This window comes from Salvelinus namaycush, chromosome 21 (assembly GCF_016432855.1).
Source record: "Salvelinus namaycush isolate Seneca chromosome 21, SaNama_1.0, whole genome shotgun sequence".
NCBI classification, from domain to species: domain Eukaryota; kingdom Metazoa; phylum Chordata; class Actinopteri; order Salmoniformes; family Salmonidae; genus Salvelinus; species Salvelinus namaycush.
In genome coordinates, this window is record NC_052327.1 from 52,506,261 (window position 1) to 52,650,439 (window position 144,179).

Consider the following 144,179-nt stretch of genomic DNA (forward strand, 5'->3'; position numbering starts at 1 on the left):
GCAAAGCACCCCCACAACATGATGCTGCCACCCCCATGCTTCACGGTTGAGATGATGTTCTTCAGCTTGCAAACCTCCCCCTTTTTCCTCCAGACATAACGATGGTCATTATGGCCAAACAGTTCTATTTTTGTTTTATCAGACCAGTGGACATTTCTACAAAAAGTACGATCTTTGTCCCCATGTGCAGTTCCAAACCGTAGTCTGGCTTTTTTATTGCGGTTTTGGAGCAGTGGCTTCTTCCTTGCTGAGCGGCCTTTCAGGTTATGTCGATATAGGACTCATTTTACTGTGGATATAGATACTTTTCTACCTGTTTTCTCCAGCATCTTCACAAGGTCCTTTTGGTGTTCTGGGATTGATTTGCACTTTTCGCACCAAAGTACGTTCATCTCTAGGAGACAGAATGCGTCTCCTTCCTGAGCAGTATGATGGCTGCGTGGTCACATGGTGTTTATACTTGCGTACTATTGCTTGTACAGATGAACGTGGTACCTTCAGGCGTTTGGAAATTGCTCCCAAGGATGAACCAGACTTGTGGAGGTCTACAATTTTTTCTGAGGTCTGATTTTGGCTGATTTCTTTTGATTTTCCCATGATGTCAAGCAAAGAGGCACTGAGTTTGAAGGTAGGCCTTGAAATACATCCACAGGTACACCTCCAATTGACTCAGGTTAATTGACATCATTTATCAGAAGCATCTAAAGGCATGACATAATTTTCTGTAATTTTCCAAGCTGTTTAAAGGCACAGTCAACTTAGTGTATGTAAACTTCTGACTCACTGGAATTGTGATACAGTGAAATAATCTGTCTGTAAACAATGGTTGGGAAAATGACCTGTGTCATGCACAGAGTAGATGTCCTAAGCGACTTGCCAAAACTATAGTTTGTTAACAAGAAATTTGTGGAGTGGTTGAAAAACGAGTTTGAATGACTCCAACTTTAGTGTATGTAAACTTCCCACTTCAACTGTGTATGTAATGTAGTAGTGGAGCTTCTACCCTAATGCTCCCAACCAAGATTTAGAAACCCGTACTGGTTAGATCGAGGGAAGCCGTTAAGGAGAACATTGAGACTGTCTGGATGATTCCTTTGTGACGTCATATCATTCCAGAATGATGTGGCCTCTTGTCATCATGACTCATGACCAATGAATGAACAAAAGCAGTATGCCAGAGATTTGGCTGTGGAATTTATGATATGTGCATTACAGGACGATGTCAAATATCTGACTTTTATTTTTATTCTTCAGAACACCCAGAGGTATTGGCCATGTTCCAGGTCACCTACATTGCGGTTGAGTTGCTCAGGTTGTTAGATTAATAATTTGTATTGATGAGGGTTCCTGCAATATGAAATTCTACGTACTCATTTGCAGAGAACAGATCCAACTGGTCATAGATAAGGAAGTAGTATATATATATTTTTTAAATTGCAGTATATCTATAACTGAACAATCTGATTATCTGTGCAACAGGACTGCACTGTAGGCGACCTGGAACATGGCCACTACCACCACATGATGACAGTGTCCTCCGCTCCTCTCTATTGCACCAAGCTTCCTGTGTCTGTCGTGAAGGGTATGTGAGCGGAGGTCAAATCTCACTGTCAAACCAGGCCAGATGGACTGAAGAGGTGTGAATTACCTACAGTTATGTTTCCACTCTGCCATCCATTCTCCTACCTACTTCTCCTATCCTACCTTCAAACAACCAACTGGAAATCAGTTCCTTGTTTTGGATAGCTTTTATCGTTGTGTTGGTTGCCTGCTCTGCATGGGAAAAGAGGAACATACAGTGACTGAACCCCTCGGTCCGTAATAGCGCCCTATTCCTTATATCATTCCAGGAAATCAGTCCCTTCTGGGTAGTGTAACTTATAAAAAAATTAACATTTTATTTCACCTAATTTTAACATTTTGTAATGAAGAGCACATGTTCAATTTAATATTTTTTTTATTTTTTAAATCCTATCTGAAAAAATACTTTTAAGTGCTAAATAAAGTAACAGGGCTGACTGTAACAGGGTTGATGATTTCAACTTAAATCAGCCAGAAACCCCTTGTGACAGGAGGAATGGAAGCTTTTGTTGCATCAAAAAATATTTAATTGTTAAAACACTTCTAGCCTATCTACGGATAATGACAGGGTTGACGTGTTATGCTCGACCCGCTTAGTTTTCCACCACAAAACACCAGAAAAATGGAGGGTTGACCTTAAAATGAATCACTAGTCTCATTTAAATAAATAATAATCTTCAGAAATGATTGGCAAAGCAACAAAATAACTAGTACTTTACAACCTGATCCTAGACCTGCACTCCTACCCTACTCTGAGCTGCCTCATGATGCTGTAGCAGTGCTGATCTTGGATCAGTTTTACCTCTTCAGATAATATTCAATGAGATTACGTGGAATGGGTGGACGTGGTCCTAGACCTGCACTCCTACTCTGAGCTGCCTCATGTTGCTGTAGCAGTGCTGATCTTGGATCAGTTTGACCTTTTCAGATAATATTCAATGAGATTACGTGGAATGGGTGGACGTGGTCCTAGACCTGCACTCCTACTCTGAGACGCTTTGTGAATACGGGGCTCAGCTCTCTTAGTGGACACAGTACGGAGTCTACTGTGGTCTATTTAACAGTGTTTACATACCAGATGTTTGGTATGATATTAATACTTTAACGTTATTTGTGGGTAATTATTATTAGTGTGGCATGTCGTGAAGGGATGCCCTCCTTTTATATTTGAGATTTTTTCAGAGAAGGAAAATTAAACTGAGGATGAATAATATGTAAATGTCTGGTCTGTTAGGCTCCTGTTCCCTTACTTCCTCTAGTGTGAGTACACACACACACACACACACACACGATACATTGGGTGGTTTAGACCTCTACTGTTTGAAGACCAGAAGGCAGCGTTACAGCATTCAATGCTTCGGTTTTATTCAAAACAAGACTTTTCACCAATATAACATTATACAGAATATATACTGTATAGGTCCTCTCCAGTATAAAACAAAGAACATTACAAAGTGTTACAAAGCTTTTTCATTGATTTTGGAATCTCGTCTTCATATATATATATTTTTTCTTTTGGGGGGGGGACGAAAAACACTTCAATAGTCTTTCATTTTCAAAAGGCACAGCCGGTGCTATTTGAAAAGCATAGTGCATTCAATACAATTCAATATCATACAAGGAAAACAACAATGTTTCACATTCTGTGGTGATGATCACAAACACAATTATACTTCTAGAGATGGGGGGGTTGAGATGGATGGGGGGGGGGTTCAGAGGGGGGTTGAGATGGATGGGGGGGGGGGTGAGATGGATGGGGGGGGTGAAATGGGAGAGGGGGGGGGGGGGGGGGGAGATGGATGGGGGGGGGGGTTGAGACTCCAAATCATAAGCAAATTTGGAAGAAAATCAAGTGAAGGCTGATGGGAATTCATAATGAAGAGTTGCTGATGCGGGTGGCAGTTGGTCCAATGGGCTGGATTGGGTTTTGAGAGCCTGAATCATGACTTGTGATTGGCAGGGGACAGGAGCAGGGGTGAGGGGGACCCGTCCAAGTTTGGCAGGGGGAGGTGTCCATTCATTAGGCTGGGGAACTGTGGACACAGAGAGAGAGAGAGGTGTGGAGGTTCAGCCAATGCCCTTGAACTTTCTAAATCTAGTGCTGGGCAATGAAGAAGAGGCCTACACACTGCATATAATGCTGTCCCATAGTGTTTCAATCCTTGCAACAAATTCACAATGTTTCCAATTCACAGAAGCCTTGTCCAGGGGTGTATTCATTAGTCGGATTTTTGTCTGTTTCAAAACATTTTGCAACGGAAACCATTTACTGTTTACTTTAGGAAGAAAACTGAAAGAAATGAGGGAGGGACCTACCTGAAAAAGGTTTTAAGTTTGGAGTAAACGGTTCCCGTTGCAAAACGTGTTGCAACCACCAAAAGGTTTTGCAGCAGAATCAAATCAAATTTGATTTACACCCCAGGTCTCTGCTTCTATCACCAGAGGAACTGTAATCCTGGTTTCCTGTTGTTCTATGCACTGGGCCTCTTCCCTCCCTCCTTCTCTCCCTCCCTCCTGATCATTTCTACCACCCTAACAGGCTCTATAGAGGGTGAAGTGAGTGAACTATGCATTGTACACAAAGAGGCTGCTTAGGTGTGTGTGATGCTGGGAGGGGAGGAGGAGGAGGGCTGGATAGTTGCACAAATGAGGAGCAGGTCTGTGTCCCACACTACACCCTATTTCCTACATAATGCACTAGTCAAAAGTAGTGCACTATATAGAGGATAGGGTGCCATTTGGGATGCGGACCAGGATCAGCCCTCGACGAAACCAGTTCAGACCGGCTCGGCTCCCCTGGGCTCAAACAGGAAGTATTCACAGGATATCTATCCCTCTCTGCCTATGTTAACGCTGAAACTGGAGGTATACTGACTTTGAGACGAAAGAGCTTCTCCTAATGTAACAAACCCAGCCAGGTCGGTCTCTGTTATTGCAGTCAAACTCACTTCATTCACACACTGAGCGTATAGAACGTCTAAAAAAAAAATGACCTGGAATGTAGAATTACAGGTAAGTGTACTTGAGATCAAATTGATAGAGAGGGATGTGAAAAAAGTTGTCAATTTTACCAGGGCAGGTCAGGAGGTTGGAGAACGGAAGACATGGAGAGAAATGCTAACATTGATTATGCCTGACACACATTAGCATACATGTGAACTGTATGCTCATCGTTACAGCTGAGTGGAATTCAACAGGCTAAGGACTCCCTCACCTTTCCATCCTCAGGGGGAAACAAACAGGATTCGGAGATAAACCCAACAAATACTGTCCATTCAGCACTACTCTGTTCTTTAAACAAATCTGTCTCTTCCTCCCTCTCTCCTTCACTCCCTCCTCTCTCGCTCTCTCTCCATCCCTCTTTCTCTCCCTCCTCAACTACCCATCTTTGGGGAGTAAACAAAAAAACACAGTCCATTCAGCACTTCTGTCTTTCACTCCCTCCGGTTTCTACCTGAAACAGTGATCCGTGTCCTTGAAGCCTGGCCGGACTCAGAGGGGCTGCGGGACTTAGGCTGCTCCAGAAGTGAACACCTGATAACAGAGAGCTGTGGCCCAGCACCAGACCAGATGGAGTCTAGGGAGGGACAATGAAAAAGGGTAGAGAGAGAGCAGGGGGCAGAGAGAGAGAGCAGGGGGCAGAGAGAGAGAGGGGGAGTGCAGGGAGAGTAAAGAGTATGTGAGTTTTGTATCTCAACTTGGTGTTCTTATGAACAACTCAAACAGAAGGACGTCTGGTTCCTCCTTTCGATACAGGGGTGAGGTAGGGTGTAGAGGTAGGGTCGACAGGGGGGTGTAGAGGTAGGGTGGAGAGGGGGGTGATTGTTGTTAAGGTTTCACTCCTAGGCATCATATCCCGTTGAACACCTGTAGAGGCTAGAGAGCAACTTATGAAATCAATGTATCTCCCCCTCTGTCTCTCCCTTGTCAACTCCAGATGGAGACGTAAGCCAGTGTTGTGGAGGGACCCAGCCCTGCATGACTGGTCTGCCTGCCTTTCTCTTCATATTAATGGAATGATTGGAGCATATGGTATCACTTAGCCCCCCCACCTCGTACCCTCTCCCTCTCTCTCATACCCCCTCTCTCTCTCTCTCTCTCATACTCTCTCTCTCTCTCTCTCTCTCTCTCATACTCTCTCTCTCTCTCTCTCTCTCTCTCTCTCTCATACTCTCTCTCTCTCTCTCTCTCTCATACCCTCTCTCCCTCTATCTCATACCATCTCTCTCTCTCATACCCTCTCTCTCTATCTCATACCCTCTCTCTCTATCTTATACCCTCTCTCCCTCTCATACCCTCTCTCCCTCTCTCTCATACCCTCTCTCTCTCTCTCTCTCTCTCTCATACATTCTCTCTCTCTCTCTCATACCCTCTCTCTCTCTCATACCCTCTCTCCCTCTATCTCATACCATCTCTCTCTCATACATCTCTCTCTCTCATACTCTCTCTCTCTCATACCCTCTCTCTCTCTCTCTCTCTCATACCCTCTCTCTCTCTCTCTCATACCCTCTCTCTCTCTCTCTCTCTCTCTCATACCCTCTCTCTCTCTCTCTCTCTCTCTCTCTCTCATACCCTCTCTCTCTCTCTCTCTCTCTCATACCCTCTCTCTCTCTCTCTCTCTCTCTCTCTCATACCCTCTCTCTCTCTCTCTCATACCCTCTCTCTCTCTCTCTCTCTCATACCCTCTCTCTCTCTCTCTCTCATACCCTCTCTCTCTCTCTCTCTCTCATACCCTCTCTCTCTCTCTCTTTCTCTCTCTCTCTCTCTCTCTCTCTCTCTCTCTCTCTCTCTCATACCCTCTCTCTCTCTCTCTCTCATACCCTCTCTCTCTCTCTCTCTCTCTCTCTCTCTCTCTCTCATACCCTCTCTCTCTTTCTCTCTCTCATACCCTCTCTCTCATACCCTCTCTCTCTCTATCTCATACCCTCTCTCTCTATCTCATACCCTCTCTCTCTCTCTCTCTCATTCCCTCTCTCTCATACCCTCTCTCTCTCTCTCTCTCTCATACTCTCTCTCTCTCTCTCTCATACCCTCTCTCTCTCTCTCTCATACCATCTCTCTCTCTCTCTCTCTCTCTCTCTCTCATACCATCTCTCTCTCTCTCTCTCATACCATCTCTCTCTCTCTATCTCATACCCTCTCTATCTCTCATACCCTCTCTCTCTCTGTCTCTAGGACAGGATATGTGTAAATCTCTTGTTTTTCCTCTGATCTTCATTTGCACCGCTATAAACAGTGTTTCAGTTGTTGTTTCTGTACCACTGTCTGTGGAGAAGTCAATGTCTTCTTTCTAATGATGAATATGTGGTTCAGCGAAGCCTCATGATTTTTTTACATGACAAAAAAAACACACAAACTAAAATACACGCTGAAAAATCTGTATTTGGATGTGAATTTTTGAATACTGCTTGAGTTTGGATCGTGTGCTCCGTAACATAGTACTTTAAAAAGACCCAAATCATCTAGAAGACTGGGTCAGATGTGGCTGAGCGGTCTGGGCCTGTGGCACGGCAGTGCCTTGCTGCTCTAGCTGGGCTTTGGGGACACTGACGTAATGGTCTGTAACTCTGGTTAGACTCCAGCCCCCATCTCCTTGTAACCAGGCAGGCCTCAGTGCAGATGGGAAGGAAAGATCTCCTTGTAACCAGGCAGGCCTCAGTGCAGATGGGAAGGAAAGATCACTGCAACACTATTCTCTATCTTAGAGAAGATTAACTAGCATCACTCACCAGTGAGATGTGAGTGGGCAAGTCTTTCCCCAACAACAACAACCTGATATGGAGTGGAATCAGTTTACCTGACTTTTTAATGTTGTAAATAGGGTTTATTAATGATGCTAGTGTTAAGTATTCACTGGTGCTGCATCATGTTCAAGTAGCAGTATAGTTCACCATACCTGTGCAGTGAAGAAGGCGTGGGTGAGGGATCCGGACGGTAGGGCGGGGCTATTGAGGGCTATCGAGCCGATATCACTTCCTGTCAAGAGCAGGGAGGGGGCGGAGATCTCTAGGGCTTTGGGCTTATTGGTTTTGGGTGGGAGTCCATGACAACTGTCTCCATGACTACTACCACTAACCCTACTACCACCACTGGTCCTCTTCTCCGGAGGCTGCAGGGCCTGCTCTCTCTCTCTATGCCCAGAAGAGAGATTCAGAGGCTGGGCTCCCTGGTCAGAGTCCTCCCCCTCCTCCTCTTCAGCCTCTGGGCTCCAGCCTCCTCGGCCTAGCCCTGGCTGGGGGTTAGGGCTGTGGGGGGAGGAGGAGGGCGGGGAGTGGCGCTGGTGTTGGTGGTGGGTGTAATGGTGGAGAGCGGAGGGTTTGGATGGCCTGTGGGTGCTGAAGGATTGTGATGAAGGCTCTGGCTTGATGAGGGACGGTGAGGGTGGAGTCCTCTCGGTGGTACCCGTCCCAAATCGGATGACTCCAGAGCGGGCCTCGTCCTGCTGTCTCTCCCTCAGGGCCCGGAGCAGCTCCTCTGGAGGAGAATGGAGGGCGTTGATGCTGAAGGAGGAGTAGAGGCCAGAGCCGAAGTACTTGTTATGACACGCAGCCTGCTGGGCCGCCGCAGCCGCCCCCAACGCTGCCCCCAGGGCCCTCCTCTGCTGCTGCGCCTCCTCCTCCTCTTCCTCCTCTACATCCAGGTCCTGGATGTCCTGGTCCTCGTGGAGCGTCACCCGGCCGGAAGCCAAGCCCATCTCTACTGCTGCTGGGTCCATCTTTAAGATTTCCGGGAACGAGACAAACTTGTAGACAAACTTCTGTCCGATCACCTTCTTGATAATGTTCTGGGGCACATGGAACATTATGAGATTAGTGTGCAGGTTGACCCGAAAAATGTTTTTGTGAATTCCCTAATATTTTATTCATAGATATAATTACACACAAAAGATTCAAATACACATTTATGAGCTGATAAGAAGACAACATATATTTTAATTTTCTATTGTCAATAAATAACAGAACTATAAATTATCAATGTTGACGCAACCATTTTGATTTCAACATTTCATACATAGAAAAATGAATTGCTACCAAAGCCATGTAAAAAATGATGACAAAATGTCTGAAATTCTACAGTGTGTGGGTATGTGATGCATCATCGTCTCTGGGCTATGCTGTTTGTTAGGTGAAACAAGAGGAAGTGGAACTATCTGCCAGTGGGGATCTTCGAGTTGAAAAAGAAGAAGAACTAACAATATGAAGTTACCGTGAAATGTCACATAACCCGAAATGTCAAATAAACAGTGCAGAGATAATTGTCCGTGGGAGTATTCTAATACAAGAGCGCTGTACCTTGAGTGGAGTAATATCAAAACCAAATGTCAAACAAACAAGAGGGCTGTACCTTGTCATAGTAGTATCTCAGGGCTCTGCTCAGCTTGTCGTAGTTCATATTAGTCTTGTTCTTGCGGAGCCCCCATAGCTTGGCCACCTCCTCAGACTTGAGCAGTTTAAACTCCCCGTCAGTGGACGTCCAGCAGATCAGATGCTTGTGACTCTGGTCCAACAGCAGCTGCAACAGGAACTGCCACAACGTGATGGCACTGTCCATACCTAGAGGGTCATAGACCATTAATGGCATCAACATGGAACCAGTGCAGTGGTGTAAAGTACTTAAGTAAAAACTATTTAAAGTACTACTGAAGTAGTTTATTTTTGTATCTGTACTTTACTATTTATATTTTTTTAAACTTTTACTTCGCTACATTCCTAAAGAAAATATTGTACTTTTTACTCCGTACATTTACCCAGAAGTACTCGTTACATTTTAAATGCTTAGCAGGATAGGAAAATTGTCAAATTCACGCACTTATCAAGAGAACATCCCTGGTCATCCCTACTGCCTCTGATCTGTCAGACTCACTAAACAGAGAACATCCCTGGTCATCCCTACTGCCTCTGATCTGTCAGACTCACTAAACAGAGAACATCCCTGGTCATCCCTACTGCCTCTGATCTGGTGGACTCACTAAACAGAGAACACCCCTGGTCATCCCTACTGCCTCTGATCTGGAGGACTCACTAAACAGAGAACATCCCTGGTCATCCCTACTGCCTCTGATCTGGTGGACTCACTAAACAGAGAACATCCCTGGTCATCCCTACTGCCTCTGATCTGGAGGACTCACTAAACAGAGAACATCCCTGGTCATCCCTACTGCCTCTGATCTGGAGGACTCACTAAACAGAGAACATCCCTGGTCATCCCTACTGCCTCTGATCTGGAGGACTCACTAAACAGAGAACATCCCTGGTCATCCCTACTGCCTCTGATCTGGAGGACTCACTAAACAGAGAACATCCCTGGTCATCCCTACTGCCTCTGATCTGGAGGACTCACTAAACACAAAGGCTTTGTTTATAAATGATGTCTGGGTGTGCCGCTGGCTATCCATAAATAAAATAAAATAAAAATAAAATCGGGCCATCTGGTTTGCTTAATATAAGGAATTTGAAATGATTTATACTTTAATATTTGAGCAATTACATTTACCTTTAATACTTAAGTATATTTAAAACCAAATACTTTAAAACTTTTACTCAAGTAGTATTTCACTGGGTGACTTTCACTTTTACATGAGTAACTTTCTATTAAGGTATCTTTTACTTTTACTCAAGTGTGAAAATTGGGTACTTTTCCCACCACTGAACCAGGGTTGTTGTACTGTCCAGGAGCAGGCGGTAGGTAGCCTGGAGGATGGAGAACAGGCCAGCCACCGGAGGGGGTCTCTGGGCTGGTCCTAGCCTGTTGCCTGTGTTGTATGGTGTCTACTTACAATAGACAATGTTTCTATAATGGATCAATCAAAATGTATTGTATACCTAGTATAACACCGTAGTAGCCTACACTGTGACGTGTGAAGACAAGTCACAGTGTGAACTAGAACAGTGCAGACTAACATGTGTAATGTAAACTAACAGAGGAGATGGGGGGGGGGGGGGGAGGAACAACAGCTCAAGCCAGAAGTATGCTGCGGTCCAACCTGGCTTAGGCTACAGGAAGTATGACGGGCCGAGCGAGAGAGGGGAAGACGAGGAGGAGCGACCAGGGTGGGTTTTGTCGTTTAATGGAGGAATGTGCAGTCCTATGAGTTCCTGTCTGCCTGGTTAATCACAGTCTACACACTAGCACACAGGCTGACTAGTCTTGTCTGAAGTAGTGCACTTCATAGGGAATAGTCTTGTCTGAAGTAGTGCACTTCATAGGGAATAGTCTTGTCTAAAGTAGTGCACTTCATAGGGAATAGTCTTGTCTAAAGTAGTGCACTTCATAGGGAATAGTTTTATCTGAAGTAGTGCACTTCATAGAGAATAGTCTTGTCTGAAGTAGTGCACTTCCTAGGGAATAGTCTTATCTAAAGTAGTGCACTTCCTAGGGAATAGTCTTGTCTAAAGTAGTGCACTTCATAGGGAATAGTCTTGGAAACTGTTCTGTTCTCTGGCTCTGGTTTAATATGAGACACTGGGACAAACTCAATGATCGGTGTTCTGATGAGGAAAGTGAAATATTATTGACCCTGATCAATGAATACATTATCAAACCTACACACACATGCACCCACACGTACGTACACACACACACACACACGTACGGACACACGCTTATGTAGTACACACACACATGTACACACCTAGACACATACGCACAAACATACACACACATCGTCAGAACACATTTCCGGCACAAAGTATCCCTAGAGTTTTCTATCTGTTATGTCAAACCACAAAACTGTCAAAGTCAGGACTTCCTCCTATTCTACTGTCAAGGACACATTGGTAGGGAGAGGGGGGATCCAACACTATGGGGCGCATTTCCCCAATCCTGTTCCACTTCCGACTCACTGCCTGCCTGGGTCATGAGATCAAGTCAAACTGTCCCTCTCACACTCCACCCCTTGGACATATACTTGGACAAAACAAATGACTGTTTAGAGAGGGAATTCTATGTTTAGGGTTCCTAGTGGCCAGGGGACTTTTTAATGCAGCGAAACTTAAATCAGCTTTACCTAATTTCAATCAGCATGTTAAATGTGCAACCAGAGGGGAATTTCTTTTTACAACACCTTTACTCCACACACAGAGACGCGTACAAAGCTCTCCTTCACCCTCCATTTGGAAAATCTGACCATAATTCTATCCTCCTGATTCCTGCTTACAAGCAAAAATTAAAGCAGGAAGCACCAGTGACTCGGTCTATAAAAATGTGCTCAGAAGAAGCAGATGCAAAACTACAGGACTGTTTTGCTAGCACAGACTGGAATATGTTCCGGGATTCTTCCCGGAAGAATCAAGGACGTCGTCCCCACAGTGACTGTATGTACATACCCCAACCAGAGACCATGGGTTACAGGCAACATTTACACTGAGCTAAACCCGGAAGCTGCCCTGCGACCATCAAACAGGCAAGCGTCAATACAGGACTAAGATCGAATCGTACTACACCGGCTCCGACGCTCGTCAGATGTGGCAGGGCATGCAAACTATTACAGACTACAAAGGGAAGCACAGCCAAGAGCTGCCCAGTGACATGAGTCAACCAGACGAGTTAAATAACTTCTATGCTCGCTTCGAGGCAAGTAACACTGAAACATGCATGAGAGCATCAGCTGTTCCTGACGACTGTGTGATCACGCTCTCCGCAGCCGATGTGAGTAAGACCTTGAAAAAGGTTCACAACATTCACAAGGCTGCAGGGCCAGATGGATTACCAGAACGTGTACTCCGAGCATGTGCTGACCAACTGACAAGTGTCTTCACTGACATTTTAAACCTCGCCCTGTCTGAGTTTGTAATACCAACATGTTTCAAGCAGACCACCATAGTCTCTGTGCCCAAGAACACCAAGGTAACTTGCCTAAATGACTACAAACCCGTAGCACTCACTTCTGTAGCCATGAAATGCTTTGAAAGCCTGGACATGGCTCACATCAACACCATCATCCCAGAAACCCTAGACCCACTCCAATTTGCATACCGCACCAACAGATCCACAGATGACGCAATCTCTATTGCACTCCACACTGCCCTTTCCCACCTGGACAAAAGGAACACCTATGTGAGACTGCTATTCATTGACTACTGCTCAGCGTTCAACACCATAGTGCCCTCAAAGCTCATCGCTAAGCTAAGGACCCTGGGACTAAACACCTCCCTCTGCAACTGGATCCTGGACATCCTGATGGGCCGCCCCTAGGTGGTAAGAGTAGGTAAAAACACATCCGCCACACTGATCCTCAACACGGGGGCCCCTCAGGGGTGCGTGCTCAGCCCCCTCCTGTACTCCCTGTTCACTCATGACTGCGTGGCCAAGCACAACTCCAACACCATCATTAAGTTTTCTGATGACACTGTGGTAGACCTGATCACCGACAACGCTGAGACAGCTATAGGGAGGAGGTCAGAGACTTGACCGTGTGGTGCAAGGACAACAACCTCTCCCTCAAAGTGATCAAGACTAAGGGGATGATTGTGGACTACAGGGAAAGGAGGACCGAGCATGCCACCATTTTCATCGACGGGGCTGTAGGTTGAGAGCTTCAAGTTCCTTGGCATCCACATCACCAACAAACTAACATGGTCCAAGCACACCAAGACAGTCGTGAAGAGGGCAGGACAAAACCTATTCCCCCTCAGGAGACTGAAAAGATTTGACATGGGTCCTCAGATCCTCAAAAGGTTTTACAGATGCACCATCGAGAGCATCCTGACGGGTTGCATCCCTGCCTGGTATGGCAACTGCTTGGCCTCTGACCGCAAGGCACTATAGAGGGTAGTGCGTACAGCCCAGTACATCACCGGGGCCAAGCTTCCTGACATCCAGGCCCTTTATACCAGACGGTGTCAGAGGAAGACCCTAAAAATTGTCAAAGACTCCAGCCACCCTAGTCATAGAGTGTTCTCTCTGCTACCGCATGGAAGCGGTACCGAAATGCCAAGTCTAGGTCCAAGAGGCTTCAAAATAGCTTCTACCCCCAAGCCATAAGACTCCTGAACAGCTAATCAAATGGCTAGGTATTTTCTTATAACTGCATTGTTGGTTAAGGGCTTGTAAGTAAGCATTCACTGTAAGGTCTACTACAACTGTTGTATTCGGCGCATGTGACATAAAATTTTATTTGATTTAATTAAGTTCAACTTTCCACGTCATCTCAGCAATCATTTAAACACAGTTTTGTGCGAAAACATTTGTCACCTTTGTAATATGAACCATGATCTTCCTGATTATTCAGAGTTCACACAAAGCCATCCAGTGTTTTGGGGAACGGAAACTCCTAATGTGATTAGGTGCTGTGTGTGGAGACAACTTAACCATGACTAAATCTGCTCTCTTCCTGTTCACATTCACAGTCCGTCGCTCGCTGGAAAATCCATCCACCGATTGCGAGTGAACCCCATAGTCGTTACATACGGCCAGCTTCAGAATGCTAAAGTGGTGTTTTGAGTTGAATCTCGGTAGCTCTGTATAATACCCATCTTCTTTTTTTATGATCTATTTATCTAACTGTCTCGTTCTCTTACTTTTGAATAGAATAGTATGACTAAAACATAATTCACACGGGAGATTAGACAGAGTTGAAATAGACAGACTCCAATACTGTCTATTTATTTTTCTGTCTCACTGACACAGTTTGAAGATGTTTTCACTACCAGACAGATGCAAACCGGAAGCTCGTAGAAGTGTTGTGTAGTCTACTCCAGACCAGACAAACTAGAAACTCTCTTGCTGAAAGATCCTATTCTATTCCTCTGTTACACTGAGTTTACAGTAAAACGTGAATAAACAGCAACACATATAGCTTTATGTCTGTTGAACTTTGGTATAGACTAGAAACAAAACAACCTGTCCACCTGTGGCCTACTCAGACATATAATCTACAATAATTGAGATCAGTTTACCTAATTCATCAACCTACCTTTCAAAATCCATGTTGACTTTTCACTATCAAAGAAACAATGAAAAACCATAATAACTTAACATAAAAACACATTCACTTGTTTTCACATTACCTGCGATCTTTTGTTTGCCTTTCCTTCCACTCCTTGAAAACGTTTATGATTAAATTTGTATGACCCCTTGTTTTTCCATGCTGACTGACTGCCGTCTAGCTAGGCTACACGGCTCTGCTGGACTGAAATAGGATCCTGGCTTCTTTTTCTTTTTCTGAGCAGGAAGTTAGAGCAGGCAGACAGAGAGCCGGCTGGCTTCCTCTTCCCTACGATTCCCCAGGCGTGTTGACGTCTATGTAAACACGCCTTTCCTCTCTCTCTCTCTCTCTCTCTCGCTCTCTCACTCTCTCTCTCGCTCTACGCGCCGATAGCCAACATTGCTCACAATTATAACACACATGGTAATATTGTAACTCTCCAACTTAGTCAACAGTTAAGCTGACATCCAATAAAATACAATTGTATTTGTCACATGTTTCGTAAACAACAAGTGTAGACTAACAGTAGCTAGGTTTCCATTAAGTTCAGTTGTTTTTCTGTGGACATTTAGAAAGTTCGGATAGTTTAATGTGTTTCCGTTAAACTATCTTGTGTAGATTAAAAACAGCTGTAAAAACTGAAAGTGTCCAATAGAAATGTAGAGGTTGAAGTGTTTCCATTACCCATTTAGACAAATTACACATGAATAACTTGGCCAACCTGTATGCCCTCCCATCTATCTATTTAATGTCTCAGGTATACATAGTCGCAGGAAGTAGGTGTGCTGATGGTGCTGCAGCACGCCCTGAAAAATCTGAATTAAAAATATATATTTAAAAAATGGAGGAGAAAAAAAATGAAAATAAGAATTTCTCACAAAAGTGGTGCACAGAGCCTTTAATAGCTCTGTATTAGTGGATGATATAGCAGGCTGCAGCACCAGCATGGGCAAAAAGATTTGTACATTGTGACATGTGCCCTGCGTACCTTCAAAAATGATTCTGCAATCATCATTCATTCAACAAAAACAAAAAAAACTTTACCACATCATTTGTCGCATTAAATAAAGTCCAACAAAATAAAAATTCACTCTTATCGAACCGATAAAAAATGTTTTGTCGCTCTTTAGAAAGTTTCTCCTATAGCTGCTGTTTCCATTACACATGTCGCAAGGATTTTTGTTGTTGTTGTTTCAACATTGCTTTTGTCTATTTAACCTTGTTCAATGGAAATCTAGTGAAATGCTTACGGGCCCTTCCAACAATACAGACAGGAAGAAAGAGAAATAATAGAAAAATAATAACACGAGGAATAAATAAGGAACACAATGAGTAACGATAACTTGGCTATATGGCTATATCAGTACCAAGACGATGTGCAGGGGTGATTGAGATAGATGTGTACATATAGGTAGGGATAGAGTGACTAGGCAACAGGATAGATAAACAGTCGCTGCAGCGTGTGTGACGAGTCAAAAGAGTTAGTGCAAAAAGGGTCAATGCAGATAGTCCGGGTGAGCTTAACTATTTAACTAACTATTTCGCAATCTTATGGCTTTGGGGGCAAAAGCTGTTCAGGGTCCTGGTGGGTCCAGATTTGGTGCATCTGTACCGCTTGCCAAGTCAATGACTTGGGTGACTGGAGTGTTTTTAGGGCCTTCCTCTGACACCGCCTGGTATAGAGGTCCTTGATGGCAGGGAGCTCGGCCTCAGTGATGTACTGGGCCGTATGCACTACCCTCTGTAGCCGTACATAGTCATAGAACATAGAACATACAGTATAGAACATAGAACATACAGTATAGAACATACAGTATAGAACATAGAACATACAGTATAGAACATACAGTATAGAACATAGAACATACAGTATAGAACATACAGTATAGAACATAGAACATACAGTATAGAACATACAGTATAGAACATAGAACATACAGTATAGAACATAGAACATACAGTATAGAACATACAGTATAGAGCATAGAACATACTGTATAGAACATATAACACAGAACATACAGTATAGAGCATAATCAAAGTCATGGCTTATTCTAAAGTACTGCGAAATGGGGACACTAAAAGACATTGTCCACTGCTCAAGGTTGTGTGCGTTATGGTGTGTCATTGTTGGGGCCGGGTACATTGATTTTGGAACTAGCCTAAACCAGAGTGGGTACATGAGGGCCAATGTAAATTTGACCTCTGTGCCAAACATCAATTTTAATACGGTGAAAGCAAACCTATCGAACACGATAGCCAACTTTTGACAAGGTATTTATTTAGAAATCAAATGTTATTGGTCACATACACGTGTTTGTTATTGCTTGTGTAGCCACAAAGTTGGAAGCACAGAGTCGTTTACTGGTAAATGAGGTTTGGAGTCAAAGACATAACAAATTGCCTGCAGGCTACTTTTCACAAACAGGACCTGTGTGTAAATAACTGGAATAGGAATGAGATAACCCTCATCCAGACAGGATATGTTCATTTAAATCTAGCAAGGATATATTAATTAAAGAACATGATTTCAATATCAATTTGTGTCATTTAGGCACAAAAAGAGACAAATGCCTGCAGTGCCTACAACTTCAACTGGCCTGTTGATAAAATGCCCATGGTGGTTTTGTTATAACACAAAGCCTTTAGTATTGACAGCACCATCCCACTGGGCACACACTGATCGAATCAATGTTGTTATGAAGTTGAACCAACGTGGAATAGACGATGAAATGACGTCGGTGCCCAGTGAGGTACACTGCGTACATTTACATTTACATTTAAGTCATTTAGCAGACGCTCTTATCCAGAGCGACTTACAAATTGGTGCATTCACCTTATGACATCCAGTGGAACAGCCACTTTACAATAGTGCATCTAAATCTTTTAAGGGGGGGGGGGGGGGGGGGGGGTCAGAAGGATTACTTTATCCTATCCTAGGTATTCCTTAAAGAGGTGGGGTTTCAGGTGTCTCCGGAAGGTGGTGATTGACTCCGCTGTCCTGGCGTCGTGAGGGAGTTTGTTCCACCATTGGGGTGCCAGAGCGGCGAACAATTTTGACTGGGCTGAGCGGGAACTGTACTTCCTCAGTGGTAGGGAGGCGAGCAGGCCAGAGGTGGATGAACACAGTGCCCTTGTTTGGGTGTAGGGCCTGATCAGAGCCTGAAGGTACTGAGGTGCCGTTCCCCTCACAGCTCCGTAGGCAAGCACCATGGTCTTGTAGCGGATGCGAGCTTCAATTGGAAGCCAGTGGAGAGAGCGGAGGAGCGGGGTGACGTGAGAGAACTTGGGAAGGTTGAACACCAGACGGGCTGCGGCGTTCTGGATGAGTTGTAGGGGTTTAATGGCACAGGCAGGGAGCCCAGCCAACAGCGAGTTGCAGTAATCCAGACGGGAGATGACAAGTGCCTGGATTAGGACCTGCGCCGCTTCCTGTGTGAGGCAGGGTCGTACTCTGCGGATGTTGTAGAGCATGAACCTACAGGAACGGGCCACCGCCTTGATGTTATTTGAGAACGACAGGGTGTTGTCCAGGATCACGCCAAGGTTCTTAGCGCTCTGGGAGGAGGACACAATGGAGTTGTCAACCGTGATGGCGAGATCATGGAACGGGCAGTCCTTCCCCGGGAGGAAGAGCAGCTCCGTCTTGCCGAGGTTCAGCTTGAGGTGGTGATCCGTCATCCACACTGATATGTCTGCCAGACATGCAGAGATGCGATTCGCCACCTGGTCATCAGAAGGGGGAAAGGAGAAGATTAATTGTGTGTCGTCTGCATAGCAATGATAGGAGAGACCATGTGAGGTTATGACAGAGCCAAGTGACTTGGTGTATAGCGAGAATAGGAGAGGGCCTAGAACAGAGCCCTGGGGGACACCAGTGGTGAGAGCACGTGGTGAGGAGACAGATTCTCGCCACGCCACCTGGTAGGAGCGACCTGTCAGGTAGGACGCAATCCAGGCGTGGGCCGCGCCGGAGATGCCCAACTCGGAGAGGGTGGAGAGGAGGATCTGATGGTTCACAGTATCGAAGGCAGCCGATAGGTCTAGAAGGATGAGAGCAGAGGAGAGAGAGTTAGCTTTAGCAGTGCGGAGCGCCTCCGTGGTACAGAGAAGAGCAGTCTCAGTTGAATGACTAGTCTTGAAACCTGACTGATTTGGATCAAGAAGGTCATTCTGAGAGAGATAGCAGGAGAGCTGGCCAAGGACGGCACGTTCATGAGTTTTGGAGAGAAAAGAAAGAAGGGATACTGGTCTGTAGTTGTTGACATCGGAGGGATCGAGTGTAGGTTTTTTCAGAAGGGGTGCAACTCTCGCTCTCTTGAAGACGGAAGGGACGTAGCCAGCGGTCAGGGATGAGTTGATGAGCGAGGTGAGGTAAGGGAGAAGGTCTCCGGAAATGGTCTGGAGAAGAGAGGAGGGGATAGGGTCAAGCGGGCAGGTTGTTGGGCGGCCGGCCGTCACAAGACGCGAGATTTCATCTGGAGAGAGAGGGGAGAAAGAGGTCAGAGCACAGGGTAGGGCAGTGTGAGCAGAACCAGCGGTGTCGTTTGACTTAGCAAACGAGGATCGGATGTCGTCGACCTTCTTTTCAAAATGGTTGACGAAGTCATCTGCAGAGAGGGAGGAGGGGGGGGGAGGGGGAGGAGGATTCAGGAGGGAGGAGAAGGTGGCAAAGAGCTTCCTAGGGTTAGAGGCAGATGCTTGGAATTTAGAGTGGTAGAAAGTGGCTTTAGCAGCAGAGACAGAAGAGGAAAATGTAGAGAGGAGGGAGTGAAAGGATGCCAGGTCCGCAGGGAGGCGAGTTTTCCTCCATTTCCGCTCGGCTGCCCGGAGCCCTGTTCTGTGAACTCGCAATGAGTCGTCGAGCCACGGAGCAGGAGGGGAGGACCGAGCCGGCCTGGAGGATAGGGGACATAGAGAGTCAAAGGATGCAGAAAGGGAGGAGAGGAGGGTTGAGGAGGCAGAGTCAGGAGATAGGTTAGAGAAGGTTTGAGCAGAGGGAAGAGATGATAGGATGGAAGAGGAGAGAGTAGCGGGGGAGAGAGAGCGAAGGTTGGGACGGCGCGATACCATCCGAGTAGGGGCAGTGTGGGAAGTGTTGGATGAGAGCGAGAGGGAAAAGGATACAAGGTAGTGGTCGGAGACTTGGAGGGGAGTTGCGATGAGGTTAGTGGAAGAACAGCATCTAGTAAAGATGAGGTCAAGCGTATTGCATGCCTTGTGAGTAGGGGGGGAAGGTGAGAGGGTGAGGTCAAAAGAGGAGAGGAGTGGAAAGAAGGAGGCAGAAAGGAATGAGTCAAAGGTAGACGTGGGGAGGTTAAAGTCACCCAGAACTGTGAGAGGTGAGCCGTCCTCAGGAAAGGAGCTTATCAAGGCATCAAGCTCATTGATGAACTCTCCGAGGGAACCTGGAGGGCGATAAATGATAAGGATGTTAAGCTTGAAAGGGCTGGTAACTGTGACAGCATGGAATTCAAAGGAGGCGATAGACAGATGGGTAAGGGGAGAAAGAGAGAATGACCACTTGGGAGAGATGAGGATCCCGGTGCCACCACCCCGCTGACCAGAAGCTCTCGGGGTGTGCGAGAACACGTGGGCAGACGAGGAGAGAGCAGTAGGAGTGGCAGTGTTATCTGTGGTGATCCATGCGTGACCAAAAGTATGTGGGTACCTGCTCGTCGCACATCTCATTCCAAAATCATGGGCATTAATATGGAGTTGATCCCCCCTTTGCTGCTATAACAGCCTCCACTCTTCTGGGAAGACTTTCCACTAGATGTTGGAACATTGCTGCAGGGACTTGCTTCCATTCAGCCACAAGAGCATTAGTGAGGTCGGGCACTGATGTTGGGAGATTAGGCCTGGCTCGAAGTAGGCGTTCCAATTTATTCCAAAGGTGTTCGATGGGGTTGAGATCAGGGCTCTGTACAGGCCAGTCAAGTTCTTCAATACCGATCTCGACAAACCATTCCTGTATGGACCTTGCTTTGTGCACGGGGGCATTGTCATGCTGAAACAGGAAAGGGCCTTCCCCAAACTGTTGCCACAAAGTTGGAAGCACAGAATTATCTAGAATGTCATTGTATGCTGTAGTGTTAATATTTCCCTTCACTGGATCTAAGGGGCCTAGCCTGAACCATGAAAAACAGCTCCAGACCATTATCCCTCCTCCTCCTAACTGTACATGTAACGGATGTGAAATGGCTAGCTAGTTAGCGGGTACGCGCTAGTAGCATTTCAATCAGTTACGTCACTTGCTCTGAAACCTAGAAGTAGGGTTGCACCTTGCTCTGCAAGGGGCCGTGGCCTTTGTGGAGCGATGGGTAACGATGCTTCGTGGGCGACCGTTGTTGATGTGTGCAGAGGGTCCCTGGTTCGCGCCTGTGTCGGGGCGAGGGGACGGTTTAAAGTTATACTGTTACATACAGTTGGCACTATGCATTCGTACAGGTAGTGTTCTCCTGGCACCCGCCAAACACAGTTTTGTCTGTCAGACTGCCAGATGGTGAAGCATGATTCATCACTCCAGAGAACGCGTTTCCACTGCTCCAGAGTCCAATGTCGGCGATCTTTACACCACTCCAGCCGACGCTTGGCATTGCGCATGGTGATCTTAGGCTTGTGTGGTGCTGCTCGGCCATGGAAACCCATTTCATGAAGCTCCAGACGAACAGTTATTGTGTTGACTTTGCTTCCAGAGGCAGTTTGGAACTCGGTAGTGAGTGTTGCAACTGAGGACAGATGGGTTTTCCGCACTTCAGCACTCGGAGGTCCCATTCTGTGAGCTTGTGTGGCCTACCACTTTGCGGCTGAGACGTTGTTGCTCCTAGACATTTCCACTTCACAATAACAGCACTTACAGTTGACCGAGAAAGCTCTAGCAGGGCAGAAATTTGACAAACTGACTTGTTGGAAAGGTGGCATCCTATGACTGTGCCATGTTGAAAGTCACTGAGCTCTTCAGTAAGGCCATTCTACTGCCAATGTTTGTACATGGAGATTGCATGGCTGTGTGCTTGATTTTATACACCTGTCAGCAACGGGTGTGGCTGAAATAGCCAAATCCATTCATTTTAAGGGTTGTCCACATACTTTTGTATATGGACTGTAGGACCTACACGCACCAAGGTTTTCCATGAATCCAGTAAATTCCACTGCACCTTGGAACAAGCTAAACAATGAGGCGTGGTTCCCGTGCGCACCCCTGATTGGCTGTTGCCTGTTTGGCCCCTGAACCTGGTACCTTGGATAGCGAAAGACGCCCGAGAGTCATTTTAGTACACTACACTAACCTAATCCTAACTGACGCGCCATGCCTCGCTATACGGTTCACATTCGGGACGAGTGGCTGGCTGTTCCCTGCCGCGACCCGACCTACACCATCCAGTGGCTGGGCTACGAGGCGCTCAAACGCTACACCAAGAACAAGCCCGACAACGGAGGCATCAACGCGGTGAAAGACATTCGGTTTGTCGCGAGGAGGTGCCAGGGACAGGGGCTGTTGGACGGCGATGACACCATAGAGGATGTCCTCGAGGACAATGACTTCGTCGAAATTGGTAATTAGTCTACATTCAATTTATTTTAATTTGGTACCACTAGACATAATAACTTATTTTCTTCCTTGGAAAACTTCAGGAAACATGTAATTGTCTACAATAGAATAGGATTTGAGTGCGCAATACAATAGAAAGTCTATGTGTTTTTTTGGTAGAATGTCTATTAATATTAATATATTGATTTATATAATCGTTTTGTAGCCATCGAAGGGGATACCATGTCTCCAGACTTCATTCCATACCAGCCTGGAGTTTCACACCTGTATCCTTCTTGTGTCACATTGAACTGCTCATGTCAATGTTGGAATGGAATGTATTTACCAGATACGCATTTGGATTATGAGTATAATTTGACTGCAAATGTGTGTCATAATTTTTTTATAAATCTCATATTAGCTAGTCATAAATGGAAGATAGGTAGTCATTATACCCATGTCAGAATATGTCCTAGTAGCCTGCTTATGCCAGGTGAGTACTTAAGTTATTGATTGAGACATTATGCTGTAGTCATTTGAGGGTTAATATAGCGTAATTTCTGGTCCATATCCCTAACCATTATCAAACAGGACAGCTGCATACAGAGAATCCGACGATGTGAGTATTACTGACATAAAACACTGCCTCACATGCTATTTTATTCATATCTAATCAGTTCATAAGCAACACGTGCTTTCTTCTCTTCAGAACCTTTTCCTAGATGGCAACAGCCTGACTTCGACAGACCTGGTGAATTTAGGACGGGGTCTGTACAAGATTAAGGTAATTATTTATTTCAGATTTTTCCCTGGTTATTAGATATATATATATTCATTTTGAGGCATTTCTTGGAAAAAGTAAGTTGTCTGTATTTGCCCTTTTTGTAACTGTTTCAAAAAAAAAAAATGTATAAACAGTTGATCACCAAAAACAGATTTAAGGTAATGATCAACAAGCTTGTAGTCTAGTTGTGCTATCATGTCCATGATGTACTGATCCTATTGTAACGGATGTGAAATGGCTAGCTAGTTAGCGGGTACGCGCTACTAGCGTTTCAATCAGTTACATCACTTGCTCTGAAACCTAGAAGTAGTGTTGCCCCTTGCTCTGCAAGGGCCGCGGCCTTTGTGGAGCGATGGGTAACGATGCTTCGTGGGCGACCGTTGTTGATGTGTGCAGAGGGTCCCTGGTTCGCGCCCGGGTCGGGGCGAGGGGACGCCGTAAAGTTATACTGTTACACATTACCCAATCTTTCTCTTCCTGTCCTCTCCTTTCCTCCTGTACCTAACCTTTCAGCTGACCTCAGAGGCAGAGAACGGAGTTGTGAAATCCAGAGAGCTTCTGGACACCATCGTCAAGGAGAACAAAGGTGAGAGAAGTTAGAATCCTTAGAATCCGAGTTAGAATCCAAGTTAGAATCCCTAGAATCCGAGTTAGAATCCAATTTAGAATCCTTAGAATCCAAGTTAGAATCCTGTCATGATGATTATGGAACTATTCATGTACCCATAACAGAAGAAGGTCAATTGAAAAAGAAACATATAACACTGAATAACAGTATAACACACATATGTCAAATTGGTTACAGAATAGCATATATTATCTGGAAACCATACTGTTGACAATCCACCCCATTATAATGAAATTTGCACTAATTTTAACATAATATGCAATAGACTGTGATGGTAACACCTGATTAAAGTTATCCTGGGTGCGAGAGTGCAACAAATTGTTCACTGTCATCAGAGAATTGACTTACATGCAACCGTCTTTCGTCTCTCTAGTTGTCTATGGAATCACTACAGGGTTTGGTAAATTTGCCCGGACTGTCATTCCTGTCCACAAGCTCAAGTACAGTACTTTCTCTTTTTTCTCTGAATATTGTCTGATAAGATTGATGCATTGTTTGCTTACAATGTGTCCATGTGTTGTATTCCCTTAGGGAGCTACAGGAAAATCTGGTGCGATCACACTCTGCAGGTTAGTGACCTAATGTATAACCGAGCTACAGGTACTAATATCTAACTGGCCCATGTGTTCCACTACCTAAAGCATATACCTAAAAAAACAGATTTTAATTCATGCAAGTCTGTCTTTTTGTCATACTTGTATATTCGCTATGAATATATCCATTCTTTTATATTCACTGGTCTTGTTTTGGGGCTCATATTATACCATAGATAGGACCTCATTCATTTGAAACTTTCCCATTCCACTCTGGTGTCTAGGTGTGGGCAACCCACTGAGCCCAGAAAGGACCAGGATGTTGTTGGCTCTGAGGATCAATGTCCTGGCTAAAGGATACAGTGGAATCTCCCTGGAAACCCTGCACAGAATGATCCAGGCCTTCAACGGTAAACTCTTTAACCCTGACTTTCACCTCAGCTTCACCTCAGGGATAGCCTACATTCCATTGATTCCATTGGTGCTATTGGTTCTGTTGGTTCCATTAGTTATTTTGGTTCCATTGGTACAACTGGTTCCATTAGTTATTTTGGTTCCGTTGATTCCATTAGTTATTTTGGTTCCATTGGTACAGCTGGTTCCATTAGTTATTTTGGTTCCATTGGTTCCGTTGATTCCATTAGTTATTTTGGTTCCGTTTAGTTTATTAGGATCCCCATTAGCTACTACACATGCAGCAGCTACGCTTCCTGGGGTCCACTTAAAACGTGTAAATACATAAAGTACAGAACAGTAATAGACAAGAACAACATAAGATAACATTACATTTAAAATAAAATGTTAAACTGTATATAGGAAAGAAACCAAGAAACAACAAAAATACTATTTACACACAATTCATATTCTTATGTACAGTACAGTTAAATTAGATCTTTAGAAAAAGGAGAGACGCTGTGATACAATTAGTTTTTTTAAACATTTATCTGTTTTTAAAGCTAAGCTTGCTTTTTGCCTTTGTAACCTCTAGTGGCAGAGCATTCCACGATACGTTCCATTCTCTATAGATGTGAGTGCACTGAGAGCTGAGAGCAAGTCCCGGGAGGGAGTGTTTTAATAAATAAACGAAATACAAACAACACATCGACATGAAAACAGAGTCAATAACACCTGAGGAAAGAACCAAGGGGAGTGACAGATATAGGGAAGATAATCAAGGAGGTGATGGAGTCCAGGTGAGTGTCATGAGGCGCTGGTGTGCGTGACGATGGTGACAGGTGTGCGGGATAATCAGCAGCCTGATGACCTAGAGGCCGGAGAGGGAGTATACGTGAGACTAGATAACTGAGCGAAGCATTAAATCTGTTTTTGGATTGGGTACCGTGAAGAAACCCATAGTGGCGTGTCTGGTACACAGGAGGTTGGTGGCTCCTTAATTTGTGAAGACGGGCTCATGGTAATACCTGGAGTGGAATTAGTGGAATGGTATGAAATACATCAAATACATGGTTTCTAGGTATTTGATGCCATTCCATTCGTCCCGTTCCATCCATTATTATGAGCCGTCCTCTCCCATCAGCAGCCTCCACTGGTCTGATGGGGTATGTATGTTTGTCGTAAGTTAATGCAAATAGATTATACAAGTGGTTCGGCATTTTCAGCACATAAATGTTTCTTCAAAAGACTAGAAGAGAAGTAGTCAATTTCTCGTCATCCCTCAACCATGGAAGACTATCATGCATATTGTTGATGTTAGTGGTGTGTGTGCAGTTCAGGACCAGGTGTGCTGCTTTGTTTGGGACCAGCTGCAGCTTTGCTAGGTCTTTGTTGGCTGCAACTGACCATGTTACCGGACAGTAATCAAGATGGGACAAGATCAAAGCCTGAACAAGTAGTACCAGAAGATATTTGTGTCAAAAATGGCTGAACATATTTTTGTAACAGACATACAGTGCATTCGGGAAAGTATTCAGACCCCTTGACTTTTTCCACGTTTTGTTACATTACAGTCTTATTCTAAAATGGATGAATATTTTTTTTCTTCTCATCAATCCTCAAACAATACCCCATAATGACATCACAATACCCCATAATGACATCACAATACCCCATAATGACAAAGCTCAAACAGGTTTTTAGAAATGTTTACAAATGTATTTTAAAAAACAACAACAGAAATATCACATTTACATAAGTATTCAGACCTTTTCCTATGAGACTCGAAATTGAGCTCAGGTGCATCATGTTTCCATTGATCATCCTTGATATGTTTCTATAACTTGATTGGAGTCCAACTGTAGTAATTTCAATTGATTGGACATGATTTGGAAAGGCACACAGCTGTCTATATAAGGTCCCACAGTTGACAGTGCATGTCAGAGCAAAAACCAAGCCATGAGGTCGAAGGAATTGTCCGTAGAGCTCCGAGACAGGATTGTGTCGAGGTACCAAAAAATGTCTGCAGCATTGAAGTTCCTCAAGAACACAGTGGCCTCCATCATTCTTAAATGGAAGAAGTTTGGAACCACCAAGACTCTTCCTATAGCTGGCCGCCCGGCCAAACTGAGCAATGGGGGGAGAAGGGCCTTGGACAGGAAGGTGACCAAGAACCCGATGGTCACTGACAGAGTTCCAGAGTTCCTTTGTGGAGATGGGAGATCCTTTCAGAAGGACAACCATCTCTGTAGCACTCCACCAATCAGGCTTTTATGGTAGTGGCCAGACGTAACCAACCCTCAGTAAAAGGCATATAACAGCCCGCTTGGAGTTTGCCAAAACGCACCTAAAGGACTCTCAGACAACGAGAAACAAGATTCTCTGGTCTGATGAAACCAAGATTGTACTTGAATGCCAAGCGTCACGTCTGGAGGAAACCTGGCACCATCCCTAAGGTGAAGCATGGTGGTGGCAGCATCATGCTGTGGGGATGTTCTTCAGTGGCAAGGACTGGGAGACTAGTCAGGATCGAGGGAAAGATGAACGGCGCAAAGTATAGAGAGATCCTTGATGAAAATCTGCTCCAGAGCGCTCAGGACCTCAGGCTGGGGTGAAGGTTCACGTTCCAACAGGACAACGACCCGAAGCACACAGCCAAGACAACGCAGGAATGGCTTCGGGCCTGATCACCAACAATGACGAGACAGCCTAAAGGGAGGAAGTCAGAGACCTGGCCGGGTGGTGCCAGAATAACAACCTATCCCTCAACGTAACCAAGACTAAGGAGATGATTGTGGACTACAGGAAAAGGAGGACCGAGCACGCCCCCATTCTCATCGACATCGATTAATATTTCCCTTCACTAGAACTAAAGAACCTAGCCCGTACCATGAAAACAGCTCTAGACCATTATTCCTCCTCCACCAAACTTTACAGTTGACACTATGCATTTTCTTTCTTTATTTTATTTTTCATTTAACCTTTATTTAACTAGGCAAGTCATTTAAGATCCAGAGTGGGGCAGTGGTCTAAGGCACTGCATCTCAGTGCAAGAGGTGTCACTTGTTCAAATCCAGGCTGAATCACATCTGGCCGTGATTGGGAGTCCCATAGGGCGACGCACAATTGTCCCAGCATCGTCCGGGATTGGCCGGGGTAGGTCGTCATTCTAAATAAGAATTTGTTCTTAACTGACTTGCCTAGTTAAATAAAGGTAATTAAACATTTTTTCTTTTTTTAAATATGATGGCCTACCAAAAGGCCTCCTGCTGGGACGGGGAATTAAAAATATAAAAATATAGGACAAAACATACATCACGACAAGAGAGACACCACAACACTGCATAAAGAGAGACCTAAGACAACAACATAGCAAGGCAGCAACACATGACAACACAACATGGTAGTAACACAACATGACAACAACATGGCAGCAGCACAACATGGTAGCAGCACAAAACATGGTCCAAATATTGTTGGGCACAGACAACAGCACAAAGGGCAAGAAGGTAGAGACAACAATACATCACGCGAAGCAGCCACAACTGTCAGTAAGAGTGTCCATGATTGAGTCTTTGAATGAAGAGAAGGAGATTGGGGCAGGTAGCGTTCTCCTGGCATCCGCCAAACCCAGATTCATCCGTTCGGACTGCCAGATGGTGAAGCGTGAATTCATCACTCCAGAGAACGCGTTTCCACTGCTCCAGAGTCCAATGGTGACGAGCTTTACACCACTCCAACCGATGCTTGGCATTGCGCATGGTGATCTTAGGCTTGTGTGCGGCTGCTCGGCCATGGAAACACATTTCATGAAGCTCCCGACGAACAGTTGTGCTGACTTTGCTTCCAGAGGCAATTTGGAACTCGGTAGTGATTGTTGCAACCAAGGACAGGCGATTTTAACGCACTACAACACTTGGCGGTCTCGTTCTGTGAGCTTGTGTGGCATACCACTTCGTGGCTGAGCTGTTGTTGCTCCTAGACGTTTCCACGTCACAATAACAGCACTTAAAGTTGACCGGGGCAGCTCTAGCAGGGCAGAAATTTGACGAACTGACTTCAGTGCCACGTTGAAATTAACTGAGCTCTTCAGTAAGGCCAATCTACTGCCAATGTTTGTCTATGGAGATTGCATGGCTATGTGTTCGATTTTATATACCTGTCAGCAACAAGTGTGGCTGAAATAGCCGAATCCACTCATTTGAAGGGTTGTCCACATACTTTTGTATATATAGTGTACTTCTCCCCATCTTCACAGCAACTTTGTCAATATGACTTGACCATGATAACTGACCATCCAATGTTACTCCTAGGAGTAACTATTGGTTCCATATGTTATTTTGGTTCCGTTGGTTCCGTAAGTTATTTTCTTCCATTGCTTCCATTGGTTCTTTTGGTTCCAGTACTTATTTTGCTTCCATTACTTCCATTAAAGGGGCCACTTCAGAGAGTCTTTCATTGAAAAAACAACAACAACAACGTTAAACAAACAGAAACAGGGAAACGTTGACTCGGGTCTATCTCTCACATCTCTGATTGTCTTCTCCTCATAGCGTCCTGCCTGTCCTTCGTCCCTGAGAAGGGGACAGTAGGTGCTAGCGGAGACCTGGCCCCTCTCTCCCACCTGGCTCTGGGGCTGATGGGAGAAGGCAAGATGTGGTCGCCCAAGAGTGGATGGGCCGATGCCAAATACGTAAGCCATGTCACTGCATTTATTTAATGTTCTATTTTACCAGGACAAATTCTTATTTATAACGACATCGTGTAACTGTAAAACTAACAAACCGATGTCACTGGAACTTCTCAATGAGCCTGGATGATTGGGACATATCCCCAGTGAAAATGTTGACATTGGGATCAACACAGTGGTAGACTGACTACTGAGAGGTCAGATGAGAAAACATGTTTGTTTTTCTACAACCCATGACCTTTTACATTTGCTTTCCCCCTCTTTTCCCCTTTCATCCCTCTGCCCAGGTACTAGAGGCTCATGGACTCAAGCCAATATCACTGAAGCCCAAGGAGGTAAAGCGAACACACTCATCTATTCTTTTGTTGTTCTTTGTTACTCTATGGAGCGGTTGATTTGAGTTCACACTGTGTATTTGTGTACCATTTACAACAAACCAACTTCAATCAGTTTGCAAATGGCTGCTGATAAAACAGAATGTTCTCTGATTTTCCACAACAAAGGTGTTTAACTCCAGTCCTTGAGATAGGTGTTTTGATGAGATGAGACTCCTATATTTGGCATGTCACTGGGCTCGTGTTGGATCAACTCTTCTTCAGTTCAGCTCTCTGGACCACAGTTGTTCGGGCTAACCCTGGTTTCCAAGGGGATGTCTGTGTGGGGATTGGGTTAAAAGCCATCTCTCTCCCCTGCCCATAGGGCCTGGCGTTAATTAATGGTACCCAGATGATCACGTCTCTGGGGGCAGAGGCGGTGGAGAGAGCCCAGGCCATCGCCAGGCAGGCGGACATCATCGCTGCTATCACCCTGGAGGTGCTTAAGGGGACCTCCAAGGCCTTCGACAGTGGTGAGACGAGACGGAGGGATGCGTGTGTATGTGTGTGCTTTCACCCAATCACCCTGGAGGTTTTCAAGGGGGCTTTCCAAGCCTTTGAGCATGGAGGGTTAGTGTTCACTCTAAAGTTAGCGTTAGTTAACCCTGCTGAGGCGCTCAAGGGGATCAGTAAGTGCATATAAGGACTCCCGAGTGGCGCAGCGGTCTAAGGCACTGCATCTCAGTGCTTGAGGCGTCACTACAGACACCCTGGTTCGAATCCAGGCTGTATCGCAACCGGCCGTGATTGGGAGTCCTATAGGGCAGCGCACAATTGACCCAGCGTCATCTGGGCTTGGCTGGCGTAGGCCGTCATTGTAACTAAGAATTTGTTCTTAACTGACTTGCCTAGTTAAATAAAGGTTAAATAAAAAAGTGATATACTTTTAGTGTGTGTAGGTGATCACTGAGGGGCATACAACCACACCTTTGGCATTTTCTAGCACTTTTGCCAACTGCCGACAACAACGACCGATCTAAAACATCATGATTGAGACTGATTTAGCTACGCTATGCTAACTCAGTCCTCCATCATTTTAGATATCCACGCTCTGCGGCCCCATCCAGGACAGATAGAAGTGGCCATGAGGTTCCGCGCCTTACTGGACTCAGACCACCACCCCTCAGAGATCGCAGGTGAGTGAATGGATCAGGGTGCTGTACTATGGCTGACCCTCTGCCCCAACCTGTGTGTGTGTGTGTGTGTGTGTGTGTGTGTGTGTGTGTGTGTGTGTGTGTGTGTGTGTGTGTGTGTGTGTGTGTGTGTGTGTGTGTGTGTGTAAGCGTGCGTGCGTGCGTCCATATGTGTGTGTGCCTGTCTTTTGGAGGAGTTGGGATAAAGTATAAATTGGACAATAAAAGTCTTGTTCCTCTACAGAGAGCCATCGGTTCTGTGACAGAGTCCAGGATGCCTACACCATGCGTTGCTGTCCTCAGGTGACTTAACACAGGGGTCAGAGGTCACAGAGTTTCATATTTAGTTCACAGAGTTTCCTCTCCGGGTCAGGACTCAACTCAGCCTGGTCTTTTCATCCACAGGTCCACGGTATTGTGAACGACACAATAGATTTTACCCAGAAAATCATCAACACCGAGATCAACAGCGCCACTGACAACCCTGTATCTTTCACTGTGTGTGGTGTGTGTGACCAAACTATTCACCAACTATACCCCCTGACCAAATTTGACAATTTCTACCTTCTGTGCCAGTTTAATCCTTAAATGTCTGAAACAGATGGTGTTTGCAGAGAGAGGAGAGACCATCTCAGGAGGAAACTTCCATGGAGAATACCCAGCAAAGGTATCAAAAGCTTCTGGTGAACTGAGTATTCCTGAGTTTTAGAACTATGTGAGACGATAAAATACATAGTATAACTAGATTCAGCCGAGGGATGATTGTTTTCTGGAGCAGATGTTTGGGGGGCCGGAACATAATTACAAATCATTTATAGACTGCATATTGATATAATGTTTATACACTGCAAATTTATATAATGTTTGACTAAAACATAATCATTTCAAACCTTGCTTACATTTGTATACGATCACGTATCTCTCTATTATGGGTGGGAATACTTGGGAAAGTTTGTGGTCATACGCACATCCTTAAAAACATACAGTAGATGCTGGGCTAATAAAGAATATTAATAAAGAACAAGGAGACACTGTTAAAGCTCCCAATTCACCGATTTATTGACAGGTCAAACAAACAAACTGAGTGCTCACATCTCAAAATACACACATTTCACCTCACATGACCGTTACGCACGTGAAGCACGGTGGGTGTGGAAACAATTCACTTTTATGCACAATCAATCAGAATTAATCACAGAGGTACATATGGTCTTTAAGGATTATATGCATACAAATGGGGCCAAGTTAAAACCTAGGCAACAGTAAAAAAGATTATGTTGGAAACTGTTGGAATACCCGGCCATATGACCATTACGCCCAGGAGGCACGGTGAACGTAAACATAATTCCAGTGACCCCAAAAACTATTTGTGTATCTCTATCAATGACATGGGCACATGTAGTAGTTACAGAATCTAATATACATGTACAAAATGACCAAGTTGAGACCTGGATGGCAGGACAAGTCAGCGTGACATATTAATATTAGAAATGGCATCAAACTCTTGGTTCAGAACTTTAGGAGACATGGGGCACAAACGGTGAATCCAATACAATTCTCTTCTCAATAATAGATGGTCAGTATCTCCTCACTCCTAGGAGTCTTAACATGCTCGATACCAATGTATTTCAGAGAGCTGATGTTGTGACGAGCCTCCACTTGGGAACAGATTTCTAAAGTTAAGCTGAACACAAATATAAATGCAATATGCAACAATTTTTTTTTTTTTACTGAGTTACAGTTCACATATGGAAATTAGTCAATTGAAATAAATTAGACCCTAATCTATGGATTTCACATGACTGGGCAGGGGTGCCTGGTAGAGCATAGGCCCACCCACAGGAGTCAGGCCCAGTCAATCAGAATTTGTTTTTCCCTACAAAAGGGCTTTATTAGAGACACAAATACTCCTCAGCTTCATCAGCTGTCCGGGTGGCTGGTCTCAGACGATCCTGCAGGTGAAGAAGCTGAATGTGGAGGTCCTGGGCTGGCGTAGTCTGTAGTCTGCTGGTTGGATGTACTGTCAAATTTTCAAAAATGACATTTGAGGTGGCTTATGGTAGAGAAATGAACATTCAATGCTCTGGAAACCGCTCTGATGGACATTCCTGCAGTCAGCATGCCAATTGCACGCTCCCTCAAAATTTGACAAATCTGTGGCATTGTGTTGTGTGAAAAAACTGCACATTTTACAGTGGCCTTTTATAGTCCCCAGCACAAGGTGCATCTCTGTAATGATCATGCTGTTTAATCAGCTTCTTGATATGCCAAACCTGTCAGGTGTATGGATTATCTTGTCAAAGAGGAATGCTCAATTACATGGATGTAAACAAATTTGTGCACAAAATTGGAGAGAAATAATATTTTTGTGAAAATGTGTTACGTCCGTCGTTAGATGAATGAGACCAAAGCGCAGCGTGGAAAGTGTTCATGCTTTTTAATACTGAACTCCGACAAAACAACAAAGTACAAAACCGAACATAACGTTCTGCAGGGCTAGACAGCAACTATGCAAAAACAAGATCCCACAAACTCAGGTGGAAAACAGGCTGCCTAAATATTATCCCCAATCAGGGCCAACGATAGACACCCGGCCAACAAAGAATTAGAACACATAGATTGCCCACCCTAGTCACACCCTGACCTAACCAAAATAGAGAATAAAAAGGATCTCTAAGGTCAGGGCGTGACAGTACCCCCCCCCAAAGGTGCGGACTCCGGCCGCAAAACCTGACTCTATAGGGGAGGGTCCGGGTGGGCATCTAGCCTCGGTGGCGGCTTCGGTGCTGGACGTAGACCCCGTTCCGCTCGCGGATCCGCCATCTTCAGTGGCGACTCTGGTGCGGGGATCGTCGCCGGAGGCTCCGGACCGTGGATTCGTCGCCGGAAGATCCGGACCGTGGATCGTCGCCGGGGGAATCGGACCGGGGATCGTCGCCGGAGGAATCGGACCGGGGATCGTAGATCGTCGTCGCGGACTCCGGACCGGGAACCGTCTCTAGAAGCTCTGGACCGGACCCGTCGCTGGGGGTTCCGGACCGGGGACCGTCGCTGGAGGCTCAGGACCGCGGACCATCGCTGGAGAATCCGGACCTTGGATAGTCGCTGGAGACTTCGGGCCATGAATCTTCGCTGGAGACTTCGAACCATGGATCATCACTGGAGGCTTCGAACCATGGATCATCACTGGAGGCTTCGGGCCATGGATCATCACTGGAGGCTTCGGACCCTGGATCATCACTGGAGGCTTCGGGCCATGGATCATCACTGGAGGCTTCGTGCCATGGATCATCACTGGAGGCTTCGTGCCATGGATCATCACTGGAGGCTTCGGGCCATGGATCATCACTGGAGGATTCGGGCCATGGATCACCACTGGAGGCTTCGGGGCCATGGATCATCACTGGAGGCTTCATGCCATGGATCATCACTGGAGGCTTCGGGCCATGGATCATCACTGGAGGCTGGGTGCGTGGAGCTGGCACAGGATATACTGGGCTGTGGAGGCGCACTGGAGGTCTGAAGCATAGAGCTGGCACAACCCGTCCTGGCTGGATGCTCACTATAGCCCGGCAAGTGCGGGGCGCTGGCACAGGACGCACTGGGCTGTGAAGGCGCACTGGAGGCATAGTGCGTAGAGCCAACGCAGGATATACTGGGCCGTGGAGGCGTACTGTAGGTCTGGAGCGTAGAGCTGGCACAACGCGTCCTGGCTGAATACCCCCTGTAGCACGGCAAGTGCGGGGAGCTGGCACAGGCCGCACTGGGTTGTGCTGGCGAACTGGGGAGACCGTGCGTAGAGCTGTTGCAGGATATCCTGTGCCGAGGAGACGCACTGGAGACCAGGACCGCTGAGCCGGCACAATCCGTCCTGGACAGATGCTCACCTAAGCACGGCAAGTACGGAAAGCAGGCACAGAACGCACCGGCCTAAGGGTGCGCACTGGAGGCACGGTGCGCAGAACCGGAAAACATGGTATCTGAACCGTGACCAACTCCTCATCGTAATTACAGGGAGTTGGTTCTTGTTCCCACCTTTGCTCCGCTCGCCACCCTGTGTGCCCGCCCCAAAAAATGTTTGAGGCTGCCTCTCGGGCTTCCATCGTTTCCTTGATTCCTGGTTTCATCGCCGTTCCTCTCTCGCTGCCTCCGCCTGCTTCCATGGCAGGGTCTTGTCCCCTGCCATAACCTCCTCCCATGTCCATGATGTCCTCCACTCACTTTTCTCCCGCCCCCAGGATCCCTGCTCCTCCTGGCCACGTTGCTTGGTCTTTTGGTGGTGGGATCTTCTGTTACGTCCGTCTTTAGATGAATGAGACCAAAGTGCAGCGTGGAAAGTGTTCATGATTTTTAATACTGAACTCCGACAAAACAACAAAATACAAAACCGAACATAACGTTCTGCAGGGCTAGACAGCAACTATGCAAAAACAAGATCCCACAAACTCAGGTGGAAAACAGGCTGCCTAAGTATGATCCCCAATCAGAGACAACGATAGACAGCTGCCTCTGATTGGGAACCATACCCGGCCAACAAAGAAATAGAACACATAGATTGCCCACCCTAGTCACACCCTGACCTAACCAAATAGAGAATAAAAAGGATCTCTAAGGTCAGGGCGTGACAATATGGAACGTTTTTGGGATCTTTTATTTCAGCTCATGAAACAAACACTTTACTGGTTGCATTTATATTTTTGCATAAAATCACTTGGAGTTGATTTCCTGTTATTTTTACAGTCTTTTATGTCCAACAATGAAAATTCCACCCCAAAAAAGTGTTGGGGGGTGGGGGGCAAATAAAACCACCCGCGGGCCAAATTCAAAGTGACGTATTCATGTAAGAAATGGTCTGATATCAAACTCTTGGTTCAGGCCTTTAGGAGACATGGTGCACAAATTCGCAGCCAGTTGGGTAACCCTGGTATAAGCCTTTCTTTTTAACCACACAGCTGTCAAAGTTAAAGATGCAATATGTAACTTTTTGGTGACTCGACCAAATTCACAGAGAAATGTATAGACATTTAATTATCATTGAAAGCAAGTCTAAGAAGAGGTAGATCTGTTTTATGTGGCACTAATTCTATGCTTCCTGTTCTTAAATTTAGTTTTTTTGCATATTTTTTTTCCGGTTTTGTACACCAGCTTCAAACAGATGAAAATACAATATTTGGGGTTATGGAAAATATATTTCCAAATATATACCAAATGCTAATTGAGTGTATGTAAACTTCTGACCCACTGGGAATGTGATGAAAGAAATAAAAGCTGAAGTAAATTATTCTCTCTACTATTATTCTGACATTTCACATTCTTAAAAGAAACTGGTGATACTAACTGACCTAAGACAGGGAATTTTTACTAGGATTAAATGTCAGGAATTGTGAAAAACTGAGTTTAAATGTATTTGGCTAAGGTGTATGTAAACTTTCGACTTCAACTGTGTATATATATATATATGTATAAATCTGTGTACGCGGCCAATAAACTTTGATTTAATATGAGTCCTATACCTCTATTGTTCTCTCTCTCTTTCTGTCTCTAGGCCCTGGACTTTTTGGCTATAGGTGTCCATGAGCTGGCAGCCATCAGTGAGAGGAGGATTGAGCGTCTGTGTAACCCGTCTCTCAGTGAGCTGCCAGCCTTCCTAGTCAACGAGGGAGGGCTCAACTCTGGATTCATGATCGCACACTGTACAGCTGCCTCCCTGGGTTAGTAAAGGATCAGCTCTTACTAACGTATGTAATTACATCTTTGGGTGCCCAGTAGTAAACCCCATTGTGTGATAAAGAAGGCTATCACTGAGAAATAAAGTATTACTTAGATTTAAACACATCCATCAACATGTATTGATCACATCTTTACTAATGCTGCAGAAGTTAGCTTGAAAGCAGTATCCAGATCCGTCGGATGTAGTGATCATAGTAGCCATATCTAAGCCAAAGTTCCAAAGGCTGGGTCTAATATAGTGTATAAGAGGTCATACAATAGGTTTTGTATGGGGATAAGGTAGTTGGATAGGCTAATTACAGATGGGCTATGTACAGGTACAGTGATCTATGAGCTGCTCTGACTGGTGCTTAAAGCTAGTGAGGGAGATATGAGTCTCCAGCTTCAGTGATTTTTGCAGTTCGTTCCAGTCATTGGCAGCAGAGAACTGGAAGGAAACGCGGCCGAAGGAGGAATTGGCTTTGGGGGTGACCAGTGAAATATACCTGCTGGAGCGCGTGCTACGGGTGGGTGCTGCTATGGTGACCAGTGAGCTGAGATAAGGTGGGGCTTTACCTAGCAACGACTTATAGATGACCTGGAGCCAGTGGGTTTGGCGACGAATATGAAGCGAGGGACGGATGGCACTGTGATAGACTGCATCAATTTGCTGAGTAGAGTGTTGGAGGCTATTTTGTGAATGACATCGCCGAAGTCAAGGATCGGTAGGATAGTCAGTTTTACGAGGGTATGTTTGGCAGCATGAGTGAAGGATGCTTTGTTGCAAAATAGGAAGCTGATTCTAGATTTAATTTTGGATTGGAGATGCTTAATGTAAGTCTGGAAGGAGAGTTTACAGTCTAACCAGACACCTAGGTATTTGTAGTTGTCCACATATTCTAAGTTAGAACCGTCCAGAGTAGTGATGAATGAATAAGAATATGTACATATAAATATATGGATGAGTGATGGCCGTAGGCGAGATGCAGTAGATGGTATAGAGTACAGTATATACATATGAGATGAGTAATGTAGGGTATATAAACATTACATAAAGTGGCATTGTTTAAAGTGACTAGTGATACATTTATTACATCCAATTTTTTATTATTAAAGTGACTAGAGATTGAGTCAGTATGTTGGCAGCAGCCACTCAATGTTTGTGATGGCTGTTTAACAGTCTGATGGCCTTGAGATAGAAGCTGTTTTTCAGTCTCTTGGTCCCAGCTTTGATGCACCTGTACTGACCTCGCCTTCTGGATGGTAACGGGGTGAACAGGCCGTGGCTCAGGTGGTTGTTGTCCTTGATTATCTATTTGGCCTTCCTGTGACTTCGGGTGCTGTAGGTGTCCTGGAGGGCAGGTAGTTTGACCCCAGTGATGCGTTGTGCAGACCTCACTACCCTCTGGAGACAGGATGCTCTCGATTGTGCATCTGTAAAAGTTTGTGAGTGTTTTAGTTGACAAGCCAAATTTCTTCAGCCTCCTGAGTTTGAAGTTGTGCCTTCTTCACCACACTGTCTGTGTGGGTGGGACCATTTCAGCTTGTCCGTGATGGGTACGCCGAGGAACTTAAAACTTTCCATCTTCTCCGCTACTGTCCTGTCGATGTGGATAGGTGGGTGCTCCCTCTGCTGTTTCCTGAAGTCCACAATCATCTCCTTTGTTTTGTTGACATTGAGTGTGAGGTTATTTTCCTGACACCACACTCTGAGGGCCATCACCTCCTCCCTGTAGGCCGTTTCGTCGTTGTTGGTAATCAAGCCTACCACTGTAGTGTCGTCTGCAAACTTGATGATTGAGTTGGAGGCGTGCATGGCCACGCAGTCATGGTTGAACAGGGAGGACAGAAGAGGGCTGAGAACACACCCTTGTGGGTCCCCAGTGTTGAGGATCAGCGGGGTGGAGATGTTTCCTACCCTCACCACCTGGGAACAGCCAGTCAGAAAGTCCAGGACCCAGTTGCACAGGGCGGGGTCGAGACCCAGGGTGTCGAGCTTAATGACGAGTTTTGAGGGGTACTATGGTGTTAAGCATGCACCCATTAAGAAAAGGACTGTAAAAACTGTTAAATCCATGTGAATTGATGAGGAATTGAAAAATGGTATGGTTGAGAGGGATGAGGCAAAAGGAATGGTAAATAAGTGTCACGACTTCCGCCGAAGTTGGTTCTTCTCCTTGTTCGGGCGGCGTTTGGCGGTCGACGTCACAGGTTTTCTAGTCGCCACCGATCCACGTTTCATTTTCCATTTGTTTTGTCTTCATTGTACAAACCTGGTTTCCATTCCATAATTATTGTTCCCTATTTAACCCTCTGGTTTCCCCCTTGGTTTTGTGCGTGTTTGTTCATGTCAAGTTGTCTCGTTTATGTGAACTGGATTATTTGTCTCCTTAGTGGAATATTGTTTTTGAGTAAAGTTACGGTTATTACTCATCTCTGTGTCCTGACTCCGCCTTACCTGCATCACCTAGACATTTGACAGAAACCCGCACCAAAACCAATGGAGTCAGCAGGTGCACACAGCCCTCCTCTACCTGTGGAGGAGCGCGTCCAGCAGCACTATGTTGCAAAGTCTCGGCACAGCCATGGATCGCGTGCTGCAAACCATGGAGCGATGGGAGAGGGGGGGATTTTCCAGCAACCCCATCATCATCACCCCAGCTCCCACAACAACCCACACCGCTGTCCACCCCTCCTTCACCTGGACACAGTGGGATTCGACTCTCGCTCCCGAGGGAATATGATGGGACGGCTGCCAGGTGCCAGGGGTTCCTACTCCAGCTGGAGTTCTACCTGGCGACCGTCCACCCAGCTCCTTCGGGACGCGAGAGTGTGAACGCCCTCATCTCCTGTCTATCTGGGAAAGCACTTGAATGGGCCAACGCCGTCTGGGGAAGGGAAGGAGCGGCGTTGGACAACTATGAGCTTCCGGGCGGTTTTCGATCATCCACCTGAAGGGAGAGCGGCGGGGAAACGCTTGTTTCATCTTAGACAGGGGATGGGGAGCGCACAAGACTTTGCACTGGACTTCCGAACTCTGGCCGCCGGTGCGGGAAGGAATGAGCGGGCCCTGATCGACCACTACAGGTGTAGTCTACGCGAGGACGTTCGTCAGGAGCTAGCCTGCAAAGACACCACCCTTACATTTGACCAGCTGGTGGACCTATCCATCCGGCTGGATAACCTGTTGGCCTCCCGCGGACGTCCGGATCGGGGTCCGTCCGTTCCATCTGCCAGCACCTCCGATCCAACACCTATGAAGCTAGGAGGTGCTGCTCTGAGGGGGACCGGAGGGGGGGCCATTCCCTGCACCACCTGTGGCCGCAGAGGGCACACTGCTGGTCAGTGCTGGGGAGGTTCCCCAGGGAGTCGAGATAGCAGGCAGGGCACTGTTGGATGATCCCAGGCGAGTAGGCACCCGACTCACCCAGAGCTTCCTGTTGCTCACATGTTTGTGTTCATAGAATTTCCTGAATTTTCCCCACATTCCCAGCATAAGGCGCTAGTAGATTCAGGCGCAGCTGGGAACTTTATTGATCATTCATTTGCACATAGTTTAGGGATCCCTATTGTTCCTGTTGATATGCCCTTCCCTGTGCACGCCTTAGATAGTCGACCATTAGGGTCAGGGCTGATTAGGGAGGCCACCGTTCCCCTATGCATGATAAAGCAGAAGGGTCATGAGGAGAGAATTAATCTCTTCGTTATTGATTCTCCTGTGTTTCCCGTGGTGCTGGGCCTACCCTGGTTGGCCTATAATGACCCCACTATTTCGTGGCAACAGAGGGCTCTCAAGGGATGGTCACGTAAGTGCTCGGGGAGGTGTGTAGGTGTTTCCATAGGTGCAACTATGGTGGAAAGTCCAAACCAGGTCTCCACTGTGCACATCCCCTCTGAATATGCCGATTTGTCTCTCGCCTTCTGTAAATAGAAGGCGACTCAACTACCACCCCATCGACGGGGGGATTGTGCGATAAATCTCCTGGTAGACGCAGCACTTCCCAGGAGTCACGTGTATCCTCTGTCACAGGAGGAGACGGCGGCTATGGAAACATATGTCTCCGAATCTATGGGGCAGGGATACATTCGGCCTTCCACTTCACCTGCCTCCTCAAGTTTCTTTTTTGTGAAGAAGAAGGACGGAGGTTTACGCGCGTGTATTGACAATCGAGGTATCAATCAGATCACTGTGAGGTACAGTTACCCGCTGCCTCTCATAGCCAGTGCGATAGAGTCAATGCACGGGGGGACGCTTCTTCACAAAATTGGATCTCAGGAGCGCTTACAATCTGGTGCGTATCCGGGAGGGGGATGAGTGGAAGACGGCATTTAGTACCACCTCTGGGCACTATGAGTACATCGTCATGCCGTACGGGTTGATGAATGCTCTATCAGTCTTCCAATCCTTTGTAGACGAGATTTTCAGGGACCTGCATGGGCAGGGTGTAGTGGTGTATATAGATGACATTCTAATATACTCCACTGCACGCGCCGAGCATGTGTCCCTTGTACGCAGGGGGCTTGGTCAACTGCTGGAGCATGACCTGTACGTCAAGGTTGAGAATTGTCTGTTCTTCCAACAGTCCGTCTCTTTCCTAGGGTACCGCCTTTCCGCGTCAGGGGTGGAGATGGAAAGTGACCGCATTTCAGCCGTGCGTAATTGGCCGACTCCAACCACGGTAAAGGAGGTGCAGCGGTTCTTAGGGTTTGCCAACTACTACCGGAGGTTTATCCGGGGCTTTGGTCAGGTAGCGGCTCCCATTACCTCCTTGCTGAAGGGGAGACCGGTGCAACTGCAGTGGTCAGCTGGGGCGGACAGGGCTTTTGGTCACCTGAAGGCTCTGTTTACTTCGGCTCCCGTGCTGGCTCATCCTGATCCTTCCTTGGCATTTATAGTGGAGGTGGACGCGTCCGAGGCTGGGATAGGAGCTGTGCTGTCTCAGCGCTCGGGTACGCCACCAAAACTCCGCCCCTGTGCTTTCTTTTCGGAGAAGCTCAGCTCGGCGGAGCGTAACTATGATGTGGGGGACCAGGAGCTGTTGGCTGTCGTCAAGGCTCTGAAGGCGTGGAGGCATTGGCTTGAGGTCCTAAACACCCTTTTCTAATTTGGACTGACCACCGCAATCTGGAGTACATCCGGGCGGCGAGGAGACTGAACCCTCGCCAGGCAAGGTGGGCCATGTTTTTCACCCGTTTTGTTTTCACCCTATCCTACAGACCAGGTTCCCAGAACGCTAAGGCAGACGCACTTTCCCGGATGTATGACACAGAGGAGTGGTCCACGGATCCCACTCCCATACTTCCGGATTCTTGCCTGGTGGCACCGGTGGTGTGGGAGGTGGACGCGGACATTGAGCGGGCGTTACGTACAGAGCCCACTCCCACCCAGTGTCCAGTTGGACGTCTGTACGTTCCGTCTGCTGTCCGCGACCGTTTGATCTGTTGGGCCCACACGTCACCCTCCTCTGGTCATCCTGGCATCGGTCGGACAGTGCGTTGTCTTAGTGGGAAGTACTGGTGGTCTACCCTGTCTAAGGACGTGAGGGTTTATGTTTCCTCCTGCTCGGTGTGCGCCCAGTGCAAGGCACCTAGAAACCTGCCACTCCGCCTGCCCTGCCGGAAGCTGGGTCCGCGGTTTGTGGGGCTATTTAAAGTCCTGAGGAGACTGAACGAGGTTTGTTATAGATTACAGCTCCCCCCTGATTACCGTATTAACCCCTCGTTCCATGTGTCTCTCCTCAGGCCGGTGGTGGCTGGTCCACTCCAGGAATCTGAGGTGCGGGAGGTTCCTCCGTCCCCTCTGGACATTGAGGGGGCCCCGGCATATGCTGTTCGAGCCATCATGGACTCAAGGCGTCGGGCGAGGGGCCTTCAGTACCTCATGGAGTGGGAGGGGTACGGTCCGGAGGAGAGATGCTGGGTGCCGGTGGAGGACATTCTGGACCCTTCTATGCTGTGGGAGTTTCACCGTCTCCACCCGGATCGTCCTGCGCCTCATCCTCCGGGTCATCCCTGAGGCCGGTGTCGGCGCGCTGCTGGAGCCGCGCATCAAGGGGGGGTACTGTCACGACTTCCGCCGAAGTTGGTCCCTCTCCTTGTTACGGCGGCGTTTGGCGGTCGACGTCACCGGTTTTCTAGTAGCCACCGATCCACGTTTCATTTTCCATTTGTTTTGTCTTCATTGTACACCTGGTTTCCATTCCATAATTATTGTTCCCTATTTAACCCTCTGGTTTCCCCCTTGGTTTTGTGCGTGTTTGTTCATGTCAAGTTGTCTCGTTTATGTGAACTGGATTATTTGTCTCCTTAGTGGAATATTGTTTTTGAGTAAAGTTACGGTTTTTACTCATCTCTGTGTCCTGACTCCGCCTTACCTGCATCACCTAGACATTTGACAATAAGTCTGGCTGCACAACCGGATTGGCAAACGTATTGCAAATTGAGAAATCATGTGACTAAATTTCTCAATTCATGTGACTTAACTGCCTAAAAAGAGAGCTAATATTAATAATATTTATGTCAATCTCTCCTGGCTCAAAGTGGAGGAGAGATTGACTTCATCACTACTTTTATTTAAGAGGAGGTATTGACATGTTGAATGCACCGCGCTGTCTGTCTGAATTACTGGCACACAGCTCGGACACCTATGCATACCCTACAAGACATGCCACAAGAGGTCTCTTCACAGTCCCCAAGTCCAGAACAGACTATGGGAGGCGAACAGTACTACATAGAGCCATGACTACATGGAACTCTATTCCACATCAAGTAACTGGCGCAAGCAGTAAAATTAGATTTAAAAAAACAGATACAAATACACCTTAAGGAACAGCGGGGACTGTGAAGCAACACAAACATAGGCACAGACACATGCATACACACACACAAGATAACATACACACTATACACACACATACACATGGATTTTGTACTGTAGATATGTGGTAGTGGTGGAGTAGGGGCCTGAGGGCACACAGTGTGTTGTGAATGTATTGTAATGTTTTTAAAATTGTCTACAAAGGCTTGATGGCTGAAACGTGTCCGAAACGTTACTCCTAAATTCATTTTTTTTAAATCGTTATATCCTGTTTCACTTGTGTAGTATCAGAGAACAAGGTGCTGTGCCACCCGTCTTCAGTGGACTCCCTGTCCACCAGCGCAGCCACAGAGGACCACGTCTCCATGGGAGGCTGGGCCGCCAGGAAAGCCCTGAGGGTGGTGGAACATGTGGAACAAGGTGGGAAACTAACCATTGATTTGGATTTGATACAGTAGATATTCGTCTTGATTATTTGTTACAGTTGAAAAGAAGCAATATTTTGATACTAGATATTAATTAGTTACCTGTCAAGATTTCTTTCTGTGAAATTCACACAGAAATATTTTTTGGGCTGGGTTCACACACAAAGTGGAAAAAACAACAAAATCATTTAATTAGTTCTAGCCTGGGGTGGGAATTGTCTGCGCAAGGTCGCAATTCATTGGTGAATAGTTTTTCTGACACGAGCTGTGTACTATATTGGTCACTAAACCTCAAAGTTATCTGCTTTTGAGCATTGAATGTAAATAGAGAGTAGCAAACAAACAGAAGTAAATGATGTATACTGATGTATAGTGCATTCGGGAAGGTATTCAGACCCCTTGACATTTTCCACATTTAGTACGTTACAGCCTTATTCTAAAATTGATTAAATAGTTTTTTCCCCTCATCAATCTATACACAATACCCCATAATGACAAAGCAAAAATATAGTTTAAAAAAATAATAATTTAAAAAATCCTGAAATATCACCTCTGTTGAACTTTGTTGAAGCACCTTCGGCAGCGATTACATCCTGGAGTCTTCTTGGGTATGACTCTACAAGCTTGGCACAAGCTGCCCAGTGACACGAGTCTATCAGACGAGCTAAGTAACTTCTATGCTCGCTTCGAGGAAAGTAAAAGTGAAATATGCATGAGAGCATCAGCTGTACCGGACGACTGTGTGATCACGCTCTCCGCAGCTGGTGTGAGTAAGACCTTCAAACAGGTCAACATTCACAAGGCCGCAGTGTCAGACGGATTACCAGGACATGTACTCTGAGCATGTGCTGTCCAACTGGCAAGTGTCTTCACTGACATTTTCAATCTCTCCCTGTCTGAGTCTGTAATACCAACATGTTTCAAGCAGACCACCCTGTGCCCAAGAACACTAAGGTAACCTGCCTAAATGACTACCGACCCGTAGCACTCACGTCTGTAGCCATGAAATGCTTTGAAAGGCTGGTCATGGCTCACATCAACACCATTATCCCAGAAACCCTAGACCCACTCAAATTTGCATACCGCACCAACAGATCCACAGACGATGCAATCTCTATTGCACTCCACACTGCCCTTTCACACCTGGACAAAAGGAACACCTATGTGAGAATGCTATTCATTGACTACAGCTCAGCGTTCAACACCATAGTGCCCACAAAGCTCATCACTAAGCTAAGGACCCTGGGACTAAACACCTCCCTCTGCAACTGGATCCTGGACCTCCTGATGGGCCGCCCCCAGGTGGTAAGGGTAGGTAACAACACATCCGCTACGCTAATCCTCAACACGGGGGCCCCTCAGGGGTGCGTGCTCAGCCCCCTCCTGTACTCCCTGTTCACTCATGAGGTACAACTCCAACACCATCACTAAGTTTGCTGATGACACAACAGTGGAATACCTGATCACCGACAACGATGATGCAGCCTATAGGGAAGAGGTCAGAGAACTGATCATGTGGTGGAAGGACAACAACCTCTCCCTCAACGTGATCAAGACAAAGGAGATGATTGTGGACTACAGGGAAAGGAGGACCGAGCACGCCCCCATTCTCATCGACGGGGCTGTAGTGGAGCAGGTTGAGAGCTTCAAGTTCCTTGGTGTCCACGTCACCAACAAACTAACATCGTTCTAGCACACCAAGACAGTTGTGAAGAGGGCACGACAAAACCTATTCCCCCTCAGGAGACTGAAAAAATTTGGCATGGGTCCTCAGATCCTCAAAAGGTTTTACAGATGCACCATCGAGAGCATCCTGACAGGTTGCATCACTGCCTGGTATGGCAACTGCTCGGCCTGCGACCGCAAGGCACTACAGAGGGTAGTGCATACGGCCCAGTACATCACCGGGGCCAAGCTTCCTGCCATCCATGACCTCTATACCATGCAGTGTCAGAGGAAGGCCCTAAAAATTGTTTAAGACTCCAGCCACCCTAGTCATAGAGTGTTCTTTCTGCTACCGCACAGCAAGTGGTGCCGGAGCGCCAAGTCTAGTTCCAAGAGGCTCCTAAATAGCTTCTACACCCAAGCCTTAAGACTGCTGAACAGCTAATCAAATGGCTACCCAGACTATTTGCATTGCGCCCCCCCCCCCCCTTCTACACTGCTGCTACTCTCTGTTATTATCTATGCATAGTCACTTTAATAACTCTACCTACATGTACATATTACCTCAATTACCTCGACACGGGTGCCCCCGCACATTTACATTGACTCTGTACCGGTACCCCCTGTATATAACCCCGCTATTGTTATTTACTGCTGCTCTATAATTATTTGTTATTCTTATCTCTTACTTTTTTTTGGGGGGGGGGGGTATTTTCTTAAAACTGCATTGTTGGTTAAGGCCTTGTAAGTAAGCATTTCACTGTAAGGTCTACACCTGTTGTAATCAGGGTTGTTCTTCTTAATCTGAATTCGGAAACATTTACCCAGTTACTATGAAAATGTCCTACTTCTACTGACTGTGGGTATTCTGGGTAATATGTAACTTCACGGTGATACTGACAACTGCAGTAGTGGAGTTCAAGCAAACACAGAAAAACAAGAAGTCAGCGATATTTAAAAGACGTTGCCTCCACTATTTCAACGTATTGTCTTGTCCTAGAGATGAAATGCACGTTGACTTAAATCATTGTGCAACATCATGTGTAAACTCTGGCCATCGTCTTTCAGCTAAATAAAAGTGGATTTCTACCAGTGTGGCCGTTTTAAAAACTAGCCCACATTTAGAGAGCTCAACCAGTGTTAAAAATATAATGTAATATCAGATCATTTCTGGGTAACAATTAAGTACCGTACTGTGATTGCTTTCAATTCAAATTGTCAAAAAGAAACAAAAATAGCTTCTTAGCGAAGAGATATTTCTCAAGCAAGAATGTTGCTAGGATTTGGGAGTGGTCTGAATGGGGAGGGGAAAACTGAAATCGAGCTATTATTGGTCTATAAACTAATTTACCGACTGGTGATCTCACCAGGCCGGTCAAAACTCCATCCCACCAAAACAGGCTGAAATTTCAGGCGATCTTTTACAAACAGCTCTTACACTAAAAGGACATTATCATCCTTTTCACAATTGCATAGTATTAGTCCAACCTCATACTGTGGAAATATATATACAACACAGGAAAATCATGTTTTTTTTTGACTGCACTGGACATTTAAAATACTTTTTACCTCTATGTCAAAAAGGAACTTTTGGCTTTTTTGGTCTCTATTTTGGTATATTTCTATGCATTGAACATTACTAAGAAATACAAGAAAAATTGTATTAGATTTTATCCTCTATAATAACTTGTATAATACTGTTGTTGATGATACTTTTCCAATCAAAAAAATGTGTTTATTTATGTGAATAAAGTGTTATTCTGAGGGTCCACAATTGGTCCATAACCTGTCCCTTCCTCTCCCCCTCGTCAGTCCTAGCAATCGAGCTGCTAGCTGCCTGCCAGGGAATTGAGTTCCTCCGCCCCCTGCGTACTACAACACCACTGGAGAAGGTCTATGACCTTGTACGCAGCGTAGTCAAGTAAGTCAAACAGATCCGGGCAGTGTGTACACAATGTAACGCACACAACACATGTCTCATTCCCCTGAAATGATTGACAAAGTTGGTTAATATTTATCCAATGTCCCTCTTCTTTCTGTGCCTCCTCTTCCCCTCATTATGTGCCTCCCACCAATTCGCTTCCCTTCTCTGCCTCCCCCTCTTCTCCTCACCTTCTCTGCCTACCTCTCTTCTCCTCACCCTCTCTGCCTACCCCTCTTCTCCTCACCCTCTCTGCCTCCCCTTCTTCTCCTCACCTTCTCTGCCTCCCCCTCTTCTCCTCACCCTCTCTGCCTACCCCTCTTCTCCTCACCCTCTCTGCCTACCCCTCTTCTCCTCACCCTCTCTGCCTCCCCCTCTTCTCCTCCCCCTATCTGCCTCCTACCGATTCGCTCCCCTTCTCTGCCTCCCCCTCTTCTCCTCACCTTCTCTGCCTACCTCTCTTCTCCTCGTCCTCTCTGCCTCCCCTTCTTCTCCTCACCTTCTCTGCCTCCCCCTCTTCTCCTCACCCTCTCTGCCTACCCCTCTTCTCCTCACCCTCTCTGCCTACCCCTCTTCTTCTCACCCTCTCTGCTTCCCCCTCTTCACCTCACCCTCTCTGCCTCCCCTCTTCTCAGGCCCTGGATCAAGGATAGGTTCATGTCTCCAGACATTGAGGCGGTCCATCGTCTTCTTCTAGACCAGAAGGCAAGTGTGGGGTCATAATAGTGTGGGGTCATAATAGTGTGGGGTCATAACTCTGAGCCTATATTCATTTAAATAAATGAAATTGTTAATTTAGCACACGCTTTTGTCCAAGTTTGTGTATTTTGTGTGGTTATTCAGGTGTGGAACGTGGCTCAGCCATACATTGAGAAGTATAACATGGAGCTTCTTCCTGAGTCCCGCCCCATCTCTCCTACTGCCTTCTCATTGGATCCCCCAGCATCACCACGGAAACGCATCCGACTTGAGTGAAATCATCATCTGTCTAAATGTATGCTTTTTGTCTTCCTGTTTTTCAGACAAATGTTTTCTTCCTTCCGCAACCCCAGCGGCTTCAATAATTATCATGTATTCCATGCTAGTTTTGAACAAAGAGTTGTCGGATAACATTGATTGAGGCTAGACAGTAGATTTGTAATCTTATTCGTCACAGAAACTAGATAAAGCTTGATTTAATGTATTAAACTTTATTCACAAAAGCAATGTGAATTTATTTTTCAATAAACTACAATAATTTTATGCCTTATTATTACCTTAGTTATTTCATATATACATACTTTATTTAATAGTAATTTGGGGAACTTATTGTACACAGAAATTACTATCTACGTAGTGATTTAAAACTACAATGTCCACCTGAATAATCTAAACAGTAAATACAGTCAGTCAATCTAAGGCAGTGGTTTTATGTGTTTTTAATGGAATTTACCAACACCTGAAGATTTTTCTGAACAAATGTAATTTATACAACATAAGGCCTACATGTGCACACTGTATTCTGCATGTTTATGCAAAATAGGTTGCATCCTTTACATTTTAGCACTGAATAAAGTGCTAATAACATGATCATAATTATTGTGGAATATGCATTAAACTGTTCCCATTGAAATTCTACAATGAATTTCCAACAACTGAATTTTTACCACGCCCTCGCTAAAGTGGATTTGGGAGTTGGTGGTAGAACAAGCTAGCCTGGGTACCAGTCTCTTTACCTAATCCACTCCCTGTACCCATGTGATGTGCCAGGGGACTGGTCTTAGTTTCTGCCATCTTCAAATATAAACGTTATATCATTAATGAGCTCGATGAGAACAGAGGATTTGATCCTGATTCGATCACTCACACAGCTATCGTCCTATCACAACGATTATGTAAATAATGAAACTCACTTTTTCTCCACAGAACATGTTGCTAAAACCAGTCTGTCAAAATTTGCTAGCTCACTTCTAAATTCTCAAACTAAATACATACTGCAATTCCAACCACAAAACGTCTTTAGTCTCAAAATACAACAACGTGCCTAGCTAACAGCTAAATGGTTGTTTTTGACTTTGTTATAAATTGCAATTATATTTTCGAGGCTCCACATGTTGTCATGGAAAATATTCACGTTATTTACAACAACCAATGAGCAACTCCGCCGTAAATCCAGCGCAAGGACGTTGAGATTGCTGAAAGGTCAGTCTCTTTGGCATTGACAAGGAAGTGATAAGCAATGTGATAGGCAATGTTAACACTTGTTTCCCATGCCAATAAAGCCCCTTGAATTGAATTGAATTGAAGTGATAAGGAGTGAAACGTTAGCTAAAGAGACTGGCATTCAGACTAAGAACATATAGGCCTACTTCAAAAGAAACGCTAGGGGCCAACTGTCAAACACAGAGGCTATGTAATGCATTTTCTGAGAAATGCAAAGGAACAAATCGATAAGTTCCTGTATGCTGCTACTGTACAAGAAAATGCGGTGCCAAGCCATTTCATTGGGGCATGGAGAGAAACTACCCCCCTCCCATTTCACCCCATTGAGCGTGATCACATTCCGATTGTGTATTTACATGACAGGAGGTAATGTAACCACACTGGTAAATTGCCACTGGATTTAATTTAATGAGGCGTACATAAAATGTAGGCGTACTGTTGTAACGATGGACTTAACTGTGTTTTTCTTTCTGATAGAATCTAATAGAAGACTATGCCATTAGACGATTTGCGTACATAGTGTAACGACCCTGGGTTTGTAAGCGCGGAAATCGATTCTGCCGCACGAACATGCTTTTGCGGCACAGTCGATAGCGCGCCGGACCTCGGGCTAGAAGGTCGAGGGTTCGAGACCTGCTCCCTGCTGTTTCATTACAATACATTTTACTTATGGGTGGTCCATTTTGCCATGAACCCAACTGAGCTACAAAGGACTTAGTGTATTGTTGAGGAAAAGCGTGCAAGTGAGCATTTCACTGCACTGTTTACACCTGCTGTATCCTGTGTACTTGACATATACACTTTGATTGATGGTGGCGATAGACGATTCAGTTGAAGTTAAACAATTCTGTAGACATAAAAAAAAAAAATTGTATCTGTAAATAATCAAACATTATATAGGCCTATGTATGTATCTATAAATAAACTAATGGATTTAAATACTTTACATCGAAAATGTTGAAAGACGCCATGAGCGAACTCGTGCTTCAGTGAATGGAATCAATATTTCCCTGACATTCTTTTGTAATGAACTACATAACTACAGTGCGCAATATTGCGTGAGTTGTTTACATTTGAAACGCGCACCGCTCATTTTAGCCTCATTTACCCAGAGATTGGAACAAATTAGACATTAGACATTTCACCCCAGAAAGCTATTGAGAAAACATTTCAGGCAAGTGGACAGAGATAAAACCAGGGATTCAGGCATTAGACCCCATTCTGTAAACAACAATATCCTGCACAGAACATGTGTTTCTGAACACTGTGATCTGAATAGCAACATCAGATTCACATTCTAACAAATGCAAAATTATAAGATGTAGGCAATTGATTATTTAGACAATAAAAGTAGTCACTATTTTTGACTGCAAACTCAAAATGATTTGTTATATTTCATTCCCTCAGATATTAATTATTGTAAGTTATAGTACCTATTCTGAACACAAACTAGGAATGGACATTCACTCCCCTCTTCGCTCCCCTTTGAGCATGCCTGATATAAAGAAAGGTAAGCCAACATTTAAACAGATGTTAGTTTTTCTATATATAAGCTTTATTTGTCGACATGTTATGATACCATTTATGTTCTTTCAGTGAAGATAAGTTCTCCCAAACACACTCCTGATGCTGAATACCTCTTAAGGAGAAGGCGTGGAATGGCAGGTATTTAATTTGAGGACAAATATACAATTTATGGGTGATTTTAACTGTGACTAAAACGTTTATTATGAATAACAAACAAATAAACATCTAACTTCTTACAGAAAGTCTCGAGGAGACTGCAAAGCCAACATTGGATACAGTCTGGCTGAAATCAAGAAATAGTACAGGTAACACTTAACATATGCATGCAAATAATTGAACAATGGCAAATGTCATTGTTCTTACTTTCATGATAATGTTATTATTGCATGTTTCTCAAAACTCTCTTTGGGGACCCCTAGACATTTAACCATTTTGTTGTGGGCCTGAACTAGCTCACCTGATTGCCCTAGTCAAAGGGCATGATTATTAGTTGACCAATTGAATCAGGTGTGCTAGCTCTGGAATAGATCCAATACATGGAATGGTTGGGTATCCCCGAGGAGAGGTTTGAGAACCAATGGTTTAATGAATACACACCAGCGATGGAGACATGTTTTTCTTATCTCTGATATGCAGATGACGACAGAAAAGCTAACAACCCGTTTGTGCTTCCAATGGATCGTAACATCTTCAAAAAGAGAGAGATGGACTCTGTAATCAAACAACAAGTACGTAGGCTACTGTAATACCCTCGGGGACTTTTATGCATCCATCTCTAGACTATATTAGAAAATAATAAAAAGAATCTGAGCCATGATTACCACAGTATGCCGGGTCTTCAGATCGAGGCCTGTGAGCCTATCAAGTGATTACAGGAATACCATTTTGCAAATCTCGCTCTCGCTCTCTCTCTCAGGAGAAGAAGTTCTTCAGCAGCCTGCCGACCCAGATGAAGAGTACCTACCTGTCCCGACTCAGGTGCCGCTCCGCCCCTATGAGGAGTGCTGTGGAAGACACAATCCCCGAACCAGAGAAATGCAGACGGGAAAAAACAACATGGGCCACTGTGGTCACTAAAAGTACTGTGTATGACAGACAACAGTCTAGAATCAAAATTTACATTTTAATTATCTAAATATGAATGTATTTGCATTGCTGTCTGGGTCCTATAATTTAGATGATTGTATAATAGGTACACCTATGATAAAAGTATAGTCTACTATATATTTTATTATAGGAGTATCTATCATTATTTAATTTAAATTATTGGACTTAGACAGCAGTCACAATAAAGGAACATACATCAATGTTTTAACAGAGTGTTGACCAGATTATCTCTTGTCGTTTTTCAGGTTGTAGTCAAGAGAGGGAGAACATTAGGGACTACTTGTCTAAACAGCGAGAAAAGTTTATGCAGCAGGTAAAACAATTATGGTCTAAAATGTAACATAAGCTGTGGCTAGGTGTAATGAATTCAATCAAACCTGCAGTGTCGTAGTTATGCAAAGCCAATTTCATTTCAATTCAATATGAATTTTTTAAAAAGCCCTCATTTCTGATGTAGAAGAGACATCATCTCTACAGTAGGTTTTAAGGAATTCCAGGCTCTCTCTCTATCCATGTCTCTATAGTACTCTCTGTCAGTGAAGCAAGACACCATCAAGAAGCTGGAGAAGGACACGGTGATAGAGCTTCAGTTGATCAGACATGCTGAGAAACATCTGGAACAGGACTCGGTCGCCTTTGAAAAGTTCATCAAGGAAAACGACCAGAGCTCAGTGGAAGCTGTCAAGTTGTTAGTAGGCCTATCATTATTATTACCAATAAATAGTAGCCTACACATGATTTTGTATTAGCTTTTAAAATATCTCTAGCTACCCGATTGACAAATAACCAGTAGTTTACAGTAATAGTTACAGTAGTTAGTTAATTTATTCATGATAGGTCCACCACAGGTAGATCATGGTAAATGCACAATGTTACAATAAGTTAATCATTACCATCTCATATGTATATACTGTATTATATACTATTCTACTGTATCTTAGTCTATGCCGCTCTGACATTGCTTGTCCAAATATGTATATATTCTTAATAACATTCCTTTACTTAGATTTGTGTGTATTGGGTATATATTGTGAAATTGTTAGATATTACTTGTTAGATATTACTGCACTGTCAAGGGATAGAAACACAAGCATTACGCTACATCCGCAATAACGTCTGCTAAACACGTGTATGTGAACAATACATTTATTTTTATTTAATTTAAATAAAAACATCACATGTATATTCTGTTATATTTCTTTCCAGGGCAGAGAAAGAGACTATGATGAAAATGGAGAAAACAGCAGAAATTAAAAAAGTAACAGTACAAATGATGGCGATGAAAAGGTACTGTATCATGTACGCTATACTAGAAATGAAAATATAAAAATGTGTCTCCTTCGAGCCGGATTTGAACCAGCGACCTAAGGATTTCAGCTTTGATACCAACTACAGTCCTCCGCTCTACCAACTGAGCTATCGAAGGGACGCTGAATAACATGGAAAAAACAGGGAATTTAAAGATGCCATTAGAGGAACTCGACAGTTGTGAAATATTTCATATTTTCAGTATTTTTCCCCCTAGTAACGCTGCTCGGTTTGAACATATTTGACTAATGTAGTAGTGAAAACTACCTAACCACGTGAAGTTTTTTCAGAATGGATGAGCTAGCATGCGCGTTAGCTAGGCTAGTGTTTAGAGAACACGCCGCCATCGCGCTGAACTCATTCATTTCCATTGGGGAGTGGGGTGGAGTCGACATGTGTTTTTTTCAGTGGTAGTAAATGTCATCCCACATAATGCAAGCATATCCCCTTTAGCGACATCTCAAAGTATCAAGAAATCCTGAAGGAGTACCAGACCTACAAAACGTTTCTCATGGCGGTCGGACCCTTGGAGTGGCGCGAGGAACAGAAGCGCAAGATGGAGGACAGGAGAGCAACCAAGCAGAGGGAGAGAGATAATACAAACATTTTCTGTCTTCCTTCATCGGTCAAAGGTATGGGAGTTTAAATACTTTCCTTGGATTTATTTGAGAATGATAAAAATGTGTGCAATAGGAAATACGCAATAGTAGGCTAAAAGGGTGGGTTGCAGCAAAATGGTTTAAATTAAATCTAGGATTAGAGTTAATCCACGTTGGTGGATTAAATCTATTGACAGAAGTCTGACATTTTGTATTATTTTCCTGATTCCAAGACGAAAATAAAAAAGGTCCAGCGTATGCCAGACGCAATTCAAGAGTCACAAAACATTCTCAGATAAAACATCAAAACAAAAGGTAAGAGGATGGGGAACATATATGTTTGTGTGTGGATTATATCATAAAATCAATCAATGTAATTGATCAAGTAAAATTGAAAATAGTTCAGTGCTACTATGTGCATTTGATTGTCCCCTGTCAGTGGCAAAGTCAGCAGCATACTTCACCACCAGGAGAGACAGGGGTCCACCATCCCTGAGGTGCCAGAGACAGCAGAGACCTCAGACAGTGACGAGGTATGGATTAAACGTTTCTGTTTTTTATTAATGAACCATCTTGAGTTTTGGTGTGTTTGATGACATAATCTATGTAACCAACCAGGGTAGTGGTTAAACATTTTGGGTAAACCGGAGGTAAATTTAGCAAACCCCCTAATGCAAAAAAACATACATAAATAACGTTTCTAACTACCGTAATAAGTGGGTAAACCCTATTCATAAATGAAGACAAGGAAACTGGGTTTACTTGGGTTGAAGACAGCACAAACCGATCCGACTGGGACCAGACATATGTGTTATCATTAACTCTTCCATTTTGTTCTCTGCTGTGGCTCCTCTCCTCCAAGGAGCCAGAGTTCTGTTACTCCAACCCCAGGGACATGCTGAATTTGCTGACTGATCTGGAGGAGCAGAACCTGTCCTACATCCAGAACTTCCAGGAAACAGAGGAGGTCATGGATGAGATCAGCAAAACCATCCTGTTGACACAGGAAAGAATGTAAGGAAGGGCACATAATCTATGCTGTTATACTCCCTATTTGAATCAAGTCCTCTCCGGAATACCACAGCGCTGTGTTCCTCAGAGCATGCCACAGAAACCAAGATGAGTGTTTCTTATTGACGAGTCCATGGTCTCCTTGGGCAACTCCACCTTTTTTTAATTCAGTTAATTTCATGCCTAATAAACACGAGCCAGGTGTCATCCCTAGCAGATGTGTGTGTGTGCTAACAGCATGTGGTGTGTGTTTATTTACGTGTGTAATGTACAGGAACAGTGAGGCACGGATCTTGCTGCAGCAGGTAGACATCCTGAAGAACACCATCCAGAGGGAGGAGGAGAAGACCTCTGAGCTGGAGCTCAAGTCCAGGATCTTCTCCTATGGAGAGTACAGAGCTGACAAACAGGTTAGTACTATTGTCCACGTCGTTGCTGCAGGCCCAATGGATGAGCGCGTTTGATGATCGGCATCACTCTCGGTGACAAAATTGCAACAGCAGGTTACATGGACGCCTTTGATTGGCTGATTGATTCATTGGTCTACTTCCTAAAATGCATCAGAGAAGAAGATCCAAAGGTACCTCAATCTCCCCAGACCTTTTCCTCCCACTGCATTTTGAGAGGGAGACTAGGAAAGAGGATGCAAGAATTCAAAGGAAATACATGTTGTGTTGTAAATTCAATCTGGAGTGCCAGAGTGTGCTCAGAATGCGCTCTGGGCATTCGTAAACTCAGGTTGTTGTCAGATTGTCTATTAGTAAACTCAGGTTGTTGTCAGATTGTCTATTAGTAAATTCAGAGCGTTTCACTCTCAAAGCGTTCAGAGTGCACACTGGAAGCTCTGGCCGAGGAGTAGGGTTGATCCGAGCGCTCTGACCTCAACGGCAGTCAAGCACCCAAGCTAACTGGCTAACTGGCTAACTAGCTAACGTTGGCTAGCTTTCTAGCTACTTCCAGACACAAATGAGAGAACACCTCACTCTGACCATTTTACTCTCCCTAGCAGAGCTGGTTAGGCTGTTTTCATGTTATCCAAAGCGTTGGTGACTGTAACTGTGCTGCTGGCAACATTTTCATTGTGCTTTTTTACTGACAACTGCCATATTCAACGGGTGTTGAGCGTTCGTAAATGAATCTGTTATTCTGTGCTCTGGCACACTCAGACGAGTGCTCTGAAATCGGTGTAGAGTGAATTTACGAATACGCCCAAAATTAAGATTAAACCATTTCGTAGTCAATTTCACCTCTTCCTTTATCACAGGATGTGATGCTCAATGTGCTGCGCAAGAAGGTGAAGGAAGTGTACAGGGTGTGTGTGGGAGAGGTGGACTCCAATATCAGCACTCTTCACATGCTGGCCAACATCGAGAGCAGAATGCAGGAAGTTATGGACCGACTGGAGACGCTGCCCCCGGACAACATTGACACCGTCCGCACCCAGAGGGAGAAGGAGAAGAGGATCAAGTGTGTGTCCTTCCTCACAGCTCTTTGCGGTCATACACCAACGAGTAACCGTAAAGCTCTTTGGCTGCGTTTACACAGGCAGTCCAATTCTGGTATTTTTTCCCCCACACTAATTGTTCTTTTGACCAATCAGATCATCTATTTTGCCAATAATTGGGTAAAACATCAGAATTGGTCTGCCTGAGTAAACGCAACCTTTGTGACAACTTCTGGTGTAAAAAGGTCTTTATAAAATAAATGTGATTGATTAATTAATAGTTGCCAACAACATACCACACTGTAATGCACATTCAGGATGAATGCTCTCAATTGTGCGGCCAGCGGTAGAAGTTGACCAGAGTATTCATTATCCCAAACTTCCTCAGCAATCTCAGGAAGAAGGCTATAAAAGGCTGTTGTGCCGTCTTGACAATAATGCTCCCAACCCTCTAATCTCCTTTCAGGATGCGTGAGGAGAAGCTGTTGATGAAGAAACACCACCAAGAGGAGAGACTCCGAATGGCTCTGGAGAGAGCCACCTCTGACAGCAAGAAGAGGGTTAGTGTAGTCAGTGTGTCAAACTGTGCAACAAACAGGACACATATCAATTGCTATAATACAGTTTGAGTAAATATAGACTGGTGGGCATAGAGAATCAACCTAGAATACAGTATCTACCTTTGCATTGATGAAACATGCTTCTCCAGGACCAAATGCCTTTGCAATGACACCTAATATTACAGAACTGTAACAGACAGTTTGATACACAGCCAGTCTCCATTTATCCTGTTTTCTCTGGCTTGTAGACGGGCAGAAGGCTGATGCCACGATCGGAGCCATCAGAGATCAAGAAGAAGGACAAGACGCACGCGTTGACCACTAGAGAGCAAGAAGACGCCTTGTACTTCTTTGCCTGATTATTTTAAACCATCAGTATTCACAGACAGTGACTGATTTTAAATGAGCTTTTGTATACAGTACCAATCAAAAGTTTGGACACGCCTACTCATTCAAGGGTTTTTCTTATTTAAAAAAATATATATATATTTTCTGAAGACATCAAAACGATGAAATAACACATGGAATCATGTAGTAACCCAAAAAGTGTTAAACAAATCTATATTTTAGATTCTTCAAAGTAGCCACTCTTTGCCTTGATGAAAGCTTTGCACACTCTTGGCATTCTCTCAACCAGCTTCACCTGGAATGCTTTTCAAACAATCTTGAAGGAGTTTCCACATATGCTAAGCATTTGTTGGCTGCTTTTCCTTCACTCTGCGGTCCAACTAATCTGAAACCATCTCAATTGGGTTGAGGTCGGATGATTGTGGAGGCCAAGTCATCGGATGCAGCACTCCATCACTCTCTATTCTTGGTCAAATAGCCCTTACACAGCCTAGAGGTGTGTTGGGTCATTGTTCTGTTGAAAAACAAATGATAGTCCCACTAAGCGCAAATCAGATGGGAAGGTGTATCGCTGCAGAATGCTGTGATAGCCATGCTGGTTAAGTGTGCCTTGAATTCTAAATAAATCACTGACAGTTGCACCAGCAAAGCAACATCACACCACCTCCATGCTTCACGGTGGGAACCACCCATGTGGAGATCATCCGTTCACCTACTCTGCTTCTCACAAAGACACAGCGGTTGGAACCAAAAATCTCAAATTTGGACTCATCACACCAAAGGAGATTTCCACCGGTCTAATGTCCATTGCTCGTGTTTCTTGGCCAAAGCAAGTCTCTTCTTCTTGGTGTCCTTTAGTAGTGGTTTCTTTGCAGCAATTTGACCATGAAGGCCTGATTCACTCAGTCTCCTCTGAACAGTTGATGTTGAATTGTGTCTGTTACTTGAACTCTGAAGCATTTATTTGGGCTGCCATTTGAGGCTGGTAACTCTAATGAGCTTATCCTCTGCAGCAGAGGAAACTCTGGGTCTTCCTTTCCTGTGGCAGTCAGTTTTTTCATAGCGCTTGTTGGTTTTTGCAACTGCACTGGAAGAAACTTTCAAAGTTCTTGAAATGTTCTGTATTGACTGACCTTCATGTCTTAAAGTAATGGACTGTCGTTTCTCTTTGCTTATTTGAGCTGTTCTTGCCATAATATGGACTTGGTGTTTTACCAAATAGGGCTATCTTCTGTCTACCACCCCTACCTTGTCACAACAGAACTGAATGGCTCAAATGCATTAAGGAAAGACATTTCACAAATTAACAAGGCACACCTGTTAATTGAAATGCATTCCAGGTGACTACATGAAATTGGTTGAGAGAATGCCAAGAGTGTGCAAAGCTGTCAAGGCGAAGGGTGGCTACTTTGAAGAATCTAAAATATATTTTGATTTAACACTTTTTTGGGGGTTACTATATGATTCCATATGTGTTATTTCATAGTTGATGTCTTCATTATTAATCTACAATGTAGAAAATATAAAAAATAAAAACCCTGGAAGGAGTAGGTGTCCAAACCTTTGACTGGTACTGTACATTAGGTCTATATTTCAATTAGCCCAGGTCACCAAGGAGCATTTAGATTCACTCACTGATTTGGCCTATACAATATTATCTAATGCTATACAACAGTTAGATTGTTAATTAAATGTACTGTATACTTTATAAATAAAAATCAGTTATTTTTACCTTAGTATATTCTGTTATTGTTTCCTAAATATGATAATTTACAGATAGAAAGTAGGTTAATTGCACAAAATAATGCCATACAAGATATTACTGAAAAGTGCAATATGCACAATTTTATTATCCTTGTGCTCAAAAGGGGCACAACAACTTGCTTCAACATCATATAAAAAAAGACAACTGCTTCTCAGATGTTTTCAAAACGAGACATTTTCATAAAACATGGCAACAAATCAGCAAACAAGATTAGCAACCAGACACCAAAAAGAAGCTTGCAGTAGCATGCATCTTTCAAACGTCTTTCATTTCACCATCCTCTTCCTCCTCTTCTACCCCTCTAATGAACAAGACATTGTTGCATCTGTGTGGAGGGGAAAAAAATAGGGTACTGTTAGCTCACCGTGGGCTGGTATGTCAAAGGAAATGATTAAACATTGTGCTAATTCTGCAATTAAAAATTGGAGATACAGTGCTATCAGAAAGTATTCACAACCTTTGACTTATTCCACATTTTGTTGTGTTACAGCCTGAATTCAAAATATATTTTGTTCCCCTTCACCCATCTACACACACTACCATGATGACAAAGTGAAAACATGTTTAGAGATTTTTTTTTGCTAATTTATTGAAAATGAAATCTCTAATTTACATAAGTATTCACACCGAGGAGTCAATGCATGTTAGAATCACCTTTGGCAGCAATTACAGCTGTGAGTCTTTCTGGGTAAGTCTAAGAGTGATTACAGCTGTGAGTCTTTCTGGGTAAGTCTAAGAGTGATTACAGCTGTGAGTCTTTCTGGGTAAGTCTAAGAGTGATTACAGCTGTGAGTCTTTCTGGGTAAGTCTAAGAGTGATTACAGCTGTGAGTCTTTCTGGGTAAGTCTAAGAGTGATTACAGCTGTGAGTCTTTCTGGGTAAGTCTAAGAGCTTTGCACACCAGGATTGTACAATATTTGCATATTATTTTTTAAATTCTTCAAGTTCTGTCAAGTTGGTTGTTGATCATTGCCAGATAGCCTTTTTCAAGTCTTACCATAGATTTTCAAGACGATTTAAGTCAAAACTGTAACTAGGCCACCCAGGAACATTCAATGTTGTCTTGGTAAGCAACTCGTGTATATTTTGACCTTGTGTTTTAGGTTATTGTCCTGCTGAAAGGTGAATTGGTCTCCCAGTGTCTGTTGGAAAGCGGACTGAACCAGGTTTTCCTCTAGGATTTTTCCTGTGATTAGCTCTATATTTTATCCTAAAAAAACTCCCTAGTCCTTGTCAATGACGAGCATACCCATAACATGATGCAGCTACCACCATGCTTGAAAATATGAAGAGTGGTACTCAGTAATGTGTTGTATTGGATTTTCCCCAAACATAAGGCTTTGTATTCAGGACAAAGTGCATTTCTTTGTCACATTTTTAGCAGTTTTATTTTATTTCCTTATTGCAAACAGGATGCATGTTTTATTATGTACAGGCTTCCTTCTTTTCACTGTCATTTAGGTTATTATTGTGGAGCAACTTGAATGTTTTCTCCTATTACAGCATTTAAACTTGGTAACAGTTTTAGTCACCATTGGCCTCATGGTGAAATCCCTGAGCAGTTTCCTTCCTCTCCAGCAACTGAGTTAGGAAGGATGCCTGTATCTTTGTAGTGACTGGGTGTATGGATATACCACCCAAAGTGTAATTAATAGACTATTCACCATGCTCAAAAAGACCTTCAATGTCTGCTTTTTTTGTTTTTACCCATATACCAAGAGGTGCCCTTCTTTGCGAGGCATTGGAAAACCTCTGTGGTCTTTGTGGTTGAGTCATTGTTTGAAATTCACTAATCGACTTACAAATAATTGTATGTGTGGGGTACAGAGATGAGTCCATGCAACTTTTTATGTGACTTGTTAAGCACATGTTTATCCCTGAACTAATTTAGGCGTTTCCATAACAAAGAAGTTGAATACTTATTGACTCAAGACATTTCAGCTTTTCATTTATTTTTTTTATTTTTTACATTTGTAAAAAAAAAAGTCTACAAACATAATTCCACTTTGACATCACGGAGTATCGTGTGCAAGCCAGTGACATCATCTCAATGTAATACATGTTTAATTCAGGCTGGAAAAACAAAATGTGGGAAAAAAGTCAAGGGGTTGTGAAATACTTTCTCAAAGCCCTTTATGTGTGTAAACTGGTCCCAGATCTGTTTGTGCTGTCTTGCAACTCATTTGATTATCGTTACTCCAATCCATGAGCATAGGAGTTGTCAAGACAGCACAAACAGATCTGAGACCAGGCTAATGTGTTTAATCATGAACTCTGCGAAGTACAAGTAAATAAAAGAGTATTCCACTGAACTTACCTGACGAGCACTTCTCCTAGGTGACCAGCCAATGCTCCATCCACATACTCTTCAGTGTTGGCCAACTATAAAATCAGAGACAATATATTGTTAGATGTTATAAATTGATATGAATGCTGTACAAAATGTACACCTGTTTTAATCAAACTAAATGAATGGCTCATAGTGATGCAACCAGAGCCATATAGCTAGAGATTCAGATGGGCAAGCTCTCTCTAGATGCAACTGTTTGCACATGAGGGATTCCAGCTGTAGGGAATTATGCATTGATGTGATGTTTTCACATATTATACTGTATGCATCTTTCTGGTCCACACACACACACACACACACACACACACACACCTACCTGCATGTTCATGTAGCTGTCCACGGACACCAGGTATCCTTTGTATTCCATGCCCCACTTCAGCTTCACCATCACGGGCTTGCCAGTCAGACCGTTCAGGAACGGTTTGGGATTCAGTGGTAAACTCTGAAATGACATTATTCACATGTTATTGGTCACATACATATATTTAGCAGATATTATTGGACAAAAGGAACACCTACATGAGAGTGTTGTTCATTGACTACAGCTCAGCGTTCAACACCCTAGTGCCCACGAAGCTCATCACTAAGCAAAGGACCCTGGGACTGAACACCTCTCTCTGCAACTGGATCCTGGACTTACTGATGTGCCGCCCCCAGGTGGTAAGGGTAGGCAAAAACACGTCTGCCACGCTGATCCTCTACACTGGTGCCCCTCAGGGGTGTGTGCTTAGTCCCCTCTTGTGTTCCTTGTTCACCCCACGACTGCGTGGCCAAACACGACTCCAACACCATCATTAAGTTCGCTGACGACACAACAGTGGTAGGCCTGATCACCGACAACGATGAGACAGCATATAGGGAGGTGGTCAGATACTTGGCAGTGTGGTACCAGGACAACAACCTCTCCCTCTAGAGTTTCAAGTTCCTTGGTGTCAGTTGTGGCTGCAAATTACCTCGACTAACCTGTACATCGCAAATTGACTCTGTACTGGTACCCCATGTATATAGCCTTTAATATTTTTTTTTACTTTAGTTTATTTGGTAAATATTTTCTTAACTCTTTCGTGAACTGCACTGTTGGTTAAGGACTTGTAAGTAAGCATTTCTACACCTGTTGTATTCGGTGCATGTGACAAAGTTCTTTGATTTGGTATATTGGCCATATATCACACCTCCTCAGGCCTTATTGCTTAATTATATTATAGTCATAATATTAATGATAATTAAGTGGTTATATTTCAGCAATAATGCACGAGGGGATGTGGACACAGCCCTTAGCCGTGGTATATTGGCCATATATCACAAACCCCAGAGGTGCCTTATTGCTATTATAAACTGGTTACCAATGTAATTAGAGCATTAAATACACATTTTTGTCATACCCATGGTATATGGTCTATTATAAACTGGGTGGTTCGAGCCCTGAATGCTGATTGGCTGACAGCCATTGTATATCAGACTGTATACCACGGGTATGACAAAACGTTTATTTTTACTTCTCTAATTACATTGGTAACCAGTTTATAATAGCAATAAGGCACCTCTGGGGTTTGTGATATATGGCCAATATACCACGGCTAAGGGCTGTGTCCAGGCACTCCTCGTTGCGTCGTGCTGAAAACAACCCTTAGCCGTGGTATATACTGTATGCCACACCCCCTCGGGCCTTATTGCTTAAATATCCCATGGCTTTCAGACAACCAGCATCCAGGACCCAAACACACTACAGCTGCATCTCACAGCTAGCTACTTAGATAATCAAACTAGCCTTTCACATACAGTGCAAAGCACAACAAAGTACATCTTACCACTCTAACTAGCTACCGTAGCTAGCTAGTTGGATAATCACAACAAAGGCGCATAATGCGAATTTATGAAAACTTGCATTTGAGTAGTTAGCTATGATAGCCTGGACGTTCACTACATATATTACCAATCCTCATCAAACACCTCATAATATAGTCTAGAATATTTACCATTTTGATTCTGTATGAGCTTCAACGACGATTGCACGCCGTTATTGGATACAGGAAGTAGTGGTGAACTCTGAACTCTGTTCCGTACAAAACAGCACTGTGATTGGTTCAGTTTTTGTAATTGTTCATCCTGATTGGCCACAGAACCGGAGAGAAGAACAGACGGGAATTTTCTACTCCAGTCAAGTCTCTTCTCCGTGCGGAGCCCAAATTTGCGGGAAAGATTCGATGTAGCCAAAATATTTATCGCCGAACTTGTTACATTGTTGCAATTTTAATGAAACAGTTTCAGTCACAGTGTTACAATCAGATACTTGATACAATATAGTCTCTCTTGCTCGCCGGGCTAGACAACAGCAGTTGCAGATCCAGTTGTGACCACTAGGAGGTAATGTTCTCAAATGGATTGAAGTAGCCAACACCATTGTCAGTGATTTGCATAACATAAGATAAACTTTTATGGAACCTTGTATCTCCTTTTAAAGATGTAACTTATATTATGATAATCGATATTGGCAGCCACATAGTAGCCTAAAGAATGTTGGTTATTTTGGAATGTTTATTTAAATGTAAATTGAAATTCACCGCAGATTGTTGCTTGTGCTATTGCTGTACTGTAGTTCATTGTGAATGTCATGTAATTTTTGACACAAGATAGATCAAATTCTCTCTCTATGTCTCTGGCCGTGTTCGAGCGGATCACTTTTGTCAATCTCCAACTTTCAAAGTGTGTTGCATTATGGGGATAGAAATTGTCCGAATTACGCCTACATGTCTACCTGCATGAACTTGATAAAAATCAAGAGATCAAAGGTAATGAAGTTTTGACTGCAGTCGACGGCAAGTTTCTGCAGTTGCTCTTCACCAACTTCCTCCGGCAGCCATGGCCTGCATTGTGGAAGGCTCTATTGTATTTATCTAACCTTTATTTAACTAGGCAAATCAGTTAAGAACAAATTCTTATTTACAATGACGGCCTACCAAAAGTCAAAAGGCCTGACGGGGCTGGGATTAAAAATAAAAATATAGGACAAAACACACATCATGAGAAAGACAACAGCATAACATGTCAGCAACACATGACAACACAGCATGGTAGCAACACCATGACAACACAGCATGTTAGCAACACCACATGACAACAACATGGTAGCAACACAACATGGCAGCAGCACAAAACACAGTACAAACATTATTGGGCACAGACAAGAGCACAAAGGCAAGAAGGTAGAAACAACAATACATCACGCGAAGAAGCCACAATTGTCAGTAAGAGTGTCCATGATTGAGTCTTTGAATGAAGAGATGGAGATAAAACTGTCCAGTTTGAGTGTTTTTTGCAGCTCGTTCCAGTCGCTAGATGCAGCGAACTGAAAAGAGGGACCCAGGGATGTGTGTGCTTTGGGGACCTTTAATAGAATGTGACTGGCAGAACGGGTGTTGTATGTGGAGGATGAGGGCTGCAGTAGGTATCTCAGATAGGGCGGGAATGAGGCCTTGGAGGGTTTTATAAATAAGCATCAACCAGTGGGTCTTGCGACGGGGTTACAGAGAAGTATAGAGTGCAGTGATGTGTCCTATAAGGAGCATTGGTTGCCAATTTGATGGCCGAATGGTAAAGAACATCTAGCTGCTTGAGAGCACCCTTGATGGTTAGGGTGTTTTTGTTTGTCCCATGCAAACATGACCAAAGACGGGACTGAAACAGGAACCAACTTTACCGCAATTCATGTATACAGTAGATATGTACAAATTAATGGGATATTTAAGGCTCTCTCTCACCAGGGGCGAACTGGGACAAAAATTCAGCCCTGGCATTTTATCCACACCAGCCCCCTCTGAATCAGAGAGGTGCCCATGGAGCAATTGTTGGGGGTTAACTGCCTTGCTCTATGGCAGAACAGCAGTAAGTCTCTCTCTTTCTCTCTGTCTCTCCCTCTTTCTCTGTTTTCTCTCCATGTCCACTACACTTGACTGCTGCAGCAGCAGCTGATATGTCTGTGCTGTTAAGCCTAGCATCACTGGGACCAGAAGACCAGGGGGACCACACTGCCCAGAAGACCAGGGGGACCACACTGCCCAGAAGACCAGGGCGACCACACTGCCCAGAAGACCAGGGGGACCACACTGCCCAGAAGACCAGGGGGACCACACTGCCCAGAAGACCAGGGGGACCACACTGCCCAGAAGACCAGGGGGACCACACTGCCCAGAAGACCAGGGGGACCACACTGCCTGTACAGCAACATCCTAGGGTAACACTTTATTTTAAGGGTCAATAATAAACACTTTATAAAGTATAAATAGCACTCACTTTAGATTAGGGACCGAAAAAATACTTTACTAATAATTAGTAAATGGTTTGTTAATGTGGGAGTAATGATTCATAAATGGTGAACGCACAATTTATAAATGCCTCTATAAATGGTTTATTATGGACCCATAAAATAAAGTGTTACCTGTCCTAGTTGTGAATGAATTAACACATATATTAGACAAATAAGAACATCACTGAATGAATGCCTTATACAGGACCATTGGCTTATAACAGGGCTACTCCAGTATTATTTGAGAAGATCCATGTAATGAACACGATGGGAGACAGAGAGCTGGTTTCAAGTGCAGGGCACAGCAGGGGTTTATTTGTAAAAGACCACAGGAGGAGGCAGGTAGCTGGGTCCAGGGGCAGGCAGAAGGTCATGCACAGGGGGTACAAAAAGGCAACAGTACAGGCAGGGAAAAGGCTAGTAACGTTGTCCGGGAGATCAGGCAATAGGTTGATAACAGGAAATCCGATACGCTAAAGTACAGGCAGGGAATAGGCAAAAGGCGTTGTTAGTTTTTGCCTGCCTCACTATCATACACAGGGGGATTAAATTACGGGAAAAACAGCGCTCCGAATAGAAGTGTGTCACAAAACAAACAATACCTCACAGTGATGGGGTACAAAGAACTGAACTAAATAGTGTGTGATAATGACATACAGGTGTGTAAACAGGTGATCAGAGTGTGAGCTGGAAAGTGAGCTGCATTCAGGGGATCTACGTGTTTCAGAGTGTGAGTTTGAAGCAGACGTTACGGTCCGGTCACACAAATTTCCTAGGTCCCGATAGATATCGTCATTTGTCGACGTAGTAGCAAACACCCACCTCACAACCCCTGCGACACCAAACTGTTCACACCCCTCTTGAATGTGGAGTGAAAATGTTTTAGTTTTTAAGCTAACTTCCCATAATTCTACACATTTTTCATGGGGCAGAGAATTTGTTTCCTCTTTTAAAGTTAATTTCCTGCAATTCTACGAATTTTTCCATGTCTTATGTGTGTTTATATTCTACCAGTGGTCGAAGAGCGTTTGTTTTTTTTGTAGTTGGGACCCGCTGTCCGTATTGACCCTGTTCTGGACTGTGGTCCGCCAGTTGAGTATAGGGGCTTATATAATACCTACATGTTTCACGTGTTCCTCCTGCCCACTTAGCTGAGTGTTTAAATATTAGGCTACATATAATTCAATAGAATAAAACAGAGAGAGGAGAGCGACTGCATGTTCCCTAATGTTTTGGCTGTATAATACAGTCAATGGCTACATTAAGGAACTGGCATTCTCTCTGTCTTCCTCTATCTCTGTTTTCTTCTATTTAATTCAATATACAGCCTTCTGTGTTTGTCAAAGAACGATGGCGGGACTAGTTTATGTGGATGCGGATGGATATCCAGCGTTGTGCTTCGTTTGACATTGCCGCACGCATATGCATATCTTTCTACCAAGAAGGGACGGGCCTTTCGGTGAATTAAATAAGCTGTAGATAGGCGGGACTTTCCAGCCTTCAGTGGTGGTAGCTATGTAATGTAATAAGATACCAGAGTCACTCCTTAATTCAGCTCATAAACTCATGGGCTGGGCTGAAGAGACTGAGATTCAGAAGCGAATAAACATTGATAAAACAATTAAATACACAGACAGTCCCTGAATTGACCTTTATTGTAATACATATTGACTTTTGTTTATTAAAAAGCTTTGTATAAATGTCTAGTAGATGGCTATTGCCTTACATATGTTTTATAAAAGCCAATCTAATGACTTGTTAGGCTATATTACAAGTAGTGTCTAAATGTTTGTGTACTTTAAAAAAATGTTTTTTATGTTTTATGTACGTATATTATTTATGTCTTTTTTCGACCAGCCCACCACAATAAAAGGCATGTGCCAGAATGGCCAGACTGCCAATCCGTCCAGGTCTCTCTGTCACGCCCTGACCATAGAGAGCCCTTGGTTCTCTATGGTGTTGTAGATCAGGGCGTGACTAGGGGGGGTGTTCTAGTTTTCCTATTTCTATGTTGGTGTGCTTGGTATGGTTCCCAATTAGAGGCAGCTGATTATTGTTGTCTCTAATTGGGGATCATACTTAAGTTCTCCATTGTTCCCACCTGGGTTGTGGGATTTTGTTTTGTGTATGTGCATGTAGCACCACTGCTGTCATGTTTCGTTGTTTGTTTATTGTTTTGCTTTATTAAAAGATGTGGAACTTTAATCTTGGTCCATCTCTCCTCACGACCGTGACACTCTCACCAATTGATTGTACAATGCACACACATACAGTACCAGTCAAAAGTTTGGACACACCTACTCATTCAAGGGTTTTTCTTTATTTTACTATTTTCTACATTGTAGAATAATAGTGAACACATCAAAACTATGAAATATGTATGTGATATGGGTGTTGGAGACATGTTTATTTCGACATTATAAAGACATTTTTTTGTTATCAATGGAAAAACTGTCATATTGCACTGGGACTTGCTGTTGGAAAACCACATCGGTGTCCACATTTTGGCTATCGCAGATGCACCGAAAGTTGAGTAAAGTCAGGGGAGTTGCATCTACGACAGCCGAAAGTCGGACACTAATGTGATTTTCCAACAGCAATGCTCACGTCAACATGGCAGTGATTCCATTGTTTATAAAAGTTTTTCTTTATAATGCCCGAAATAAACATGGCTTCAACCCCCATATCAAACACTCACAGACTGAAATCATATGTGTGTACATTGTACAATCAATCAATGAGAGAGAGCATCAAATATCACATTCATTTGTATATATCCACTGTATACACGAATCGTCACAAAGTTGGTTCCCTAATGATTGGCTGGTAATAGATCCTCCCCATAGAGAATGAGATAGGCCTCTAGTTGCCAAAAGGCTGTTTTTAGCATGGGCAGCGCCATTGAGGGCTTCCACCATGCTTCCGCCATTTTAAAGTAGTCAAGTGGGTGTAGATTTGTATGGGTTGTAGCCTTAATGTCACTGTCCATGCTGTCACAGACGCTATAATGGCACAGATATAAAGATGAGTCCTCTATCTATCTCTATGAGTCTCCAACAAGGCAGACCATGGCTGCAGTCCTCTATCTATCTCTATGATCCTCCCCAGGATGAAGCTGGTAAAGAGCAACTGCGGTCAAAAGTTTGTCACCTTTTGATCACATGATTTTTGTAAAGTCCATGCAGTCGACATGTAGGCGCAAGTCACACAATTTTTTATCCCACCAACAGGCATTGAAAGGCAGTGGCCAACGATGGTCACCGACCAAAAAAAACCACAAAAAATATCATGAGCGTGCAATAGCCATCGATCACGTGACACCATTCATTCCTATGTGAAGACTCAGCGCATTGAAGTCCAATGAAGTCGGTTCAGATGGCATCTTATTGAACGGTAACATGTGCAGTTTGAGCTACTCCAGGAGTGACGTTGCAAGCTAGATCAGTGCCTACCTCTTTCATTGAGTAACTCAATTTGAAGGCCGCCCGAGGTACTTCTCCTGTGTGCGATTTTTAAATAATCAGTTCAAGGACATACATCTGGTGTATAAGAAGCAATTATTGGTACCATGATTGTCTTTGAAACATGTTTTTATTTACATGTTTTATTTGATTTATTTAAGATTGACCACAGAGATTGCCATCTTTCCATTAGCTGTTTTCTGCTAACAATGGCTTCGTTCTCCCCTGGATGGGGCAGTCGTTCTCCCCTGGATGGGGCAGTCGTTCTCCCCTGGATGGGGCAGTCGTTCTCCCCTGGATGGGGCAGTCGTTCTCCCCTGGATGGGGCAGTCGGGGGCAGTCGTTCTCCCCTGGATGGGGCAGTCGGAGGCAGTCGTTCTCCCCTGGATGGGGCAGTCGGAGGCAGTCGTTCTCCCCTGGATGGGGCAGTCGTTCTCCCCTGGATGGGGCAGTCGGGGGCAGTCGTTCTCCCCTGGATGGGGCAGTCGTTCTCCCCTGGATGGGGCAGTCGGGGGCAGTCGTTCTCCCCTGGATGGGGCAGTCATTCTCCCCTGGATGGGGCAGTCGGGGGCAGTCGTTCTCCCCTGGATGGGGCAGTCGGGGGCAGTCGTTCTCCCCTGGATGGGGCAGTCGGGGGCAGTCGTTCTCCCCTGGATGGGGCAGTCGTTCTCCCCTGGATGGGGCAGTCGGGGGCAGTCGTTCTCCCCTGGATGGGGCAGTCGGAGGCAGTCGTTCTCCCCTGGATGGGGCAGTCGTTCTCCCCTGGGTGGGGCAGTCAGAGGCAGTCGTTTTCCCCTGGATGGGGCAGTCGTTCTCCCCTGGATGGGGTAGTCGGAGGCAGTCGTTCTCCCCTGGATGGGGCAGTCGTTCTCCCCTGGGTGGGGCAGTCAGAGGCAGTCGTTCTCCCCTGGATGGGGCAGTCGTTCTCCCCTGGATGGGGCAGTCGTTCTCCCCTGGATGGGGCAGTCGGAGGCAGTCGTTCTCCCCTGGATGGGGCAGTCGTTCTCCCCTGGGTGGGGCAGTCAGAGGCAGTCGTTCTCCCCTGGATGGGGCAGTTGTTCTTCCCTGGATGGGGCAGTCGTTCTCCCCTGGATGGGGCAGTCGGAGGCAGTCGTTCTCCCCTGGATGGGGCAGTCGGAGGCAGTCGTTCTCCCCTGGATGGGGCAGTCGGAGGCAGTCGTTCTCCCCTGGATGGGGCAGTCGGGGGCAGTCGTTCTCCCCTGGATGGGGCAGTCTGGGGCAGTCGTTCTCCCCTGGATGGGGCAGTCGGGGGCAGTCGTTCTCCCCTGGATGGGGCAGTCGTTCTCCCCTAGATGGGGCAGTCGGGGGCAGTCGTTCTCCCCTGGATGGGGCAGTCGGAGGCAGTCGTTCTCCCCTGGATGGGGCAGTCGGAGGCAGTCGTTCTCCCCTGGATGGGGCAGTCGGGGGCAGTCGTTCTCCCCTGGATGGGGCAGTCGGAGGCAGTCGTTCTCCCCTGGATGAGGCAGTCGGAGGCAGTCGTTCTCCCCTGGATGGGGCAGTCGGGGGCAGTCGTTCTCCCCTGGATGGGGCAGTCGGAGGCAGTCGTTCTCCCCTGGATGGGGCAGTCGGAGGCAGTCGTTCTCCCCTGGATGGGGCAGTCGGGGGCAGTCGTTCTCCCCTGGATGGGGCAGTCGGAGGCAGTCGTTCTCCCCTGGATGAGGCAGTCGGAGGCAGTCGTTCTCCCCTGGATGGGGCAGTCGGGGGCAGTCGTTCTCCCCTGGATGGGGCAGTCGGAGGCAGTCGTTCTCCCCTGGATGGGGCAGTCGGGGGCAGTCGTTCTCCCCTGGATGGGGCAGTCGTTCTCCCCTGGATGGGGCAGTCGGGGGCAGTCGTTCTCCCCTGGATGTAACCTAGGCTATATATCTTTGGCTGTGACACAAAATCATACCTGTGTTAGGATCCAAGATATGGGTACGGACAATTATTGGATAGTCTCAATGCTCCACTGGGTGGGTTGTTGATTACATTTTTTAACCTATCAAAGGATGTGCCTGAGGACCAGGAATCTAACAAATGGACCGCAACTTCAAGTCAAACAAACCACAAACACACTACACAGACAGGGTGATGAGTGGTGGGATTTACAAGTTGATAAACAGCCAGGGCAAGGACATGGAATAGGGTAGAATTCCTGTATAAGGAGTCTAAAAACCCAGTTACTACAATTATAGACCATCTCTGGTGTCTATGCTTTGGACAGAAACCAATCCGTTTTCAGTTACAATGAAGGAAGGTCCATTATAAGAGACATAGCCAAAGGCTTGGGTCGTGGTATTTCATTGCAATGATGTTTTCCTCCAGCTGCTGTTGATGGTATTATTGTCTGTGTATGTCTATTGTTCATCAGATGTAATCCATATGAACTATATGAACCGTTTGAACCATATGAACCGTATGAACCATATGAACCGTGTGAACCATATGAACCGTGTGAACCATATGAACCATATGAACCGTATGAACCATATGAACCGTGTGAACCATATGAACCGTGTGAACCATATGAACCGTGTGAACCATATGAACCATATGAACCGTTTGAACCGTGTGAACCGTATGAACCGTGTGAACCGTGTGAACCATATGAACCGTGTGAACCGTGTGAACCGTGTTGCTAATGTGTGCTTATACAGGTTCAGGAGTAATGCTGGGAAAGGTACTGTCTACTATACAGGCGCCTCAGAGTGGAATGAGTTTCTTCTGACCATAAAAACGACATCCTCTCTGGGCAGCTTCAAAATTAAAGTAAAAAACTGTTTGATGTCTGCCGTGCCCATATCAATGACCCCTACGATGTAACTCCAATGATGAGATAGATGTTCTTCTTCTTTTAAATATTTTATTATCTCGCTGTCGTACTGTGTTCAACCGTGCTGGATCTTGCCTAGCCATCTTGTTTCAAGAGGACCACAATGGAAATAAGTCCCAGACTGTATTGTGTGTTATCCTCCATGATTCAACAATGGAAATAAGTCCCAGACTTTATTGGGTGTTATCCTCCATGATTCAAAAATGGAAATAAGTCCCAGACTGTATTGTGTGTTATCCTCTATGATTCAACAATGGAAATAAGTCCCAGACTTTATTTTGTGTTATCCTCTATCATTCAACAATGGAAATAAGTCCCAGACTTTATTGTGTGTTATCCTCTATCATTCAACAATGGAAATAAGTCCCAGACTTTATTTTGTGTTATCCTCTATGATTTAACAATGGAAATAAGTCCCAGACTGTATTGTGTGTTATCCTCTATGATTCAACAATGGAAATAAGTCCCAGACTGTATTGTGTGTTATCCTCTATGATTTAACAATGGAAATAAGTCCCAGACTTGATTGTGTGTTATCCTCTATGATTCAACAATGTAAATAAGTCCCAGACTTGATTGTGTGTTATCCTCTATGATTTAACAATGGACATAAGTCCTAGACTTGATTGTGTGTTATCCTCTATGATTCAATAATGGAAATAAGTCCCAGACTGTATTGTGTGTTATCCTCTATGATTCAACAATGGAAATAAGTCCCAGACTTGATTGTGTGTTATCCTCTATGATTCAACAATGGAAATAAGTCCCAGACTTTATTTTGTGTTATCCTCTATGATTCAACAATGGAAATAAGTCCCAGACTTGATTGTGTGTTATCCTCTATGATTCAACAATGGAAATAAGTCCCAGACTTGATTGTGTGTTATCCTCTATGATTTAACAATGGAAATAAGTCCCAGACTTGATTGTGTGTTATCCTCTATGATTCAACAATGTAAATAAGTCCCAGACTTGATTGTGTGTTATCCTCTATGATTCAACAATGGAAATAAGTCCCAGACTTTATTTTGTGTTATCCTCTATGATTTAACAATGGAAATAAGTCCCAGACTTGATTGTGTGTTATCCTCTATGATTCAACAATGGAAATAAGTCCCAGACTTTATTGGGTGTTATCCTCTATGATTCAACAATGGAAATAAGTCCCAGACTTTATTGGGTGTTATCCTCTATGATTCAATAATGGAAATAAGTCCCAGACTGTATTGTGTGTTATCCTCTATGATTCAACAATGGAAATAAGTCCCAGACTTGATTGTGTGTTATCCTCTATGATTCAACAATGGAAATAAGTCCCAGACTTTATTTTGTGTTATCCTCTATGATTTAACAATGGAAATAAGTCCCAGACTTGATTGTGTGTTATCCTCTATGATTCAACAATGGAAATAAGTCCCAGACTTGATTGTGTGTTATCCTCTATGATTTAACAATGGAAATAAGTCCCAGACTTGATTGTGTGTTATCCTCTATGATTCAACAATGTAAATAAGTCCCAGACTTGATTGTGTGTTATCCTCTATGATTCAACAATGGAAATAAGTCCCAGACTTTATTTTGTGTTATCCTCTATGATTTAACAATGGAAATAAGTCCCAGACTTGATTGTGTGTTATCCTCTATGATTCAACAATGGAAATAAGTCCCAGACTTTATTGGGTGTTATCCTCTATGATTCAACAATGGAAATAAGTCCCAGACTGTATTGGGTGTTATCCTCTATGATTCAACAATGGAAATAAGTCCCAGACTGTATTGTGTGTTATCCTCTATGATTCAACAATGGAAATAAGTCCCAGACTGTATTGGGTGTTATCCTCTATGATTCAAAAATGGAAATAAGTCCCAGACTTTATTGTGTGTTATCCTCTATGATTCAAAAATGGAAATAAGTCCCAGACTGTATTGTGTGTTATCCTCTATGATTCTGCTGATGTGCATGTATGGGTTTTGCAAGTTTTGTGTGGCTTGTTTTTTTAAATGGTCGAATTAATAAACTAAACTGAACCATGTGAACCGTCACAAACTCCTTGAATATAAGTAACGTGATAGATCCTAGTTGACTTATAAAGACTCAAAAAAACATTTACTGTGTTCAAATTCCCCTAGGCAACAGATTCAGTTACAGTACACGCAATCTCAGCTATGACAAGCTTGGCTGCAGTCCTGCAATACTTGACAATTCCCACCAGACCACCAGGCTCAAATACTTTTCAAATCTTTACAATTCTTTGAGAGTTTTCTCTAGCCTGCCTGGAGTGACAGAGTGAAAGGGTTTGTACTTCTGAGACTTTTCTAGTGGTTCAATTAAAGCAGGCAACATGAATAAATCACAGATAACGCATTTTGAATTGATTTAAAATAGCATTTGAACCCAGGTCTGATTCCCACCCAAACAGAGGATATGTCTCAGCAGCATTGATCCTCATTGTTAGGACATGTTTCTACTACAGTCAGTAATCCTATTGTACATTCATCATCTACCAGGGGAAAGTACAATCTGAGAAATGAGCTGTATCATTAAAGAGCTATGTAGTAAAGATACAGTAACATACTGAAACCCATCCCTGAACTGCACCTGTTGTTGATGGAGAGACCAATCTGTTAAGACAACACTCTGCTCTGCTGGAACAGTCTGGCAGCATCCCAGTAGAACTCTGCCAGAGGCAGCCTGGTGCACACAGACCAGTGAGCAAGATTTACTTTCAGCAATAATTAACACTTAACTTACCTCAGCAAGATTTAACACTTTAAAAAGAACTCCCTAAATGTTTTCATACAGCCTTGATTCTGGACTACTCAGTGGGTGCTGCAGTTGTTGACTTTCCAAGTATAGTGGTTGTACCAATGAACAAGATATGAGGTAGTGACCTAGTGTCCACTTTCTTCACAGAAGGCCAGCATGTAATTAGCAATCAAAATATGTAATAAAACATGTTTAGTGTCTGAGACATGTCCCCCCCCCCCCCCCCCCCACACACACACACACAGCACCCAGGTGTTACTCTACTCTACACACTACCTCACACAGACACACACACATGCAGACAGACAGACGGGACAGACAGACGGGACAGACAGACAGGACAGACAGACAGACAGACAGACAGACAGACAGACAGACAGACAGACAGACAGACAGACAGACAGACATGCAGACAGACAGACATGCAGACAGACAGACAGACAGACAGACAGACAGACAGACAGACGGACGGACGGACGGACGGACGGACGGACGTGGAGTCTAAAACAGGATCACTGCGTCGGGGCAGTAGACATTCCGATCATAACACACGCTCCGATCCCAGCCCCTTCCCCATCCTTAACCGAGATTATCCTTCTGTTTGGTCCTTCGTGTCCCCTGTGCAGGGTCCAAGAGAAGCTCTGATTACCCCCTGTCCTGTCTGCCTGAGGGTAGGGCGGGGGGACGAGACGGGAGGTGATGGTATGGGGTCTGAGACCTCATTCATCAAACAAACAGATGCCCTCAACGTGCTACAGTACAGTTAGTTACGCTCACGTCAACATTACATATCAGCAGTTTTTTGTTGTAGTCGTTTTTCCATCAGTAACTGCCAGCAGCCAATCACTTACAATCTTTTTATTTTATTTTTTATTTTAATTTTATTTTGATACTCCAGCATCCTGGAGTCGCCTCTTCATTGTTGATGTTGAGACTGGTGTTTTGCGGGTACTACTTAATGAAGCTGCCAGTTGAGGAATTGTGAGGTGTCTGTTTCTCAAACTAGACACTCTAATGTCCTTGTCCTCTTGCTCAGTTGTGCACCGGGGCCTCCCACTCCTCTTTCTATTCTGGTTAGGGCCAGTTTGCGCTGTTCTGTGAAGGGAGTATTACACAGCGTTGTTCGAGATCTTCAGTTTCTTGGAAATTTCTCGCATGGAATAGCCTTCATTTCTCAGAACAAGACTAGACTGACGAGTTTCAGAAGAAAGGTATTTGTTTCTGGCCATTTTGAGACTGTACTTGAACCCACAAATGCTGATGCTCCAGATACTCAACTAGTCTAAAGAAGGACCGTTTTATTGCTTCTTTAATCAGGACAACAGTTTTCAGCTGTGCAAACATAATTGCAAAAGGGTTTTCTAATGATCAATTAGCCTTTTAAAATGATAAACCTGGATTAGCTAACACAACGTGCCATTGGAACACAGGAGTGATGGTTGCTGATAATGGGCCTCTGTACGCCTATGTAGATATTCCATAAAAAAAAATCTGCTGTTTCCAGCTACAATAGTCATTTACAACATTAACAATGTCTACACTGTGTTTTTGATCAATTTGATGTTATTTTAATGGACAATAAATGTGCTTTTCTTTCAAAAACAAGGACGTTTCTAAGTGACCCCAAACTTTTGAACAGTAGTGTATATATTTTTTTATCACTTACCATCTCTATACCTAAATATTATCATTATGTTTTTTCAGTTACATACCTTGTTTTTTGCTCTACAAGGTTACTAGCTCCGTCACATCCGCATGCTGTGTGGCCTTGGCCCGTCGGAAGAGAGACACACCCTGAAGTACAGTTCTGGGTAAATATCCGCTGTACTGAAAAGTCCACTTGACTTTTTTCTACCTGCCTGCAGACTTCTCTCTCTCTCTCACGTGACCCTTTCACCTTGTAATTGGTTCTTAATTCAGTGATACTGTACGTTCATTTATTCACTCTGTTTTCAAGTTCCCTCATTAACAATCAATACTCCCCTTTAACCCACAGACTGCCACAGTGCTCCTTCTACGACGTTAGTCATGATTTCTGTCCTCATTAAGAAACGTTACAGACACTGAGGATCGAAGAAAGTGGCTGAAAGAAAAAGTGAGTTCGGTAAGAGAAAGACAGAGATGTTCTGCCTGTCTGCTGCTCCTACAGTCTAGAGGTGAGTGTCTGACAAACTGTGCCCATAAAAAGCCAAGGCCTCTGGGCAGAGGCAAAATAAAACACTCACATACGTCATGCTACACTGGAAACCTGATCCAACCTTCTCATTCCAACTCCAAAAATACAATATACTTCTTTGGGGACCAAAAGCTGTGTTCTGTAGCTTTTGATGAAGTGTCTCATATTAAGTCTATCTGATACAAAAGGGAGGAAACTATGAAGATCATTTATACAATAAAGTGTCTATGAAAAGAAGCAGACCATTCTCTCTGTCCCCCATATCCTCTCTTTATAATCCTGTATAATATACCATTCTCTCTGTCCCCCATATCCTCTCTTTAATAATCCTGTATAATATACCATTCTCTCTGTCCCCCATATCCTCTCTTAATAATCCTGTATAATATACTATACTATCTTTAATAATCCTGCATAATATACTATCCTCTCTTTAATAATTCTGTATAATATACTATACTATCTTTATAATCCTGTATAATATACCATTCTCTCTGTCCCCATATCCTCTCTTAATAATCCTGTATAATATACTATACTATCTTTAATAATCCTGTATAATATACTATCCTCTCTTTAATAATCCTGTATAATATAATATCCTCTCTTTAATAATCCTGTATAATATACTATACTATCTTTAATAATCCTGTATAATATACTATACTATCTTTATAATCCTGTATAATATACCATTCTCTCTGTCCCCATATCCTCTCTTAATAATCCTGTATAATATACTATCCTCTCGTTAATAATCCTGTATAATATACTATACTATCTTTATAATCCTGTATAATATACCATTCTCTCTGTCCCCATATCCTCTCTTTAATAATCCTGTATAATATACCATTCTCTCTGTCCCCCATATCCTCTCTTTAATAATCCTGTATAATATACCATTCTCTCTGTCCCCCATATCCTCTCTTTAATAATCCTACATGATATACTATACTATCTTTAATAATCCTGTATAATATACTGTCCTCTCTTTAATAATCCTGTATAATATACTATACTATCTTTAATAATCCTGTATAATATACTGTCTTCTCTTTAATAATCATGTATAATATACTATACTATCTTTAATAATCCAAAATATGGGACAGAGCTGTGCCGCGGGTCTGGCTTTCTTGAAGGTGAAACTTTACTACTATTCCCTTGTCTCTACCTCGCTCGCTTGTTGCTAATTTAGGCCAGCGCTCAGTCATGTGAACGGCCAATCTTTCCTGGGCATCAAGAGAGGAAGTCACAAGGTGAAGAGGAAAAAAAAATGAGTGTAAACATCCAGAACTGTCTGTACTGTTCCATGGAATGCCTGTTTGAAATATTATTCAGAAGAGAAGGTGACTAGGAGCGATACAGGCCAGAGGGGTAAGAGGAAAGACAGGAAAATGGAAAAAGAGAGGTGAGGGATGACGGATAGAAGGATACAGCAGGGGCATATGGGCAGTGGTGTAAAGTACTTAAGTAAAAATACTTTAAAGAACTAGTTAAGTAGTTTTTGGGGGTATCTGTACTTTCAAGTAAAAGTGAAAGTCACCCAGTAAAATACTACTTGAGTAAAAGTCTAAAAGTATTTACTTTTACTCAAGTATGACAATTGGGTACTTTTTCCACCACTGCATATGGGGGTCATTTCAAGTTCCCTGTAGCATTTGTCTTATATTTATAGCATTACAGAGGGATATACATCGCAGCCTAGCCTCCTAGCATGTCTGGCTGTAGGTCTGGTTTCTACAAGGAGGTAGACAGATGCCCTCCAAGGGTCTCTCCCGTTCAGTAAGCATGAGGTACTAGGTGACATGTACTGCCGTGGGAGGGAGGGAAGGGAGGGAAAGGGGAGGGGATGGAGGGGAGGGAGGGAGGGAGGGAAAGGGGGAGCGATATCCTTTTACAGTCTGGAAATAAAGCAAACCAGTGATGGTGGAGGAACTGTCTGTCTGTCCCATCTGTCTGTCCTGTCTGTCTGTCATGTCTGTCTGTCTCTGTCTGTCTGTCCCGTCTGTCTGTCCTGTCTGTCTATCTGTCCCGTCTGTCTGTCTGTCTGTCCCGTCTGTCTGTCATGTATGTCTGTCTTGTCTGTCTGTCTGTCCCGTCTGCCTGCCTGTCTGTCTCGTCTGTCTGTCTGTCTGTCTGCTGGTTTTACATGCTTTGGGAATTTGCTCTTGGGATTTGTGGATTGAAAACATGTTACTGATGTATAGAGTCAAAGGTTAAAGGTGCATCACCCCTAACCAGTCTAATCATTAAAGGTGCATTACCCCTGACCTGTCTAATCATTAAAGGTGCATTACCCCTGACCTGTCTAATCATTAAAGGTGCATCACCCCTAACCAGTCTAATCATTAAAGGTGCATTACCCCTAACCAGTCTAATCATTAAAGGTGCATCACCCCTAACCAGTCGAATCATTAAAGGTGCATTACCCCTGACCTGTCTAATCATTAAAGGTGCATTACCCCTGACCTGTCTAATCATTAAAGGTGCATTACCCCTGACCTGTCTAATCATTAAAGGTGCATTACCCCTAACCTGTCTAATCATTAAAGGTGCATTACCCCTGACCTGTCTAATCATTAAAGGTGCATTACCCCTGACCTGTCTATTCATTAAAGGTGCATTACCCCTAACCTGTCTAATCATTAAAGGTGCATTACCCCTAACCTGTCTAATCATTAAAGGTGCTTTACCCCTGACATGTCTAATCATTAAAGGTGCATCACCCCTGCCCTGTCTAATCATTAAAGGTGCATCACCCCTGACCTGTCTAATCATTAAAGGTGCACCCCCACTGCCCTGACCTGTCTAATCATTAAAGGTGCACCCCCACTGACCTGACCTGTCTAATCATTAAAGGTGCATCACCCCTGACCTGTCTAATCATTAAAGGTGCATCACCCCTAACCTGTCTAATCATTAAAGATGCATTACCCCTAACCTGTCTAATCATTAAAGGTGCTTTACCCCTGACATGTCTAATCATTAAAGGTGCATCACCCCTAACATGTCTAATCATTAAAGGTGCATCACCCCTGCCCTGTCTAATCATTAAAGGTGCATCACCCCTGACCTGTCTAATCATTAAAGGTGCATCACCCCTAACCTGTCTAATCATTAAAGGTGCATCACCCCTGACCTGTCTAATCATTAAAGGTGCATCACCCCTGCCCTGTCTAATCATTAAAGGTGCATCCCCACTGCCCTGACCTGTCTAATCATTAAAGGTGCATCACCCCTGACCTGTCTAATCATTAAAGGTGCATCCCCACTGCCCCTGACCTGTCTAATCATTAAAGGTGCATTACCCCTGACCTGTCTAATCATTAGAGGTGCATCACCCCTGACCTGTCTATTCATTAAAGGTGCATCACCCCTGACCTGTCTAATCATTAGAGGTGCACCACCCCTGACCTGTCTAATCATTAAAGGTGCATCACCCCTGACCTGTCTAATCATTAAAGGTGCATCACCCCTGACCTGTCTAATCATTAAAGGTGCATCCCCACTGCCCTGACCTGTCTAATCATTAGAGGACTCTGAAAGTAACACAGACATAAAACCTGTTCCCCCGAGACATCAAACAGAAGCCTGTCAGTCAAAAGAGTCACAACATTCTAAGAATGTTCTGATCCTGATCTGCTTGGGATGGGATTCCTAGGGGAGAGACAGCGAATGCTCCTGCTAACACACACACACATACACACACCAACATCTGATAGACAATATCGTTGACTTTCGTAACAAAACAAATTGTGGATGGAGACGAGCATGGAGACGAGACAGGCACGGTGTTACATAGCCTACACACAAGGGGAGGAAACAGAGAAGCAGAGAATGATTCAGTGTGACAGTGACAGGTCGTGCTCACAGAGTGAATCATTCACTGACACACACACACACACTACTCCCTACAACACACACAAAACCGTTCAAAAGTTTGGGGTCACTTAGAAATGTCCTTGTTTTTGAAAGGAAAAATAACATCAAATTGATCAAAAACACAGTGTAGACATTGTTAATGTTGTAAATGACTATTGTAGCTGGAAACGGCTGATTTTAAATGGAATATCTACATTGGCGTACAGAGGCCCATTATCAGCAACCATCACTCCTGTGTTCCAATGGCACGTTGTGTTAGCTAATCCAAGTTTATAATTTTAAAAGGCTAATTGATCATTAGAAAACCCTTTTCCAATTATGTTAGCACAGCTGAAAACTGTTGTGCGGATTGAAGAAGCAATAAAACGGTCCTTCTTTAGACTAGTTGAGTATCTGGAGCATCAGCATTTGTGGGTTTGATTACAGGCTCAAAATGGCCAGAAACAAATAACTTTCTTCAGAAACTCGTCAGTCTATTCTTGTTCTAAGAAATTAAGGCTATTCCATGTGAGAAATTGCCAAGAAACTGAAGATCTCGTAGTTTGAGAAACAGACACCTCACAAGTCCTCAACTGGCAGCTTTATTAAATAGTACCCGCAAAACACCAGTCTCAACGTCAACAGTGAAGGGGCGACTCCGGGATGCTGGCCTTCTAGGCAGAGTTGCAAAGAAAACGCCAAATCTCAGACTGGCCAATAAAAAGAAAAGATTAAGATGGGCAAAACAACACAGACACTGGACAGAGGAATTCTGTCTAGAAGGCCAGCATACCGGAGTCGCCTCTTCACTGTTGACGTTGTGTCATTTACAACATTAACAATGTCTACACTGTATTTCTGATCAATTTGATGCTATTTTAATGGACAAAAACAAGGACATTTCTAAGTGACTCCAAACTTTTGAACGGTAGTGTATGTACTAACTACACATGCCAAACAGTCAGGCAAGAGTGAGAGAACAGAGAAACAGAGAGAGAGAATGATTCAGTAAGGTTGTGTTCACAGTGAGAAGTGACTACACCTAATGTGCTGCATTTACAGCATGAACTGACCTTTCAGACAACCTCACCTGTTCATCTTGTCACCCAGTAACCACTGCTCCTTTCTTTCTTTCTTTCCCTCTAACTCTGTCATTCTCTCTCTAACTCTCTCTTTCCTTTTTCTTTCTTTCTTTCTTTCTTTCTTTCTTTCTTTCTTTCTTTCTTTCTTTCTTTCTTTCTTTCTTTCTCTCTCTCTCTCTCTCTCGCATCTCTCTCTCTTTCTCTCTTTCTTTCTCTCTCTGTCTTCTTTCTCTCTCTCTCTCTCTCTCTTCCTCTTTCTCTCTCTAACCCTCACCTATTCATTTTAGCCCATCAGGCACCCATCAGGCACTCTCATCATAATTTTGATTTAATTTGTTTTGATTTATTAGGATCCCCATTAGCCAACACCAATGGCGACAACTAGTCTTACTGGGGATCCCCATTAGCCAACACCAATGGCGACAACTAGTCTTACTGGGGATCCCCATTAGCCAACACCAATGGCGACAACTAGTCTTACTGGGGATCCCCATTAGCCAACACCAATGGCGACAACTAGTCTTACTGGGGATCCCCATTAGCCAACACCAATGGTGACAACTAGTCTTACTGGGGATCCCCATTAGCCAACACCAATGGTGACAACTAGTCTTACTGGGGATCCCCATTAGCTAACACCAATGGTGACAACTAGTCCTCCTGGGATCCCCATTAGCCAACACCAATGGTGACAACTAGTCTTACTGGGGATCCCCATTAGCCAACACCAATGGCGACAGCTAGTCTTACTGGGGTCCGACACATAACAAAATATTAATTCCAGACAAAATAATGTACAATTTACATACATTTAAAAACATTAACATGTAGTGTGTTTGTGTACATCTATCAGTTACACATACATGTCAGTACATACACACAACAAGTAGGTCACATGGGGGAGAGGCGTTGTGCCGTGAGGCTTTGCTTTATTAGTTTAAACCAGGTTTGCTGTTCACTTGCTCTATATAAGATAAAACTAGAGCTTGCAGGACTTGCTTTGTTGAGTGTGGTGTCAAAAAAGCAGAGCATCTCTTTAATACGGACAGACCTCTCCCCAACGTTACAACCATTTAATTTATATGTTTTGACCATGACAGTTTATAATCTAAGATAACACCAAGTCATTTAGTCTCCTCAACTTGTTCAACAGCCATACTGTTCATTCATTACCAGATTGAGCTGATACAAATACAATGCTCTTAATTTTGGCTCCCGAGTGGCGCAGCGGTCTAAGGCACTGCATCTCAGTGTTAGAGGTGTCACTACAAACACCATGGTTCAAATCCAGGCTGGTTCACAACCGGCTGTGATTGGGAGTCCCATTGGGCGGAGCACAATTGGCCCAGCGTCGTCTGTGTTTGGCCGGTGTAGGCTGTCATTGTAAATAAGAATTTGTTCTTAACTGACTTATCTAGTTAAATTGTTTTAGAGATGTTCTGGACCAGTTTATTACGGGCCACCCATTCCAAAAGAGACTGCAACTCTTTGTTAAGGGTTTCAGTGACTTCATTAGCTGTGGATGCTGATGCGTATATGGTTGAATGATCAGCATACATGGACACACAAGAGTACAGGGCCTTGAGATCGGATGGGGCCATAGTGTCTCCTGACCCCTCCTCTCTCAGCCTACAGTATTTAATTTATGCAAACACACACAGTGTATCTATCAACTCTTGCTGAAATCTCTATTTTTCTCTATTTCTTCCCCTCTCTCTGGTGATGTCATTACGAGGTAAAGAACTGGCTCACAAATGGCTGATTATTGGGGTCAAGGGTCAGATGACTCCAGGTCCAGGGTTGTATACCTGACAACTGGCAGGTGTGTGTGTGTGTGTGTGTGTGTGTGTGTGTGTGTGTGTGTGTGTGTGTGTGTGTGTGTGCGTGTGTGTATGTGTGTGTCTTAAATGAGTGACAGTTGGTAATAAGCGGTGACAGGAATGCACTAGAAAGACACGCTGGCCTGTTAGTAAAATGCCCACCCGACTCACTGGCTGCGGTCCAAACACTTAAAAGACACACCCTATCCCGTCAGCCCTCAAATTAAGTGGACACTTCTGATGACGTATCATGACGTCTGACGAGTATACACTTGCAGGGCGAGGGGCGAGGGAGGAAGGAACGATTTTTAAATTAACCACCCTTGGCTGGAAATTCGTCACTCGTTCATCCCGCGATGATTGTGTTTTCAGCCACCGGTGGCTTGTGGGTGCTTTATATGCGCTACGTTCAATTATGATTGCATGTCTACTTATATTAAATATATCATTATTAATATACGCCTACTGTATGATAGCTAGCAAATTAATTAGCTAACTAACGTTAGCATGCCTACTGTATGATTGCTAGCAAATTAATTAGCTAACTAACGTTAGCATGCCTACTGTATGATAGCTAGCAAATTAATTAGCTAACTAACGTTAGCATGCCTACTGTATGATAGCTAGCAAATTAATTAGCTAACTAACGTTAGCATGCCTACTGTATGATAGCTAGCAAATGAATTAGCTAACTAACGTTAGCATGCCTACTGTATGATAGCTAGCAAATGAATTAGCTAACTAACGTTAGCATGCCTAGCTGGAACTTCTGAAGAAAGGAAATGTTTTATTTCTACAATTTCCAACAGATAACCAAACAAAAACATATTGACTTTTTACGTAGTAGCAAAATGTCTAACTTATTTGCATTCGTTTTTGCTTCCACTTGTTTGTTGTATGTTGACTTCTCCATTGATGTTGTTTTAAAGTTTTCGCTGACTTTTCTTAGCGGATGTACAATCAACGCAAATTGAATTATGGGGAGTTTCAGACCCGGAGTGAACATAATTGTACACTAGCTGCCACGCCCTGACCATAGAGAGCCCTTGTTTCTCTATGGTGTAGTAGGTCAGGGTGTAACTAGGGGGTATTCTAGTTTAAAATCTCTATGTTATGTTCTAGTTTATATTTTCTTTGTTGGTGTTTTGTATGGTTCCCAATTAGAGGCTGCTGGTAATCATTGTCTCTAATTGGGGATCATATTTAAGTAGATATTTTTCCCACCTGTGTTTGTGGGATATTGTTTTGTGTTTGTGCATGTGCACCACGTAGTCATGTTTAGTTGTTCGTTTATTGGTATATTTTTGTTTTGCTGAAGTTTCACTTGGAAATAAATATGTGGAACTCAACATCCGCTGCGCCTTGGTCCCGTTCTTACGACAACCGTGACAGAATATCCCACCAAACAAGGACCAAGCAGCGTGCAATGATGGGTAAAGTAAGTTGGACCTGGGAGGAGATCATGGGAGGACACGAGACCCTTCCTTGGCAGGAGTCGCAGAGGACGCAAGAAGGAAGGCGACGACGCCGGGGACCGCGGCCACAGAAACCCCAAGATTTTTTTTGGGGGGGGGGCACATGGAGCTGGCGGCTGAGCAGAACCTCCAACGACGGTCCACAGTCCGGAACCTCCCATGACGGTCCACAGTCCGGAACCTCCCACGACGGTCCACAGTCCGGAACCTCCCGCGACGGTCAACGGTCCGGAACCTCCAGCGACGGTCAACGGTCCAGAACCTCCAGCGACGGTCAACGGTCCGGAACCTCCAGCGACGGTCAACGGTCCGGAGCTTCCAGGCAAGGCGTCCAGTCCTGCTCCAGGGCAGGAGCCTTCCTCTGCGCCGGTGCCCAGTCCAGGCACGGTGTCCAGTCTAGCTCCAAGGCCGGAGCCTTCCTCTGCGCCAGGGCCCAGTCCAGGCACGGTGTCCAGTTCCGCTCCAGGGCAGGAGCCTTCCTCTGCGCCGGTGCCCAGTCCGGGCACGGTGTCCAGTCCAGCTCCAGGGCAGGAGCCTTCCTCTGCGCCGATGCCCAGTCCAGGCACGGCGCCCAACCCAGCTCCAGCTCCAGGGCCGGGGCCCTCCCCTGCACCGGTGCCCAGTCCAGGCACGGCGTTCAGCCCGGCGCCATGGTCGGATCGGGGTCTGGGGGGGCTATGACCCGCACCGGAACCGACACTAGTCACCCCCCCTAACCCCCCCATTTGGTTTCAGGTTTTGCGGGCGGAGTCTGCACCTTTGGGGGGGGTACTTACGACAACCATGACACTCGCAAAGCCGACTAAAAACGAGGGCTGAGGGGCTTACATTGCAAACTTCCCTTGGTTGGCTAATCATTTGGACCACCCTCCAAGATGGCGATGGGGATTCCCCCAAGGACATAAGGCGAGGGTAAGTGGACGAGGGTGTGTCTTTTAACTGTTTGGACCACAGCCACTGTGTGGTTTTTGGAGGTTCACAAACTGAAAACTTGTTTTTTAAAACAAAGACTTCAAATCAAATCAAATCAAATTCTATTAGTCACATGCGCCGAATACAACGGGTGTAAACCTTACATTGAAATACTTACTTACCTCCCCCTAACAAACAATGCAGTTTAACAAAACAGATAAGAATAAGAAATAAAAGTAACAAGTAATTAAAGAGCAGCAGTAAAATAACAATAGCAAGACTATATACAGGGGGTACTGGTACAGAATCAATGTGCGGGGGTACCGGTTAGTTGAGGTAATATGTACATGAAGGTAGAGTTATTAAAGTGACTATGCATAGATAATAGCAACAGAGAGTAGCAGCAGTGTAAAAGAGGGGAGGGGCAACGAAAATAGTTTGGGTAGCCATTTGATTAGCTGTTCAGGAGTCTTATGGGGGTAGAAGCTGTTTAGAGCCTCTTGGACCTTGACTTGGCGCTCCGGTACCGCGTACCGTGCGGTAGCAGAGATAACAGTCTATGACTAGGGTGGCTGGAGTCTTTAACCATTTTTAGGGCCTTCCTCTGACACCGCCTGGTACAGAGGTCCTGGATGGCAGGAAGCTTGGCCCCAGTGATGTACTGGGCCATATGCACTACCCCTGAGCAGTTGCCATACCAGGCAGTGATGCAATCAGTCAGGGTGCTCTCGATGATGCAGCTGTAGAACCTTTTGAGGATCTGAGGACCCATGCCAAATATTTTCAGTCTCCTGAGGGGGAATAGGTTTTGTCGTGCCCTCTTCACGACTGTCTTGGTGTGCTTGGACCATGTTAGTTTGTTGGTGATGTGGACACCAAGGAACTTGAAGTTCTCAACCTGCTCCTCTGCAGCCCCGTTGATGAGAATGGGAGCGTGCTCCGTCCTATTTTTCCTGTAGTCCACAATCATCTCCTTTGTCTTGATCATGTTAAAGGAGAGGCTGTTATCTTTGCACCACACGACCAGGTCTCTGACCTCCTCCATATAGGCTTTCTCATCATTGTCGGTGATCAGGCCTACCACTGTTGTGTCATCGGCAAACTTAATGATGGTGTTGAAGTCATGCCTGGTCGTGCACTCATGAGTGAACAGGGAGTACAGGCGGGGACTGAGCACGCACCCCTGAGGGGCCCGTGTGTTGAGGATCAGCATGGCGAATGTGTTGTTACCTACCCTTACCACCTGGGGGCGGCCCATCAGGAAGTCCAGGATCCAGTTGCACAGGGAGATGTTTAGTCCCAGGGTCCTTAGATTATTGATGAGCTTTGAGGGCACTATGGTGTTGAACACTGAGCTGTAGTCAATGAATAGCATTCTCACATAGGTGTTCCTTTTCTCCAGGTGGGAAACAGCAATGTGGGGTGCAATAGAGATTGCATCATCTGTGGATCTGTTGGGGCAGTATACAAATTGGTGTGGGTCTAGGGTTTCTGGGATAATGGTGTTGATGTGAGCCATGATCAGCCTTTCAAAGCACTTCATGGCAACAGACGTGAGTGCTACGGGTCTGTAGTCATTTAGGCAGGTTACCTTAGTGTTCTTGGGCACAGGCACTATGATGGTCTGCTTAAAACATGTTAGTATTACAGTATTGGACAGGGAGAGGTTGAAAATGTCAGTGAAGACACTTGCCAGTTGGTCAGCGCATGCTTGCAGTACACATCCTGGTAATCCGTTTGGCACCGCGGCCTTGTGAATGTTGACCTGTTTAAAGGTCTTACTCACATCGGCTGCGGCGAGCGTGATCACACAGTTTTCCAGAACAGCTGGTGCTTTCATGCATGTTTCAGTGTTATTTGCCTTGAAGCGAGCATAGAAGTAGTTTAGCTCATCTGGTAGGCTCGTGTCACTGGGCAGCTCTCAGCTGTGCTTCCGTTTGTAGTCCGTAACGGTTTGCAAGCCCTGCCACATACGACAAGCGTCAGAGACGGTGTAGTACGATTCAATCTTAATCCTGAATTGACGCTTTGCTTGTTTGATTGTTCGTCTGAGGGCATAGCGGGATTTCTTATAGGCGTCCCGATTAGTGTCCCGCTCCTTGAAAGCGGCAACTCTAGTCTTTAGCTTGATGTGGATGTTGCCTGTAATCCATGGCTCCTGTTTGGGGTATGTACGTACGGTCACTGTGGGGACGACGTCATCAATGCTGCCAATAACTGATGTGGTGTACTCCTCAATGTCATTGGAGGAATCCCGGAACATATTCCAGTCTGTGCTCGAAAACAGTCCTGTAGCATCTGCTTCATCTGACCACTTTTTATTGATCTAGTCACTGGTACTTCCTGCTTTAGTTTTTGCTCGTAAGCAGGAATCAGGAGGATATAATTATGGTCAGATTTGCCAAATGGAGGGCGAGGGAGACCTTTGCATGCGTCTCTGTGTGTGTAGTAAAGCTGGTCCAGAGTTTTCTTTCCTTTGGTTTCACATTTAACATGCTGATAGAAATTTGGTAAAACGGATTTAAGTTTCCCTGCATTAACAGCTACGAAAAATACAGATAAACTCTCTAGGTAGATAGTTGGTCTACAGTTTATCATGAGATACTCAACCTCAGGCAAGCAATAGCTTGAGACTTCCTTAGATATCGTGTATCAGCTGTTATTTACAAAAATACATAGTCCGCCGCCCCTTGTCTTACCAGACGCCGCTGTTCTATCCTGCCGGTACAGCGTATAACCAGCCAGCTGTATGTTGATAGTGTCGTCGTTCAGCCACGACTCCGTGAAGAATAAGATATTACTGTTTTGAATGTCCCATTGGTAGTCATCTATTTTATTGTCCAAAGATTGCACAATTGCTAGCAAAATGGAAGGAAGTGGGGGTTTATTCGATCGCCTATGAATTCTCAGAAGGCAGCCCGCCCTCCCTTTTTCGCCGTCTCCTCTTCACGCAAATCACGGAGATCTGGGCCTGTTCCCGAGAAAGCCGTATATCGTTCGCGTCGGGCTCGTCAGACTCGTTAAAGGAAAAAAAGGATTCTGCCAGTCCGTGGTGAGTAATCACAGTCCTGATGTCCAGAAGTTATTTTCGGTCATAAGAGACGGTAGCGGCAACATTATGTACAAAATAAGTAAAAAAATAAGTTACAAACAATGCAAATAAACAAACAAAAAACACAGTCAGTTGGGGGCACGTAAAACATCTGCCTTCTTCTCCGGCGCCACTTGTAGGAGTAATTTGTCAAGGGAAAATAATACAATATTAATATTCACATTGAATAATACATTAAAACATTTTATCAACAATTTATTACTTTCATTTAAACATCTTCACAATGTCACTCTGATACAATCTACTCAGTGATGTTTTAAAGGCTGAGGGAGGGATGGAGAGAGGGAAAGACCCAGATATACAATGCCTTCAAAGTATTCAGACACCTTGAATTTTTCCACATTTTGTTACATTACAGCCTTATTCTTTTTGTATTATTATATATGTATATATATGTTGTATTTTACCCCCTTTTTCTCCCCAATTTCGATATTGTCTCATCGCTGCAACTTCCCAACAGCCTCGGGAGGCTGTGTCCTCCGAAAAATGACCCGTCAAACCGCACTTAAAACCCGCCCGCTTAACCCTGAAGCCAGAATGCACCAATGTGTCAGAGGAAACACTGTCCAACTGATGACTGAGGTCAGCCTGCAGGCACCCGGCCCGCCACAAGAAGTCGCTAGAGCACGATGAGCCAAGTCAAGCTCCCCCGGCTAAACTCTTCCCTAACCCAGACGACACTGGGCCAATTGTGCGCTGCCCTAGGGGACTCCCGATCACGGCCGGTTGTGATACAGCCTGGGATCAAACCCATGTCTGTAGTGACACCTCTAGCACTGTGATGCAGTGCCTTAGACCACTGCGCCATTCGGGAGCCCAAACTAAGAGCATTTATTTGGTAAAAATCATTACAGACATATTCTAAAATGGATTAAATAAAACGTTTTCCTCAGCAATCTACACACAATACCCCATAATGACAAAGCGAAAACAGGTTTTTCCAAATTTCAGCAAATTTATCCAAAATACAAAACTGAAATACCTAATTTACATAAGTATTCAGCCCCTTTGCTATGAGACTCGAAATTGAGCTCAGCTGCATCTTGTTTCCATTGATCGTCCTTGAGATGTTTCAACAACTTGATTGGAGTCCACCTGTGGTAAATTAAATTGCTTGGACATGCTTTGTAAAGGCACACACCTGTCTTTATAAGGTCCCACAGTTGACAGTGCATGTCAGAGCAAAAACCAAGCCATGAGGTCAAAGGAATTGTCCATAGAGATCCGAGACAGGATTGTGTCGAGGCACAGATCTGGGGGGGGGGGAGGGTACCAAAAAATGTCTGCAGCATTGATGTTCCCCAAGAACACAGTGGCCTCCATCATTCTTAAATTGAAGAAGTTTGGAACCACCAAGACTCTTCCTAGAGCTGGCCTCCCGGCCAAACTGAGCAATCGGGGGAAAAGGGCCTTGGTCAGGGAGGTGACCGCTGGTCACTCTGACAGAGCTCTAGAGTTCCTCTGTGGAGATGGGATAAACTATCAGAAGTACAACCCTCTCTGCAGCACTCCACCAATCAGGCCTTTATGGTAGAGTGGACAGACGGAAGCCACTACTCAGTAAAAGGCACATGACAGCCCACTTGGAGTGCCAAAAGGCACCCAAAGACTCTCAGAGCATGATAAACAAGATTCTCTGGTCTGATGAAACCAAGATTGAACTCTTTGGCCTGAATGCCAAGCGTCACGTCTGGAAGAAACCTGGCACCATCCCTAAGGTGAAGCATGGCGGTGGCAGCATCATGCTGTGGGGATGTTTTTCAGCGGCAGGGACTGGGAGTCCAGTCAGGATCAAGAGAAAGATGAATGGAGCAAAGTACAGAGAAATCCTTGATGAAAACCTGCTGTAGAGTGCTCAGGACCTCAGACTGGGGCTAAAGTTCACCTTCCAACAGGACAACGACCCTAAGCACACAGCCAAGACAACGCAGGAGTGGCTTCGGGACAAGTCTCTGAATGTCCAGGAGTGGCTCAGCCAGAGCCTGGACTTGAACCCGATCTAACATCTCTGGAGAGACTTGAAAATAGCTGTGCAGAGACGCTCCCCATCCAACCTGACAGAGCTTGCGAGGATCTGCTAAGAATATTGGGAGAAACTCCCCAAATACAGGTGTGCCAAGCTTGTAGCGTCATACCCAAAAAGACTCAAGACTGTAATTGCTACCAAAGGTGCTTCAACAAAGTACTGATTAAAGGGTCTGAATACTAATGTATATGTCATATTTTATTTTTAATAAATTAGCAAAAAAAATACTTTGTCATTATGGGGTATTGTGTGTAGATCGATGAAGGAAAATAATAATTTAATCAATTTTAGGATAAGGTTGTAACGTAACAAAATGTGGAACAAGTCAAGGGGGTCTAAGTAGGGAAATTCCCAAATGGCACCCTATTCCCTATAGTGCGCTATACTTTTGACAAGAGAGAATAGGGTGCCATTTGAGATTTAACCATATTTAAAGGGCTGAGGGAGGGGATAAGGTTAGCATTTGTAAAAGAACCATACAGTTGTTGGGAAAGACTATTAAATGCCTAGGCTTTCAACCTTTCCACATGTATATTTTTTTTTTCAAACATCGATGATGTATTTGAGTACTCAGGAATGCTCAACCTTTTACAAACGATATTGGACACTTTAACAAGCCTGAAGACGGTGACGCGTACCTGTTAGCCTAGATTAATGCACAGTGATGATTTATTTATAACTGAATGATATTCGATAGGTAGCAGACATCGTTTATGATCGACATCTAATCGATAGTGAGTGTTTTATTCTTCAATAGGACTAATTATCGTTTCGGTTTGTTAATATTGGAAGCGTCGTGCCGCTTCGGAGACAGCTCACTTGGCTAAAGTCAATCGTCTTGAGGAAACGTGCCTTCACTTGTTGCCACTATAAAAACAGACCTTCATCGCTGTTCTCTCTCAACTGTTCACACAAGAAGCAGCTAGGCTACCTGACTGTCTCAATATGTTCTAGAACAGTCTTCAAGGATGTTCAAGATGAGACGATGGTCTTTACTTGTCGTGATTGCTCTTTGTGCGTCTCCGTTTCTATTGGCTGGTAAGTAAAGGAATAGTAAAGTTAATTTTTTTCTCATCCTTGTGCGGTCTTGGATTGAGATGGTACTCGCAAACTTTAGCGCGAGTCTGTCCAAGTGCAGATGCAGGCATTGAGGATGATTTTGATTATAGCGTAGAGTATGTTGCTTTGAAATGTTTGTTGGCTATCTTGCATCTCTCCCATCTAAAAAACGCTTTAATGTCTGTCCAATAGATCATTTTAAAATGACAATGTAATATTGGGTATTGTTTTGGCTAATTAAGCTGGTATCGTAATCTGTGAAGATTCATTTAAATTGGAACAGTGAATTTTGTGTTAAATACAAATACAGTTATCCCCTAAAAATATATTCTCTCTCTCTCTATCCCCCCAGGTCCTTCCAGCTCTTCAGGTCCAGTCTCAGAGACCCAGAGCCGCTGTGCTGGTCGGGCCTGTAACCCTCCCATGGGGAACCTCGCCTTGGGCCGAGGACTACTCACCCAGTCTGTGTGTGGAGCTAACTCCACTGAGCCCTACTGCTCCTACCAGCAGATGTTTAGTTCTACCCCTTCCTTCCACAGAGACACTTCCTGTCCAGCTGCACCCAAATGCAGCAAGTGCAACGCAGCTCTCCCCCACCAGGCTCACCTGGCCTCTGCCATGACCGATTCCTCATTCCGATACCCAGATACCTGGTGGCAGTCTGCCGAGGGGGCGGAGACAGAAACCCTCCAACTAAACCTGGAGACAGAGTTCTACTTGACGCATCTGATCCTGGTGTTCCGCTCCCCCCGGCCCGCCGCTATGTTGCTGGAGCGTTCTCAGGACCACGGGAGGACCTGGAAGACCCTCAGGTACCATCGAGGACCACTTTGGAAATGACTGTTTTAATTGATGTATTAACCTCTGGGGTCAAATACACATCTTATTGATGGATGTATTGTTTTCTACCCAGGTACTTTGCGATGGACTGTGAGGACACCTTCGGCCTGGCAGAGGAGGCTCGTGTGAAGGAGAAAGGAGAGAGCGGGGCGGCCTGCACCTCCAAATACTCAGGAGCGTTCCCATGTACCCGAGGAGAGGTTAGAGTTGTGTATTGTGGGGTCTCTGATTGCACTTACCTATCCTCTTCATGCCTGCTGACACATAAGGCAGAGACCTATACCACTTCTGACTGTCTAACACCTGTTTCAAGCTTAGCTTAAGTTCCTTGTGGCTACTAAGATTGTTGAGAGCCCAGACACACAGCCTTTGGACACAGGTGAAGGCAACATCCAGCTGGGCGTTGTGGTTGCAGGGAAGATGGAGGACAGGACACAGGGGGTTGAATAGAACCGAGCTGAGACAGATTTCAAAGTGGCCCGTTCAAAACAACGTGTCAAACAATCTCAATGCTTCACAGCGGTAATGCATAACATCTGTGGTATCTAATTGTTTGCTGTGGTGCTCAAATACATCATTGCTGTTGTGTGTGTGGGTGTGTGTGGGTGTGTGTGGGTGTGGGACAAGCGTTGAACAAACAGACTAAGCTGTGTGTTTAAAGTAAACAGATCTGAACTGAGGCTTTTCAGATCGCATTTCTCAGCTGCACAAAGCCCATGACGACATCCATGCATCAATAGAATATCAATGTTCACCTTATTCCTCTGATGTTGCTCCCTGAGGCCTTTTTAGACGTGCCGTGTCATCGGACAGAGGAAAGTTTGAGCCAGAGAGCAACAGGCATTGTTGGTTTATTCATGAGCATCATGATTTTCATTCCTCATCAGTCCTAGGGACTCCCAGCAAAAAAATCTGTTTTTTTTTTCACTACTTCAATGTATCTGCATGTCCAGCTGTTATATTTTGCCTCACAATGAAGTGTTTTACCATTTTATTTTCAGGCCAGCCAGGGCTACAAGTAGAACACAAAACTATTTGACATAAACAGTTGTATTGATGAGTTTTATTAACAAATGTCAATAATAGAATAAGGTCTGCCAAGAAAAACCTAATAACAAATGTTTTTATGAGAATTCTGTAAGTACAGAAATGGTTTGTTCAGTGGGAAAATGAATATCCAACTAGTCAGTGTCAACTGTTTGGAGTTTGTGACAATAACTATGTGAGCTTATTACAGTATTATAGATACTATGTCCTGGGATTTCCTATGGTGTTCTATGTAGAAGAACCCCTTACAGTATTATAGACACTATGTCCTGGGATTTCCTATGGTCTTCTACGTAGAAGAACCCATTACAGTATTATAGACACTATGTCCTGGGATTTCCTATGATCTTCTATGTAGAAGAACCCCTTACAGTATTATAGACACTATGTCCTGGGATTTCCTATGGTGTTCTATGTAGAAGAACCCATTACAGTATTATAGACACTATGTCCTGGGATTTACTATGGTCTTCTACGTAGAAGAACCCATTCCTGTATTATAGACACTATGTCCTGGGATTTCCTGTCTTCTATCTAGAAGAACCCCTTCCTGTATTATAGACACTATGTCCTGGGATTTCCTGTCTTCTATCTAGAAGAACCCCTTCCTGTATTATAGACACTATGTCCTGGGATTTCCTGTCTTCTATCTAGAAGAACCCCTTCCTGTATTATAGACACTATGTCCTGGGATTTCCTATGATCTTCTATGTAGAAGAACCCATTACAGTATTATAGACACTATGTCCTGGGATTTACTATGATCTTCTATGTAGAAGAACCCCTTACAGTATTATAGACACTATGTCCTGGGATTTACTATGATCTTCTACGTAGAAGAACCCATTACAGTATTATAGACACTATGTCCTGGGATTTACTATGGTCTTCTATGTAGATTAACCCTTACAGTATTATAGACACTATGACCTGGGATTTACTATGATCTTCTATGTAGATTAACCCTTACAGTATTATAGACACTATGACCTGGGATTTCCTATGGTCTTCTATGTAGAAGAACCCCTTACAGTATTATAGACACTATGTCCTGGGATTTACTATGATCTTCTATGTAGAAGAACCCCTTACAGTATTATAGACACTATGTCCTGGGATTTCCTATGATCTTCTATATAGAAGAGCCCCTTACAGTATTATAGACACTATGTCCTGGGATTTACTATGATCTTCTATATAGAAGAGCCCCTTACAGTATTATAGACACTATGTCCTGGGATTTACTATGATCTTCTATATAGAAGAGCCCCTTACAGTATTATAGACACTATGTCCTGGGATTTACTATGATCTTCTATATAGAAGACCCCCTTACAGTATTATAGACACTATGTCCTGGGATTTACTATGATCTTCTATATAGAAGAGCCCCTTACAGTATTATAGACACTATGTCCTGGGATTTACTATGGTCTTCTATGTAGAAGAACCCCTTACAGTATTATAGACACTATGTCCTGGGATTTACTATGGTCTTCTATGTAGAAGAACCCTTTACAGTATTATAGACACTATGACCTGGGATTTACTATGATCTTCTATGTAGAAGAACCCATTACAGTATTATAGACACTATGACCTGGGATTTACTATGATCTTCTATGTAGAAGAACCCCTTACAGTATTATAGACACTATGTCCTGGGATTTTCTATGATGTTCTGTTGAATAACCCCTTACAGTATTATAGACACTATGTCCTGGGATTTAGTGTGGGCCTGTGAGTGTCATAGAGCAAAACAGATTACATGTGCACATTCGTGGGGTCATAATAGTTTATAGCTCAAACCATTCAGACTTTACATTACTTTTTATAAGAAGAACCGTTTTCACGATCCGCCCGTGTCTCACAAACACCGCTCTAGCTCAGCGGATGTTAATTTTGCACAAAAATATGTAGCTCAAACACACAATGTTTAAAAGGGGTTGGAAGCCCTAAATCATGTTGGCCTGATTGTGGGACTCAAATAGATGAGATGATAAGAGAGAGAGAGGGGAGAAAGAAAGGTAGAGAGAGATGGCAGAGAGAGAGAGGGGAGAAAGAAAGGTAGAGAGAGATGGCAGAGAGAGAGGGGAGAAAGAAAGGTAGAGAGAGATGGCAGAGAGAGAGAGAGGGGAGAAAGAAAGGTAGAGAGAGATGGCAGAGAGAGAGAGGGGAGAAAGAAAGGTAGAGAGAGATGGCAGAGAGAGAGAGAGGGGAGAAAGAAAGGTAGAGAGAGATGGCAGAGAGAGAGAGGGGAGAAAGAAAGGTAGAGAGAGATGGCAGAGAGAGAGGGGAGAAAGAAAGGTAGAGAGAGATGGCAGAGAGAGAGGGGAGAAAGAAAGGTAGAGAGAGATGGCAGAGAGAGTGAGAGGGGAGAAAGAAAGGTAGAGAGAGATGAGGAGAGAGAGGGGAGAAAGAAAGGTAGAGAGAGATGGCAGAGAGAGAGGGGAGAAAGAAAGGTAGAGAGAGATGGCAGAGAGAGTGAGAGGGGAGAAAGAAAGGTAGAGAGAGATGGCAGAGAGAGTGAGAGGGGAGAAAGAAAGGTAGAGAGAGATGAGGAGAGAGAGGGGAGAAAGAAAGGTAGAGAGAGATGGCAGAGAGAGAGAGGGGAGAAAGAAATGTAGAGAGAGATGGCAGAGAGAGAGGGGAGAAAGAAAGGTAGAGAGAGATGGCAGAGAGAGTGAGAGGGGAGAAAGAAAGGTAGAGAGAGATGAGGAGAGAGAGAGAGGGGAGAAAGAAAGGTAGAGAGAGATGGCAGAGAGAGTGAGAGGGGAGAAAGAAAGGTAGAGAGAGATGAGGAGAGAGAGAGAGGGGAGAAAGAAAGGTAGAGAGAGATGGCAGAGAGAGAGAGGAAAAAGAAAGGTAGAGAGAGATGAGGAGAGAGATGAGAAAGAAAGGTAGAGAGAGATGGCAGAGAGAGAGAGGAAAAAGAAAGGTAGAGAGAGATGAGGAGAGGGGAGAAAGAAAGGTAGAGAGAGATGGCAGAGAGAGAGAGGGGAGAAAGAAAGGTAGAGAGAGATGAGGAGAAAGAAAGGTAGAGAGATGGCAGAGAGAGAGAGGGGAGAATAAAATTTGATTTGATTTGAGAAAGGTAGAGAGAGATGATAAGAGAGAGAGAGGGGAGAAAGAAAGGTAGAGAGAGATGAGGAGAGAGAGAGAGGGGAGAAAGAAAGGTAGAGAGAGATGGCAGAGAGAGAGAGGGGAGAAAGGTAGAGAGAGATGGCAGAGAGAGAGAGGGGAGAAAGAAAGGTAGAGAGAGATGAGGAGAGAGAGAGAGGAGAAAGAAAGGTAGAGAGAGAGAGGGGAGAAAGGTAGAGAGATGGCAGAGAGAGAGAGAGGCAGCGGAATGTATTTTGTAGTGTTCCAATAGGGCTCTGGACCAAGTTAGGATGGGAGACGTTTAAATGTCATGAATATGAAAAGGGTGTGTCAGGTCATGCTGTGTGTTGGGCAGTGTCAGGTCATGCTGTGTGTTGGGCTCTATCAGGTTATGCTGTGTGTTGGGCTGTGTCAGGTCATGCTGTGTGTTGGGCTGTGTCATGTCATGCTGAGTGTTGGGCTGTGTCGGGTCATGCTGTGTGTTGGGCTGTGTCAGGTTATGCTGTGTGTTGGGCAGTGTCAGGTCATGCTGTGTCAGGTCATGCTGAGTGTTGGGCTGTGTCAGGTCATGCTGAGTGTTGGGCTGTGTCAGGTCATGCTGTGTGTTGGGCTGTGTCAGGTCATGCTGTGTGTTGGGCAGTGTCAGGTCATGCTGTGTGTTGGGCTGTGTCAGGTCATGCTGAGTGTTGGGCTGTGTCAGGTCATGCTGTGTGCTGGGCTGTGTCAGGTCATGCTGTGTGTTGGGCAGTGTCAGGTCATGCTGTGTGTTGGGCTGTGTCAGGTCATGCTGAGTGTTGGGCTGTGTCAGGTCATGCTGTGTGTTGGGCTGTGTCAGGTCATGCTGTGTGTTGGGCAGTGTCAGGTCATGCTGAGTGTTGGGCTGTGTCAGGTCATGCTGAGTGTTGGGCTGTGTCGGGTCATGCTGTGTGTTGGGCTGTGTCAGGTCATGCTGTGTGTTGGGCTCTATCAGGTTATGCTGTGTGTTGAGCTGTGTCAGGTTATGCTGTGTGTTGGGCTGTGTCAGGTCATGCTGTGTGTTGGGCTGTGTCAGGTCATGCTGTGTGTTGGGCTGTGTCAGGTCATGCTGTGTGTTGGGCTGTGTCAGGTCATGCTGTGTGTTGGGCTGTGTCAGGTTATGCTGAGTGTTGGGCTGTGTCAGGTCATGCTGTGTGTTGGGCTGTGTCAGGTCATGCTGTGTGTTGGGCTGTGTCAGGTCACGCTGTGTCAGGTCATGCTGAGTGTTGGGCCGTGTCAGGTCATGCTGTGTGTTGGGCTGTGTCAGGTCATGCTGTGTGTTGGGCTGTGTCAGGTCATGCTGAGTGTTGGGCTGTGTCAGGTCATGCTGTGTGTTGGGCTGTGTCAGGTCACGCTGTGTCAGGTCATGCTGAGTGTTGGGCCGTGTCAGGTCATGCTGTGTGTTGGGCTGTGTCAGGTCATGCTGTGTGTTGGGCTGTGTCAGGTCATGCTGAGTGTTGGGCTGTGTCAGGTCATGCTGTGTGTTGGGCTGTGTCAGGTCATGCTGAGTGTTGGGCCGTGTCAGGTCATGCTGTGTGTTGGGCTGTGTCAGGTCATGCTGTGTGTTGGGCTGTGTCAGGTCATGCTGAGTGTTGGGCTGTGTCAGGTCATGCTGTGTCAGGTCATGCTGTGTGTTGGGCTGTGTCAGGTCACGCTGTGTCAGGTCATGCTGTGTGTTGGGCTGTGTCAGGTCATGCTGTGTGTTGGGCAGTGTCAGGTCATGCTGTGTGTTGGGGTGTGTCAGGTCATGCTGTGTGTTGGGCAGTGTCAGGTCATGCTGTGTGTTGGGCCGTGTCAGGTCATGCTGTGTGCTGGGCTGTGTCAGGTCATGCTGAGTGTTGGGCCGTGTCAGGTCATGCTGTGTGTTGGGCTGTGTCAGGTCATGCTGTGTGTTGGGCTGTGTCAGGTCATGCTGTGTGTTGGGCAGTGTCAGGTCATGCTGAGTGTTGGGCTGTGTCAGGTCATGCTGAGTGTTGGGCTGTGTCGGGTCATGCTGTGTGTTGGGCTGTGTCAGGTCATGCTGTGTGTTGGGCTGTGTCGGGTCATGCTGTGTGTTGGGCTGTGTCAGGTCATGCTGAGTGTTGGGCTGTGTCGGGTCATGCTGTGTGTTGGGCTGTGTCAGGTCATGCTGTGTGTTGGGCTCTATCAGGTTATGCTGTGTGTTGAGCTGTGTCAGGTTATGCTGAGTGTTGGGCTGTGTCAGGTCATGCTGTGTGTTGGGCTGTGTCAGGTCATGCTGTGTGTTGGGCTGTGTCAGGTCATGCTGTGTGTTGGGCTGTGTCAGGTTATGCTGAGTGTTGGGCTGTGTCAGGTCATGCTGTGTGTTGGGCTGTGTCAGGTCATGCTGTGTGTTGGGCTCTATCAGGTTATGCTGTGTGTTGAGCTGTGTCAGGTTATGCTGTGTGTTGGGCTGTGTCAGGTCACGCTGTGTCAGGTCATGCTGAGTGTTGGGCCGTGTCAGGTCATGCTGTGTGTTGGGCTGTGTCAGGTCATGCTGTGTGTTGGGCTGTGTCAGGTCATGCTGAGTGTTGGGCTGTGTCAGGTCATGCTGTGTGTTGGGCTGTGTCAGGTCACGCTGTGACAGGTCATGCTGAGTGTTGGGCCGTGTCAGGTCATGCTGTGTGTTGGGCTGTGTCAGGTCATGCTGTGTGTTGGGCTGTGTCAGGTCATGCTGAGTGTTGGGCTGTGTCAGGTCATGCTGTGTCAGGTCATGCTGTGTGTTGGGCTGTGTCAGGTCACGCTGTGTCAGGTCATGCTGTGTGTTGGGCTGTGTCAGGTCATGCTGTGTGTTGGGCAGTGTCAGGTCATGCTGTGTGTTGGGGTGTGTCAGGTCATGCTGAGTGTTGGCCTGTGTCAGGTCATGCTGTGTGTTGGGCTGTGTCAGGTCATGCTGTGTGTTGGGCTGTGTCAGGTCATGCTATGTATTAGGAAGTGTCAGGTCATGCTGTGTGTTGGGCTGTGTCAGGTCATGCTGTGTGTTGGGCAGTGTCAGGTCATGCTCTGTGTTGGGCAATGTCAGGTCATGCTGTGTGTTGGGGTGTGTCAGGTCATGCTGAGTGTTGGGCTGTGTCAGGTCATGCTGTGTGTTGGGCTGTGTCAGGTCACGCTGTGTCAGGTCATGCTGAGTGTTGGGCCGTGTCAGGTCATGCTGTGTGTTGGGCTGTGTCAGGTCATGCTGTGTGTTGGGCTGTGTCAGGTCATGCTGAGTGTTGGGCTGTGTCAGGTCATGCTGTGTCAGGTCATGCTGTGTGTTGGGCTGTGTCAGGTCACGCTGTGTCAGGTCATGCTGTGTGTTGGGCTGTGTCAGGTCATGCTGTGTGTTGGGCAGTGTCAGGTCATGCTGTGTGTTGGGGTGTGTCAGGTCATGCTGAGTGTTGGGCCGTGTCAGGTCATGCTGTGTGTTGGGCTGTGTCAGGTCATGCTGAGTGTTGGGCCGTGTCAGGTCATGCTGTGTGTTGGGCTGTGTCAGGTCATGCTGTGTGTTGGGCTGTGTCAGGTCATGCTGTGTGTTGGGCTGTGTCGGGTCATGCTGTGTGTTGGGCTGTGTCAGGTTATGCTGTGTGTTGGGCAGTGTCAGGTCATGCTGTGTCAGGTCATGCTGAGTGTTGGGCAGTGTCAGGTCATGCTGTGTGTTGGGCAGTGTCAGGTCATGCTGTGTGTTGGGCTGTGTCAGGTCATGCTGTGTGCTGGGCTGTGTCAGGTCATGCTGTGTGTTGGGCAGTGTCAGGTCATGCTGTGTGTTGGGCTGTGTCAGGTCATGCTGAGTGTTGGGCTGTGTCAGGTCATGCTGTGTGTTGGGCTGTGTCAGGTCATGCTGTGTGTTGGGCAGTGTCAGGTCATGCTGAGTGTTGGGCTGTGTCAGGTCATGCTGAGTGTTGGGCTGTGTCGGGTCATGCTGTGTGTTGGGCTGTGTCAGGTCATGCTGTGTGTTGGGCTCTATCAGGTTATGCTGTGTGTTGAGCTGTGTCAGGTTATGCTGAGTGTTGGGCTGTGTCAGGTCATGCTGTGTGTTGGGCTGTGTCAGGTCATGCTGTGTGTTGGGCTGTGTCAGGTCATGCTGTGTGTTGGGCTGTGTCAGGTTATGCTGAGTGTTGGGCTGTGTCAGGTCATGCTGTGTGTTGGGCTGTGTCAGGTCATGCTGTGTGTTGGGCTGTGTCAGGTCACGCTGTGTCAGGTCATGCTGAGTGTTGGGCCGTGTCAGGTCATGCTGTGTGTTGGGCTGTGTCAGGTCATGCTGTGTGTTGGGCTGTGTCAGGTCATGCTGAGTGTTGGGCTGTGTCAGGTCATGCTGAGTGTTGGGCTGTGTCAGGTCATGCTGAGTGTTGGGCTGTGTCAGGTCATGCTGAGTGTTGGGCCGTGTCAGGTCATGCTGTGTGTTGGGCTGTGTCAGGTCATGCTGTGTGTTGGGCTGTGTCAGGTCATGCTGAGTGTTGGGCTGTGTCAGGTCATGCTGTGTCAGGTCATGCTGTGTGTTGGGCTGTGTCAGGTCACGCTGTGTCAGGTCATGCTGTGTGTTGGGCTGTGTCAGGTCATGCTGTGTGTTGGGCAGTGTCAGGTCATGCTGTGTGTTGGGGTGTGTCAGGTCATGCTGAGTGTTGGGCCGTGTCAGGTCATGCTGTGTGTTGGGCTGTGTCAGGTCATGCTGAGTGTTGGGCCGTGTCAGGTCATGCTGTGTGTTGGGCTGTGTCAGGTCATGCTGTGTGTTGGGCTGTGTCAGGTCATGCTGTGTGTTGGGCTGTGTCAGGTCATGCTATGTATTAGGAAGTGTCAGGTCATGCTGTGTGTTGGGCTGTGTCAGGTCATGCTGTGTGTTGGGCAGTGTCAGGTCATGCTGTGTGTTGGGCAGTGTCAGGTCATGCTGTGTGTTGGGGTGTGTCAGGTCATGCTGTGTGTTGGCCTGTGTCAGGTCATGCTGTGTGTTGGGCTGTGTCAGGTCATGCTGTGTGTTGGGCAGTGTCAGGTCATGCTGTGTGTTGGGCTGTGTCAGGTCATGCTGTGTCAGGTCATGCTGTGTTTTGGGCTGTGTCAGGTCATGCTGTGTGTTGGGCTGTGTCAGGTCATGCTGTGTGTTGAGCTGTGTCAGGTCATGCTGAGTGTTGGGCTGTGTCAGGTCATGCTGTGTGTTGGGCTGTGTCAGGTCATGCTGTGTGTTGGGCTGTGTCAGGTCATGCTGTGTGTTGGGCAGTGTCAGGTTATGCTGAGTGTTGGGCTGTGTCAGGTCATGCTGTGTGTTGGGCTGTGTCAGGTCATGCTGTGTGTTGGGCTGTGTCAGGTCACGCTGTGTCAGGTCATGCTGAGTGTTGGGCCGTGTCAGGTCATGCTGTGTGTTGGGCTGTGTCAGGTCATGCTGTGTGTTGGGCTGTGTCAGGTCATGCTGTGTGTTGGGCTGTGTCAGGTCATGCTGTGTGTTGGGCTGTGTCAGGTCATGCTGTGTGTTGGGCTGTGTCAGGTCATGCTGTGTGTTGGGCTGTGTCAGGTCATGCTGAGTGTTGGGCTGTGTCAGGTCATGCTGTGTGTTGGGCTGTGTCAGGTCATGCTGTGTGTTGGGCTGTGTCAGGTCATGCTGTGTGTTGGGCTGTGTCAGGTCATGCTGTGTGTTGGGCTGTGTCAGGTCATGCTGAGTGTTGGGCTGTGTCAGGTCATGCTGTGTGTTGGGCAGTGTCAGGTCATGCTGTGTGTTGGGCTGTGTCAGGTCATGCTGTGTGTTGGGCAGTGTCAGGTCATGCTGTGTGTTGGGCTGTGTCAGGTCATGCTGTGTGTTGGGCTGTGTCAGGTCATGCTGTGTGTTGGGCTGTGTCAGGTCATGCTGTGTGTTGGGCTGTGTCAGGTCATGCTGTGTGTTGGGCTGTGTCAGGTCATGCTGTGTGTTGGGCTGTGTCAGGTCATGCTGAGTGTTGGGCTGTGTCAGGTCATGCTGTGTGTTGGGCAGTGTCAGGTCATGCTGTGTGTTGGGCTGTGTCAGGTCATGCTGTGTGTTGGGCAGTGTCAGGTCATGCTGTGTGTTGGGCTGTGTCAGGTCATGCTGTGTGTTGGGCTGTGTCAGGTCATGCTGTGTGTTGGGCTGTGTCAGGTCATGCTGTGTGTTGGGCTGTGTCAGGTCATGCTGTGTGTTGGGCTGTGTCAGGTCATGCTGTGTGTTGGGCTGTGTCAGGTTATGCTGTGTGTTGGGCTGTGTCAGGTTATGCTGTGTGTTGGGCTGTGTCAGGTCATGCTGTGTGTTGGGCTGTGTCAGGTCATGCTGTGTGTTGGGCTGTGTCAGGTCATGCTATGTGTTGGGCTGTGTCAGGTTATGCTGTGTGTTGGGCTGTGTCAGGTCATGCCCCCCTCAAAATATTTTATCATGAGATATATATACTGAACAAAAATATATAAATGCAAAATACTACAATTTCAACGATTTTACTGAATTACAGTTCATATAAGGAAAATAGGTAAATTAAAATAAATAAATTAGTACCTAATCTATGGATTTCACATGACTGGGCAGGGGCAAAGGCCCACCCACTGGGGGGCCAGGTCCAGCCGTCCGGGTGGCTTGTCTCAGACGATGTGAAGAATCCGGATGTGGAGGTCCAGGGCTGGAGTGGTTACATGCTTATGGCAGAGAAATTAACATGAAATTATCTGGCAACAGCTCTGGTGGACATTCCTGCAGTCAGCATGCCAGTTGCACGCTCCTTCAAAACTTGAGACGTGGCATTGTGTTGTGTGACAAAACTGCACATTTTAGGCTGTCCTTTTATTGTCCCCAGCACAAGGTGCACCTCTGTAATGATCATGCTGTTTAATCAGCTTCTTGAAATGCCACAGGTGGCTGCCACAGGTGGCTGGATTGTTTTGCAAAGGAGAAATGCTCACTAACAGGGATTAGAGAGAGAGAGAGAGAGCGAGACCGTACCTGTCCTAGATTTCACACGTGGACTTGATTTAACTAATTATATGTCTTCTGAAGGTAATTGGTTGCACCAGATCTTTTATTAGGGGCTTCATAGCAAAGGGGATGAATACATATGCACGCACCACTTAAACATTTTTTTTTCCATTTCACTTCACCAAGATGGACTATTTTGTGTATGTCCATTACATGAAATCCAAACAAATATCAATTTAAATTACAGGTTGTAATGCAATGTAATAGGAAAAACGCCAAGCGGGATCAATACTTTTGCCAGGCACTGTACCACCACAGACTGATGCTGGCACTAAGACCACACTCAACCAAATCTATAAGGCCATAAGCAAACAAGAAAATGCTCACCCAGAAGCAGCGTTCCTAGTGGCCAGGGACTTTAATGCAGGCAAACTTAAATCAGTTTTACCAAATTTTTACCAGCATGTCACATGTGCAACCAGAGGGAAAAAAACTATAGACCACATTTACTCCACACACAGAGATGCATACAAAGCTCTCCCCTGCCCTCCATTTGGCAAATCTGACCATAATTCTATCCTCCTGATTGCTGCTTACAAGCAATTAAAGCAGGAAGTACCAGTGACTCGCTCAATACGGAAGTGGTCAGATGAAGTGGATGCTACGCTACAGGAATGTTTTGCTAGCACAGACTGAAATATGTTCTGAGATTCATCCAATGGCGTTGAGGAGTATACCATCTCAGTCATCGGCTTCATCAATAAGTGCATCGATAACGTCGTCCCCACAGTGACTGTACGTACATACCCCAAACAGGAGCCATGGATTACAGGCAACATCCACATCAAGCTAAAGACTAGAGTTGCCACTTTCAAGGAGCGGGACACTAATCGGGACGCCTATAAGAAATCCCACTATGCCCTCAGACGAACAATCAAACAAGCAAAGCGTCAATACAGGATTAAGATGGAATCATACTGCACCGGTTCTGATGCTTGTTGGATTATCCATTGCTTGAAAACTATTACGGACTCCAAAGGGAAACCCAGACGCGAGCTGCCCAGTGACACAAAGCTACCAGATGAGCTAAATGCCTTTTTATGCTTGCTTCGAGGCAAGCAACACTGAAGCATGCATGAGAGCACCAGCTGTTCTGGATGACTGTGTGATAACGCTCCCGGTAGCCGATGTGAGCAAGGCCTTTAAACAGGTCAACATTCACAAAGCCAAGGGGCCAGATGGATTACCAGGACATGTACTCAAAGCATGCGCAAATCAGCTGGCAAGTGTCTTTTCAACTTCTCCCTGACTGAGTCTGTAATACCTACATATGTCAAGCAGACCACCATAGTCCCTGTGCCCAAGGAAGCGAAGGTAACCTGCCTAAATGATTACCTCCCTGTAGCACTTACGTCGGTTTTGAAAGGCTGGTCATGGCTCACATCAACAGCATCCTCCCAGATACCCTCGACCCACTCCAATTCGCATACTGCCCCAACAGATCCACAGACGACACAATCTCAATCGCACTCCACACTGCCCTTTCCCACCTGGACAAAAGCAACACCTATGTTAGAATGCGGTTCACTGACTACAGCTCAGCGTTCAACACCATAGTGCCCATGAAGCTCATCACTAAGCCAAGGACCCTGGGACTAAACACCTTCCTCTGCAACTGGATCCTGGACTTCCTGATGGGCCGCCTCAGGTGGTAAGAGTAGGCAACAAAACATCTGCCATGCTGATCCTCAACACTGGGGCCCCTCAGGGGTGTGTACTTACTCCCCTCTTGTACTATCTGTTCACCCACGACTGCATGGCCAAACACGACTCCAACACCATGATTAAGTTTGCAGACGACACAACAGTGGTAGGCCTGATCACCGACAACGATGAGACAGCCTATAGAGAGGAGGTCAGAGAACTGGCAGTGTGGTGCCAGGACAACAACCTCTCCCGTAATGTGAGCAAGACAAAGGAGATGATCGTGGACTACAGGAAAAGGCGTGCCGAACAGGCCCCCATTAACATCAACGGGGTCGTAGTGGAGCGAGTCGAGAGTTTCAAGTTCCTTGGTGTCCACATCACCAACAATCTATCATGGTCCGAACACACCAAGACAGTCGTGAAGAGGGCACGACAAAACCTATTCCCCCTCAGGAGACTGAAAAGATTTGGCATGGGTCCCCCGATCCTCAAAGTTCTACAGCTGCACCATCGAGAGCATCCTGACCGGTTGCTTCACCGCCTGGCATGGCAACTGCTTGGCATCTGACCATAAGGCGTTACAGAGGGTAGTACGTACGGCCCAGTACATCACTGGGGCCAAGCTTCCTGCAATCCGTAGCAGTCAGACGTCTGTTGTCTTGTCCCGTCCGGTCCCATGTATATATCTTTTTCTTCGTATATCTTTTTTATTATTATTTTTTATCTTAATTCCAATCTACGGATTGAACATACTCTCCTGCAACCCGCCTCACCCAAAGTGGTACGGATCTGCAATTTTTTTTTACACTTTAGAACCGGAACCCCCATCAGAAGCTAGCCAGCTAACTAGCTACTTGGTAGTAGTCAGTTAGCCACTGCTAGCGGTCATCAATGTTAACTTTGACATCAGCCAGCCTCAGCCCGGTCAATTCCTGCCAGTCTGCACAGTGCGATATCAACCCAGAGCATTTCGGACTGCTTTTTCTCTACCACATCTCAGGATTCCTACCGCAAGCTCTGAACCTTTACACTGGATAATCGCAGCTAGCTAGCTGCTATCCGAGTGGCTACTCCTGGCTAACATCTCTGTCCCGAAACAAGCACCACTTAGCCAGGAGCTAGCCTCGAGCTAGGCCCGTCTCCCGGCTAGCTGAAGAGGTCCATCAGTCAATTCCTTGGGCTACAATACCTATTTTGCCAATTGGCCTGGACCCTTTTACTGCCGACATGGAGCCCCGCCGATCCATCACGACTGGTCTGCCAACGTAAACGTCCGAGGTGGTCTAAACAGGCTCTTCCGTCGTGACATCCCCAGAAGGCCCTTCTGCTAGCCCTTGCCCGCTAGCTGTCTGAATCGCAGTGTCTCCAGCTCACTTGGCTACGCATGCCTCTCCCTAACGTCAATATGCCTTGTCCATTGCTGTTTTGGCTAGTGATTGTCTTATTTCACTGTAGAGCCTCCAGCCCTGCTCAATATGCCTTAGCTATCCCTTTTGTTCCACCCCCCACTCATGCGGTGACCTCACCTGGTTTAAATGATGTTTCACCTGGCCTAAATAGTGCCTCTAGAGACAATATCTCTCTCATCGTCACTCAATGCCTAGGTTTTGGCTAGTGATTGTCTTATTTCACTGTAGAGCCTCCAGCCCTGCTCAATATGCCTTAGCTATCCCTTTTGTTCCACCCCCCACTCATGCGGTGACCTCACCTGGTTTAAATGATGTTTCACCTGGCCTAAATAGTGCCTCTAGAGACAATATCTCTCTCATCGTCACTCAATGCCTAGGTTTTACCTCCACTGTATTCACATCCTACCATACCCTTGTCTGTACATTATGCCTTGAATCCATTCTTCCGGGCCCAGAAATCTGCTCCTTTTTCTCTCTGTTCCGAACGCACTAGACTACCAGTTCTTATAGCCTTTAGCCGTACCCTTATCCTATTCCTCCTCTGTTCCTCTGATGTAGAGGTTAACCCAGGCCCTGCAGCGCTAGCTCCACTCCCATTCCCCAGGCGCTCTCATTTGTTGACTTCTATAACCGTAAAAGCCTTGGTTTCATGCATGTTAACATTAGAAGCCTCCTCCCTAAGTTTGTTTTATTCACTGCTTTAGCACACTCCGCCAACCCGGATGTCCTAGCCGTGTCTGAATCCTGGCTTAGGAAGGCCGCCAAAAATCCAGAAATTTCCATCCCTAACTATAACAATCTAAGATAGATGCCCTCAATCTCACACAAATTATCAAGGAACATACCATGTACAACCCTAAATCCATAACCATGGGCACCCTCTTAGATATCATCCTGACCAACTTGCCCTCTAAATACCCCTCTGCTGTCTCCTACCAGGATCTCAGCGATCATTGCCTCATTGCCTGCGTGTGTAATGGGTCTGCGGTCAAACGACCACCCCTCATCACTGTCAAACGCTCCCTAAAACACTTCAGCAAGCAGGCCTTTCTAATCGACCTGGCCCGAGTATCCTGGAAGGATATTGACCAAATCCCGTCAGTCAAGGATGCCTGGTTTCTCTTTAAAAGTGATTTCCTCTCCATCTTAAATAAGCATGCCCCATTCAAAAAATGTAGAACTAAGAACATATATTGCCCTTGGTTCACCCCAGACTGTCCTTGACCAGCACAAAAACATCCTGTGGCATTCTGCATTAGCATGGAATAGCCCCCGCAATAGGCAACTTTTCAGGGAAGTCAGGAACCAATATACTCAGTCAGTTAGGAAAGCTAAGCCTAGCTTTTTCAAACAGAAATTTGCATCCTGTAGCACTAATTCCAAAAAGTTTTGGGACACTGTGAAGTCCATGGAGAATAAGAGCACCTCCTCCCAGCTGCCCACTGCACTGAGGATAGGAAACATTGTCACCACCGATAAATCTACGATAATCGATAATTTCAATAAACATTTTTCTACGGCTGGCCATGCTTTCCACCTGGCTACAACTACCGCGGCCAACATCTCAGCACCCAACTTGCCCAAGCCCCCTGCTTCTCCTTCACCCAAATCCAGACAGCTGATGTTCTGAAAGAACTGCAAAATCTGGATCCTTACAAATCAGCTGGGCTAGACAATCTGGACCCTCTCTTTCTAAAATGATCTGCCGAAATTGTTGCAACCCCTATTACTAGCCTATTCAACCACTCTTTCGTATAGTCTGAGATCCCCAAAGATTGAAAAGCTGCCGCGGTCATCCCCCCCCATTCAAAGGGGGAGACACTCTAGACCCAAACTGTTATAGACCTATATCCATCCTGCCCTGCCTTTCTAAAATCTTCGAATGCCAAGTTAACAAATAGATCACTGACCATTTCGAAACCCATCGTTTCTTCTCCACTATGCAATCTGGTTTCTGAGGTGGTCATGGGTGCACCTCAGCTACGCTCAAGGTCCTAAACGATATCATAACCGCCATCGATAAAAGACAGTACTGTGCAGCCGTCTTCATCGACCTGGCCAAGGCTTTCGACTCTGTCAATCACCGCATTCTTATCGGCAGACTCAATAGCCTTGGCTTCTGAAATGACTGACTTGGCTTCTGAAATGACTGCCTCGCCTGGTTCACCAACTACTTCTCAGATAGAGTTCACTGTGTCAAATTGGAGGGCCTGTTGTCTGGACCTCTGGCAGTCTCTATTGTGGTGCCACAGGGTTCAATTCTCGGGCCGACTCTTTTCTCTGTATATATAAATGATGTCGCTCTTGCTGCTGGGGATTCTACGCAGACGACCTCTTCACAGACGACACCATTCTGTATACATCTGGCCCTTCTTTGGACATTGTGCTAACAAACCTCCAAACGAGCTTCAATGCCATTACAACACTCCTTCCGAAGCCTCCAACTGCTTTTAAATGCAAGTAAAACTAATTGCATGCTCTTCAACTGATTGCTGCCCTCACTAGCGTCAATACTCTGGACGGTACTGACTTAGAATATGGGGACAACTACAAAAACCTAGGTGTCTGGTTAGACTGTAAACTCTCCTTCCAGACTCACATTAAGCATCTCCAATCCAAAATTAAATCTAGAATTGGCTTCCTATTTCGCAACAAAGCCTCCTTCACTCATGCTGCCAAACATACCTTCGTAAAACTGACTCTCCTATCGATTCTTGACTTCGGCAAAATCATTTACAAAATAACCTCCAACACTCTACTCAGACTATATCCAAACTGAATGCAGTCTATCACAGTGCCATCCGTTTTGTCACCAAAGCCTCATATACTACCCACCACTGCGACCTGCATGCTCTCGTTGGCTGGCCCTCACTACATATTCATTGCCAAACCCACTGGCTCCAGGTCATCTAAAAGTCTTTGCTAGGTAAAACCCTGCCTTATCTCAGCTCACTGGTCACCATTGCATCACCCACCCGTAGCACGCACTCCAGCAGGTATATTTCACTGGTCACTCCCAAAGCCAACACTTCCTTTGGCCGCCTTTCCTTCCAGTTCTCTGCTGCCAATGACTGGAAAGAATTGCAAAATCACTGAAGTTGGAGTCTTATATCTCCCTCTCTAACTTTAAGCATCAGCTGTCAGAGCAGCTTTCCGATCACTGTACCTGTACACAGCCAATCTGTAAATAGCACACCCAACTACCTCATCCCCATATTGTTGTTTATCCTCTTGCTCTTTTGCACCCCAGTATCTCTACTTGCACATCATCATATGCACATCTATCACTCCAGTGTTAATGCTAAATTTGTATTATTTCGCCTCCATGGCCTATTTATTGCCTTACCTCCCTACTCTTCTACATTTGCACACACTGTACATAGATTTTTCTATTGTATTATTGACTGTACGTTTGTTTATGTATAACTCTGTGTTGTTGTTTTTGTCGCACTGCTTTGCTTTATCTTGGCCAGGTCGCAGTTGTAAATGAGAACTTGTTCTCAACTGGCCTACCTGGTTAAATAAAGGTGAAAAATAAAAATCCTGGACCTATATACTAGGCGGTGTCAGAGGAAAGCCCATAAAATTGTCAGAGACACCAGTCACCCAAGTCATAGACTGTTTTCTATTCTACTGCACGGCAAGCGATACCGAAGCGCCAAGTCTAGGACCAAAAGGCTCCTTAACAGCTTCTACCCCCAAGCCATAAGACTGCTAAACAATTAATCAAATGGCCACCGGACTATTTACATTGAACACCCTTCCCCCTCCTTGTGTTTTGTACACTGCTGCTACTCACTATTAATTATCTATGCATAGTCACTTCACCCCTACCTACATTTACAAATGACCTCTAACCTTTACCCCCGCATATAGCCTCATTATTATGTTATTGTGTTACTTTTTATTATTTTTTACTTTAGTTTATTTGGTAAATATTTTCTTAACTCTTCTTGAACTGCACTGTTGGTTAAGGGCATGTAAGTAAGCATTTCACGGTAAGGTCTACACATGTGACAAATAAAGTTTGATTTGATCTGCCAGATTTTGTTACTGGGAACTTCTCCCCTCTCTAGGTGATCTATCGCGCCCTGTCCCCCTGGCACTCACTGGACCCCTACGGCCCAGCAGCCCAGACTCAGTTGATGGTCACCAACCTGCGGGTGCGTCTGCTGCAGCGCCAGCCTTGCCCCTGCCAGTCTAAAGACCCAGATACCCAGACACTGCCCACAAACCATTATGCCATCTATGACTTCATCGTCAAGGGCAGCTGCCTCTGCAACGGGCACGCCGAGCACTGTGTGCCAGCCAATGGGTACCGCCCCGCCAGGCAGAGGATCAATCACGTGGTGAGTAAGGGTGAAGAGCAGCACGAACAACCAATCACAACTGACCACTTATCTCTGTGTCTATTAGCGCTTCTTCAAAAGACTGCAATCATCACATCACACTCTGTTAACAAAAACAGTCAGGGATGTTGTGTGTTTGTGTGTTTGTGCTGCCGAATGTTTGTGTGTATGGAGCGGCTTGTGTTGATTCCTGTGTGTGTGTGTGTGTGTGTGTGTGTGTGTGTGTGTGTGTGTGTGTGTGTGTGTGTGTGTGTGTGTGTGTGTGTGTGTGTGTGTGTGTGTGTGTGTGTGTGTGTGTGTATGGAGCGGCTTGTGTTGATTCCTGTGTGTGTGTGTGTGTGTGTCTGTGATTGTGTCAGTGTGTGTAAATGTGTTATTGTTTCTGGCACTCTCCATTCCCACCACCCCTTGGGTTCTACATCTGTGTTGTGGTGTTTTAATGCGGAGCCTCTAGGCTTTACTGAAGACTATATTTACCCACAGATTTACCTTCCATTACGGGATTATGACTATGAGGAAACCTTAATTATAGTGTAAAACGCCATATAGTAGCTTAAACATATTTTTCCCACTGAGAGTAGAAACTACCAGTGGAATAACATCAGCATTTCTCATATAGTAAACATTGGAGGCTTTAGTCAAACAGTGGTGGGAAGATAATTCAGGGTGTTCCACATTTACTGCAAAGTAGAAAATACACTGCTACACTGGCGATTTTAGCATGTCAATCTTGGTGAGGCAAACTCAACCAATTTTTTTTTTTAGATGCATGCCAGCAAAGCCACTACACAACACTAAACAATACATTAATTGCACTATAACGGCGACAAGCAGTGCCCACAAGTGTTTAGGGCCTACATAAAGCTGTCCCAACAGCAGAGCTTTCTTTCCAACACTGTAATGCCCGAGGTGTAGTGGATGAACAGGAGTCAAACGCAGGAGACAGAGAGTTCAGAGTAGCGTTCAAAATTTAATTACCCACACGGGTGCAAACACGACGCTACTCAAAAAACAAATGCTTCACCCCAAACCGAGTGAGAACCACGGAAAATACCAACCAACACGATACCCAGACACAACAAGAATGTACAGAGTGTACACACAACAATCCCGCACACCCAGCAGGCCGGGCTGCTGGGTAATAAAGCCCCACAAATCACCCTAACCACAAACAGGTGCACCTACTCAACAAAAAGGGAGGGGGAGGAAAAGTCAGTAGCAGCTAGTAGGCCGGTGACGACGACCGCCGAGCGCCACCCGAACAGGAAGGGGAGCCACCTTCGGTGGGAGTCGTTACAGTACCCCCCCCCTGACGCGCGGCTCCCGCAGCGCGCCGACACCGACCTCGAGGACGACCCGGAGGGCGAGGCGCAGGGCGATCCGGATGGAGGTGATGGAAATCCCTCAACATCGATGGATCCAGAATGTCCCCCACCGGTACCCAGCACCTCTCCTCCGGACCGTACCCCTCCCAGTCCACGAGGTACTGCAGGCCCCTCACCCGGCGTCTTGAGTCCAGAATGGCTCTTATCCTGTACGCCGGGGACCCCTCGATGTCGAGAGGGGGAGGAGGGACCTCCGGTACCTCACCGTCCTGCAGGGGACCAGCTACCACCGGCCTGAGGAGAGACACATGAAACGAGGGGTTAATACGATAATAGGAAGGGAGTTGTAATCGATAACACACCTCGTTTATTCTCCTCAGGACTTTGAAGGGCCCTACACACTGCGGACCCAGCTTCCGGCAGGGCAAGCGGAGGGGCAGGTTTCGGGTCGAGAGCCAGACCCTGTCCCTCGGTACAAACACGGGGGCCTCACTGCGGTGGCGGTCAGCACTCCTCTTCTGCCGTCCACTAGCTTGTTGAAGTGATTCCTGGACGGCCCTCCATGTCTCCTTGGAGCGCTGCACCCATTCCTCCACCGCAGGAGCCTCGGTCTGGCTCGGATGCCATGGTGCCAGGACCGGCTGGTACCCCAATACACACTGAAAGGGGGACGTGTTAGTAGAGGAGTGGCGTAGAGAGTTCTGGGCCATTTCGGCCCAAGGGATGTATCTCGCCCACTCCCCTGGCCGGTCCTGGCAATACGACCGCAGAAACCTACCCACCTCCTGGTTCACTCTCTCCACCTGCCCATTACTCTCAGGGTGATAACCGGAGGTAAGGCTGACCGAGACCCCCAAACGCTCCATAAACGCCCTCCATACTCTGGACGTGAACTGGGGACCCCGATCAGAAACGATGTCCTCCGGCACCCCGTAGTGCCGGAAGACGTGGGTAAATAATGCCTCCGCAGTCTGTATGGCTGTAGGGATACCGGGCAACGGGAGGAGACGACAGGACTTAGAAAACCGATCCACAATCACCAGCACCGTAGTATTGCCTTGAGACGGGGGAAGGTCGGTCAGGAAATCTACGGATAGATGTGACCAAGGCCGTTGTGGAACGGGGAGGGGTTGTAACTTCCCTCTAGGAAGGTGCCTAGGAGCCTTACTCTGAGCGCATACCGAACAGGAAGAGACATAAAACCCAACGTCCTTAGCCAAAGTAGGCCACCAATACCTCCCCCGAAGGCTCCCCACTGTCCTCCTCACCCCAGGGTGACCCGAGGAGGGTAGGACGTGAGCCCACCGAATCAATTTGTCCCGAACACCAAGCGGCACGTACTTCCGCCCCGCCGGACACTGAGGAGGAGCGGGTTCCGCCCTTAATGCCCGCTCGATGTCCGAGTCCACCTCCCACACCACTGGTGCTATAAGCCTTGAGGCGGGAAGGATGTGGGTAGGTTCGGTGGGCCGATCCTCCGTGTTGAAACAACGGGACAGTGCATCCGCCTTTATGTTTTGGGAGCCCGGTCTGTACGATAGAGTAAACTGGAATCGGGTGAAGTACATGGCCCACCTTGCCTGACGTGGGTTCAGTCTCCTAGCTGCCCGAATATACTTCAGATTCTGGTGGTCGGTCCAGATGAGAAAAGGGTGCTTAGCCCCCTCAAGCCAGTGTCTCCACACCTTCAGAGCACTGACCACCGCTAACAACTCCCGGTCCCCCACATCATAGTTACGCTCCGCTGGGCTGAGCTTTTTAGAGAAAAAAGCGCAGGGGTGGAGTTTTGGTGGCGTACCCGAGCGCTGTGATAGCACGGCACCCACCCCAGCCTCGGACGCGTCCACCTCCACTATGAATGCTAGAGAGGGATCCGGATGCGCCAACACGGGCGCATCCGTGAACAGCGCCTTCAACCTGTTGAAAGCTCCGTTCGCTTTTGCTGACCACTGCAAACGCACCGGACCCCCCTTCAGCAGTGAGGTAATGGGAGCTGCTATCTGGCCAAAACCCCGAATAAACCTCTGGTAGTAGTTGGCAAAACCCAAAAACCGCTGCACCTCTTTTACCGTGGTCGGAGTCAGCCAATTACGCACGGCCTTAATGCGTTCATTCTCCATCACCACCCCCGAGGTGGAAATGCGATAACCCAGAAAGGAGACGGCTCGTTTGGAGAACACACACTTCTCAGCCTTAACATATAGGTCATGCTCCAGCAGTCTACCAAGCATTTTGCGTACTAGAGACACATGCGCGGCGTGAGTGGCTGAGTAGATCAGAATGTCATCGATATAAACAACCACTCCCTGCCCGTGCAGGTCCCTGAGAATATCGTCTACAAAGGATTGGAAAACGGCGGGAGCATTCTTTAACCCATATGGCATGACGCAGTACTCATAATGGCCCGATGTGGTACTAAATGCGGTTTTCCACTCGTCTCCCTTCCGAATACGCACCAGACTGTACGCGCTCCTGAGATCCAGTTTTGTGAAGAACTGCGCTCCGTGAAATGATTCCATTGCCGTAACAATTAGAGGTAGTGGGTAACTAAACCCCACTGTGATGGCATTTAGACCTCTATAATCAATACACGGACGCAAACCTCCCTCCTTTTTCTTCACAAAAAAGAAACTCGAGGAGACGGGTGAGATGGATGACCGAATGTACCCCTGTCCCAGAGACTCAGTGACATATGTCTCCATAGCCACCGTCTCCTCTTGGGACAAAGGGTACACGTGACTCTTGGGAAGCGCAGCGTCCACCTGGAGATCTATCGCACAATCCCTACCCGGTCGATAAGGTGGTAATTTAGTCGCTTTCTTTTTACTAAAAGCGATTGCCAAATCGGCATACTCGGGGGGAATGCGAACTGTGGACACCTGGTCTGGACTCTCCACCGACGTGGCACCGATGGAAACTCCCAAACACCTTCCAGAACACTCCTCTGACCACCCCTGGAGAACCCCCTGTTTCCACGAAATAGTAGGATTGTGACTAGCCAGCCAGGGAATCCCCAGTACCACTGGAAACGCAGGCGAATCTATAATGTAAAAACTTATACGTTCCTTATGATCCCCCTGCGTCACCATGTCCAGTGGAACCGTGGCCTCCCGGACCAAACCTGACCCTAATGGCCGGCTATCTAGGGAGTGCACGGGAAAAGGAGAATCTATCGGCACAAGCGGAACACCCAGCTTGATGGCGAGTCCGCGATCCATAAAGTTCCCAGCTGCACCTGAATCGACTAGTGCCTTATGCTGGGAAGAGGGAAAAAACTTAAGAAAAAAAATTAAGACAAACATATGACTAACAGGGGGTTCTGGGTGAGTCTGGTGCTTACTCACCTGAGGTGACCGAGAAATGTTCCGCCTGCCATCTCGACCCCCAGATGGACCCCCCCAGCACCGATCGGCCGTGTGTCCTCTCCGACCACAGCTGGTGCAGGGGGAGCCTCCTCCTCCGGTACCCCTCGGCACGGCCCCTCCCAACTCCATGGGAATGGGTGCAGGGGTGCTGGGTGGTGGAACGCACAGGACCCTCTCCGATCGGCCGCGGGAAGCCAGCAGATTGTCCAGCCGGATGGACATATCCATAAGCTGATCCAGGGAGAGAGCTTCATCCCGGCACGCTAGCTCCCTGCGGACATCCTCCCGGAGACTACATCTGTAGTGATCTATAAGGGCCCTGTCGTTCCACCCAGACCCCGCGGCCAAGGTCCGAAACTCCAACGCGTAATCCTGGGCGCTCCTCTTCTCCTGCCTGAGATGAACCAGTCGCTCTCCCGCCGCTCGGCCCTCAGGTGGATGGTCGAACACCGCACGAAAACGGCGGGAAAATTCGGGGTAGTGCTCCTTCGCCGAATCTGGGCCATTCCAGACAGCATTTGCCCACTCCAGAGCACGACCCGTTAGGCAGGAGATGAGGACACTCACCCTCTCCGCTCCCGAGGGAGTGGGTCTCACGGTTGCCAGGTACAGTTCTAATTGTAACAAGAACCCCTGACATCCCGATGCCGCTCCATCATACTCCCTCGGGAGCGCAAGACGGAGCGCGCTGGAGCCGGAGGATGGTGAGAGAGGAGAGGAGGAATCCTGAGCTGGAGAGACTGCAGGTGGAGAGAGGAGACCACTCCTCTCCCATCGGTCCATTCTCTCCATCATTTGATCCATGGCGGAACCGATGCGATGGAGTACGGTAGTGTGATGTAGTACCCGTTCCTCCATAGATGGTAGTGGGTTTGCCGCTGCTCCTGCTGACTCCATACTTGAGATAGGTGCAGGATTCTGTAATGCCCGAGGTGTAGTGGATGAACAGGAGTCAAACGCAGGAGACAGAGAGTTCAGAGTAGCGTTCAAAATGTAATTACCCACACGGGTGCAAACACGACGCTACTCAAAAAACAAATGCTTCACCCCAAACCGAGTGAGAACCACGGAAAATACCAACCAACACGATACCCAGACACAACAAGAATGTACAGAGTGTACACACAACAATCCCGCACACCCAGCAGGCCGGGCTGCTGGGTAATAAAGCCCCACAAATCACCCTAACCACAAACAGGTGCACCTACTCAACAAAAAGGGAGGGGGAGGAAAAGTCAGTAGCAGCTAGTAGGCCGGTGACGACGACCGCCGAGCGCCACCCGAACAGGAAGGGGAGCCACCTTCGGTGGGAGTCGTTACAAACACCATGGAGTGAATCCTTACCACCTCTACACCTGGCTATCAGCGGAGCCTTGTCTGGCAGCCAAACAATGAATTCAGCCTCGTTTACTGCCTCTTTAAAAAAACATAGCTGATATAGCTGACCATATCTCCCATCTTCCTATCATTTATGCAGCAGCATATAAGACATTTTTGGACTCACCTTGTTGTGCGCGGCGGTCCTTTGTAGGCAAATTTTGTCATCAAAGAAAAATATTTACAATTTCGAGTTGGATGACCGTACAAAATCTATTTTCCCAGTCTGACTTCCCAGTTGCAATATTTGCGGTTAGCCACTGTCACCCATTCCTTTCAAACAACTCATTGTTGAATTTGCGATTTCGAACTTGTTGTGTAATGTTTATGTCCGATGAGCACCGATACATTTATCTATAATTTCTCTTCATTATTTATCTTCATATGACAAGGATTAAAAAGGATTTGCCAGTATATTGTCTACTTTGTTTTTGACGATGACTGCTAGCTAAGACTTTGAAAGTATGATGTTGACAGTCCAATCAAAGCTACGTCATTTGATGTCATTTTATCGGACCTTGAGCCTTCTTGGAAGGGAACTTCTAATGCAACTCTATGGCAGCAGCCAAAGGGCTCACATTCTTGATGTCTACCCACACTAAAGGCTGGTGACAGTGTCCCCATGAGTGACAGAACACTGAACCAATCACGGTGAAATGCTGAGCCAATCACAGTGCAATGCTCCTATTTTCTGCTGGCCTGCCCCCATCATCACAGAAAGCACTGAGCTAGGCTGAAACACCTGCGTTTTGGTGCTGCCTGTTTGTATGCAGGTTTATTAGCTCAATGATATATATATATATATTTTTTTACATTGTTTGCAAACTAATATGTGACACGTATTAATGCCAAAATAACATGCAAAACAGGCAAGCCCCCCCACATTTTTTTAAATTATATTTTTTTTGGGGGGGGCTTGCCTGTTTTGCATGTTATTTTGGCATTGATACGTGTCACATATCAATTTGCAAACAATATATATATATATATATATATGTATATATATATATATATATATAGATAGATAGATAGATAGATAGATAGATAGATAGATAGATAGATAGATAGATAGATAGATAGATAGATAGATAGATAGATAGATAGATAGATAGATAGATATAAATAAATACATTTGGGGTGCAAAATATTTGTGGGGCTCAAAACAGGTGGGGCTCTTTCCTGAATGACGGGTCACCACTGCACTACTACTGTGTGTGGCTTGTCTATTACAATGAACCATGTTTTCAGTCTCTCCCCTCTGCTCTCTCCCCTAAGACAGGTCCATGGGAAATGTGTGTGTGTGTTTACTGCATGTGTGTCTATATCTGTGTTCCCTATTACAGTAAACATCGCTTTCTCTCTCTCCCCTGCGGCAGGTCCATGGGAAATGTGTGTGTGTGTTTACTGCATGTGTGTCTATATCTGTGTTCCCTATTACAGTAAACATCGCTTGCTCTCTCCCCTGCGACAGGTCCATGGGAAATGTGTGTGTAACCGTCTGTAACTGTAATTCAGTAATACATACATAATTACACTGCTCTCTCCCCTGCGGCAGGTCCATGGGAAATGTGTGTGTAAACACAACACTGCCGGCGACCACTGTGAGCACTGTGTTCCCCTCTACAATGACCAACCCTGGCAAGCTGCCAACGGCATCATAGGAGCACCTCATGAATGCAAGAGTGAGTTCTTACAAGGCCAGGAAGGTCAACCAGCAGAACCAAGTACACAACAAGTACATTACCCAATACACACAGCCAGATGTCTTTTTTTTAGTAGTAGTAGTTGTAGTACTCATGTAGAATTCAGTAGGTGTATTTTCTTTCACCTATTCAATGCTCTCAAAGGGATCTGTCTTTTTGTTGTTGTTGAAACATTCACATTCAGAAATGACCCCTTGATGCAAATGTCAATGAAACCTAGTATCTTTACTTTACCTTTGAGAGAAAGGAAGCAATGGGAAAACAGAAATGCTTCTTTTCTTTTCTTTATTTTTTTTTTTTTAAATTTCACCCCCTTTTCGTGGTATCCAATTGCTAGTAATTACTATCTTGTCTCATCGCTACAACTCCCGTACGGGCTCGGGAGAGACGAAGGTCGAAAGCCATGCGTCCTCCGAAACACAACCCAACCAAGCCGCACTGCTTCTTAACACAGCGCTCCTCCAACCCGGAAGCCAGCCGCACCAATGTGTCGGAGGAAACACCGTGCACCCGGCTCCCTTGGTTAGCGGTTAGCGCGCACTGCGCCCGGCCCGCCACAGGAGTCGCTGGTGCGCGATGAGACAAGGATATCCCTACCGGCCAAACCCTCCCTAACCCGGACGACGCTAGGCCAATTGTGCGTCGCCCCACGGACCTCCCGGTCGCGGCCGGCTGCGACAGAGCCTGGGCGCGAACCCAGAGTCTCTGGTAGCGCAGCTAGCGCTGCGATGCAGTGCCCTAGACCACTGCGCCACCCGGGAGGCCCAGAAATTCTTCTACGGTGGTATTCTGACTTGAGATCTTTGCACTTAACTCAAATGTGTTGTACAAGTCTCCCATTGACGTCAATAATGATTTACATGAAAGTCAGAGTTTTGCACGCTTATCTTAGGCGCTTCCTCTTTCTTTTACAGAGTGCAAGTGTAACGGCCATGCAGATAGCTGTCACTTTGACCGTGGTGTGTGGCTGGCATCGGGACGGCGTAGTGGGAGTGTGTGTGACGTCTGCCGCCACAACACAGAGGGCAGACACTGCCAGAGCTGCCGTAGAGGGTTCTACAGACACGCCAGCAGACCTAGCTCTGCCGCTGACTCCTGCACACGTAAGAGAACAGAACATACCCTCTGCCTCTGCCTGTGTTTTTGGTTGTTGAATCAATTAGACCATGCCCATCTTATTTTGGCCAACTTCCTGATCCTGCTTTGTAGTATACCCCTCAGACCATAGCAACAACATGGTAACAACATAGTAACTACACGCTAGCAACGTAGTAACAACATAGTAACAACGTAGTAACAACATAGTAACAACATAGTAACAACATAGTAACAACAAAGCAACAACAAAGCAACATAGTAACAACATAGTAACAACAAAGTAACGTAATAACATAGTAACAGCTAACTAGCAATGTAGTAACAACAAACTAGCAATGTAATAACAACAAACTAATAATGTACTAACAACAAACTAACAACGTAGTAACAACAAAGTAAAACCGTAGTAACAACATAGTAATAACATAGTAACAACAAAGCAACGTAGTAACAACAAAGTAACAACATAGTAACAACATAGTAACAACAAACTAACAATGTAGTAACAACAAAGTAAAAACATAGTAGTAACGTAGTAACAACATAGTAACAACAAAGTAGTAACAACAAAGTAACAACATAGTAACAACATACTAACAATGTAGCAACAATGTAGTAACAACGTAGTAACAACAAAGTAACAACATAGTAACAAACTAGCAATGTAGTAACAACAAACTAACAACGTAGTAAAAACAAACTAACAATGTAGTAACAACGTAGTAACAACAAAGTAACAACAAAGTAACAACATAGTAACAACAAACTAACAATGTAGTAACAACAAAGTAACAACATAGTAACAAACTAGCAATGTAGTAACAACAAACTAACAACGTAGTAAAAACAAAGTAATAACATAGTAACAACAAACCATCAACGTAGTAACAAAAAACTAACACCGTAATAACAACGTAGTAACAACAAAGTAACGTAGTAATAACATAGTAACACCGTAGTAACAACAAGTCAGACATGGGGTGTCTACAGCAGTGATAGTCAATAATGCTCTTGAGGAGGTGCAGTACTGCAGGTCTAAACTCCAGCTCAGCAGTGAACCATCTGATTCAGCTCATCAAGGTGTTGAAGAGCAGTTGGTTAGTTGAATCAGGTGTGATGACGGCTCTAAGCTGGAACAATAACCTGCTGTAGTGGAAGGTTAGTGGCAGGTAGCCTAGCGGTTAGAGCGTTGGGGGCTAGCCACCGAAAGGTCGCTAGTTCGAAACAGTCGCTGTTAATGGCTGACCCTGGCCGTGACCCCACTCTCAGAGTGAATCTCAGGGGGAGTTGGGATATGCAACAACAACAACAACAACAACAACAAAATATAAGAGAAATATAAGCAGCCACCAAGGTTAGTTGTGCCCAGCAGGTAGCCTAGTGGTTAGATCAATGGACTTGTAACCGAAAGGTTGCAAGATCGAATCCCTAAACTGACAAGGTAATAATCTGTCTTTCCGCCCCTGAACAAGGCCGTTAACCCACTGTTCCTAGGCCGTTATTGTAAATAAGAATTTATTCTTAACCGACTTGCCTAGTTAAGTAATATAGTAATATAGAATCACATTGCCAACTTATACAATACTGATTCCTTGAGTACTTTTCAGTGCAGGACTAGAAGATCAACCACATCTTTGAGGAATGTGACAGTAATTGAAAACAATAGATGAGTTTCCCATGCTCCATGCTCCATGCTCCATGCTCCATGCGAGGCACATTTTTCCCATTCCTGTCCTTTTCCCCAGGCATGCTCTTTCGCTTCGGCCTTTTAAAGAACAAACTAACTGTGTTTGAGAGAAAGAGAAACTCAAGTGTGCTCACACACAGGCACGCATACACACACACACATACATGCACGCATACACACACAGATACTGTACACACACACACACACATGCATACATACACACACAGATACTGTACACACACACATACATGCATACATACACACAAACATACACATACACACATATACATACACACACACACACACACACACACACACACACACACACACACACACACACACGCACACATACATACACACACACACAGGCACGCAAACGCGCGCACACATACATACACATACACACACACATACACACAGCATGCAAACGCACACACACATACACACTAAAAGCCTATCCTTCATCAGGGGAGTCCATCAACCAGAAAAATGACAGTGTGGAGAATTATTTACTTTTTGCTTTTACAGTAGTGTGTTTTTACAGTGGTAGTGTGTTTTTACAGTAGTGTGTGTGTGTGATATATCCTCAGGGTTAAATACATACTCCCTCCCGTCCTGTCGCTGTCCCGCCACTTAGGGAGTTTGTTTTTCTAGTTTATAGGGAGTGTACAATATGTGTGTGTTCATGTGGTTTGTGTGTGTTCATGTGAGTGTGTGTATGTGTGTGTGTGTGTTTGTGTGTGTGTTCATGTGTGTTTGTGTGTGTGTTCATGTGTGTGTGTGTGTTCATGTGAGTGTGTGTGTGTGTTCATGTGTGTGTGAGTTTGTATTTGTGTGTGTGTGTGTTGTTGTTTTTGTCTGGGACGTATGGTATGGAGTATGCTTTTTCTGAATAAACTCAGGAAACCTTTCCCGAAGGTGACACTATTATAGACATGAATAAATGAGTTCCGAATGTTGGATACAATGGTAGGAATGTGCTAAACTCTCCCTCTCTGTTCTGTTTGTCCCTCCTCTTACCCCATACCAACAGCATGCGCCTGCCACCCTGCAGGGTCTAGACCCGCGATCTCAGGTGGCCAGGACCTCTGTAACCCTAGCAACGGGGCATGCACCTGCAGATCGGGCGTGGGCGGTCCTCTCTGTGACAGATGCATTGTAGGGTTCTGGGGCTTCCATGGTTACGGGTGTAGACCGTGTGACTGTACAGGGGGGGACTGTGACCCCTACACTGGGGACTGCTTGTCTGGGTAAGTGTCTATGGATTCATATAGTAGGTTGCGTTCCAAATAGCACCCTATATTCTCTATTGGCCCTGTATAGTGAACAGGGAGCCATTTGAGACACAGCCTATGCATATTCACTAGTGCTTTTAGTATTCTGTAACTCACCTGAAAGTCTCTCATTGACATCAATGAATAATTAATCAGACGCTTATCCCGAACCTGAATCAGACCCTTAATGAAGTAGTCTCCTCTACCTACACGGCTCTCTCTGTGGTGTAGTCTCCTCTACCTACACGGCTCTCTCTGTGGAGTAGTCTCCTCTCTCTGTGGTGTAGTCTCTCTCTGTGGTGTAGTCTCCTCTCTCTGTGGTGTAGTCTCCTCTACCTAGACGGCTCTCTCTGTGGTGTAGTCTCCTCTCTCTGTGGTGTAGTCTCCTCTCTCTTTGGTGTAGTCTCCTCTCTCTTTGGTGTAGTCCCCTCTCTCTGTGGTGTAGTCTCCTCTCTCTGTGGTGTAGTCTCCTCTCTCTTTGGTGTAGTCTCCTCTCTCTTTGGTGTAGTCCCCTCTCTCTGTGGTGTAGTCTCCTCTCTCTGTGCTGTAGTCTCCTCTACCCAGACGGCTCTCTCTGTGGTAGAAATTGAACCTGGGGATGACGTTATTAATGGAGTAGTCTTTATCTTAATGCAAGGTAAGTATGTAGAGGTGTATTCATCGATTTGTATGGCTAGCAGTGCTATGTTTGACCAGAGTTTTCTCTGTGATGTGATGTGTTGTGTTACAGCTCAGATCTGGACGTGTACCATACAGGAGGTGACAGCCACATACACAGAGGACCTAGCAGTAGTGAGCTAGCAACACTGTTTAGGGTGGAGGAGCTGTTCTCTGCACTGCACCACTCTGGTGAGTCATGGGTTATACACAAAAGCATGGGCACGCATGTAGGCACGCACACATGCAAGAAAGCAGACACACTCACAGACACACACATCTATACACACACACACATCTATACACACACACACATCTATACACACACACACATCTATACACACACACACATCTATACACACACACGGATATATAATGTATAAGCGTAATGTAGATGTTCTTTTTCCCCTGTCGTTCCAGAGAAATGTCAGTGTAAGGTGATGACTATAGGCAGCCCCAAACTCTTCTGTGCCAACGAGTATGACTACGGTAGGTGGGACATACAGTAATATTAAGAAAGATACACGTGGGAAAAGTTCCTGGGAAAACAATAATATTAATCTTTGCATTATCCATGCATGTTAAAAAGCCAAATGTCTTAATTTGTCTCCTGTGGATCCACCTGGTGTTGTACTCTTCTTTGTCTGAGAACTTTACAAGATATGAAAAGACTTAAACAATAGGAGAACATAAAGCAGAGTTGGTTGTAGATGAAAAGGAGATGTTTGAGGTTAACCACTCCTATGTTAGCCAACTCCTATGGGCCTGCTATGCATAACAACAACCATAGAAGTTGGCTATAAAGCACAAACAAATCTGGGACCAGACTGTAGTGAACGATGCCAGCAGAATTGAAAAGGGAATCCCCCCCCACCTGTTTGCACTGGCAATTGAACCGCTTGCAGAAAGAATTAGACAGGACCCAAACGTAACAGGTATCAGTATTGGTAAACATGAATATCAATTTTACTTATTTGCCGATGATCTACTGGCAAGATGGCGGTGACAGACATGGCAGCTCTGCTTCTAACTCTTAAGCAACTTTGCAGTATTTAGTTTTTTGGGCTGTTATTTCTTACATTATTAGCCCAGAATGTTTTTTTGTGTTATTACATACAGCCGGAAATAACATTTGGATATCAGAGCGGCGGCATTACGACCAGGAACACGACTTTCCCGAATTGGATCCTTTGTTCGTACCCCCAGGGCAAGTGAACTTATCCCAGAGGCTGCTCCAAGACGCCGCCGGCGGAGAAGAGGTATTTCGAGTGGACTTGTAGTCCGACTCAGGAGGCGTGCACACCATCCACGGCTTCCTAGTATATTACTTGCTGATGTTCTGTCTCTGGACAATAAAGTGGACAAGCTCAGGGCGAGGATCTCCTTCCAGAGAGACATCAGGGACTGTAACATACTCTGTTTCATGGAATAATGTCTCTCTCTGGAAATACTGTCCCCGTCCATACAGCCAGCTGGGTTCTCAGTGCATCGCACAGACAGGAAAAAAGAACTCTCCGGGAAGAGGAAGGGCGGTGGTGTATGTGCCATGATTAACCACTCAGGGTGTGATTGTGATAACATACAGAAACTCAAGTCCTTTTGTTCACTCAACCTAGAATACCTCACAATCAAATGCTGACCGTATTACCTTCCAAGAGAATTATCTTCGGTTATAGTCACAGCCGTGTACACTACTGTTCAAAAGTTTGGGGTCACTTAGAAATGTCCTTGTTTTCTATGAAAACATACTTGAAATTAGTTGCAAAATGGATAGGAAATATAGTCAAGATGTTGACAAGGTTATAATAATGCTTTTTAATTCAAATAATAATTGTGTCCTTCAAACTTTGCTTTCGTCAAAGAATCCTCCGTTTGCAGCAATTACAGCCTTGCAGACCTTTGGCATTCTAGTATTCTAGTACTCTGAATAGATTTCACACCATGCTTCCTGAAGCACCTCCCACAAGTTGGATTGGCTTGATGGGCACTTCTACCATACGGTCAAGCTGCCCCCACAACAGCTCAATAGGGTTGAAGTCCAGTGACTGTGCTGACCACTCCATTATAGACAGAATACCAGCTGACTGCTTCTTCCCTAAATAGTTCTTGCATAGTTTGGAGCTGTGCTTTGGGTCATTGTCCTGTTCTAGGAGGAAATTGGCTCCATTTAAGCACCATCCACAGGGTATGGCATGGCGTTGCAAAATGGAGTGATAGCCTTCCTTCTTCAATATCCCTTTTACCCTGTACAAATCTCCCACTTTACCACCACCACAGCACCCCCAGACCATCACATTGCCTCCACCATGCTTGACAGATGGCGTCAATCAGTCCTCCAGCATGTTTTCATTTTTTCTGTGTCTCACGAATGTTCTTCTATGTGATCCGAACACCTCAAATTTAGATTTGTCTGTCCATAACACTTTTTCCAATCTTCCTCTGTCCAGTGTCTGTTGTTTTGCCCATCTTAATCTTTTCTTTTTATTGGCCAGTCGGAGATATGGCTTTTTCTTTGCAACTCTGCTTAGAAGGCCAGCATCCTGGAGTCGCCTCTTCACTGTTGACGTTGAGACTGGTGTTTTGTGGGTACTATTTAATGAAGCTGCCAGTTGAGGACTTGTGAGGCGTCTGTTTCTCATACTAGACACTCTAATGTACTTGTCCTCTTGCTCAGTTGTGCACCGGGATCTCCCACTTCTCTTTCTATTCTGGTTAGAGCCAGTTTGTGTGGTTTCTTAACATGCTGACCAGACCGGACACGTCGCGTGCGCGAGCGTTGCAAAATACATTTAGAAATCCATGTTATTCAATTATTGCACCCTCATTGCTCGCACGCGCCAACGAGCGTCTGCGTTGCCAATGGCTAAAATAGAAGTCATTCCTATTTCTGACGCAGATCGCGCTGCAAGACCTGCCTCTCCCATCTCCTCATTGGTTTATAGAAGCAGGTACCCACGTGCCATCTCCTTATTGGTTATACCCACGTGGGTGATTGAAAGACGAACTGTTTTGCAGGTTGTGTGGTAATACTATGAAAGTGTGGATGCCAATCTGTTACGGCAGTCTATTTCGTCCTCCTCATCGGACGAGGAGAGGCGAGAAGGATCGGAGCAATATGCAGAGTGGTTCGTGCTCATGATGATTTATTAAAACCGAAACTGAACACTGAAATACAAAACAATAAACGAAGTGCAGAAAACCGAAACAGTACTGTGTGGTGAAAACACTAACACGGTAGACAAACACCCACAAAACACACGTGAAACCCCGGCTGCCTAAGTATGATTCTCAATCAGGGACAACGATTGACAGCTGCCTCTGATTGAGAATCATACCAGGCCGAACACACAAAACCCCAACATAGAAAACAACACATAGACAACCCACCCAACTCACGCCCTGACCATACAAAATAAATACAAAACAAGGGAAAACAGGTCAGGAACGTGACACAATCACCATATAAGTTCAAAGATGAAAAATCCTGGAATGAGGAGAGATGACTAGAAACGATTCGGTTGACCGTTTTATGTGTGGATTAATTGTCGGAGTAGAGGACCTTGTGCATTTCAGGTAAAATAACAACTCAATGTTTATATCCCAGGACAAATTAGCTAGCAACAGCAAGCTAGCTAAATAGGACATATTATCTAGCAAGTGAAAGCTAACTAGCTAAATTGCCATACATGTTTAATGCTTTTTGACCTGTCCACAAATTAATGTAATTGGTTCAGAGTTTGTTTTGATATTTTAACCTGCGTGTCATGATCGTGTTTGGTGTGGGGGGACAAAATACATTTATGCACAATAGCGCACGATGGCGCACGCACGCAGCCGGTTTGGGTTCCATGTAAGGGAGTAGTTTCTTGGCAATTTCTCACATGGAATAGTCTTCACTTCTCAGAGCAAGAATAGACTGAATAGACTTAATCAGAACAACAGTTTTCAGCTGTGCAAACATAATTGCAAAATGTTTTTCAAATGATCAATTAGCCTTTTAAAATGATTAACTTGGATTAGCTAACACAACGTGCCATTGGAACACAGGAGTGATAGTTGCTGATAATGGGTCTCTGTACGCCTATGTATCAGGGTTTTAATTCCATTAAAAATCCGTCGTTTTCAGCTACAATAGTCATTTCCAACATTAACAATGTCTAAACTGTATTTCTGATCGAATTGATGTTATTTTAAAATAGATTTTCTTTCAGAAACAAGGAAATTTCTAAGTGACCCCAAACTTTTGAACGGTAGTGTATATTCCCCCTCAAGCCTGTACCACGACGACCCTCAAGGAACTACACTGGACTTTGTGCAAACTGGACACCGCATATCCTGAGGCCACATTTATTGTAGCTAGAGAATTTAACAAAGCAAATTTTAGGAAAAGGCTGCTGAAGTTCTATCAACACATTGACTGTAGTACCAACGCTGCTAAAATGCTCGACCGTTGCTACTCCCCCTTCCGGGATGCCTACAAGGCCCTCCCCCGCCCTTCGGCAAATCAGATCACAGCTCCATTTTGCTCCTCCCTTCCTATAGGCAAAACTCATACAGGAAGTACCCGTGCTAAAGTCTCTTCAACGCTGGTCTGACCAATCGGAATGCATGCTTCAAGATTGTTTTGATCACTCGGACTGGGATATGTTCCGCGTAGCCTCTGAGAATAACATTGACGTATACATGGACACGATGACTGAGTTCATCAGGAAATGTATAGGGGATGTTCCCACTGTGACTATTAAAACCTACGCAAACCGGAAACCATGGATAGATGGCAGCATTCGTGCAAAACTAAAAGCGAGAACCACCTAATTTAACCATGGCAAGGTGACTAGGAACATGGTTGAATACAAACAGTGTAGATATTCCATCCGTAAGGCAATCAAACAGGCAAAACATCAGTACAGAGAAAAAGTGGAGTTGCAATTCAACGGCTCAGACACAAGACATATGTGGCAGGGTCTTCAGACAATCACGGATTACAAAAGGAAAACTAGCCACATGGAGGACACCGAAGTCTTGCTCCTGGACAATTTGAACACCTTCTTCGCCCGTTTTAAGAATAACACAGTGCCTCCGACGCGGCCCACTCCCAAGGACTGTGGGCTATTGTTCTCTGTGACCGACGTAAGATATTTAAGTGTGTTAACCCTCGCAAGGGTGCCGGCCCAGATGGCCTCCCTAGCTGCATCCTCAGAGCATGCGGAGATCAGCTGGCTGGAGTGTTTACCGACATATTCAATCATTAACTTCTTGCCACTATAGGGGGTGCTGTTTCGCATTAGCATAATTTGCTCTACAGATTAAACGGCTTCCTACTCAATTCTTGCTCGTACAATATGCATATTATTATTATTATTGGATAGAAAATACTCTCTAGTTTCTATAGCCGTTGGAATTTTGTCTCTGAGTGAAACAGAACTCCTTCTACAGCACTTTTCATGACAGGGAGTGAGATTTCAGACATCTTGGCCCCTGTTCCCAGGTCGGTTGTAATGTCCCTGTAAATGCTATGGAGAAACAGACACTGCCTACGTCTTCCTCTGGATGTCAGTACGTGGTGACGCTTTGAATGGAGTCGATTGCGCAATCAGGGCCTGTATAAAACACGAAATACCGGAAGTAGCTTTCTTTTGCTGCCTGCGCCTGACGCACGAAGGACGTCGGACTTGCCTCCTTCCAAGCGGTTGTTTAGCCAGTAATATTTCTCCGGTCATGTTTTTACTCGTTATAGGTGTTAAAAACATCACAAGGTAGTTAATTTGAACCGTTTTATAGCAATTTATATCCGTTTAGGGCGATTTTATGGCATTTCTGTGTAATACACTTTGAAGCGCTGGGCACTTTTCGAGTGCATGGTGAACGTTAGTGACCGTTTCGACCGGACAAGAGGAGATCTTTCGACCAAAAGACGATTAGACCGGAGAAAGGATTCATTGCCCAAGATTCTGATGGAAGAACAGCTCATAGTAAGAACAATTTATGATGATAAATCGTGTTTCTGTCGAAAAATGTTAAACGCTTATGCCGCCATTTTGTTTGGTATAGCTTCGCTTGGCGCAACCTGTATTGAAAAGTAAGGATAATTTAAAAAATGTAATTCAGCGATTGTATTAAGAATTAAATTGTCTATCAATCGCTGTCCACCCTGTATTTTTTAGTCAAGTTTATGAGTATTTATGTATAAGACTAGATCACTGTCTAATATGGCGCACGACATTTTCTGACCAGCTGGGCTACTTTTCTCATTGTCTAACCATGATTTTGGTGGCTAAATATGCACATTTTCGAACAAACTCTATATGTATGTTGTAATATGATGTTACAGGAGTGTCATCTGAAGAATTCTGAGAAGGTTAGTGAAAAAATTAATATATTTTGGCGATGATTACGTTATCGCTCTCTTTGGCTAGAATCAATGCTCTGGTAACGTTTGCACATGTGGTATGCTAATATAACGATTTATTGTGTTTTCGCTGTAAAACACTTAGAACATCTGAAATATTGTCTGAATTCACAAGATCTGTGTCTTTCCATTGCTGTGAGCTGTGTATTTTTAAGAAATGTTTTATGATTAGTAATTAGGTAATACTGTACACGTTGCTCTGTGTATTTATTCTAGTCGAGTTGTGATGGTGGGTGCAATTGTAAACTATGATTTATACCTGAAATATGCACATTTTTCTAACAAAACCTATCCTATACCATAAATATGTTATCAGACTGTCATCTGATGAGGTTTTTTCTTGGTTAGTGGCTATCAATATCTTTATTTGGCCGAATTGGTGATAGCTACTGATGCAGTAAGAAAATGGTGGAGTAAGAAAATTGTTGTCTTTTGCTAACAGTGGTTAGCTAATAGATTTACATATTGTGTCTTCCCTGTAAAACATTTTACAAATCAGAGATGATGGCTTGAATCACAAGATCTGTATCTTTCATTTGGTGTCTTGGACTTGTGATTTCATGAACATTTTTTTTTATGATATCCCTGTAACTTTAGGCTAGGCTATGCTAGTCAGCTTTTGTGTTGGGGGGGATCCCGGATCCGGGTTTGGTAGGCGTTAGAGGTTAAGCTCGGGGCACTGGGTCTGAACCCCGCCCTGTGCAACTGGGTCCTGGACTTCCTGACGGGCCGCCCCCAGGTGGTAAAGGTAGGAAACAACACCTCCACTTTACTGATCCACAACACAGGGGCCCCACAAGGGTGCGTGCTCAGCCCCCTCCTGTACTCCCTGTTCACCCATGACTGCGTGGCCACGCACTCCTCCAACTCTATCATCAAGTTTGCAGACGACAACAGTAGTAAGCCTGATTACCAACAATGACGAGACAGCCTACAGGGAGGAGATGGGAGATAATTTCTCCCTCAACGTCAACAAAATGAAGGAGCTGATCATGGACTTCAGGAAACACATCAACGGGACTGCGGTGGAGAAGGTGAAATGCTTCAAGTTCCTCGGCGTACACATCACAGACAATCAGATATTGTCCACCCACAGAGACAGTGTGGTGAAAAATGTGCAACAGCCATGGCCTGTTCACCCCACAACAGCTTTTATAGATGCACAATTGAGGGCATCTTGTCGGGCTGTATCACCGCCTAGTATAGCAACTGCACCGCCCGCAACCGCAAAGCTCTCCAGAGAGTGGTGTGGTCTGCCTAATGCATCACCGGGGGCACACTGCCTGCCCTCCAGGACACCTACAGCACCCGATGTCACAGGAAGGCCAAAAAGATCATCAAGGACATCAACCACCCGAGCTACGGCCTGTTCACCTCGCTATCATCCAGAAGGCGAGTTCAGTACAGGTGCATTAAAGCTGCGACCGAGAGACTGAAAAACAGCTTCTATCTCAATGCTATCAGACTGTTAAATAGCCATCACTAGCCAGCTACCACCCAGTTACTCAACCTGCACCTGAGAGGCTGCTGCCCTATATACATAGACATGGAATCACTGGTCACTTTAATAATGGAACATAATAATGGAACACTGGTCACATTAATAATAATGTTTACATACTGCTTTACTCATTTCATATGTATATACTGTATTCTATTCTACTGTATTTTAGTCAATGCCACTCCGATGTTGCTCGTCCTAATATTTATATATTTCTTAATTCCATTCTTTTACTTTTAGATTTGTGTGTATTGTTGTGAATTGTTAGATATTACTGCACTGTTGGAGCTAGGAACACAAGCGTTTCTCTTCACCCGCCATAACATCTGCTAAACATGTGTATGCGACCAATAAAATGTGATTTGATTTGATATACAGTACCTGACCAATATCGATAACTCAATGACCACTTTGCTAAAAATATTTTCTGAATACTCAAAAAATCTTAGGATATATAATTAACGTGGAAACCCCCCTGAAATAATGTCAATTTGAATAAGAAAAAAATAAATCACCATTTACAGCAATCCTTTAAAGTGGACCATAAAAAATATGAAATATTTAGGATGCTTAATAAGTGACAACAAATATATAAAGATAACTTTATTTCATTACTCAACAATATGAAAGCAGATCTAATTAAATTGAATAGTCTTACAGGTAGAATAAAAATGTTTGGAATGGCATGGCTGCTAAAGGTTTTAATATTTATTCTAGGTAATACCAATTACCCCACCGGAGACATTCTTTAAAAAAGTATACTCGGTCATAACAGACTTTATTTGGCCAAATAAAATGTATATAATAAAAAGGAACGTTTTACATCTTCCAAAGTCTATGGTTGGTTTAAACCTTCCAGACTTGGAATTGTATCAGCTCGCCACTCAAGGCTTTTACTTGAGGCAAATAGTTTAATGCACTTAAAAGGAACAATGGGTACATATTAAAGATGTGCATGCTCATCCCCAGAGTCTTTCTGTGTCTGTTTTGAAAGAACAAAGCTAAAAACATTAACAACTTCATCGTTAAGAACGCTATAACAATATGGAAGAAAATTAAACGTATTCTACAACAACCCATATCACTTCATAAAGCACAACCTCATGAAACAATCCATCCATAGCTTTTCAGAATTCACTGATAAAATGGTCCACATGAAAAACTAAAGGCATAGAAACCGTAATTGACTTGGTAACAGGAAATACATTTATTTCCATGACAGAATTAAAAAGTAATTTTGGAATGACCAATGTAGAAAAAGTATTTTGGACATCAGAGAAACCTTAAGGGCATGTTATTTGAGTCAGAAAAGGATATCCATGTGATAGGTAAGATATACAATACCCTGCAGAGAGTCTATCCAACTGACAATCTCTTAGAAAAAAATATTAACAATTGGAACCAAGACTTAAAAAGAACTGATGTTGGCTCAAGATGGAAGGAAAGTTGGAGCATAACGAACAAAATTACAGTTTACTAAAATGTACGCTTCATCCAGTATAAACTAATGTATAGAATATATATTATACAAGAGACAAAATTCACAAATTCTACAGCACAATGGCAGAGTCATGTGTAAAACTAACAATGACTCAATAATTCATGACTTCTGGGAGTGCTATAAAGTCCAAAAGTTATGGGTGGAGCTAGAAAGTCGGTTGTCAGAAGTATTACAATATAAATTGACTTTTAATCCGTCTGTCTGCATATTTCAAGACATGGCATATGAGGGTGCAGTGAGATACCCAATTGGTTGGACGATTCTCTTGTCAATCATCTGTTAAAAAACGTATATACTAAAAACTTGGAAATCAATCAATCCTCCATCGTTAACACAATGGAAAGATCTAAAGATGTATACAAAATGTTGCAGTTTGAGTGCATGTGGCGGGAAATGATGTGGACGCTGGAGATAACAGTGTGGGTCTGGGCAGGGTTGATGTAGTTGATGTTTGTATGATGTTGTCGTTTGTATGTTACATTTACATTTAAGTCATTTAGCAGACGCTCTTATCCAGAGCGACTTACAAATTGGAAAGTTCATACATATTCATCCTGGTCCCCCCGTGGGGAATGAACCCACAACCCTGGCGTTGCAAGCGCCATGCTCTACCAACTGAGCCACACGGGACCACCGTATGTGTATGTTTTGTATTGTTCATAAAATATAAAATAAAATCTTACAAAAACTGTGATAATAATACAGAATTGAAGAGGAAATGCTAACAGGAAATGCTAACAGGAAATGCTAACAGGAAATGCTAACTCACTGCATGTTTCAGTAGTAGATGGTGCCAGCAGAATTGAAAAGGGGTTGACGCCAACAGTATTGAGATTGATTGATCAGATGGTGTGTGTGTGTGTGTGTGTGTGTTCACAGTGCTGATGGTGAGGATCATGGCGGCCCGTGATCAGGGCTCCCATGCTGAGGTGGAGGTCAAGGTAAAGAAGGTCCTGTACCACGGCAGCCAGGTGAACATCAAGAAAGGTCACATCACCCTCTACCCAGAATCCTGGACCACCCGAGGGTGCACCTGCCCCCTCCTTAACCCAGGTGAGCTCTTACGTTTTGGCCAGGCAACTGGACCTCGACTGCTTCTTGCCCCAATAGTTATTTTCTCTGACGTCTCTGGATGCATACCTGCCTTGTAGGTAGGTATGCCAACTCTGAAGGTATGCAAACTCTGAACACCTTAAACAGATGGGTAACCCCATATATGGGTAAATAGGCCTCACACTAGACACTTGTACATTAGATACCTCACTGCAACCTTGATCTGTTTCACTATAGCATTCTATGATTTTTTAAAAACATTATGCAGATTTAAAGCCTGGATAATACCCCTCTCTATCAGTGTCCATTAAAAGTAAATTGACTGAATATAAAATGGAATTGACCCTGCTCTCTATATTCTACTCCCCCAGGATCAGAGTATCTGGTGGGGGGCCACGAGGACCGGAGGACGGGTCGTCTGCTGGTGAACACCAAGAGCCTGGTCAAACCCTGGAGGCCCAGCCTGGGACGCAAGCTCCTGCACCTCCTCAACAAACACTGTAGCTCTTCCTCCTCCTCTTCCTCTTCAAGGAAGACTGCAGCAGAGAGACTGCAGAATGCAAACGTCTTTAGTCTGCAGAAGAAAGACTAGAGCCATGGAACAAGATGAAGAGAGGGATAGAGAGAGGGGTGGAGAGTTAAAAGTGATCCATGTTTTGGTGGATTGCATGAGAAGGACGATGAGCCGACTATAAAGACGTGTGAGAGTGTATTTTTGGACGAATGTGGGCTGGACATGGGGATACAGCCACAGCTCGGGTAATATGGGGAAAGCAGAACTCTTTTGCCATTCAGGGCCTCATTTGCCTGTTTCATCCACAGACCCACGGAACACATTTCTGAAACGATGACCTCCACGGCAGGACCATGATGGATGGTGTTCTGTGCTGAATGGCGCTGTGTGGCTCAGTTGGAAATAGCATGGCGCTGTGTGACTCAGTTGGAAATAGCATGGCACTGGCAAAACTGAGGTTGTGGGTTCAATTCCTGCAGGGATCATAAACAAAAACATATGCAAAAAAATGTATGCACTCACTGTATTGCAAGTCACTTTGGTTTAAACGCGTGAGTCTGCTTAGTGGTATATATTGGATTATATAATATGATGACAGGCAGCTGCACAGAGACAGAGTACAGACTGTCATCTCCTTTTTTACAGGAAGAGGAAAATAACTTTCCAAAGGGAAGACCATAAGTCTTCCATGAGTGACGGTTTAATGTATGAGGGAGATTGATTGATTGATCTGACTTCTCATTCGGACCTTGGATTGTTCCAGTCCCAAAGACAAGCGCTGGTGTTTAAATCCACTTTAGATTTGTCTCAGACTATAGTTGAAACGAAGCCAAATATATAGAACCAAAAGGATTTTATATTATTATATTATATTATATTATATTGAATGTTTTATCATACTGTCTATCAAATGACCGAGATCTCTATGTTCTATGATTAACCTTCTGATCTAGCCAAGGTTTCATTTTGGAGTCCTGATGTTTGTATCCTCAGTTGTTCCTGGAGTTATTGGCAGTAAACCTGCAGAAGCATCATCGTGTGTGTGTGTGTGTGTGTGTGTGTGTGTGTGTGTGTGTGTGTGTGTGTGTGTGTGTGCGTGCGTGTGCGCACAAACTTGCTGTCCTTGGCTCGAAGGGACTGAGCAGGCCTTAACAGGTAGTATCTCCTGGAGCGGAAGAAGAGTAGAGAGAGAACAGAAAAGAGAATGTCTTTTCGTCTGTCTAGACCCCTCTGGGACTAAAGCACGGAAGACGCTCTCAGTTAGAATTGAACTGACTTCACGTCTTCCCTCACTCTGTCTGATTTCAAAGATGTTGTCTACTTACTCACATGGGTTGGTGTCCTCACTTCTATTGCACTCAGGGATGTAGTGGTAAAGAAAACTAAAATAGGGAGGCAACCTGAACACCTTAAACAGACGGGTTACCCCATATAAGGGGTAAATAGGACTCTATTTATTGGGTGTGATCTAATCACATGGTTCACTGCTGCACAAGGAATTAATCCTACAGATCATGTGGCAAAGTCAGGAGATGTCCATGTACTCAGATTTAGAATGGCGAACTGAGTTTACTTTTATTTATTTAATCGGGCAAGTCAGTTAAGAACAAATTCTTATTTACAATGACAGCCTACCCCAGACAACACTGTGCCAATTGTGCACCACCCTATGGTACTCCCAATCACAGCCAGATGTGATTCAGCCTGGATTTGAACCAGGGACTGTAGTGACACCTCTTGCACTGAGATGCAGTGCTTTAGACCGCTGCACCACTCAGGAGCACGAGTTTATCCTTTACTATGTAAACACGAGTTTATCCTTCACTATGTAAACACGAGTTTATCCTTCACTATGTAAACACGAGTTTATCCTTCACTGTGTAAACACGAGTTTATCCTTCACTGTGTAAACACGAGTTTATCCTTCACTGTGTAAACACGAGTTTATCCTTCACTATGTAAACACGAGTTTATCCTTTACTATGTAAACACGAGTTTATCCTTCACTGTGTAAACACGAGTTTATCCTTCACTGTGTAAACACGAGTTTATCCTTCACTGTGTAAACACGAGTTTATCCTTCACTGTGTAAACACGAGTTTATCCTTTACTATGTAAACACGAGTTTATCCTTCACTGTGTAAACACGAGTTTATCCTTTACTGTGTAAACACGAGTTTATCCTTCACTGTGTAAACACGAGTTTATCCTTCACTGTGTAAACACGAGTTTATCCTTCACTGTGTAAACACGAGTTTATCCTTCACTGTGTAAACACGAGTTTATCCTTCACTGTGTAAACACGAGTTTATCCTTCACTGTGTAAACACGAGTTTATCCTTTACTGTGTAAACACGAGTTTATCCTTTACTGTGTAAACACGAGTTTATCCTTTACTGTGTAAACACGAGTTTATCCTTCACTGTGTAAACACGAGTTTATCCTTCACTGTGTAAACACGAGTTTATCCTTCACTGTGTAAACACGAGTTTATCCTTCACTGTGTAAACACGAGTTATCCTTCACTGTGTAAACACGAGTTTATCCTTCACTGCAGCGCCGATTCCACTCTGTATCAGGTTGTTGTTGTTAGGGAAGACAGAAAATAACCCCCTATGTGTTTCTCTCATTAGTAAACGACCCAACCATCCATGAATCCCAAAATAAACATGGCGCTACTTAGCTAAGAAAGGAAGGGATGAATTGACGTCACTGTGTCAGATCTGGATCTGGAGCGGCTCAGTACATATTTGACCCAGACCTAGCTTGCTTCCCAAATGGCACCCTATTCCCTACATAGTGCACTACTTTTAACCAGAGCCCTGGTTAAGAATAGGTCTGTGTTGCTGTCTCTAAGGCTGCGTTTACACAGGCAGACCAATTCTAATATTGTTTTTCAGATTTGCTCTGAAAAAGGTCAGCATAGTGGGCTGCCTGTGTCAACGCTGCCTAAGGATTAGCTAGGTCAGTAGCTGCTGGCCTGGCTGAAGATACACGATGCATTCCGGCACTGTGACATCATCCCAATGCTTCGCCCTTGTCCCAAAGACTTTATTAAAGGAGTTTGCAAGTGGTGAATGAAGCAGAGGTATGAGATCATGAATGAAAGGGGACATATCATCACAATCATATCACCTGTATGTCTTACGTAGCTACATACTGTAACTGTAAGTATTAGTTGTTATAAAAAAAAATACATATTTTTTTATTTAACTAGGCAGGTCATTTAAGGACATATTCTTATTTTACAATGACTGCCTAAGAACAGTGGGTTAACTGCCTTGTTCAGGGGCAGAACAACAGATTTTTACCTTGTCAGCTCAGGGATTCTGATCTAGAAACCTTTCGGTTACTGGCCCAACGCTCTAATCACTAGGCTACCTGATTAGTTTACGTCTTACATTTTCATTAGATTTACATAAATGAGCTACAATTTGCATTTGATGGCGAATGCACAGATATCATGTGGAATCCACGAACTCCACCTTTTAAAGGGACATCTGTATGTCTGTCTATATGTGATACCTGACATGCATGTATGCATTACGTTTAATAAACAAGTCAATGGTTTATGTCCTACGTGTTGTTAGGAATTAGTTTCTGACATGGTTCACTACATCTTTGAAGCTCAATTTGAATGTGCATTCCTGTTAGTTGTCTTGCCACTGAAACCACTGGAGGCCGTACTTTATGTATGTAATAATATCGCCCTCCTTTGGTTAAAAGTGAGAATAGAACACTTCTACTCCAGAATTTGAATCATTGGCTTTGGCATGATCACTTTACATTCAAACATGAATACAATATACAAAACAGGTTTAAGATGTGCAACAATTCAATTTATTTATTTTTGAAAAAAATCACCTCAAAATAAATAAGGACAGAGAAACAAAATATAGAAATATAAATAATTTCATAGCATTATTATAGTCATATCACAGGTTATTTTCAAGGCATTGAATATGCTTTGAATTATTAAATAATACATTGAGGTGTCCACCCAAAACATAGGGAGTCATTTTTCATATTTCATTTAATTCTAAATAAGCAATACAGGAATCAAGTAAGTATAATAAAGAAAATTACGATTATATTTCTTGCTTTTTATATGCCCTTATTTATTGGCTTGATCCTTTGAAATAATACTTATATTAATACATAAGTTAAGTAATAATGAACGGTCTCTTGCTAAAACACTTGACGGTAGGTGCAGAAGGTAGGATTCAAGCAACTTAAAATGACATCACAATAATAACGTTGCATAAATGTTATCATCAGTCGAGGACATATTTCAGGGATCGTGTTCATTAGGCACCAAACTGAAAGAAAACGCACGGAAACACAGAAGGACTACGTGGACTTGTCCAATAACCAACGCTATTAAAGGGACATAAACGGAGTGGAATTTGCATGTGGTGAATAGATCAGTGTTATGGCATCCAATGAACATGACCCTGATTTATCTTCTCTCATTCTTCGTCTTCCTGTTCTTCCTGGTTCGAGGCCAGCTGGCCCACGGGAACGTACTCAGTAGTCATCACCCCTGCTCACCACTTCCTTACAGGTGGGCCTGAGAAGGATGGTGTGTTCGTATTGGGCAGTGTAGGAGCCCTTGGTGTCACAGAGCGGAGGGTATGGGTCTATGATGCCCAGGTCACACAGGTTCTTCAGGGCCATCAGGTACTTGCTCTCTCCCTGCCGGTCCAACCAGCGGCGGCAGAACGCCAACGTCCCGAAGTTCTCGTTGATCACGTTGAGCAGATGCTTAGCTCTGGGGAGCCTGTGACAGGGACACACAGCACAATGGGAGGAGGCGGGGACACAGAGGGGAGGAGGGGAGAGAGATAAGGATTATGAGAGCAGTGCAGTGGGATAATCCACATTGATCAACATTTATGTAAATATGCCAGATTTAGCCAGCTGGCTAATTTTTGTCTGTAGTTTATGAGTTCACTGTTATATTGGTACAGTAGTATTCAGTTCAGGTGTATACTGTAAGAATCAGCACGTTGGAAGGGATCGGACTGAACAGGGTCATTCGCCCTCGATCGTCCTCGATGGTGAACAGAATGACATCTACAGTATAGATTTCTACTTAGCATCGATGTTCAGTCTTATCATTCAGCATTAAAATTAGGTGAGGCTCGCACTCAGTGAGCGCCGACCGAACTGAGCGACCGACCTTATTGGCACGTGTCCAACGTTGAAGTTTTTCATGTAATGCGAGCAGTCCATGTCACCATGAACAGCTCCCCTCCCAGTGCTGCCAAACGTCTCGATTGCGTACACCTCACCTTCCTGTAGAGCAGAAGGGTAGAGGAGGACACCGAAAACTCAGCAGATCCTAGAAACAACTGATTGACCGTAATCCATCTGCAACTTACATAAGACCAAAGTCCTTGAAACTGAAAGCCTTTATTGGCAGAAGGAAAAAGGGAGAGAAACTCACAGCACTTTTTATGTCATTGAAATCCTTCTGGTAACGAATGTAGATGTTTCGAGATTATATTTTTCCTTTTTACAAGAATAAACATCATAGATGAGCAATTGGTTTTCCAGACGATTCAATAAATGCTGATGTCATTACAGTAACTTCATCTCTTATAGAGTTCATTACAGTAACTTCATCTCTTATAGTGTTTATTACAGTAACTTCATATCTTATAGTGTTCATTACAGTAACTTCATCTCTTATAGTGTTTATTACAGTAACTTCATCTCTTATAGTGTTTATTACAGTAACTTCATCTCTTATAGTGTTCATTACAGTAACTTCATCTCTTATAGTGTTCATTACAGTAACTTAATCTCTTATAGTGTTTATTACAGTAACTTCATCTCTTATAGTGTTTATTACAGTAACTTCATCTCTTATAGTGTTCATTACAGTAACTCATCTCTTATAGTGTTCATTACAGTAACTCATCTCTTATAGTGTTCATTACAGTAACTCATCTCTTATAGTGGTCATTACAGTAACTCCTCTTATAGTGTTCATTACAGAAACTCATCTCTTATAGTGTTCATTACAGTAACTCATCTCTTATAGTGGCCATTACAGTAACTCTCATCTCTTGTAGTGTTCATTACAGTAACTTCATCTCTTATAGTGTTTATTACAGTAACTTCATATCTTATAGTGTTCATTACAGTAACTTCATCTCTTATAGTGTTTATTACAGTAACTCATCTCTTATAGTGTTTATTACAGTAACTTCATATCTTATAGTGTTTATTACAGTAACTTAATCTCTTATAGTGTTTATTACAGTAACTTAATCTCTTATAGTGTTTATTACAGTAACTTCATCTCTTATAGTGTTTATTACAGTAAATTCATCTCTTATAGTGTTTATTACAGTAACTCATCTCTTATAGTGTTCATTACAGTAACTCATCTCTTATAGTGTTCATTACAGTAACTCATCTCTTATAGTGTTCATTACAGTAACTCATCTCTTATAGTGGTCATTACAGTAACTCATCTCTTATAGTGTTCATTACAGTAACTCATCTCTTATAGTGGCCATTACAGTAACTCTCATCTCTTATAGTGTTCATTACAGTAACTTCATCTCTTATAGTGTTCATTACAGTAACTTCATATCTTATAGTGTTCATTACAGTAACTTCATCTCTTATAGTGTTTATTACAGTAACTTCATCTCTTATAGTGTTTATTACAGTAACTTCATCTCTTATAGTGTTCATTACAGTAACTTCATCTCTTATAGTGTTCATTACAGTAACTTAATCTCTTATAGTGTTTATTACAGTAACTTCATCTATTATAGTGTTTATTACAGTAACTCATCTCTTATAGTGTTCTTTACAGTAACTCATCTCTTATAGTGTTCATTACAGTAACTCATCTCTTATAGTGGTCATTACAGTAACTCCTCTTATAGTGTTCATTACAGAAACTCATCTCTTATAGTGTTCATTACAGTAACTCATCTCTTATAGTGGCCATTACAGTAACTCTCATCTCTTATAGTGTTCATTACAGTAACTTCATTTCTTATACTGTTCATTACAGTAACTCATCTCTTATAGTGTTCATTACAGTAACTCTCATCTCTAATGGTGTTCATTACAGTAACTCTCATCTCTAATGGTGTTCATTACAGTAACTCATCTCTTATAGTGTTCATTACAGTAACTCCTCTTATAGTGGTCATTACAGTAACTCCTCTTATAGTGTTCATTACAGTAACTCATCTCTTATAGTGTTCATTACAGTAACTCATCTCTTATAGTGTTCATTACAGAAACTCATCACTTATAGTGTTCATTACAGTAACTCATCTCTTATAGTGTTCATTACAGTAACTCCTCTTATACTGTTCATTACAGAAACTCATCTCTTATAGTGTTCATTACAGTAACTCATCTCTTATAGTGTTCATTACAGTAACTCTCATCTCTAATGGTGTTCATTACAGTAACTCATCTCTTATAGTGTTCATTACAGTAACTCATCTCTTATAGTGTTCATTACAGTAACTCATCTCTTATAGTGTTCATTACAGTAACTCCTCTTATAGTGTTCATTACAGTAACTCATCTCTTATAGTGTTCATTACAGTAACTCATCTCTTATAGTGTTCATTACAGTAACTCCTCTTATAGTGTTCATTACAGTAACTCATCTCTTATAGTGTTCTTATAGTGTACCATTAAGCAATGGTAAGTCCGACCCGTCCCACTGGTGTGGGGGTAAGTCTCAATGGAAAAGCACCATATCAGGTGGTGGGGATTCAAGGCCCTGTGGTATTAGCTGATCACACTGACACCCTTCCTCTCTGCTCAGATAATCACTCAGTGAGAGCAGCCTCGCAGCACACCCTGCTGACACTCTACTCCAGTGAGAGCAGCCTCACAGCACACCCTGCTGACACTCTACTCCAGTGAGAGCAGCCTCACAGCACACCCTGCTGACACTCTACTCCAGTGAGAGCAGCCTCACAGCACACCCTGCTGACACTCTACTCCAGTGAGAGCAGCCTCACAGCACACCCTGCTGACACTCTACTCCAGTGAGAGCGGCCTCGCAGCACACCCTGCTGACACTCTACTCCAGTGAGAGCAGCCTCGCAGCACACCCTACTGACACTCTACTCCAGTGAGAGCAGCCTCACAGCACACCCTGCTGACACTCTACTCCAGTGAGAGCAGCCTCACAGCACACCCTGCTGACACTCTACTCCAGTGAGAGCAGCCTCACAGCACACCCTGTTGACACTCTACTCCAGTGAGAGCAGCCTCGCAGCACACCCTGCTGACACTCTACTCCAGTGAGAGCAGCCTCACAGCACACCCTGCTGACACTCTACTCCAGTGAGAGCAGCCTCGCAGCACACCCTGTTGACACTCTACTCCAGTGAGAGCAGCCTCGCAGCACACCCTGCTGACACTCTACTCCAGTGAGAGCAGCCTCACAGCACACCCTGCTGACACTCTACTCCAGTGAGAGCAGCCTCACAGCACACCCTGCTGACACTCTACTCCAGTGAGAGCGGCCTCGCAGCACACCCTGCTGACACTCTACTCCAGTGAGAGCAGCCTCGCAGCACACCCTGCTGACACTCTACTCCAGTGAGAGCAGCCTCACAGCACACCCTGCTGACACTCTACTCCAGTGAGAGCAGCCTCGCAGCACACCCTGCTGACACTCCACTCCAGTGAGAGCAGCCTCACAGCACACCCTGTTGACACTCTACTCCAGTGAGAGCAGCCTCACAGCACACCCTGTTGACACTCTACTCCAGTGAGAGAAGCCTCACAGCACACCCTGCTGACACTCTACTCTAGTGAGAGAAGCCTCGCAGCACACCCTGTTGACACTCTACTCCAGTGAGAGCAGCCTCGCAGCACACCCTGTTGACACTCTACTCCAGTGAGAGCAGCCTCGCAGCACACCCTGTTGACACTCTACTCCAGTGAGAGAAGCCTCGCAGCACACCCTGTTGACACTCTACTCCAGTGAGAGCAGCCTCACAGCACACCCTGCTGACACTCTACTCCAGTGAGAGCAGCCTCGCAGCACACCCTGCTGACACTCTACTCCAGTGAGAGCAGCCTCGCAGCACACCCTGTTGACACTCTACTCCAGTGAGAGAAGCCTCGCAGCACACCCTGTTGACACTCTA

The 144,179-nt window shown here is 44.9% G+C and overlaps 5 protein-coding genes, 1 non-coding gene and 1 pseudogene across 8 annotated transcripts; 3 read left to right on the forward strand and 4 right to left on the reverse strand.

The window, feature by feature from the left end:
- Nucleotides 1-3,362: 3,362 nt before the first annotated feature.
- Nucleotides 3,363-14,813, reverse strand: LOC120066487 (ETS domain-containing protein Elk-3-like). Its single transcript, XM_039017891.1, has 5 exons — nt 14,589-14,813; nt 8,926-9,134; nt 7,478-8,365; nt 5,036-5,158; nt 3,363-3,614 (listed from the first exon to the last, which is right to left on the reverse strand). Exons 2-5 carry the CDS (start codon nt 9,130-9,132, stop codon nt 3,522-3,524), a joined length of 1,311 nt encoding a protein of 436 aa, XP_038873819.1. The 5' UTR covers nt 9,133-9,134; nt 14,589-14,813; the 3' UTR covers nt 3,363-3,521.
- Nucleotides 14,814-21,768: 6,955 nt separating this feature from the next.
- hal (histidine ammonia-lyase) lies at nt 21,769-48,361 on the forward strand. The gene is made up of 20 exons (XM_039017892.1): nt 21,769-22,065; nt 22,267-22,327; nt 22,632-22,659; nt 22,750-22,824; nt 23,338-23,410; nt 23,826-23,892; nt 23,984-24,021; nt 24,270-24,395; nt 28,932-29,071; nt 29,356-29,403; nt 29,768-29,915; nt 30,483-30,578; nt 30,820-30,878; nt 30,981-31,061; nt 31,177-31,242; nt 36,121-36,286; nt 43,387-43,521; nt 47,004-47,112; nt 47,748-47,817; nt 47,956-48,361. The coding sequence occupies exons 1-20, from the start codon at nt 21,819-21,821 to the stop codon at nt 48,085-48,087; spliced, it is 1,965 nt and encodes a 654-aa protein (XP_038873820.1). The 5' UTR covers nt 21,769-21,818; the 3' UTR covers nt 48,088-48,361.
- Nucleotides 48,362-48,627: 266 nt separating this feature from the next.
- Nucleotides 48,628-57,370, forward strand: LOC120066489 (cilia- and flagella-associated protein 100-like). Of its 2 annotated transcripts, XM_039017893.1 has the most exons (16): nt 48,628-50,824; nt 50,911-50,979; nt 51,081-51,146; nt 51,478-51,569; nt 51,758-51,920; nt 52,194-52,261; nt 52,473-52,636; nt 53,155-53,235; nt 53,710-53,888; nt 54,089-54,170; nt 54,295-54,388; nt 54,718-54,869; nt 55,141-55,276; nt 56,131-56,333; nt 56,777-56,870; nt 57,119-57,370. In XM_039017893.1, the coding sequence occupies exons 1-16, from the start codon at nt 50,695-50,697 to the stop codon at nt 57,227-57,229; spliced, it is 1,884 nt and encodes a 627-aa protein (XP_038873821.1). In that variant the 5' UTR covers nt 48,628-50,694; the 3' UTR covers nt 57,230-57,370. The 2 variants fall into 2 exon arrangements, with proteins under 2 accessions (XP_038873821.1, XP_038873822.1); XM_039017894.1 differs by having other exon boundaries at nt 48,628-50,979.
- Nucleotides 53,285-53,374, reverse strand: trnay-gua. The gene is given in 2 exon segments: nt 53,285-53,320; nt 53,338-53,374. It is a non-coding gene; the product is annotated as a tRNA-Tyr (tRNA).
- Nucleotides 57,371-59,037: 1,667 nt separating the features above from the next.
- LOC120066490 (small nuclear ribonucleoprotein F-like) lies at nt 59,038-63,432 on the reverse strand. Of its 2 annotated transcripts, XM_039017897.1 has the most exons (4): nt 63,310-63,432; nt 61,650-61,775; nt 61,301-61,365; nt 59,038-59,308 (listed from the first exon to the last, which is right to left on the reverse strand). In XM_039017897.1, the coding sequence occupies exons 1-4, from the start codon at nt 63,310-63,312 to the stop codon at nt 59,239-59,241; spliced, it is 264 nt and encodes an 87-aa protein (XP_038873825.1). In that variant the 5' UTR covers nt 63,313-63,432; the 3' UTR covers nt 59,038-59,238. The 2 variants fall into 2 exon arrangements, with proteins under 2 accessions (XP_038873825.1, XP_038873823.1); XM_039017895.1 differs by lacking the exon at nt 63,310-63,432 and having other exon boundaries at nt 61,650-61,846.
- Nucleotides 63,433-92,619: 29,187 nt separating this feature from the next.
- Nucleotides 92,620-135,272, forward strand: LOC120065969 (netrin-4-like). The gene is made up of 10 exons (XM_039017008.1): nt 92,620-93,035; nt 93,137-93,263; nt 111,291-111,563; nt 119,186-119,312; nt 120,248-120,436; nt 123,152-123,368; nt 124,123-124,241; nt 124,470-124,538; nt 134,340-134,513; nt 134,885-135,272. The coding sequence occupies exons 1-10, from the start codon at nt 92,647-92,649 to the stop codon at nt 135,103-135,105; spliced, it is 1,905 nt and encodes a 634-aa protein (XP_038872936.1). The 5' UTR covers nt 92,620-92,646; the 3' UTR covers nt 135,106-135,272.
- A 3,882-nt stretch (nt 135,273-139,154) lies between these two features.
- The window catches only part of LOC120066787, a 21,484-nt pseudogene continuing 16,459 nt past the window's right edge, over nt 139,155-144,179 (reverse strand).

Excerpts from the sequence above, each read along its gene's own strand:
- LOC120066487 (XM_039017891.1), bottom strand. The coding sequence starts at position 9,132 with ATGGACAGTGCCATCACGTTGTGGCAGTTCCTGTTGCAGCTGCTGTTG. Across the intron at positions 5,159-7,477 it reads ACGCCTTCTTCACTGCACAG|ACTCCATCTGGTCTGGTGCT; the intron begins GTATGGTGAACT and ends GTCCCTCCCTAG. Across the intron at positions 3,615-5,035 it reads GACACGGATCACTGTTTCAG|TTCCCCAGCCTAATGAATGG; the intron begins GTAGAAACCGGA and ends CTGTGTCCACAG.
- hal (XM_039017892.1), top strand. The coding sequence starts at position 21,819 with ATGCCTCGCTATACGGTTCACATTCGGGACGAGTGGCTGGCTGTTCCC. Across the intron at positions 23,411-23,825 it reads CATCGTCAAGGAGAACAAAG|TTGTCTATGGAATCACTACA; the intron begins GTGAGAGAAGTT and ends TCGTCTCTCTAG. Across the intron at positions 30,879-30,980 it reads CCATGCGTTGCTGTCCTCAG|GTCCACGGTATTGTGAACGA; the intron begins GTGACTTAACAC and ends TTTCATCCACAG.
- LOC120066489 (XM_039017893.1), top strand. The coding sequence starts at position 50,695 with ATGATTTGTTATATTTCATTCCCTCAGATATTAATTATTGTAAGTTAT. Across the intron at positions 50,980-51,080 it reads GAGAAGGCGTGGAATGGCAG|AAAGTCTCGAGGAGACTGCA; the intron begins GTATTTAATTTG and ends AACTTCTTACAG. Across the intron at positions 52,637-53,154 it reads TCAGTGGAAGCTGTCAAGTT|GGCAGAGAAAGAGACTATGA; the intron begins GTTAGTAGGCCT and ends ATTTCTTTCCAG.
- LOC120066490 (XM_039017895.1), bottom strand. The coding sequence starts at position 61,787 with ATGTCATTTCAGAGTTTACCACTGAATCCCAAACCGTTCCTGAACGGT. Across the intron at positions 61,366-61,649 it reads ACAGCTACATGAACATGCAG|TTGGCCAACACTGAAGAGTA; the intron begins GTAGGTGTGTGT and ends CTGATTTTATAG. Across the intron at positions 59,309-61,300 it reads CTAGGAGAAGTGCTCGTCAG|ATGCAACAATGTCTTGTTCA; the intron begins GTAAGTTCAGTG and ends CCCTCCACACAG.
- LOC120065969 (XM_039017008.1), top strand. The coding sequence starts at position 92,647 with ATGGGGAACCTCGCCTTGGGCCGAGGACTACTCACCCAGTCTGTGTGT. Across the intron at positions 93,036-93,136 it reads AGGACCTGGAAGACCCTCAG|GTACTTTGCGATGGACTGTG; the intron begins GTACCATCGAGG and ends TTTTCTACCCAG. Across the intron at positions 111,564-119,185 it reads GGCAGAGGATCAATCACGTG|GTCCATGGGAAATGTGTGTG; the intron begins GTGAGTAAGGGT and ends CCCCTGCGGCAG.